General features: G+C 32.4%; 4 protein-coding genes and 1 long non-coding RNA gene across 6 annotated transcripts; 3 read left to right on the top strand and 2 right to left on the bottom strand.

Moving 5' to 3' along the window:
- Positions 1–7,817: 7,817 nt before the first annotated feature.
- On the bottom strand, positions 7,818–22,678 carry LOC143044250 (ADP-ribosylation factor-like protein 6-interacting protein 1). The gene is made up of 6 exons (XM_076216176.1): positions 22,599–22,678; positions 20,714–20,859; positions 19,560–19,676; positions 18,174–18,291; positions 17,737–17,821; positions 7,818–14,378 (listed from the first exon to the last, which is right to left on the bottom strand). The coding sequence occupies exons 1-6, from the start codon at positions 22,653–22,655 to the stop codon at positions 14,254–14,256; spliced, it is 648 nt and encodes a 215-aa protein (XP_076072291.1). The 5' UTR covers positions 22,656–22,678; the 3' UTR covers positions 7,818–14,253.
- Positions 22,679–22,861: 183 nt separating this feature from the next.
- On the top strand, positions 22,862–32,745 carry LOC143044251 (ubiquitin-conjugating enzyme E2 S-like). Of its 2 annotated transcripts, XM_076216179.1 has the most exons (5): positions 22,862–23,014; positions 29,310–29,457; positions 30,222–30,412; positions 30,908–31,044; positions 32,063–32,745. In XM_076216179.1, the coding sequence occupies exons 1-5, from the start codon at positions 23,006–23,008 to the stop codon at positions 32,196–32,198; spliced, it is 621 nt and encodes a 206-aa protein (XP_076072294.1). In that variant the 5' UTR covers positions 22,862–23,005; the 3' UTR covers positions 32,199–32,745. The 2 variants fall into 2 exon arrangements, with proteins under 2 accessions (XP_076072294.1, XP_076072292.1); XM_076216177.1 differs by lacking the exon at positions 22,862–23,014 and having other exon boundaries at positions 29,277–29,457.
- Positions 32,746–42,654: 9,909 nt separating this feature from the next.
- Positions 42,655–57,312, bottom strand: LOC143044256 (uncharacterized). The gene is made up of 6 exons (XM_076216183.1): positions 57,180–57,312; positions 50,721–50,837; positions 48,553–48,738; positions 47,037–47,272; positions 46,555–46,726; positions 42,655–43,764 (listed from the first exon to the last, which is right to left on the bottom strand). Coding segments are annotated over exons 1-6 (816 nt in total). The 5' UTR covers positions 57,182–57,312; the 3' UTR covers positions 42,655–43,661.
- LOC143044255 (protein-lysine N-methyltransferase EEF2KMT-like) lies at positions 57,273–66,790 on the top strand. The gene is made up of 8 exons (XM_076216182.1): positions 57,273–57,396; positions 58,865–59,005; positions 60,081–60,191; positions 60,816–60,893; positions 61,758–61,813; positions 62,581–63,095; positions 64,837–64,983; positions 65,652–66,790. Exons 1-8 carry the CDS (start codon positions 57,298–57,300, stop codon positions 65,759–65,761), a joined length of 1,257 nt encoding a protein of 418 aa, XP_076072297.1. The 5' UTR covers positions 57,273–57,297; the 3' UTR covers positions 65,762–66,790.
- A 9,768-nt stretch (positions 66,791–76,558) lies between these two features.
- Positions 76,559–80,909, top strand: LOC143044244 (uncharacterized). The gene is made up of 3 exons (XR_012968608.1): positions 76,559–76,835; positions 79,018–79,089; positions 80,412–80,909. It is a non-coding gene; the product is annotated as an uncharacterized LOC143044244 (long non-coding RNA).
- Positions 80,910–111,446: the final 30,537 nt, after the last annotated feature.

Genomic DNA, 111,446 nt, shown 5'->3' with positions numbered 1-111,446 from the left:
TGACATCTGCCCGCTAGATATGTACACCTTACAATCATTCCATACAACAAATATAGTAGACCTATTGCATATAGTATGAGAAAAACAGACCAAAACACAAAAAAATAACTATAATCACTGAACCATGAAAATGAGGTCAAGGTCAGATGACACCTGCCAGTTAGACATGTACACCTTACAGTCCTTCCATACACCGAATATACTAGCCCTATTGCTTATAGTATCTGAGATATGGACTTGACCACCAAAACTTAACCTTGTTCACTGAAACATGAAATGAGGTCGAGGTCAAGTGAAAACTGTCTGACAGACATGAGGACCTTGCAAGGTACGCACATATCAAATATAGTTATCCTATTACTTATAATAAGAGAGAATTCAACATTACAAAAAATTTGAACTTTTTTTTCAAGTGGTCACTGAACCATGAAAATGAGGTCAAGGACATTGGACATGTGACTAACGGAAACTTCGTAACATGAAGCATCTATATACAAAGTATGAAGTATCCAGGTCTTCTACCTTCTAAAATATAAAGCTTTTAAGAAGTGAGCTAACGCCGCCGCCGCCGCCGTAGCCGCCGCCGGATCACTATCCCTATGTCGAGCTTTCTGCAACAAAAGTTGCAGGCTCGACAAAAATCTGTCTAATCTTCTTTTCTAAATTTAAATATATATATTACATTAAACATTAAGATAATAATTTGACTGATAAATCAGACAGCAACAACAGCATCATTTCTGTTAGGTTCATAGAGAGTTTGCACATGCAATTTTGTACACAAATTTATATTTATTATCAGAATAAAACGGATTTATTTGCTGTAAATCAAAGACATCTACAAGCTGAATGTTTAACATCTTCAGTGTAATATAAAATAAATAAGGGACTGCAAACTCAATGAAAAACTTTACCAGTTACTTAGGTCATAACTTTTTGAAATGATGGTTTGATGAAAGACAATTACTATTAGAAATAATGAATCTTAGTCATGTTTTTCTTATTGAAATGTTAGCAAGATAAAAGGACATAAGTCATAAATAATAAGCCTTTCAGTTTGATATTTTAACAATTCTCATAATGAATGAGTTTATTCAAATGCCATCCAAACCACCAATGTTATAATAGTAGATACAAATATTCTTTTCTACTATTCTCTCACATACACACCCCTAGATGACAATTTGTTTCAATTTAAATAATGAATGTTTCAAAACATTTAAATTATATTTCAGTACAAGTAGTTTTCATAATACATCTATAAAACTTAATATTGATAAAATGCATCTAAAACTTTATCGACTATTCTTGTTGCAACAGGTACAAAGAAAAGAAAAATCCTCTTTGCTGAGCCAAGTGATTAAAAATGTCTAATCAGAGTAAATGATCTTGGCACTTATAAACACATAATGTGATACGAATACTTCATCATGATAATGTATATGTAAGTTGATTACAGCTGCATAATCAAGAACTATTTTTCAAAATATATCGTCATCACAATAATGCATTTGATTTAAAGTAAGATATGTAATAAATTTGGTTTGCCAAATGTGATTTTAACCTGTTCTATGAAAAAGATATATATAAAAGATCTACAGGTTGCTTTACCTAATAAACAGGGTTACATGTTCATTAACATTGCATTTAGAAAAGTTTCTCTTTCAAATTTAAACAGCTTTCAATCGCAATCACTTATCTTTCAAGCCAAAATTTACCAATCTGAAGGTTCTCTTTTTCATATTTTGAACCCTCTATAGAATAATCTGAATATTTGTTTCACCTACAAATGATATGCAATTTAAACATTAATACCCATGACTGACTGAAGCTTATTGTAATATTGCAAGGTTTCTTCATTATAACAGCGACCTTGTAAAGAACTGAACATGCAGTTAGTACATATTGATGTGCATAGCAGGTTCAGAGTCTATCTTTCTGGCATGATAACAATGCAACAATGTCTGAAAAATGACATCTGAAACAATTTATCAGTTAATAGCTCATTGCACACTTTCATTTATACTCAAAGTTAAATAAACATCAAAGTTATGTAGCATAATGCTATTTTTAGATTGATAGATTTATCTTGATTTCCCAATGAAAAGTGGCCTTTCTGACAAAAATATGTTTTAACCCTGCTTCCATCAAAGGTTGCATCAGTTCACTGAAGTTTGAATGTTTTCCTGAATCAGCAATTTGTACATGTTCCCCTTGCCAAATTCCTTTCTTTCGAAAGTTCTTTTAAACTCTTTTTTCCTAAGGCAGTGTTATCAACAGTCTTTTCACATTAAAGAAAGGTAGCTCTGATCAAAGGTATATTCATACTTAGATTAAGTATATACTGATTTCTTAAATCTTGATGTAAGAGAAGTTTAGCAATGGAATATTATTTCCAACAGAAAAATAATGATAAAAATATTCAACTAGAGGCTCTAAAGAGCCTGTGTCGCTCACCTTGGTCTTTGTGAATATTAAACAATGGACACAGATGGATTCATGACAAAATTGTGTTTTGGTGTGGTGATGTGTTTGTAGATCTTACTTTACTAAACATTCTTGCTGCTTACAATTATCTCTATCTATAACAGTACTTTCTGTGGAAAATGTTATTGAAAATCTTCAAATTTTAAGAAAATTGTTAAAAATTTACTATGAAGGGCAATAACTCCTTAGGGGGTCAATCGACTATTTTGGTCGTAGTGACTTATTTTTAGTTCTTACTTTGCTGTTCATTATTGCTGTTTACAGTTTATCTCTATCTATAATAATATTCAAGATAACAAAAAAAACAGCAAAATTTCCTCAAAATTACCAATTCAGGGGCAGCAACCTAACAACCGATTATCCGATTCATCTGAAAATTTCAGGGCAGATAGATCGTGACCTGATCAACAATTTTACTTCCTGTCAGATTTGCTCTTAATGCTTTGGTTTTTGAGTTATAAGCCAAAAACTGCATTTTACCCCCATGTTCTATTTTTAGCCATGGCCGCCATCTTGGTTGGTTGGCCGAGTTACCTGACACATTTTTTTAACTACATACCCCAATGATGATTGTGGCCAAGTTTGGATTAATTTGGCCCAGTAGTTTCAGAGGAGAAGATTTTTGTAAAGGATAACTAAGATTTACGAAAAATGGTAAAAAATGGACTAAAAAGGGCAATAACTCCTAAAGGGGTCAACTGACCATTTCGGTCACGTTGACTTATTTGTAAATCTTACTTTGCTGAACATTATTGCTGTTTACAGATTATCTCTATCTATAATAATATTCAAGATAATAACCAAAAACAGCAAAATTTCCTTAAATTTATCAATTCAGGGGCAGCAACCCAACAACGGGTTGTTCGATTCATCTGAAAATTTCAGGGCAGATAGATCTTGACCTGATGAACAATTTTACAACATGTCAGATTTGCTCTTAATGCTTTGGTTTTTGAGTTATAAGCTAAAAACTGCATTTTACCCCCTATGTTCTATTTTTAGCCATGGCGGCCATCTTGGTTGGTTGGCCGGGTCACGCCACACATGTTTTAAACTAGATACCCCAATGATGATTGTGGCCAAGTTTGGATTAATTTGTCCAAGTAGTTTCAGAGGAGAAGATTTTTGTAAAGGATAACTAAGATTTACGAAAAATGGTAAAAAATGGACTAAAAAGGGCAATAACTCCTAAAGGGGTCAACTGACCATTTCGGTCACGTTGACTTATTTGTAAATCTTACTTTGCTGAACATTATTGCTGTTTACAGTTTCTTTCTATCTATAATAATATTCAAGATAATAACCAATAAAAACAGCAAAATTTCCTTAAAATTATCAATTCAGGGGCAGCAACCCAACAACAGGTTGTCTGATTCATCTGAAAATTTCAGGGCAGATAGATCTTGACCTGATAAACAATTTTACCCGATGTCAGATTTGCTCTAAATGCTTTGGTTTTTGAGTAATAAGCCCAAAACTGCATTTTACCCCTATTTTCTATTTTTAGCCATGGCGGCCATCTTGGTTGGTTGGCCGGGTCACGCCACACATTTTTTAAACTAGATACCCCAATGATGATTGTGGCCAAGTTTGGTTTAATTTGGCCCAGTAGTTTCAGAGGAGAAGATTTTTGTAAAAGTTAATGACGACGGACAACGACGACGACGACGGACGACGGACGCAAAGTGATGGGAAAAGCTCACTTGGCCCTATGCTCCGCAGGGCGTAGCTTTATACGACCGCAGAGGTTGAACCCTGAACGGTTGGGGCAAGTATGGACACAACATTCAAGCTGGATTCAGCTCTAAATTTGGATTGTGATTAAATAGTTGACACAGCATAGGTTTCTGACACAGAATGAATGTGTTCTAATGAACTTAAAATTTTTGTTTTCTCTTAGAGCAATTCACTATGCTGTTGAATATTAATCCTCTCAAAACAAGAATGTGTCCTCAGTACACGAATGCCCCACTCGCACTATCATTTTCCATGTTCAGTGGACCGTGAAATTGGGGTAAAAACTCTAATTTGGCATTAAAATTAGAAAGATCATATCATAGGGGACATGTGTACTAAGTTTGAAGTCGATTGGACTTAAACTTCATCAAAAACTACCTTGACCAAAAACTTTAACCTGAAGCGGGACAGACGGACGAACGGACGGACGAACGAACGGACAAACGGACGGACGGACGCACAGACCAGAAAACAGAATGCCCCTCTACTATCGTAGGTGGGGCATAAAAATGTTTGAAGAAATTTTCTTTTTTATTTATGAAATTTCAAATGAGAAAAATTGAACCCAATTTTTTTAATCACATCCCCCTTTCCCTTATTCCAAAACTAATCTCAATTAAAATTTCTAATGGAGTTTGCAACAATAACTACTCATTTAAATACATCATAAAATATTAAGATGTAAAAAAAACTGCTTGTTATCACTGAATGTTATTTATTATAATTTATCAGTTGGTAGTAAAAAGTGAATATACATTGTATATTGTATATAACAAAGATTTAAGTTGATTCTGGACAAAGAAAGATAACTCCAATTAAAAAAAAATCTTGCTATTGCACAATATTTTGCAATTAGATATTTCTTGCTTACTATTCTGGACAAAGAAAGATAACTCTAATTAAAAAAAATTTGCTATTTCACAATATTGTGCAATTAGATATTTCTTGCCATTGCGCAATACTGTGCAATTGAAAAGACTTGCTATTGCACAATACTTAATATAATAATTTTAGATCCTGATTTGGACCAACTTGAAAACTGGGCCCATAATAAAAAATCTAAGTACATTTTTGGATTCAGCATATCAAAGAACCCCAAGATTTCAATTTTTGTTGAAATCAGACTAAGTTTAATTTTGGACCCTTTGGACTTTAGTGTAGACCAATTTGAAAACAGGACCAAAAATGAAGAATCTACATACACAGTTAGATTTGGTATATCAAAGAACCCCATTTATTCAATTTTTGATGAAATCAAACAAAGTTTAATTTTGGACCCCGATTTGGACCAACTTGAAAACTGGGCCAATAATCAAGAATCTAAGTACATTTTTAGATTCAGCATATCAAAGAACCTAACTGATTCATTTTTTGTCAAAATCAACCTAAGTTTAATTTTGGACCCTTTGGACCTTAATGTAGACCAATTTGAAAACGGGACCAAAAGTTAAGAATCTACATACACAGTCATGACAGTTAGATTCGGCATATCAAAGAACCCCAATTATTCAATTTTGATGAAATCAAACAAAGTTTAATTTTGGACCCTTTGGGCCCCTTATTCAGTTGGGACCAAAACTCCCAAAATCAATACCAACCTTCCTTTTATGGTCATAAACCTTGTGTTTAAATTTCATAGATTTCTATTTACTTATACTAACGTTATGGTGCGAAAACCAAGAAAAATGCTTATTTGGGTCCCTTTTTGGCCCCTAATTCCTAAACTGTTGGGACCTAAACTCCCAAAATCAATACCAACCTTCCTTTTGTAGTCATTAACATTGTGTTTAAATTTCATTGATTTCTATTTACTTAAACTAAAGTTATTGTGCGAAAACCAAGAATAATGCTTATTTGGGCCCTTTTTTGGCCCTTAATTTCTAAACTGTTGAAACCTAAACTCCCAAAATCAATCCCAACCGTTCTTTTGTGGTCATAAACCTTGTGTCAAAATTTCATAGATTTCTATTAACTTAAACTAAAGTTATAGTGCGAAAACCAAGAAAATGCTTATTTGGGCCCTTTTTGGCCCCTAATTCCTAAAATGTTGGGACCAAAACTCCCAAAATCAATACCAACCTTCCTTTTGTGGTCATAAACCTTGTGTTAAAATTTCATAGATTTCCATTCACTTTTACTAAAGTTAGAGTGCGAAAACTAAAAGTATTCGGACGCCAGACGACGACGCCAACGTGATAGCAATATACGACGAAAAATTTTTCAAATTTTGCGGTCGTATAAAAACTTAACACTGAGCAATGAACCGTGAAAATGAGGTCAAGGTCAAATAAAACCTGCGCGACTGACATATATATCATAAAATATTTCCATACACTAAACATAGTTGACATAATGCATATAGTCTTAGAAAAAAAGACCAAAACTCAAAAACTTAACTTTGACCACTGAAACATGAAAATGAGAACAAGGTCAGATGACAACTGCATGCTAGACATGTACACCTTACAATCATTCCATACACCAAATATAGTTGACCTATTGCATATAGTATTAGAAAAAAACACAAAAACACAAACACGTAACTATAACCACTGAACCATGAAAATGAGGTCAATGTCAGAAGACACCTGCCAGTTGGACATGTACACCTTACAGTGCTTCAATACACCGAATATACTAGACCTATTGCTTATAGTATCTGAGATATGAACTTGACCATCAAAACTTAACCTTGTTCACTGATCCATGAAATGAGGTCGAGGTCAAGGGAAAACTGTCTGATGGGCATGAGGACATTGCAAGGTACGCACATACCAAATATAGTTATCCTATTACTTATAATAAGAAAGAATTTAACATTACAAAAAATATTAACATTTTTTTCAAGAGTTCACTGAACCATGAAAATGAGGTCAAGGACATTGGACATGTGACTGATGGAAACTTCATAACATGAGGCATCCATAAAAAAAGAAGAAAGCATCCAGGTCTACCACCTTCTAAAATATTGAGCTTTTAAGAAGTTTGCTAAAGCTGCCGTCGCCACTCCTGCCGGCTCACTATCCCTATGTCGAGCTTTCTGCAACAAAGTTGCAGACTCAAAAAAATTTAGCAGATTAATTTCAGATAAGAAGGTAGAAAATATTATTTTCCATACAGTTTCAATTTGTGCCACTTTTTTTGCCACTTGATCAAGATTAATCAGGATTCAATCATTAATCCTATAATGTTAGTAATTTTTAATAACATTTATATAGATATAAGAAGATGTGGTATGAGTGCCAATAAGACAACTCTCCATCCAAGTCACAATTTATAAAAGTAAACCGTTTAAGTCTAATTACGGTCTTCAACACAGAGCTATGACATCAATCCTATAATGTTAGTAATTTTACATTTTTGTAATAACATTTATATAGATATAAGAAGATGTGGTATGAGTGCCAATAAGACAACTCTCCATCCAAGTCACAATTTATAAAAGTAAACCGTTTAAGTCAAATTACGGAGCTATGACTCATACGGAATAGCAAGCTATAAAGGGTCCCAAAATGATGTCGCAAAAACAATATTATACTCTGAAAATTGATGTGCCTTGATCATATATGGCAATAAATCAAGAACATTTAACAAGCGAAAACAAATATTTATTCATGGCACACTGAGTATTACAAATCTTCTATTGATTTATTTTCTTTGAAATTTGTTATAATTTGCATATCTTAGTATAAAGGCAACAGAACAAAAAAATGTAAATCTTTTTTATGCAATTTTTTGCAAATAGAAAAATAATGAAAAAAATAATCATTGCGAATATTTCATAAAAACATCAAGCTTGAAAATTCCATAAATAAATTATGATGTCAGCTAAATAAGATTAAATGCAAAAAATTACCAGCCAAACTAATCTGGATATATATATTACAGTATTTGCAAAAAATATGAACTTCATTCTGTTTACCCAAGCTCTAGCAAACCTTTTATGTTTTAAATATAATTATATAATTTGGGTAATATAGTAATGGTTTACTGATATTTCCCCTGCTGAAAATCACCAGGCTCTGTTAAATATGTATTTTGGCATATTTTGTAATTATATAATTTGATTTTTATAAATAATCAGCATATTAGCACCACTACAATTATACTACTTTCTTAAGCTGCTCCAAATGATAAGTTGCAAATTCCCAAAGCCTAATACTCTTTACACAGCTACAGGTAATTAATCTACGTAGAATATATTGCATCCAAATGACCTTAAAAAAGGTCATAGTAATAATATGTAAAGTTTAGAGGAGCTTCTTGTAAGTTATTCTGATATCAAAATCAATTCTGCACTGAAAAAATAAACTAATTAGATCATTTAATAATGAAATCAAGATTACATCATCTGTGAACCTATTAATTTGTGCTTAAATCAAATCATAATTTGACTTTGAAATCACATTATGCTACTATAAACTTGACCAAAATCTTAACCTTATTTTGTGTATAAACATAAGTCGGTAATTTTCATCAGATTTTAGAAATTGTATCAAATCAATCTTAATAATAGAAGAGGGCTGTACATTTTATAATAACTCTTAAAAAGACAGAAAAAACAAAAATGTAGAATCTTACATACATCTTTCAAACATATAAAAAATTATTATACAAAACTCGAAAAAAAAATTGTCATCTTGGAAAAACAACAAAGCCTGGCAAGAATAATAGTACAAAATTTACAAACAAACAAAAATATATGAAAAAATACAGTGTGATTTCATTTAATTGTAGTAAATTTGGATATTGTTACAAAATCAAATTGAAAAAACATTCCTATTTTTAGAGGTGGTAAGGGACGAAAACTCTTGAAGTCCAGTAAAACGTTTGTGCCAACTAAACATCTCATACTTTTAAGTTCTGTAAATTCAGAAATTGTTGCGAGGTTTTTATTATTGCAAAAAATGCAACAGAGTTGTAAACCCAATAATTTAAACTCTCATTTTGAAATGTTTTATATGAATTAAACAGTATTTTTCTCAAAATCGTAAAAATTAAAATCGCATTTAAGTCTAAAATGACAAAATCACAATAAATCCACGCAAAAATTTCTTAATTTACAGTAACATTGATTATGTATTGGTTACTTCATAGTTGAAAACTTTACTATTGATTTGAGATGTTAAGAAAACAAAGGCATATGCATGTTAATTGGCACACAAACCTATATTATAATTTTAGAAAAGTTGTGTATAAATAGTGATTTTTTAAAACTCTTTTTATTGTTATAAAAAAACAACACTTATAATTGGGTGGCAATTTTTATTTATTTTTCAACTTCTTCCGAGAAAGACTTTAGAAGTCGAAATATTGGTCTTTCAATTGCAATATTTAGCTTTTATTGTTTTATCTATTTAAGTTTTTGTATTTTATCTTTTATTTGTTCTTAAAAAAAGCTTCTCTTACAACTTAAAAATCTAACTAAAACTAATCACTTGCAAGATAGAAAAGGGTTATTAAACACAATAATGATTTATGTTGTGAAACTAATGATCAAAACTCTGAATCATACATGAAAATAATATAAACTACTGCAGCAGGTATAAAATGAACAATAAATAAGTGAAACCTCTCTTACATTCATTAACATATAATCATTATAAATTGGGACAAAAATACATAGAAAAAACAAAATATCATTTATATGGATAAATAACGTATATAAAACTTAACAAAATCTAACAATTCAATTATGAAGCACACATAACACCATTCAAATACTGATACACATATATGTATGAGGTTCTTTGTTTCTTTATTTGTTTATTTTGAATGGCTGTTTTTTCTTTATTTTTTATATTTCAGCACCAAATTTTTTTTGGGCCTCATTTTCCCCTATTTTTTATTTTTACTAATTCTCTATTTTCAAAACCCTTTCCAGATCCTAGTATAGTGCTCCTAAATTAATACTGCTACTGATAAAAGTAAAAAGGCAATGATCATCAAAATTTGTTCTGGTACTAGATTTGAACTGATGGAATTTTCAGTTTGATTTTAAAAATCAAGGGAATAAAAAAGTTTTCTATTCATACATTTTTCTTTAATAATACCAAGTACTACTGTGGATTCATTTACTTCCGTGGGTATCAATTTTCGTGGATTGAGGAAAACTTGCATGTTCATGGATATTTGATTTCGTGGTTTTGCTAAAATCTGCATACAAGCTTATAGAAAATTTGAAATTCGTTGAACATTTGAATTCGTGGTTCACCTGTATCAAGGAAATCCACGAAAATTGGTATCCCATGAATAAAAGTGAATCCACAGTATGCCAAACAATAGAAGTCTAAACATATAATGGAATAAATACTTGTTGAATGACCCTGATATATTACCTCTAAGATGGCATGATTAAAGAATTTATATATAAGCAGAAGCGCAGAAGCGGGTGAAGAGGGTGTATGCTACTTTTTAATGCAAAAATATCTCAATTTCTAAAGATTTATGTGAATTTTTTAGCTTAAATCTTCTAATTTTGTTTATGGAAAAAAATCAGTAATAAGAACCCACTCCCCTTCTATTTTCAAAAATCCTTGATCCCCACTGACAAGTTCTCTTTTGTTATAAAATGTAAGGCACTCAAAATTTGAAAAGAAACTGATTGGGAAATAAAAACAGAAATTTTTATGACATTATATTGTATATTTACATTTGGCACAAGAAAGCATTTTGCAATTATTGCTTGAAATTATTGATTAGCAATATGAAGGAAAACATTGAATTCAAGTAAGGGCACAAAACAATAACATCAAAATATATATAAAATTTACAAGGTACTTGTTTCAGATATCTGTAGATTTTAATTATGTAGTAAAACATTTTAACCACTTTTAGGCTTGTTAAATATAGATTCTACCACTGCATTGAGTGTAATACAATATTTATCCACTCGAGACAGTTAAATTTTCAAATTTAAAACGCGAGGCTTGCCCGACGGACATCATAATCAGATTTTAATTAAAGAAGTACTGAGATCAAACAAACCACACATTGATTAAATGTTTTTTATACACTGGGTGAGAAAGGGATAAATTGACGAAGAATTAGAGTAAATAGTATAATATGAAATATCAGATAGCAGTAAAAGTTCTGATTACAAAAAATAAGACTTGACATTTTAATGGCTTTTAAAGAACCAATATTGGACTTATTTTGTCAGGTTAGAACATATTTTCTAAACCATATTATACTTTTATAGTATACACTAACGTGTATACACTTATTTACTGGCTATGATTACAAGTTTATTTTCCCAATAGACAATAACTATCTCCCAAAGCAATGTACAGGTAAATAGTTACAGCAGATTTCAGTCAGTATGTAGCTAATGGTAATATCTTTGGTTAGCTTGCTTGTTAGCTGAACCATGAAGTCATTGTTAGGTAAGGTATACTACCCTCCTTTTAAAGTAGCTTAGTCCTACAGAGAGATAGATTTTTTATCTGTTGGGCCAGTCTACTATTAAAGGAGGGAAGTTTACCTTACATTACAATGACTTCACTGTTCAGCTAACAAGCAAGCTAACCAAAGATATTACCATTAGCTACATACTGACTGAAATCTGCTGTAATGGTATATACTAAACATGTTTAAAGACCTTGACTACCCAGGAGGATCACACATTTTTTTTAAGATAATTTCGTAAAAATAGTTAGTGCACATGTATGTATCTATAATCTTATTTGGAAAATACAAATTAATACTGAGGTATAATAATTAAAGCTAAGTTCATATACAGTATGTTCAAGGCCACACCAAATCAACATTTCATGCTTTTAGATTTTTGGAAGACAAAAAGCGCTTAAATAATAAATGCTTAAAAATTCAAAATTATAACAATAAGATGGCTTTAAGATTTCATACAACAATAGTTGTTCAAGAGTTTAATTTTTCAATTTGATTTAAAAAATATATACTTGGATATTTTTGTTAATTTCTAATTTCCAAAATAAAAATAAAAAAGACATTTATTCTGCCTGCAATATGTAACAGATAAACTCATCATATATACCAGGATTTAATTTTGTATTTACGACAGATGCGTGTTTCGTCTACAAAAGACTCATCAGTGACGCTCAAATTGAAAAAAGTTAAAAAGGCAAAATAATGTACGAAGTTGTAGAGCCTTGATGAACAAAATTCCTAAAAGTTTTGCCAAATACAGCTAAGGTAATATCTATTCTTGGTGTAGAAAAGTCTTAGTATTTCAGTGAAATTTCAGAAAACCTTACACATTTCACTTCGAAACACGATGAAATAGGTGCAAATAATTTGTTCATCATCACAAGGTTAGTGTGTGTCTATGCATTAATTTTACTTTTAAATTTTTGTAAACAGTTGATTTATAAATATTACCATATCAATGACAGATAAGTTTTTATTTGAAAGTTGAAAATAAATTAAGTGTAACCATATATGATATTATCTTACCTCCTATACATTTCCAGGAATATGATTGGTTAAAAGCGTCCGCGTGCAAACCGTGTATATTTGATATTAGGTTAGTAGGGAGGCGGGGCTTATCTCATACACAGTTAGTAGTGGAGTTACATCCCTTTATATTCCTTATTAGGTAAGAAGGGGGCGGGGCTTCTTTCATACACGGTTAGTAATGGTGTAATGTCCCTTTATAAAAAACAAAACGGTACTGAGAAAAAATCTTAAAAGTTCGAACAGACGAAGCAATTGATGATTAAGATTGAAACAAATTCATAAAACACATTTAAACCTTACAAGTCGTTATTGTTGGCATCTGTTTTTGTAGGATCAATGGAAGTATTTTCTTAGTGCTAACAGTATTGAAGACTTGCTCATTTTGAGAATCACTAGTCTTACTTTCACACGTTAAGATAGTCGGTAAGATAAATTCGTTACATAGTGTGCTAGTGACGTAATACGGTATATATGGGGTCAGTAAATTCCATATGGGGATTCGAGCTTCGCTCTCACCCCATATATACCGTATTAGGTCACTAGCACACTATGTAACTAATAATATCTATTCCCTACAGAGGTGTAAATGTTGATATAAACAGCCATTTAAACCTACCCAGCAGTTTATGCATGGAGGTACTATAATACTTCTATGTTAAATGCTGATGTCATTTTGTTAACATTGATTAATTATGTACATGAAGTTTTTTTTTAAAGTTGTATATAAGTTTTATAGAATACACAAAGAACACAACATCTAACCATCAATATACATGATATATGTTATTAAGTTTAAGAAAAAATATATTATACTAATATTTCTATGATGAAATAAAAACCTTTTTTTTTTTTTGGGGGGGGGGGGGATCCAAATAAGAAACTAAAATTTCATTCAATTATACTGTTAAAGTTTGTTTAAATACAATTTATGAAAATAAATAATGATATCTTACATGTCTACAAAAAAGTGTATTTTTTTCAATACGTTTTCAAAGTGTTGACAATTGCATGAACAGGAAGAAATTAATTGAGATCAAATTAATATATACACGAAATATTAGTATAATCATGTTACATAATGACACATTTTTTTCTTTAAATCTAGGGTTTGAACAATTATTTACATTTTTTTATTATGCATCATGTATTATTTCAAAAAAGGTCTATAAAATATTGTGTATCAAGCTTTGTATCAAGTACAATACAGAAAAAAAACCTGAAATTGTATATTTTAAATATGTCACAGTTTCTGGACTAATTGATATCTCTTAATAATATTTAACTATTTTTTTTCACTTTTATGAATTGTTCTTGTATCAAAAAGATGGTACCCAAACTATCTGTAAACTTAGTTCAGTTTTGACTTTTAACTTTTTGTCTGTACCTATTATGCACCAAACTGTTCTGTCAAACATACTTTTGTCATGTTATAATATAATTACCAAAACATCCCCATTAAATACAATTCATTATTCTAAAACAAAAATCATGAAAAATCGACACTACACACTTAAGCTACCTACATAAGAAATATATCAAATATACAAAAGTTTGGGACTTAGAATAAATGGAATTGTCTAGAAATGGTGAACACTAGTTTGACTTCAATTTCTTGACTCTTCCCTGTATCAATGATTTGATGGCATTTCCCAGTCTTCCAAAATATTTCTGTAGTATTCCATTCCTTCTGATACCAGGTACAAGCATGATTAAATTCACTAAAATTAGACATTTTCAATATATGATAAGATACAAAACTGACCAATCAAATTTCTGCTTCAGAATATTTGATGATGTGTATTATTACAATCATATCAAGTGTTCCAGAAAATATGCAAACAATTGACACTTAAGGGAGTAGATAACTCTTTAAATCAGTTAAGCGTTTGTAAAAGTCAAGTTCATCAATGTATTTTAAGCATTTACCTGAAACAGATTGAAAATAATCTATGTAACTTAGAAGCTTAGAATATATTTTAAAAATGGTTGACACAAACGTATTGATGATTTTAAGAGTTATTTCCCTTAACCTAGGTCTACCTCCTTAAATATAGTTTTTGTGTACTGTTTATTCTGTCTGGTTTGTTTTATAAATAAATATTAATACTGCATGTACTGTGGTACATATAGATTCAGATATTAAATGCTTGGTATGTTTTCTGCAATTAATAATCAGCCTGACATTGATAGTTACTGAATCTGATGAATCCAATAGTTATGTCAGGTCCCTCCAACATTAATTTACTGAGTTTCCATTGTATACTGTATAAACATTAATTTTCGTGGGGTTAAAATTTCGTGGTTTTGTATCCAAAAGTAAGTTCGTTGGGATTAATTTTCGTGGTTTTTAAGTTTAGAAAAAAAATATACAAATGTCACTTTATAATTGACAATACTCGTAAAACTGATGTGAACTTTGCTGTTGGGAAAAATCAATAATTGCATTTCATAGTAACAGTGAGCACTAATCAAGTGTTGTAACCTGCACACGCTAATTGGCTGTTACACACCTTTGATGTTTTATCCAAGGACAATGATTGTGTAATAAATGTATTACAACTTGAGGGCATTACAGACGCAATAGACTGTTAAATGACATTGATTGACAGTTGTTGATGATTATTAATTACTGTACAAACAAAGGATTAGGATTACCATCTGACTTAAAGAAAACCTTTGAATATCAATGTCTAATCAATTAACCTATTTATTTCATTGTCTGCATTTATGTTCATCAATTATATAATGTCAATAAGATTTAGTCAGATCATAAAATAATGTAAATCTACAGTTAAATTTTCGTTGGGGTTTTAATTTCGTGGATAATTCTTATCCACGAAATAAACGAAATTAAATCTCCCACGAAAATTTGTGCTTTTACAGTATTTAAGAAATGATTCATGGAAGCCATAAATTTGGTGTATATTTACACATGGCGTTTTATTAACAAATAATACAGCCAAGGCCATGTGTAAATTTACAACCAATCTATGGCTTCTATGAATTATTTCAATTCTAATAAAACATATAAAATTAAAGTGATTTAAAAACTTAATCCAGGGTTGGTATGCTGTGTATGTGGCTGTTGTATTTTACCCACTATTAGATAAAGGTAAAAAAATCTTATTTTATTAATCTGTAGCTTGCATGAAGCATTTCTTAAATTATCGCTAGAAAAAATGTGATTGATTCTTTTAATACTCAAACTCAATATTTGCCACTTTAAATTGACATTTCTTCTTGTTAGCTACCATCAAATTCACTGTTGAAATTTGGTAACCTATGAACCGCCATGTTGAAACGGAGTTGTTTACAAAGCAAAAGAAGCATGTCATATTAGAATGTATTCTAAAGCAGCCCTGATATACAAATTAAGAAATAATTCCTTCATGTCATGCTCTATGCTCATTTTAACATGGGTAGGCATTATACAGTCGACTCTCGTTATGTCGAAGTCAGCCGGACCAGAGAAATATTTCGAGATACACGTAGTTCGACTCAAACAAACACCGGAAGTTCGACAATCTAAGGGACACAACTCTTGCTAAGCTTGGTAAAGCTAAAATAAATCCGGGTGAATATGGCAAGGGGATCGATATTCTAGTATCAGATCGATGTGTTTGTATGTCACAGTCTTTTATTATTATAATGATATTATTTTTACTTATTCAATTGTTTCAATTAAAAAAAAATCCTATGGCTTTTCCAAGAGTGTAAATTCCAATCAATAGTTTCGTTATTCAGGTCGGTTATAGCTGACAAAATTGTTTATTCTTGGATACAAAAGATTTAAGAAAATTTTGATTTCTATTCATTTTGTTTTATCTCACTCTTTCTTTTCAAAAGAAAATATAACAAGATCAAAGATGCCGTTTGAGTAGTTTTTAGGTGATCATCAACGGAAGCCATAATCCTCACTTTATACACACCCAAGCTCATTAGTGTAAATCACAAATTAAGTGTTTTGTAAACATTTTAAATACTTTTTCATGAACATTAACAATGTATCACTAATTATTTATCAAAATTCTATAAAAGATAATCTTAGGTAAACACTCATGGAAATAGCATGTCATAAATCAATACAGTGGTCAATGACCGGAAATTTAATTACACGTGTGTTGTCAGATTAACTCTTCAATCAATTTAAATCCCGGAGGTCATGTTTTGACATATGTGTATTAGTTCGAGATAAAAAATGAATTTTGAATGCTTTTGTTAACCTTGGGACCGTAGATTTAGTTCGACTCATCCAATTTCGACTCATCAGGAGTCAAATTACATACTTTTGTATAGAATAAAGTTCGGGACCACGTGAAAACTTCGACTCATCCGAAATTTCGAGTCAACCGAGTTCGAGACAACGAGAGTTAACTGTATTTGTTGATATTTTACACTGAGCGTTAGCGAGGTGTAAAATGTTGTCAAATATAATGCCTACCCATGTTAAAATGAGCATAGAGCATGACATGAAGGAATTATTTCCATTCTAGTAGGACAAATACAGTATTTTTATAGGTCGAAGCGTACGAAAATACAGTAAAAATGTTTAGCTGTTCCCGTTTCCTCCCCGAGGAGTCTGTACATTACATTTCATATTTGATAAGTTTAAATAAATACAAGCAGGGTAAATATATGTTGTTCGTAAAACATATATTATAAAAGTTTATGTAAGCTACTTGAAAGTATATATTTTATAGGATAACGATGGAAATAACTTTAATATAAACAGTAAATTTGTGCGCATGTGTCAAACATATTTTGTCCTCATTAGAACACGGCTTTGTTTACAAAGCGTAATAAGGACGTCATATTAGAATGTCAAACACTTAAATATACTGTCTATATACTCATCTGTTATTAATTGGATCACAAATGCATTTAAAAGTCTTTAAGTTATAACCATGGTAATACCCTGATAAATTGTAAATTTCCACAAAATTAGAACATTTTTATTCAAATAGTAGATTAAATTCTGTTGTTTGGTTGTTTTTTGTTTATTGTCATGGTGTTGTTAGTTTGTCATGGATTCTTTAGTTTGAATGTCCTTACCCACTCGTTTTAACATATACTTACACAGAAAGTAGGTCATTAACAAATTATCCATTTTACATCCAATCCAAGCAAATGAGATTAGGGTTCCCATAATTATAATGAAATACTAAAAAAAAAGCAAAACAATATATTAAACATACATGTACATAGTTATTCTTTCAGTTGATTTTAACTGTTAAAATAATTTTTAAGAGAGTAATAAAATACCATTTCCCACTGAATAATGTAATGCTAATCTAGAGACAAAATATTCTCAAACCTGAAAAAAAACATTGTCTACATAGAGGCAACAGTAGTTTGTTGTTATTTTTATTTCCTGCTATAAAATAGTTTATTTCTGAACATTTCAACCATCGTTACAACAACTATTAAATGTTTTGTGCTTTTAACAATTCCATGTTTGATCAATGGACAAAGGAAATTAAGGGAACACTAGTACTGTGATGTACATAGCTTACCATTTTAGGCCTGTTGGTTTTCAGATCTACCATTGCTTCATAGAAATTACTGAAATGAGTTTTGGCATTCAACATACGAATACAAACATCTTCATACTGCCTTTCTTCTCTTCCAGTCCTGTTGGCAATTTTAATAATAAAAAAATATGGTTAATCTTATATTTTAAGGAAGACTGAAATTAATTCGTTATTGGCCATTGGGTCTGTTATATCTTACTATGAGGTAAGGGTTTTGTTTATTGTTGAAGACTCTGCAGTCTCTTATATATGTTAACTTTTTCGTCATTTGGTCTCTGTTGGATAACTATCTCATTGGAAGAGGGACGAAAGATACCAAAGGGACAGTCAAGCTCATAAATCTAAAACAAACTGACAACGCCATGTCTAAAAATGAAAAAGACAAACAGAAAAACAATAGCACACATGACACAACATAGAAAACTAAAGAATAAACAACATGAACCCCACCAAAAACTAGGGGTGATCTCAGGTGCTCCGGAAGGGTAAGCAGATCCTGCTCCACATGTGGCACCCGTCGTGTTGCTTATGTGATTACAAATCCGGTAAATAGTCTAATAGTCCATAACGGTCAACCAACTCGTGATGGCGTCCGTAAAATTTACGAAGGGATGATTTCAACTTCACCATTTGGAACTCTTGGTTTAATAGCTTCCTTGTGAGCAGTAACCCTCTATCAAGAAAATCATGATAGGAAATGCAAGCACGGGAATATCGTATCAATTGGAAATCAGACCACATCTTCTGAAAAAACACATTCTTCTTATTTTTCAATTATTTAATTTTAATAATCAGCTCTTCATAGTTTGTATTAGAAATTGCATATTTAAACATTTTGGCCTCCAGCATCACTAAAAAGAATTTTCATAATGTAAATCTGGTACAGTTAAGTTGGTCCATACCATTATTTCCAAATGCATAAATTCTTTGGCGGATAAATGAAATTGTAAGTAAATTTTGCAAATTTTAAAACTCCTTAAAAAATTTGACACTTATAGATAAATGTTTACTATTCTTTAAGTTACAGATCTGTAGCTTTCTACAATTTTTTCTTCTTCTTTATATTTTGAACATAATATACACAGTACACACATGGTGATTCAGTCTAAAATCACTAGAAATGGTGTTCATTGATTTAGGATATTGCTTGTGGCTGTAGGTGGAAACACTCTGATTCAGGGTTATGTCAATTAAAAGTTTATTAATCTAAAGTATAATAAGATATGTTGTATACTCTGAATTCAGTACCATGTATACAGATATTTTACATTGCATTGAATCACCAACAATCACCAAAATTCACTTTGAATAATCATCATTGAGGGTGACTATCATAAACTTACCTTGCTAGTATAGTAGTGTACTTACCATCTAGATGACATCAACGTTGGACCAACCATAGGAACAAGGAAGTCAATCAGGATTATAGCCAAGCCAATCAATGAAAAGGTTGTCAAAATGGAGGGTTGAAAATACCAAATCAGGCTGAAATTACGAATAAAGTGTCAATGCATTATACATGTAAAATAACAGATAAAAATACATTTGTACCCAGATCAAGGTTAAATGTTATTGAATAGATTTGAATTAACTTCGCCACCAGAAAGAAAATATTACAACCAATCCGATTTAGATTCACACAACTTAAAAAAGCAGGAAAGGGGAAAAAATTCAATTAACTATATTTTTTTTTTAATTTCAAAAAGAATTGTGTGATGGTTTCTGGGCATTGTAATGTGATGAACCCCAAAATTAGATGTTGTAAGATCTTCTTTCTAGTAGCTTGTAATTAACAGCAAACTAATTGCTATGATGCCAATCTAATAATAAAAATAATTGTGGAACACTTGTACAAATGTCACAACGAATAAAACTATTGTATGAAAAAAAAATGAAATTACTGATAAGTTAAAATTTGAATTTTGAATTTTCAATATATATATAAAAAATTCAAAAAAATTCAAAGTACCCAATTATGGAATTAGAAATATCTCACTGATGACTAATTATACATGTTATATACAGATATATATAATATATGATGCAATTATGCCATAGTCAATAAGTCATACCCCCATTCATAGATAGGGGTTGTATTGCAATAAATTTATCTGACCATTTAATTCATTTGTCATATAAAAATTATATGACATTTCCTTCAGAAACTATTTTACAGAATGACTTCATATTTGTTCAAAAGCTTGTTTACAGTGACAACTTACACAATAATTTAATGTGAGCACAAGTTACAGTTCTGTCATCTATGCACATACTTTCCTTTTGCCAATACTTCATGTACTTTAACTTTTTCAAAAACAAAACTGAATAACTTCATATTTGTTAACGACCTCAACATTGATAAGTTGTACATTTTATATATCAGTCATTTTTTTCCTAATCACATGAATATGGTTAATGTTTCATGTGCAGGTCAACTCATTTTCTTGTTACTGACAAGAAGTGGAAATGACACTATGATATGCCAAAGTACAAAACCAAGTCAAACTGAATTACAAACTTACAAGAAGACAAATGTACTGAGACCAACAATAATTGGTGGATGGTATGGCTTTTCCCAGTTAATTAATCCATTTAGAGGCAACAACACTTCTTTCCATCCTTCCAAATCTTTTTTTATTCTTTCCAATCGAGCACTATTATTCTGCTCCTGAAATAGCAACAAACAAGTTAAATGAGAACCATTAATATAATTGTTGTTTTAACAACCCCTAATTTAATATTTTCAAGTATTTGCAAGTCAAAAGCTTGAATATATATTTGTTTGCCTGTCCCAAGTCAGGAGCCTGTAATTAATTTGTTGTCTTTTGTTGATGTACATATCATACTATATATACGTATATAAATCAGGAAGTCAGTTTTCTCATTTGAATCTTTTTTCATTTGTAATTTCTGGACCTTTAATATGGGGACAAAGTCCCCTATTACAGTAGAAAATTCAATAAAAAAAAAAATCGGGAAAATTTCCCGAATTTTTCATTGTACTAATGAACTCAAAATCGTTCAATTTTTTTTTGTCGCGTTTTTTAATTTCCGGATCTGCGCAGAACACATAACTTTACTTCCTTCTTCCGGTCTTGTTGTCGTGAGACTTTGATTAGTCTAGTAAAATATAGGAACTCAAGGAACACAATACCAATATATTTCATTTTTAATCATTCTTTGTCTTTGGACGGGTATGAATGAATGTTACATGATGCATTGCGTTTCTTTGTTTACATTGAACATGACGTCATAACTTAAATAACGTCACAAGTAAAATCCCTAACAACAGAACCAAAATCGGAAACGTTACGGTATTTCCGTTTCTTTTTTTAACAAATATTTTAAAAGTTACAAAAATTAATTTAAATAAACTTCGTCCCCATTCACAGGTAATGCCTGCCTCATATTAGCTGGCTATGTGATATGTGTTTTGCTCATTATCATAGTCCATACAGTGACCTACCAAGTCATTTGGTCTCTGGTGGAAGTTGTGTCATTGCCAATTATACCACATTTTTTTTATTTTTATATAATTTGCAATAATAAATGAGTTAACACATTTTTCATGTTTACAGTAAGGTTAAAAATTGTATCTATTGAAAGACCCTAGAGGCTTGTGAATACATGTAGGCAGTATTTGAATATTAATATAAGATCCAATTGAAATTTCTCTTGTCCATTAAATTGTACTTTAATGAATAGAGACTATTATATAAAGACTTACTAAAAAGACAAACATTTTTACTTTAATTACAATAAGTAGGTTTTTTATATTAAATATATATTTTTTACAGTAAACAAAGAGGTACACGAAAAATCTTTTTATTTAAGAATTGAATGCTTCTTTTTGTAACTTCATTGGGGTGTAATATAGTCCTATAATATATGCCTTCGCATTATATATTCACTATTTAACGTTTTCATGCTGATATTTTCATTTTCTATTTTTGGTGTAAAAGTGTTGACAGAAGAACATTTTGTATGAAGCGCGGAAGCCTACAGATTGCACGAGAGCAATAGTACATGTACATGTATCCCAAAAATCACCCCTCTTGTGAAATATGAAAAGTGGGGCGTTTAGGTTGGGGGGGGGGGGGGCTTAGTCATGGATTCTAATGGTCCTTGTTTATCTTTGTCTAAAAATAGACATGAAGACAGTTACCTATACATTATGGACAAAAAGTACCCATTCAGTTATTTTAAACATGCTGAAAGGCAATGAACAATTTTGAAGATTGTACTGCAAAAATGAAAGTGGTATAAAAACAGCAATAATCTGAAGTTAGTTTTCTGCAACCAGTCACAGAGCATTATGCAAATCTTATATAATATTGATTTAACTGTGCTCCCTATTTTTTATCAGTGTTTCCTATAACAATTAGCATGGTAAGTGCACTTCTTTACCATTTCGTTTCCCATATCATTAAATTCCGCCATCTCAGATTTGTTTATAATGAGCATTGCATTCGGAGGACGTTGACTCACAAGGTGTTCCGTATAAAACTTTTTGTTCTCTAGACTTATCCATCTCAAATTTTTAATAATAATTTTTCTGTTTTTTAAATAAGAAGATGATATTTCATTAAGCAACAATATTGTCTTTATTTCTGTCTGTTTTGTTATTATTTTATCGTACCACTAATTTTCTCAAAATTTGAATTAAATTCAAACTACATCTCGTGTAAACGAGACTTCATATTTTAATTCGAAATTGGGTCAAGCAAAATTCTGACGTTTTGAATTATTCTGAAAGGATATTCGTATTATACAGAAATATTTTAACTTATTTTGGACAGAATAACTCAAAAATAATGTCGAACGTAAGTGGTATATGCTGCAATCCAATTTTCTCACAGTTTAATTCAAGGAATTCGACATATTTTTACAAGAATGGATTTGTTTTCATCCAAACTGATTCACAAAAAAAAAAATACACAGATTTTTCGTTGATCTTCCAAGAAATAATTTTTATCTTATTCTGAACTCATTATCTAGGTTTCAAGTTAAAAGAGAGGAAATAATACCATGACAAGAGTAAAAACGTAATATTGCGTAATTGCAAGTAAAAGGGGAAGCGACAGTGAAACAAATGTACCACCCCCCTTTTAAGTTACAAACATAGCCTAGGGCATGTAGAAACAAAAAGCTTGAATAGTTCACAATTCAAAAATTTATAAATAAAAAGACCAGGTATTAAGGGACAGCTGCTAATTAATGCACTGCAGGAATTAAGAAAAATATTATTAAGGGGCTGCAGGACCACAGCGTCATATCGGCTTGAGGAGAACACTATAAGTATACCCTGTGTTGAAGGCCCTACCTTGACCTACATTTGTATAATGGTTTACTTTTATAAATTGTTACTTGGATGGAGAGTTGTCTCATTTGCACTCATACCACATCTTCCTATATCTATAAATATATATAATGTTTAGTAGTCCATACAGTAGTTTTGAATATTTGATAAATAGCCTGCTGTCCTGCTGTTTAATCCATATCGCACAACTTTGATGCGCACCCTTTATCGCATACCCTTTATCAATGTTTATCACACCCCTACCCTTTATCGCATACCCTTTATCACACCCCTACTTTTTTTTCTTTTTTTTCCTACATAGTCAGTTTTTATTTTTGTAAGCTTAAGAAAAAAATTTCCTCAAAATAGGTACGGTCATTCGGGCGTGACAATTTATTGAATGACGTCATTGTTCGGTATGTACATGTGACGTCACGAACGTCAAGTTTTCATACTTTTTGTCACACTAAATGCAACTATAAAAAATACAATAATAAACAAAATATTTTTAAATTATAAGGTAACCTAGGTGCTTTGGATAAGTAATTGAGCAGTTCTTTTAAGGCTTCTCCATCCAAGTAACATAGAGAATAATACATGGAAAAATCCGTATCATATGTTATATCATCTCGAGACACCAATATCAGCCCAAGGGCCTTTAGGCTTCCTTCAGTTCTACTTTTGTCTTGTTTTAAAAGCCTTGCTCGTAAAATCATGAGGCCTTCCCTCCTCAATTATTAAAACCAGCAGTAACTATTTACAGTAATTATTATTTACAAATTAAAACTATAAACATCTGGGATCTACAGAGTTCTAGGTGTGAGAAGCTCCTGTCACGTTCCTCTGGCAGGATGGTAAGGCTGGCCTTGAACTCTTCTAATGTAGTGTGTTCCATTCCCTGGTTGGTGTTGGGAAGAAGGAGTACATGTGTACCTGTACTGGTGTTTTAGAGTACATGTATGCTGTTGGTTTATGCGGTGGCCTCCTCTGATCTGTAAATCTCCGGGTTTGTATAAGTTTGAGGGGTCAATATCTACCAATCTATTGGTGATTTTGTAGGCCATGGTGAGGCGGTCTTCCCCTGAGACACCCCTGAGGGGGTTGGATTTATGACCTTCAAGTAATACGGATTGTGTTTTCTTGCTTAGGAAAAGTTAGGAGGTCTTGTATCCACCTGAGTGTTACTCTACGTATTCTGTAGTAGTCAATTTTTTGGAGGAGTCTCTTGTGGGGCATTGTGTCATTGGCTTTGGAGAAATCAAGCAGGATGATTGGGAGTAGAATTAATGAACATGTTCATTGTACATGTAGCCCAAACATACTTTTGTGTATAATGAAATTTTGATGATATTTTCCCTTAATAGGACAATGTAGGAATGTTCAAGTTGTCAATTTTAAAATTCTTAATTATATAAATGTACATTGGGTGTGCTCATTGTTGAAGGCTGTACAGTTACATACAGTTGTTAATTTCTGTGTTATTTGGTCTCTTTTGGAAAGTTGTCTCATTCATGATCATACCACATCTTCTTTTTTATATTTACATAGTACAACCATAAAAGGGTATTGAAGCACTCAAACAATACATTGGTAGAATAAGAAAACATATGAAATTATAAGAGGAGCATAAGGTCCACTTGCATATTCACCCATGGAGATTTTGAAAAGTTTGACAGTCATGACAGTCACAACAGTGTGCATTAATTGTTCTACATGTATAAATCTGAAACTGAAAAAAATATAAATTGCCTGCTGAAAAGTGATCATCAAATGCACGACTTTGTGCAATGCCAATGAAAATTTATAAAATTTTTAATGAGAGAATGGCTACTTGGCCAAAATGGCAAAATTTTGAATCCTAAAATTGAGAATGGAAATGGGGAATGTGTCAAAGAGACAACAAACCGACCATAGAAAAAACAACAGCAGAAGGTCACCAACAGGTCTTCAATGTAGCAAGAAATCCGGAGGCGTCTTTCAGCTGACCCCTAAACAAATATATATGTATATACTAGTTCAGTGATAATGAACGCCATACTAAACTCCAAATTGTACACACGAAACTAAAATTAAAATAATTCAAGACTAACAAAAGGCCGGAGGCTCCTGACTTGAGACAATCGCAAAAATGCGGTGGGGTTAAACATGTTTATGAGATCTCAACCCTCCCCCTGTACATGTACCTCTAGCCAATGTAGAAAAGTAAACGCATTACAATACGCACATTAAAATTCAGTTCAAAAGAAGTCCGAGTCTGATGTCAGAAGATGTAACCAAAGAAAATAAACAAAATGACAATAATACATAAATAACAACAGACTACTAACAGTTAACTGACATGATAGCTCCAGACTTCAATTAAACTGATTGAAAGATTATGATTTCATCATATGAATATCAGACACAATCCTTCCCCTTAGGGGTTTAGTATCATACCATCATATTCATAACATGTATGAGAAGAACATAACCTGTGTCATGCCAACAACTGGTTTTTAATAAATGTGTTTAGTTCCGATGCAAAGACCCTATAAGTGAATCAGAAACAATATTAACTCCAAAATATGCAATCTTTAATGACCTGACAACAGTATCGTAACTATATCCCTTCTTAATAAGTCTATTCAAAGGTTTTGTTAGTTTCCGAGGTGAATACTGACATTTGTGTGCTTTATAAAGAATATTTTCATAAAAAAATGGATGTGAAATACCAGAACGTATTAGAAGTCTGCATGTTGAGCTATATTTACGAATGATATCCTTTATATACCGATGATAAAATTTAGTAAATGTTTTGACTAGTTTGTGATATCGAAAACCCTGGTGTAATAATTTTTCAGTAATACATAAATTTCTAGCCATTTACATTGTTACATAGATTCCTTTGGTTACATGTACCAATATAATTTGTGAAAAACTACATGTTACTAAGATATAACAATATATTTATGGTTTGATAGCCACAGGTATACAATCACAATGTTGGTGCAATTTTCCAAATTTACCAAATTACATACAGTTTGTATTACATTATATGTAAACATGTACAAGTTTTTATACGACCGCAAATTTTGAAAAAATTTTCGTCGTATATTGCTATCACGTTGGCGTCTGCGTCGTCGTCGTCGTCGTCCGAATACTTTTAGTTTTCGCACTCTAACTTTAGTAAAAGTGAATAGAAATCTATGAAATTTTAACACAAGGTTTATGACCATAAAAGGAAGGTTGGTATTGATTTTGGGAGTTTTGGTCCCAACATTTTAGGAATAAGGGGTCAAAAAGGGCCCAAATAAGCATTTTCTTGGTTTTCGCACCATAACTTTAGTTTAAGTTAATAGAAATCTATGAAATTTTGACGCAAGGTTTATGACCACAAAAGAAAGATTGGGATTGATTTTGGGAGTTTTGGTTTCAATAGTTTAGGAATAAGGGGCCAATAAAGGGCCCAAATAAGCATTTTTCTTGGTTTTTGCACAATAACCTTAGGTTAAGTAAATGGAAATCTATGAAATTTAAACACAATGTTTATGACCACAAAAGGAAGGTTGGTATTTATTTTGGGAGTTTAGGACCCAACAGATTAGGAATTAGGGGCCAAAAAGGGACCCAAATAAGCATTTTTCTTGGTTTTCGCACTATAATGTTAGTATAAGTAAATACAAATCTATGAAATTTAAACACAAGGCTTATGACCATAAAAGGAAGGTTGGTATTGATTTTGGGAGTTTTGGTCCCAACAGTTTAGGAAAAAGGGGCCCAAAGGGTCCAAAATTAAACTTTGTTTGATTTCATCAAAATTGAATAATTGGGGTTCTTTGATATGCCGAATCTAACTGTATATGTAGATTCTCAACTTTTGGTCCCGTTTTCAAATTGGTCTACATTAAGGTCCAAAGGGTCCAAAATTAAACTTAGTTTGATTTTGACAAAAAATGAATCGGTTGGGTTCTTTGATATGTTGAATCTAAAAATGTACTTAGATTCTTGATTATTGAAGTTTTTTTGGTCCAGTTTTCAAATTGGTCTACATTAAGGTCCAAAGGGTCCAAAATTAAACTTTGTTTGATTTCATCAAAAATTGAATCCTTGGGGTTCTTTGATATGCCAAATCTAACTGTGTATGTAGATTCTTCATTTTTGGTCCTGTTTTCAAATTTCAAATTCTACATTAAAGTCCAAAGGGTCCAAAATTAAACTAAGTTTGATTTTAACAAAAATTGAATTCTTGGGCCTCTTTGATATGCTGAATCTAAACATGTACTTAGATTTTTGATTATGGGCCCAGTTTTCAAGTTGGTCCAAATCAGGATCTAAAATTATTATATTAAGTATTGTGCAATAGCAAGTCTTTTCAATTGCACAGTATTGTGCAATGGCAAGAAATATCTAATTGCACAATATTGTGAAATAGCAAATTTTTTTTAATTAGAGTTATCTTTCTTTGTCCAGAATAGTAAGCAAGAAATATCCTATTTGTGCAATAGCAAGAATTTTTTTTAATTGGAGTTATCTTTCTTTGTCCAGAATCAACTTAAATCTTTGTTATATACAATATACAATGTATATACACTTTTTACTACCAACTGATAAATTTAAATAATCTTTACCATTCAGTGATAACAAGCAGTTTTTTTACATCTTAATATTTTATGATGTATTTAAATGAGTAGTTATTGTTGCAAACTCCATTAGAAATTTGAATTGATATCAGTTTTGAAAAAGGGAAACGGGGATGTGAAAAAAAAGGGGGGGGGTTAAATTTTTCTCATTTCAGATTTCATAAATAAAAAGAAAATTTCTTCAAACATTTTTTTGAGAGGATTAATATTCAACAGCATAGTGATTTGCTCAAAGGCAAAAAAAACCTTTTAAGTTCATTAGACCACATTCATTCTGTGTCAGAAACCTATGCTGTGTCAACTATTTAATTTTAGATTTAAAAAGTTTGAAGAAGAAATCTTTAATTGATTTGTAAAATCTTGGCATTTGTTTTGTGTAAAAAAAAACCATGTAATGTCAAAAATTTGATCACAATCCAAATTCAGAGCTGTATCATGCTTGAATGTTTTGTCCATACTTGCCCCAACTGTTCAGGGTTCGACCTCTGCGGTCGTATAAAGCTGCGCCCTGCGGAGCACCTGGTTCTTTGTGTATTGCTCTAATCCAGTGTGTTTAAAAATTCTACCGAACAGAACTACCATGACCAGTCTATATAATGATACATGGACATACAAACAGTATATCTCTGTAAATATGTTATTAGATTTACATGTTTTATCCGATTTATACCATGTATAAAATGTAAAATGTTATCTTTGCTGGCTTTGCATATTTAATAGAGGAACTACATGAACATGATGAATCATTTGATCACAGGATAGGCATGACAGGATAGATATTAATCCTAGAAATTCTCGAAAGAACTGTGGAATTTTAAGAATGTTACATATGTACATGATGTATTTCCATATTGCCCAAAATCAATCAAGATCTAATAAATTTTAAACCATGATAACAAATCCAGAAAATTGAAACCGTTACGAATACTTTAAATTATATTAACATTATTAAGGCAGGTGCTACCTGTTGAACTTTTTTTTTTTTTTAAAGTCAATTGCTTTTTGCTGACTTTGCCATGATGAGACTTCCGTATTTGTGACCAGGTGACCTAGATTCATGCCAAACTGGTCGAAATAGATTATTCTATGATAAATGGAAATCAAGCTGTTAAGTTGTCAACCTTCATTTAATACTCATCAAAATCCATGTGATTATTTGCAAATTTTTAAGAAAAGTTTTTGATGTCTATTTATTTGCAGGTTTCAAATGTTGAAAATTTATCACCACAAGTAATCAGAAGTCTTGCTAAAGAAATAGCCGATTTATGTAACGACCCTCCTGAAGGCATCAAGATTTTTCCTAATGATGAAGACATTACAGATATACAAGCACACATTGAAGGCCCAGGTAAGATCAATAGTAAGGACAAAATAAAACAAAAAAACTTGTGTTTATAGGGTTTCCCTATACATGCTATAGCCTCATTTGTACCTACCTTATTACTGGTACCTCAAAATGCTTTTTCTTAGGCTTTGTTTCCACAATTTTTTGGTAGTGATTATGTTAAGAATGTAGACCTCACTTGTGCTATACACATTGTACTCGGGTTAAAAAATTGAAAAAAATGATATAAAAGGAATTGCACTTTTAGCATTATTGAGTGGCTAAAGTGAAACAAAACCAGATAGTGAAAACAATCACTCTCTCGTTCCATAAAGTGAACAATTGTAAAAGCAACTTTTTTGTAAAACTGATAAAAGGTCATTCATACACTTAAATACACTCATACATTAATTGTACATGTAATAATGCAAATGTCTTAATAAAAAAAAATTATTGCAGAGGAGCTAAAAGTTTGGACAATTCAAATGGAAATAAAAATGTTTGGAAGCTTAAACAAAATTAACATGATTAACAAAGGTTAATTCCAGAACTACAAAAAAAAAAGAATATATCTAAATACTGCTGATGATTGTGTGTTCATTCACTCTGAATACCAATGGTTTATGGTTTAAAAGATATAATTTTATGACAGTATCGTAAATCAGGGTATGATCAATCCCCCTTTCCATTCTGATTCACTCAACACTTGGTCTTGTGATTTATGACGTTTTATTGTGTACGGTAAATTTACTTGACATTAATTTGACTGAAAACTTTTCTTGTTTCAGCGGGAACACCATATGCAGGAGGATCATTTAGAATGAAACTAGTACTTGGTAAAAATTTCCCATCAGAACCACCAAAAGGATTTTTTTTAACAAGAATATTTCACCCAAATGTTGCAAGTAATGGTGAAATTTGTGTTAATACATTGAAAAAAGACTGGAAAGCTGAATTAGGAATTAAACATATATTACTAGTAAGTTCATTTTATGCAAAGAAGGCTTTCTGTTGAAAAAAGTGGACATCTTACAATGTAATTTCTGTTGACTTTTGGTGTTGCAAAAACAAGCAAACATTTTTTGTTACATCAGTAAAACAGAAAACCAACAATAACAATGAATAAAAACATCCAAAAGCATTAACATTTATGACTGAATGGCCTTTAGCAATGACAGAAGTTGTCTGTAAAAATTATAAATAAATTAAAAGTTCTAAAGTTCCATACATGTATTGAGCTGGTCATCATAACAGATGAAAAATATCAATCATACATGTACCAGTGGTGTTAAAACATGGAATCAAAAATCACAATCTGAAAGACAACATATGAAAACCTTGATTCAAGAAGAAGGGGATGGGATTGTGAAAAAACTAGAAATCGTGTCCACAAGATTAAAATGATATTTACTTTTTGAAAGAAAATGAGCTAACACATGAACAGTCATGAATATTATATTTTGTTTCATTTCAGACCATTAAATGTTTACTAATAGTACCAAACCCAGAATCTGCATTAAATGAAGAGGCAGGAAAATTACTTTTAGAACAATATGAAGATTATTCCACGAGGGCAAAACTTTATACAGAAATACACGCCAAACCTATGAAGTAAGTGTATAGTTATAAAAAAGAGGATGTGGTATGATTGAAAATGATACAACTCTTCAAAAGACACAGGAAATTATATATATAGATTTGTACTTCAGCTCAGGCATGACATATCGATTCGGTGTGAGAACATATGATAAAAATTCTTAATGGTTCCCTGTGTTGAACCTACGGAAAGAACATATCTTTTTATTTATATATATATTTTTACAACTTGTTTATTCAATATTTTTTGGCAAAACAGACATGACAGAGTTTACATCTGAGTGGGAATGATTGAAATGACAAAACCAATGTAAAGGAAGTACACCACTAATTAATGGCCCCTTTGCTTTCTATGTTAAATTCCTCAATTTCGAGTGGTCACAGCTCTTTTATCTTAAGTTCAAATAAAGTGACAATCATTGCATGTCAAAGCAACACCTTCTGGTGTCCTGTACTGAAAAAATCAACATACCTTACATGGCATATAAGAAAGAACTGGTTCCCCGAACTTCGGATGTACCAAACCAGGTACTTCCGATCTGACAAAACGGCAAAATGTACCCTCCTTTTTAAATTTCATGCCATTTTTTTATTATTCAAATTTATCAGTCAAAAATTGCTCTGCAATGATCACCAGTCATGCAGCTTTCATTTAATACCAGAATTAGTAAAATATTTTAAATATTTTGAAAGTTATGTCCATGCGTAGGAACTATTTTGTGTTAAATATGTACTACTTTCTGGTATGTGCTTTCTGGCTGGGCCTAAATTAGTGGTGTTACACCTAAAAAGTATTAAGGCTGAACTAAACTATCCAAAGGGAATCACTAAGCTGTTGGAATCCATTGACCGTGCTGATGGCTCTTTTCATAATTTTTGCCAACAACGATCATAATTAGTCATCGTGCAGAATTGATTATATCATCAATACCGGGTAGTTGTATGTACTTGATTCTAAAATGATTTTGCAAGGAAAAATCAATTATGAGTTAATATAGTATGTAAAATTGTAATTCTGTTGTTAATTTTTTAGATGTATGGAGGAAAAAGAAATCCCATCACTGAGTAAAAATTGTTTAGAAGGACCATTGGCAAAAAAACATGCAGGAGACAAAAAAGTGATAGACAAAAAGAAAAAAGAGAAGAAAAAAGTGTTAAAAAGATTGTGATATAATGTATTTGTGTATGTTAATCATGTATTTATTCATACAATGATAGTATTTATGCGTGAAGAGAAGTGGACGCAATTGGCCTTCTTGGTTTATATGATGAGTGTGTAAATGCGATTTGTGTGTGTATGATTTTATGAACCAGGAATTTTATATGAAATTGACAACCTTCTTGTATAAAAGGAAATCATGAAGTACCATTATATTCATTCATAGCTCGACAAAACAATTCGGTGACATTTGTTGTACGTCCAGCGATATTTTTGTAATGTATTAATTACCAGCTGCAATATAATTGTAACGGTGAAATGTGTACACAACGATCTGGTCGTTTTTATTTGTTTATTTATTTAATTAATTTTTTGTTTATAAAAATTTTATTTCTTAGAAAATCTACTCATTTACATTTTCTAAGTTTTTTTTTTTAATTTTATGACCTGAAGTCTGTGAATGCTTCATGTTCCATTTTTCATTTGTATCATAAAATTCTTAATTATATATATTATATGTGTCTAATAATAAATTTGAAATGAAAATGAAAATCAAAGGATCTTAATTACTCTATAATGTTATGCATACTAAGTAGATGTGGTACACTGCCAATGAGAAGCAATGAGACAACTATGAACAAGAATCTTTGACTTCCTGTAAATTCATTATTTTTTGTTGGGTAACAACTTATTGTGGAGTTTGTTGGATCAGGGAAACGAATTACAAATATGCTTTATGAACAAATGTGCAAACTTTTGTAAAACCACAAAATGAAATACAATAAAAAATGTGAGTTCACCTCAATCCAAAAAAAACAACTGAATCAACAAAAACAAATTAATTCACAGTAAATGCTAGCAACTGTGGTGACGGTACGATTGTCAACAATGAGCAAAACCTGTAACAAATAGCAAGCAATAAAAGGTTTGACATGACAAAATGTAAAAAAAAGTGTCAAACAAATGAACAAGACAAAATGCCTGATTTATTTACAAATAATGTATATTTGCCTCTTTTCAAGGTCATTCAGGTGTCCGACATGAGAGCACCATGTAAAAATACAACTTTCAATACTGAGTTGATGTCACTAAGAATAGTTCAACACACAAATAGTTCTTTCTTAAGGGTTGGGGAGGGGGGGGGGGAATTCAAAGATGTTTCAGCATCATCTCTGAAGACATCAGTAATGTTTGCAATGTAAAACAATGTAATTTTCAAACAGTTATTTAAAGATCGATTTCTGTACTGTGATGTAGCAACACTATCATAACTAATTGAAGCACACACACATACTTTTAGGAATCATGATTTATCAACACAAGTTCAGTTGAATTTTATAAATATTCTTATACCTTTCCCTAAAAAGGGGATATAAGGTGATACAAATATTTGTCTGCCACAAGCAAAAGTTTCCATGTAATAAGAAAAATAAACAAAGTAATATACTTTAAACATGTTAAATCACTAATAGAGTAAAATCAAGTTTAATCTTGGTTCTGATATGTACAGTTTCTGCAACTTACTGACCTTAAAAGTTGGGGTTTCTTAGGTGTTGGAATGATCATATGGAAATAACCCTGGAGTCTTGACCAAATCTCTTGAAACTTAGAACACAATTACATGAACCAGAAAAATAGTCAATATAAATAAGAAGACGTGGTATGAGACAACTCTCCATCCAAGTCACAATATATACAAAGTAAACATTCATAGGTCAAAGTACAGCCTTCAACAGGGAGCCTTGGCAAGCTATAAAGGGCCCCAAAATAACTAGTGTATAACAATTGCAACAGGAAAACCAACATACTAATCAAGTTCTATTTTGACATTTTAATTTCACAAGTCAAGTTTCCTTAAAATTGAAATTGTTTAGTTTCAAGATGAAATAGTCACTTGACCATTTGCTGTGAAAATTATGCACAATGTCGTGCATCATAATATGCCGATCTTATTCAATTTTTAGGGCCTCATTATCACTTGATGTTATGTTTGAGGTTGTTAATTTAAACAACCTTCGATAGTAGAGGGGCATTATGTTTTCTGGTCTGTGTGTCTGTCTGTTCATTTAATCTGTCCTGCTTCAGGTTAAAGTTTTTGGTCAAGGTAGTTTTTGATGAAGTTGAAGTCCAATCAACTTGAAACTTAGTACACATGTTCCCTATGATATGATATTTATAATTTAAATGACAAATTAGAGTTTTTACCCTAATTTCATGGTCCACTGAACTTAGAAAATGAAAGTGCGAGTGGGGCATCTGTGTACAGGGGACACATTCTTGTTACTCCAATTTTAATTGACTAGGATTGTAAGTTATCCTATCAAAAGCCTGTGGTTCTCTCCAGTCACTGGCTTCATCCATCATAAAAACAAGGCCAACAAACAAATAGCACAGTAGTACTGACATTTGTGTTAAACACCAATCAATCAAAAGTTATTTCCCTTAGTATACTTTCAGCCTTAGATTTAATTTCAAGATAAACGTTAGAGTTCTACATTACCATATTATATAAAATTTGAACACAATGTCAAAAATGTAAACCTACAGATCAAACAAAATTTTTAATAGGAGTAAAATGCGAGTTTGATCTGAGCGTCACTGATGAGTCTTATGTAGACGAAACATGTATAAAATTATAATCCTGGTACTTTTGAAAACTATTTACACAACTGGGTCGATGCCACTGCTAGTGGACGTTTCGTCCCCGAGGGTATCACCAGCCCAGTAGTCAGCACTTCGGGGTTGACATGAATATCAATTATATGGTCATTTTATAAATTTTCTGTTTACAAAACTTTTTTCGAAAAAACTAAGGATTTTCTTACCCCAGGAGAAGATTACCTTAGCTGTATTTGGCACAACTTTTTGAAATTTTGGGTCCTCAATGCTCTTCAACTTTGTATTTGTTTGGCTTTTTAACTATTTTGATCTGAGCGTCACTGATGAGTCTTATGTAGACGAAACGCGCGTCTGGCGTATAAAATTATAATCCTGGTACTTTTGAAAACTATTGTCTATAAACTAAAAAAAAGCTATACAATGTATATAGAGATTACATGTATAGATCTGTATCTGATATGCCATCCATTCCCAGTTGATACTATTGGAAAACTTATAGTTTTTTGTATGTGAATGACCATTGTTTTACCATTCTTTTCTTTGTCTATTATCATGAAAGCTATAAAAGATAGAGATTGAATTTAAATTGCAAGAAAAGATCAGCATTGAGTCAACATCTCCAAAATTGTGTCTCTGATACCATCATCATTACCAAACCAGGGAAATAAAACTGCTCCTCAAGTATTTCAGATACCAAAAAGTGTCTAATTAGATACATGTACCAAAATCATCCCCAAACCACCATAGAAATAAAAAAAACTCTCCCTCAAGTGTCTCAGATACGATAATCATCATCAAACCAGAGAAATTGAGCTGTTCTTTAGGTTTCTCAGATTTGAGATCATCACCAATCCCGAAAAATATAACTATTCCTCAAGTGTTTCAGATCCCATAATCATCACAAAATCAGAGAAATAAAACAACCCTTTATACCATAATCATCCCCAAAGCAGAGAAATAAAACTGACGCAAGTATCTCAGTTACCATAATCATCACCAAACCAGAGAAATAAAACTGCCTCAAGTATATCAGATATCACAATCATCACCGAACCAGAGAAATAAAACTCCATTAAGTACTAGTACCTCAGATACCATTATCATCACTAAACCAGAGAAATAAAACTGTCTCTCGAGTATCTCAGTTACCATTATCATCACTAAACCAGAAAAATAAGACTGTTCCTCAAGTATCTCAGATACCAAAACCGGGAAATAAAACTGTCCCTGGAGTGTCTCATGTACAATAATCATCATCAAACAGAGAGAAATGAAACTGTTTTTCAAGTATATCAGACACCATAATCATCACCAAATCAGATGGAATAAAACTGTCTCTTAAGTATATCGGATTCCATAATCATTACCAAACCAGAGAAATAAAACGGTTCATCAAGAATCTGGGATACCATAATCATCACCAAACAGGAGAAAAAACACTGTCCTTTAAGTATCTCAGATATCATAATCATTACGAGACAAGAGAAATAAAACAGTTCTTCAAGTGTCTCATATACCATTATCATCACCAAAGCAGAAAAAAAATAAAACTCAATAAAGTGTCTCGGATACCATAAGATCCCATAGCCAGCACAAAAATCAAAGAAATAAAGTTTAAACTGTTCCTCAAGTGCCTCAGATATCATAACAATCACCAAACCAGAGAAATTAAAGGTAAACTATCCATCAAGTACAAAAAGTTAATGTATCTCAGATACCATAATTATCACCGGCAAACAAGAGAAATATAACTGTTCCTCAAGTATCGCATATGCCATAATAATAAACAAACCAGAGAAATGAAATTGTCCCTCAAGTCTCTCAGATACCATTATTATCTCAAAACCAGATAAATAAAGCTGTCCGTCATGTGTCTTAGATACCATAATCACCACCAAACCAGAGAAATATAACTGTTTCTCGAGAATCTGTGATTCAATCATCATCATGCACCAAACCAGAGAAATACAACTATCCCTCAAATAATTCAAATAGCATAATCATCTCCAAACCAGAGATATAGAGTTGTCTTGTATCTCAGATACGAAAATCCTCACCAATCCAGAATACTTAAACTGTCCCTCAATTGTCTCAGATACCATTATCATTACCAAAACATAGAAATAAAATCCCCCCAAGTGTCTCAGATACCATATTCATCGCCAAACCAGAGAAATAAAACTGCACCTCAATTATCTCAGATACCAAGATCATCACGTAAATCAAGAATAAAACAGTTCCTCAAGGATCTCAAATACCATAATCATCACCAAACAGAGAAATAAAATTGTATCTCAAGTGTCTCGGATACCATTATCATCACAAAACCAGAGAAACTGAAAACTTGCTCTTTTATGAATTGTATACCATAACCAACAGGTTAACTTATATTTGGTATATTGAATGATCGTAAATTGTAGTATCTGACTGGTAGTGGTAGATCTTATCTGCCCTTGCCCTCAATATCATTGGTCAATGTTAAGTTTTTTCGGTTTGGTTTATTTTACAGATACTATATAAAGCAATTGATAAGCTGAATTTGTTGTAATTATGATATTAAGACGAACATGTTTGTCTGGCAGGTGTCAGTTGACCATGACCTGTTATCTCACCTTGTCTGAAAGAACCAAGTTAGCTGTTCTCATCTGTTCGTCTTTTTTGTGCTTTGTAGAGAATATTAACATAAAAGATTGGATGTGAAATACATGAACGTATAAGATGTCTACATGTTAATTTATATTAACCAATGATGTCCTAGCTTGTACCGATGATAAAATTTAGTAAATGTTTTGAATAGTTTGTGATAACTAAAACCCTGGTGCAATATTGCAGAGATTTATTTCTTTAAAATAAAATACGTTGTTACATACACTAGCGAATCGAACAAGTTGAAATATATAAACACCATGAGATGGTGACTAAGAAACGTCACATCTAAAAGTAGATATTAACAATAGGAAATGAAAAATCATCTCCTTTATCATAAATTTTGGTATTAAAGACATTATATGTTAAGACCCAAGAAAGGGCAGTGTTCATTGTTAGTATTGGCTTTGTTTCAATTCAGTTTGGCAGGATTAATATCTTTGGTGTACATACTGAAGTCGTTTTTTTTGAAAGCCAATACATCATCCAAAAATATAAAAAGTGTTTTTTCAATTTTTGCATCAAATGTTGTTTCATTGGGTCTTTGCTGATTTTAGTCATAAATTGTAACTCATAACAATTAATACAGAAACAGGTCCGCAATGAGTGGTGCATATTTATTCCCCATTGTAATTCCGATAATTATATACATAATCTTCATAACGAACAAAAATGTTATCTAGTAAAAATTCAAGGGCAGTTAAAGTATCAAAGCAAATCCAATTGACATAGTTATTTTGTTTGTTGTTACTAAAAAAAAAACCACAACAGCATCGACATATCTAGTGTGGGAATTTATCGCTACATTAAAGACCTGTTGGTGACCTTCTGCTGTTGTTTTTTTTCTATGGTCGGGTTGTTGTCTCTTTGGCACATTCCCTATTTCCATTCTCAATTTTAGTTATTAAATTTTGCATAAGATGTTAATTCGATGATGGGTCTTTGCTGCTTTCAGTGATAAATTGTAACTTATAACAATACAGAAACAGGTCGATGCTGTATTGTCTCTCAATATGCTCAATAATGACGACTTCAGTATGGGCATTTAAAGTCAGAATGCGAACATATATTTCAAACTGTTGTGTTTTTTTTAGTAACAACAAACAAAATAACTATGTCAATTGGATTTGCTTTGATACTTTAACTGCCTTTGAATTTTTACTAGATAACATTTTTGTTCGTTATGAAGATTATGTCTATAATTATCGGAATTACAATGGGGAATAAATATGCACCACTCATTGCGGACCTGTTTCTGTATTAATTGTTATGAGTTACAATTTATGACTAAAATCAGCAAAGACCCAATGAAACAACATTTGATGCAAAAATTGAAAAACACTTTTAGATATTTCGATGCTGTATTGTCTATCAATATGCTCAATAATGACGACTTCAGTATGGGCATTTAAAGTCAGAATGCGAACATATATTTCAAACTGTTTTAGGTCATTTCTAAGTAACAACAAAGAAATGAACTATGTCAATTAGATTTGCTTTGATACTTTAACTGAGGCCCCCACAGGATACCCCCTCAGGTCGTAAGGTCGCTTTTAAATTCGTCGAGAGGTCATTTCTAAGGGAAATGTATAGGTCGCAGGTCGTTTTTCCCGACAGAGAGGACGGAAGTCGATCGGAGGTCGTTTTTTCCAAATTTTACAGGTCGCAGGTCGTTTTTAGAAGGCCCTCAGGTCGGAAGTCGCCTCTAAAAAGCCCAGAGGTCGCAGGTCGTTTTTGACCCTGTGGGAGCCTCTTAACTGCCTTTGAATTTTTACTAGTTAACATTTTTGTTCGCTCTGAAGATTCTGTATATGATTATCATAATTGGAGGTATGTACGGACAATTAAAATAAAACAATATGCCCAACGTTCAGTTGCGCTGGCACAAAAATTTTGAGAAACTAAGGATTTTCTTATCCCACGCATAGATTACCTTAGCCGTATTTGACACAACACATTGGCGGATCCAGAACCCCCTTTCTTTTGCCGATCAATGCATTTGAATGGGGACATATAGTTGGACCCCCCCCCCCCTTGTCCTGGGTTGGGAACCCCCCTTTTTAAAATGGCTGGATCCGCCCCTGCAACATTTTAGAATTTTAGGTCCTAAATGCTCTTCAACTTTGTACTTGTTTGGCTTTATAACTGTTTTGATCTGAGCATCACTGATAAGTCTTGTGTAGACGAAATGCGCGTCTGGCGTTTTTTTACACGACTGGGTCGATGACATTGCTGGTGGACGTTTCGACCCCGAAGGTATCACCAGCCCAGTAGTCAGCACTTAGATGTTGACATGAATATCAATTATATGGTCATTTTAATAAAAAAAATTAACAAAACTTTGAACTTTTTCGAAAAAAATTTGATTTGTCACAGGCATATACTACCTTAGCAGTACATATTTGCCGTTCTACTATTTTGATCCGAGTCACTGATGAGCCTGATGTAGATGAAACACACATCTGGTACATTTGGTAACTATTACCAGTACATACAACTTAAGCCCTTCACATACTTTTTCTCATGATATATCTCTGGTGAACTACTGGATTGGATTACTATTGTATCATAAATCCAGCACTTGGTTTTCTTGTTTAAAAACTGTCAATACAGAGCAAGTTTTGCTCATGGTTGAAGGCTGTATGGTGTCCTTCAGTAGCTTAAATCTACTTTATTTGGACTGTGGTAGATAGGTGTCTTATTGGCAAGTATACCACATCTTCTTATTTTTAACAAATGCAAAATCACTGCAATTTTTTATTTTCATCTCGATATGAAGTAAGGCCTTCACCACTCAGCTCACCTAAGGCATCTTGTTAAATTCATCTAACTCCTCCATAATAAACATGACAACTATAGCTTACAAAATCAAATCAAATCTGTATTAGGCAATGACTAGTTCAGACCATTTTAAAAACAAGAATGCACACCCTGAAATGTCTCGCCTTGTATACTAATCATTGATATTATGTTGATAGTCCTAGGTATAAAGCTAAGCTTTATTACAACTGTCACATAAACTTAACATTAACCAAGATAACTAAACAAAGACCAATGAACCTTGAAAATGAGGTCAAGGTCAGATGAAACATGCCAGGCAGACATGTACAGCTAACAATGCTTCTATACAACATATATAGTTGACCCATTACTTATAGTTTAAGAAAAATAGACCAAAACACAAAAACTTAACACTGTGAAATGAACCGTGAAAATGAGGTCAGGGTCAAATAAATCTGCGTGACTGACATAAAGATCATAAAATATTTCCATACACCAAATATAGTTGACCTATGGCATATAGTATTAGATAAAAAGCCCAAAACTCAAAAACTTAACTTTGACCACTGAACCATGAAAATGAGGTCAGGGTCACATGACATTTGCCCGCTAGATATGTACACCTTACAATCATTCCATACAACACATATAGTAGACCTATTGCATATAGTATGAGAAAAACAGACCAAAACACAAAAATTTAATTATAACCACTGAACCATGAAAATGAGGTCAAGGTCAGATGACACCTGCCAGTTGGACATGTACACCTTACAGTCCTTCCATACACCGAATATACCAGCCCTATTGCTTATAGTATCTGAGACCAAAACTTAACCTTGTTCACTGATCCATGAAATGAGGTCGAGGTCAAGTGAAAACTGTCTGACAGACATGAGGACCTTGCAAGGTACGCACATATCAAATATAGTTATCCTATTACTTATAATAAGAGTTTTTTTCAAGTGGTCACTGAACCATGAAAATGAGGTCAAGGACATTGGACATTTGACTGACGGAAACTTCGTAACATGAAGCATCTGTATACAAAGTATGAAGTATCCAGGTCTTCTACCTTCTAAAATATAAAGCTTTTAAGAAGTGAGCTAACGCCGCCGCCGCCGGATCACTATCCCTATGTCGAGCTTTCTGCAACAAAAGTTGCAGGCTGGAAAACCAGATGCTCCGCAGGGCACAGCTTTATACCACCGCAGAGGTCGAACCCTGAACAGTTGGGGCAAGTATGGACACAACATTTAAGCTTGATACAGCTCTGAATTTGGATTGTGATTAAATAGTTGACACAGCATAGGTTTCTGACACAGAATGAATGTGGTCTAAGAACTTAAACTTAAAAACTTCAAAATTTTAAATTGGACATTTAACTTGAAAACTGAGCCAATAATAAAAAATCCAAGTACATGTTTAGTTTCAGCATATCAAAGAACCACAAAAATTCAATTTAAAAAAAAATCAAACTACATGTAAGTTTAATTTTGGACCCTTTGAACCTTAGTGTAGACCAATTTGAAAACGAGACCAAAAATTAAGAAACTAAATACACAATTAGATTTGGCATATCAAAGAACCCCCAAGTATTCATTTTTTTATGAAATCAAACGAAGTTTAATTTTGGACCCTTTTGTCCCCTAATTCCTAAACTGTTGGGACCAAAATTCTCCAAATCAATCCCAACCTTCCTATTATGGTCATAAACTTTATTTTAAATTTCATAGATTTCTGTTTACTTATACTAAAGTTATTGAGCGAAAACCAAGAAAAATGCTTATTTGGGCCCTTTTTGGCCCCTCATTCCTTAACTGTTGGGAAAAAAACTCCCAAAATCAATTCCAACCTTCCTTTTATGGTCATAAACCTTGTGTTTAAATGTCATAGATTTCTATTTAATTTTACTATAAAAGTTATAGTGCGAAAACCAAATGTCTTCGGACGACGCCAACATCATACCAATATACGACCAAAACATTTTCAATTCTTGCGGTCGTATAACAGGAATGTGTCCATAGTACATGGATGCCTCACTCACATTTTTTTTTCTATGCTAACTGGACCTTGAAATTAGGGTCAAAGCCCTAATTTGGTGTTAAAATTAGAAAGATCATAACATAGGAACATGTTTACTAAGTTTCAATTTGATTGTTCTTCAACTTCATCAAAAACTACCTGGACTAAAAACTTTAACCTGAAGCAGGACAGACGGGACAGACAAACTAACAGATCAAAAACATGGCATTTAATAGTGGGCATAAAAAATTTAATTTTCAAAATACTTTTTCCACCACTAGTTCTGCTTTTACAGCGTGTTTCATTGCGGTCATATAAGGGTCTAGAGGCAATCCCATATCTTCAATAGATATGTTCTTATTCCATATAATAATCACATAAAAATCTACAACCAGTTACATCTATATATTTATTTAATTAAAAACAGTTCATGTATAATATTTAGTTTTCTTATGCATGTTATGCTTGGTATAGTTTCAGTTCATACATAGTTTTTAAGTATCTGATAATGAACTGACCACATTATGAACACCTTTATTTTCTACAGTCTGCGAAATAATAGTTATAATGGTTTTTATATGTTTGGAAAGATGCAAGTGATAAAAATCTAAAAATATGAAACATAATGATAATGAAAAAAAATGTTACTTGACCGTTAATTCTATCAGATAACCTTTAATTCTACCAAGGTTACTTGATATTTTAAATTTATTCCTTGTGTGAACAGACTTTGGCTTTCGCAGAAATACAGAAATTTGCGATTCATTTCAAGTAAAAAAACAACAACATAAAGGAATCCAAATACATCTTGTGTACAACAAAACACAATATTTCAGTATGTCAAGCTTAAAATTAGCCTAAGAATAAATTCAAAAAATATTTCTACTTCATCCAGATATTTCTGTCAATTAAGAGCTATTCCATTTATACATGTGTGGTAGAAAAGGAAGGGATTTTTTTTACATGCATCAAGAGTCATTATGATTGAATGTTGATTTTATGTATACAAAATCACCCAAAGGCTAATGGTTGAGGCTGGAGTTTTTGGAAGTCCCTTCATATTCTCACACATTCATTTTAATGAAATAGGTTTCAATTTGGAAAGCCTTCTAACCACCCTATTCTTTTTGAAATATATACTAATTATCTATTACTTGTCTTATGCTTTAAACAGAAGTAATCATTTTCCATCTAGAATAGCACAATGTTGAAGGTAAAATGAATAAAAAGTATGAAAACATAAATCAATGGAATATTTTGAATTTTCCACATAATAAACATATTTCTACAAAATATTTATTATTTGATCCAATGTTTAGTATAAATAATTATGGTATCAAATGACATACAATCATAAACAGTCAACACTGTTCCACATATATACACACAATACACATAAACATTAGTGAGATGAATCAGAACTTGATCTGCTGTATCTTCTACGTCTTGCTGGTGACCTTGACCGTGATCGTCTTCTTGGCGGGGAACGTCTACGAGGAGGTGATCTGAAAAAAAATGAAGTTATTTTTAAGCAATTTTTTTATTCTCAAGACTCTTGACAGTAAAAAGTAACATTTAAATATGGAAGTGATTAATCCATTGTAGTAAATTTTATGTTAAACAATTGAAACTGCTAACTACTGCTCACTGATACCCCCTCAAAAATACTTGACGGCAAACAGGAAATTATTGAGTGATGAATCTGAAAACAATCACATGTTATAGCCGACTTATATAGACCTGGAAAAGAAATTTCACATATCCTTGTAGTTTGTGAGAAAAATGTGATGAAAATTTCAAGTTGAATGTAATGTGTAAAATTTTGTTAGTATTAGGTAAATGTATTTTATTTCGTTTGAAATAGTGGTTTTCCCGTTTGCTATTTGTAGTAATTATTATAGATGGGAATTAGTATAACTAGTTCGGATACTGGTTTTGTAACAGTTTGTACTATTTATAAATTTTATTTTAGGTGCATAAGGCACGAGGAAAGTTTTGGCAGTTTTTACAGGTGGGGTTAAATGGTACGATATAAAGTTTGGCATTTAAATGTATTAGTATCGAAGGTGCTCGCAGTTACGTCGAATTGAAGTTGGTCACATAGGTATATATGCAGTTGCTGCTGTGTTTATTGTACGTACAGGCGTTGGAGGTATTAGCCAAGGAAAAAGAAACGATGCCAAAGAGGAACAATGTTATATATCATGTATTTATATATTGTTTCAATCGAAGAAAAATGTACAATAAAGTATAGTAAAATATTGTATTGCAATAGAAAATAAGATGTTACTGCGAGCAACTAATCCTATATCTGTGTTTGTCTTGTTTATAGCCTATTGAATTTAGAGATTAAATACTTTAAATTCGGACGAGCAGGGCGAGGGAGAATTTAAACAGGAAATTGTTGAGTATTGAATCTGAAAACACATCAAATGACTTATATAGACCCAGAAAACAAATTTCACATATCCTTGTAGTTCGTGACAAAAATGTGATGAAAATTTCATGTTGAATGTAAAGTGTAAAATTATGTTAGTATTCGGTAAACAGGAAATTGTTGAGTGATGAATCTGAAAGCAAATCACATGGTGTAGCCAACTTATATAAACCTTCAATGAAACAAAATTTTCTGAAATCCTTATAATGTAGATCCTGAGAAAAATGCAACAAAAAATTTCAATGGGACAGATAGATGGACGTACAGACTGAGTTCAAACAGTATACCCCCCCCCCCCTTTTTTTTAAGCAGGAGTATCAAGAATTAAACCATGACTGACAAAATTCAAAAACGTTATATGGTTATGCTTTAAGATAATCATGTCTTTAGTAATAAGGGTAGAGAGAAAATGAAACTTATCTACATAATAAACTGTCTATTTGCCATGTTTCCTATTTCTTTATTTTCCAAGGGAGAAAAATAATGGCCAATTACTAATGAAGAAAAGTTTCTCTTTTAATGCTTATTCTTTGAATTTTTCATTTATTTAGGACTTTTTTTTTTAATTAGTTGGTTTACGGATCCGCCGACCCGATTTTGTTTAAAAGTGAAATAAAATTAAAATTTTGATTTCGTGTTGTTTTTTATTCCGCCGACCCGATTTTTCGAGTGCTGTGAATAAAAAAATCCGAGGCGTTCCAAAACGTTTTGTCTGTGTCAATAAAGCGTTTGTAGTGAACGGCGTATTTTGAAAAGCTTCGAAATGACGCAGACGAATTCAAAAACCCAACGAGGGAGGACCATGGAGTCTGACGGCTTCATCTACTTTCAGTTGAATATTAACTTTGATGGTCAACGTACTGAGAGCACTTTTATCAAATGCAAACCTAAGCAAACAATCGGCGATGCCATATTCGACAATATGGCTGATGAAAATGTTGCCATTGTCAAGGTACAAACAGTTTCGCCACCAAACAAAACTAGGGCAGACACCCCTACCAGTACACCCGTAGAAGTGCTTGCGTCCTTTGGGGCAAAAATTATATTTGTTGATGTAAATGAAGGAGCACCTCCAGAAAAAAGTGCAAAGCTGAACAAAATATGTGTTTTAGTCAAACTTTGGTACATTGCTATTTCTTCATCAGCATGATAGGATCATGAACACAGTTGATTATCAAACATTTCATAAATCAAAGAAATTTGTTTATGTCAAGTATATTGTCCTCAAAAGATTTTTGGGTCAAACATGCACATATATTCATACGTGAAGACCACGTGCACCTTAAATGTGATGGTATTGTGTTCACCTGGAGAGTGAGAGATCTTGGGTTTGAACCTTGACCCGGTCAAATCAAAGACTTAAAAATTGGTATCTGCTGCTTCTTCGCCAAGCACGCTGCAATTGCAATTATTAAAGGAGTCAGAATAATGTGTTTGGGTAAGGTAACATATCTTTGGGGGAACTGTTACCTTGTGAGCTACCACATTTAAATTCTGGCTCAGTGTGTCAGTTTAGCATTTCATTTCTCATTATCATATTCTCATCCTAATTATGCATCTGATTAGCCACTAGACATTAAACAACAATTGACCATCCATCCATCAAATGCAAAGCATATCAAGATAAGAGCTAAACTATTTCTCCTCCTCAACCCCTGTAATGTCATGAATGAACAGCATTTTTTTTTTTTTTTCCCTCCAACTCAAATTTTTCAGAACAGTTATACGTGAACAAAAAAAAAATCTAAGATTGCTATTTTATTTTTATTTTTTTTACCTCCTCCGACCCTAACCTTTGACACTAGTTGTCCGTAAACCAACTAATTAAAAAAAAAAGGCCTTAAGTATATTTGTGTACCTCCTGCGATCTCTGTATGATCCTCTGGGAGGGGAACCTCCTCCTCCTCCTCTCCTATTTTCCCTATTCTCCCACCTGGGTGGCGGTCTATGAGGAGGACTGCGACGAGGTCTGGACACCACTCTAGGTGGCAGTACTGCAGCAGCTGTCACTTCCTGTCCATCAATCTGACCTGAAAATAAAGCTTTTCTATGAATACTTTCAATTATAAATGCAAATTACTTAGTAAAGTAAATGTTTCATCAACTAGTTCCCAAGGGAAGTAGAATACCATCAATTCAAAGACTGAACAAAAATGTTGAAATTTTAAAATGTGACTGAACATTCCCACATTTACTGAGGGATTTCATGTTTATAAAACTTTTGAAGAATTTATAGTGTAATCTAGAATTTATACATTTGTAAAATCATATGTAAATTAGATCAATAAATAAATTCATGCATAGATCTAATAAATGGAATAGCTCTGAAAATTAGAATACCTCCATTCATGTATTTAATAGCTTTCTCTGCATCATCTGGTTTTTCATATTCTATGTAAGCATATCCTTTGATAAAGTTTGGATGAACTCTCTCTACTGGAACATCTAGATTCTTCAGAGTACCATAGACAGTAAATATCTCCTGAATGTGCTCTTTGTTGACATTTCTAGTCAGCTGTCCGATGTGAACTTTGGTTGGTCGAGGTGTTGGGCTTCTCTTCCTCCTTTTTGGAGATCTATAAGAAATATAATCATGATGATTAATACCAATGAATGAATTCCGACTTCATCATGAAACAAATAACAAAATATCAATGTACATATACCTTTTTGTTTTTTTCAAAATTACATCATTTTCTTTTAATACACGATAAAGATATACGTTCACAGGAATTCAATACACACTGATTATCGTGTGATTAATGATTTTCCCTTCTAGTTTTTTTTAAAACAAGTAAGTCAACTGTTAAATGACTTATCTTAAAATTTTCATAATTGGGTGCTTACTTTTAAGTTGTAATATTATGCAAATACTTCATGTGAATCAACAAAATCAAAACTTGAATATGATCTAATAAACAGCTGCGCCATGAGCGCATGATATGCCCGACGTCTTATGCAATTATCATAAATAGTTTATGAGAAAGTTTTAAGCAATAACCATATATTGTTTTAGAAACACGGCGGGACATGTGAAACCCCCACCCTGTTTTTTTTTACAAAAACTAAATATTACCAAAATTAAATTTTGAATCAAAACCAAAAAGTATACAGATCTTTAGATTAATATATCAAAGAAGTATGTAAAGTTTTAAGCAATAATCATAACTTATTTTTGAGATACGGCGCATCATGTAAAAAACCCTCCCGATTTACAAAATACTCAATAACTCAAAAATAAAATTTTGAATAATCACCAAAAAGTATACAGATCTTTAGATTAATAGAACAAAGAAGTGTGTAAAGTTTTAAGCAATAATCATAAATCGTTTTTGAGATACGGCACAACATGTAAAATAAACCCTCCCCCTTTTTTACAAAATACTAATAACTCAAAAATGAAATTTTGAATCATCACCAAAAAGTATACAGATATTGATATTAATATAACTAAGAAGTGTTTAAAGTTTTAAGTCATAATCAAGAAGCGTTTTTGTGATACAGTGCAACATGTGAAAAAAACACACCCCTGTTTTAGTTATAAAGTGCCGTAACTCAAAAAGTTTAAATCTTATTTTCACCAAAAAGTATACAGATCATTTGACCATCATAAGAAACAACTATATCAAGTTTCATGAAATTTGGATAAGTTGTTCTCAAGTTACGGTGCGACATGTTTACGCCGGACAGACGGACGGACAGAAGGACACTTGTATACCATAATACGTCCCGTCAAAATTTTGACGGGCGTATAAAAACATCTGAAAAATACATCCCAATCTAAATTGAACATGTTTAAAACTATTTCACCAATTAGTTACAAAATAAAACAGAACTCTCAGTATAAAATACCTACTCTGATGCCTTTCGCTTTGCCTCTTTAGTCTTCTTTGTGGGTCTGTCACTGTCTGATGATCCACTAGAGCTTGAACTCCCGGACCGTGAGGACGAACTACTCCCAGAACTACTACTTCCACTGCTAGAACTACTGTCTGACGAGGAGGATCTGGATCTACCTCTTCCCTTTGAGCTTCCTGATGAACTGCAATTATCAATCAAATAATGAAATACATTTTAAGGTAAATTTATGCTCTTTCTCTATGCTCAAGTCTAGCAAAAATTTTCTTTTGACACATTTCTTCAAATATAATTCATATACTGTAGTCATGACATTTTGCTAAATGTAGTTTTCTGTATCTTTTATAAGACAATCGATGCATCTTACCTATACAATCTATTTTTAGTCATGGTGGCCATGTTGGTAGATTGGCAGGAACTTAAAACATAAACACTTTACTATATACCCTAAGGATCATTTAGTTTAACTTTGGTTGAAATAAATCAGGTGATTTTAGATAATATTTTTGACAAAAACAGGTGCTAATTAATGGCTTATAATATCAAAGTTCTTAGATCCTTTCAAAATTATGCAAATGCTATTGATAGATCTATATAAGAAGATGTGGTATGAGAGCCAATGAGGCAACTCTCCATCCAAGTCACAATTTGTCAAAGTAAACCGTTATAGGTCAGAGTACAGTCTTCAACAGAGAGCCTAGGCTCACACTGAAGAGCAAGCTGTAAAGGGTCCATTCAAACGGGAAAACTAAAGGTCTAATCTATATACAAAACAAGAAACACTTACATTGTATGAACCACATCAACAAACGACAACTACTGAACATCAGATTCCGGAGTACAGATATTCTGTTCACATACATAGCTTGTTTAAATTAATTATGAGTCATGCCATCTCTCAAAAAGATATTTGACCTACATTTACATCTTGCAGCAAATTATCTTACGGGGTTAGGGTTCAAGTGGCTCATACATGTAGCTACAACTCAATGGCAAGATTTGTTAATGAAACAGCATTGCAGTCTTTAAATGAAGGCTTTTTTAGCCTTACTAACAATCCAGTAATAAAAATATTGATACCTAAGACTTATGGTTTTGTGAACATCGGCAGCATACATGTGTTTTGATACATCATGTACATTTTGTAGGTAATCAAAGATAAAAATTTTGTGTATAAGTTTTATATCATTTGGTTGAGGCAAACAAATGTTAGTGAATAGAAACCAACTTGGGAAGCAGGTTGTATGCAAGTTTGAACAAGGGTAAAATTTAACGCCCCCTGGCCAGCCCTCCACTTCAGCAGGGGGCATAATGAGTAAGTTGTTAAATTAGCAAAACTTTTCTCAAGTTAATCAACTAGATCAGTCTTCATTTTGTTTTCACAAATCTCAATGAATTTTCCTGCCAATGTTTCTCCTACAAGGACAACTCAACATGACAGCCTTACACATCATTAAGTCTCTTGTCTAAATAACTTCTCTCTTGGCCTCTTGAGACATTGATTTACCCACATTACCATACCTGAAAAAGACAGTTTCAATTATTACTAATCATGTTTCAATATAAAGATACATACATGTATCATCTTATTATAATCATTGATAATATTGCTAAAGTAATTTCTTTCCCTAAAATTACAGTGTTTTAAAAACAAATCATATACATACATTTCTTTGTGCCCCTAATGTTTAATGGAACCAATCTTTTTTTCTGTACTTCCCTGTCTTCAACAAATATAGAAATTTTGAATAAATTTGGAATAAAAAAACATGCCCCTCCCACAGCTATGTAGATGAATGTCTATTAAACAATTTTAAGCATGTCAAGTCTGCTAGTGCTAAGTAAAAGGCCAAAAAAAAAAATAGAACCATTTTATTGGGAAAAAAACATATCTTGTTATAAATTTATACAATTATTTTCTGTTTATAACACAACAGAGCTTAACCATGTTAACAGAATAGGTAAATACCATTATTTAGCTGACAAGATTAGTTATTCCTAATATAATGCTCATATTTCATTTTTTATTGTCATTTTCTGCCAATGATTCAATGATACAAACTGTTTGTAGTTGTATATTAATTTAATCAATGATGCTATTATATTTGTATGTGTAAATGCTATAAGCTGTATTGCTTTTGAATAAAAGACTATTATTACTAGTACCTGCTGCTGTCTGAATCTGAACCACTACTAGATGCTGACTTTGTCCTTTTCTTTTTTTCTTTGTTTTTTTCTGATCCACTTTTCTTTCTTTCTCTGCTTTTACTCTCACTTCTAACCCTGTAATATCATAAATATAAAAGCGTAATAGTACTGGAAAAAGCATATTTGCCATATATACATGTATCTAACAGAAGAAAAAAAAATCAAAATCTACATCGTTTCATTTAACATGTTTAAAATGTTTCCATACGAAATACTGGTTATCGTAAACCAGTCCGCTAATGCTTTATCTCAATATTACAAACTACCACATGAAGATAAATGATTTGTTGCAGATTGGCAAACACACTCAGATTTACCAATACGACACTTCGGGCCAGGTGAGCTAAAAATATTACCTGTTTGGGTACAGGTAAAACTATCAATATTAAGTTATCAGAGAGAGGTGAATTTCTTGAATCACTGCATTCTAATATAAGGCCAAATAAAAAAGTATGTGTGGTTCCAGTTACATCTGAAAAAAAAGGTTAGGGTAGGGCCAAAATAAAGATTGTATGTTTGCCCAAACGCGACCGACCCAAAATAAACCCGCCGACTCAAATTCTTTTTTTGACGTTTTTTGGAAGAATTTTTTTTTTCGGATTTATTTTGGGTCCGCTCCGTCATCGTACGAAACTTAATATTTGTCATCTTTGCGTTTGAAAGTAACTGTGAATAAGATTAAAAGAAAGCGTATAAGAGACGCAGTTAATTGATATTCGATGTTCTCTGTTTTTATCTTCTGATTTAACGAACGTAAAGAAGTAAAACATGTGAAGTGGCACAGTTTTTTTACGCTGTAGTTGTTTGTACTACCAAACCCTTACCTATATGCTCAATGTTAATTTCATCGTGTTATCGAATATCTGATAAGAATATTCAGGTAGATTTGTTCAAAACCATGTGCAATCGAATATTTTCAAAGTTATTCTGACAGGAAATGGATCCGGAAGTTGCGAATTTACAATCATGCAAGAAGATTTTGTTTTTACTGAATAAAAAGGAATTATTTCTTGATAAATTGTTGTCTTTAATTATAATCTTCCTTTATCATGTAAATTAGATGCCCTTTTATTCAAATAGTTCAAATTTACAAGTCTCATTAGACAGTCAGCACGTTGCTGTTTGGGAGAATTTGATAAAACTATAATTGCTCACAGAATCAGAAAAAATATAATCTTAACTGAATGTAGATCCTTCTGAATAATTTATTGCAATATAAATATAAATCCCTTTTGACAAGAGAAATCTGACTTTTGTCAGAAATATTTTTTCACATGTGCAAAAGTAAAAACATGTTATGGACGCCATATTGGATTTTTATACAACTTGTGAGGAAGCCTCTAGAACCATGACCTAAAAATAAAGTCTTCTGAAAACGTTAACTTTATGCAATTAAATTTTATCAATAATGATTATTTTCAAAAATTTAAACTTGATTATTTAAAGAAAATAAAATTATAACAAATTCGTTTTTAGTTTGGAGATTCTACAGAACATGCTTTGGTCTATTTTTAGCCAAATTAGTTTACCTGTGTGATAATGTAAAATATAAATTTGTTTTCAAAACATAAAAAAGACACAAACTAAGGATGGTAGATAATAATTCATATAAATATTTTAGGACATTTAATCTATTTTAATAGAAATAGGATTTAAAAACTGCAAACAAATTTAATCATTACATAATCAGCTGATATTTTTTTTACACAAACATCGTGTTGATGGAACTGTTGAAAATCACTTCACAAATCCAACAGCCCTTTCACACAGTTAGCAATTGTCAGGGTTATAAACATATCAGGATACAAATCATATAGTAGACTAATTTATTTATAGAGGTTTTAAATTCATGGCTTTTGGTTGTCTCTACAAAGGTTTGACAGAGAAAAAAAAAGATATACTGTTTTAAGATCTTTTAATATTTTCATGCAAATTCGGATAAAAAAAAAAAAAAAAAGAATTTGCCTACCTACCTACCCACACCCAGTCAACATGGGTCGGGTTTGGGCAAACTGAAATATTTTTAATTGTGGCCTAGGTAGGTAGGGATTTTTTTTTATTTTATGTGTTTTTTTTTTACATTGAGTCTATGGGAGCAACGTTCTGACTTTAACAGTGCTTAATGAAAAAAGACAATAAAATCTTTAGGGTAGGCTATTTTTGAGGTGAAAAAGTAGGGTTACTGGAACCAGGGGTTGACTTAAGAAAAAAGTTGTACCAAATTTTTTGATCAACTGGCCCACTCAAAATCTTACTGGCCTGAGAAATGTCGGTCCGATGCGGTAGGGGGGGCAGGTTTGGGAGGGTTTGCCCCCCCATGATAATTTTAGTATTATTGGCACAAAATCCTGCAATCTGAGAGCTTTTGGAATCCGGGTTTGTTCGTGCCCATTCCGTTCGCACCCACTCATGTTTGCCCCCTTTCACTTTCGCACCCTACATGTTCGCGCCCAATCTTAATTGGTTTTGTGTTTGATAACTTTGTAACCTTTTTGGCAAGTGTATTCTAATAAGTATAATTGTTGTCATCGTCTCAAAATCAAATGAGACAGCATATATTTTTTTTGTGTTGAACAAATCTTCATCATGTTTTGGATAGTGTATTGTTAAAAAAATTAATAATCCTTTCTAAATAAAGTGGGATTCTGTCAACGTTTTATTTTGTGTTGAATAACCCTTAATCATGTTTTGATTAGTGTATTGCTATAACTTTGTTCAGGGGTTTATCTGGGTATTTTGGGAAAAAGGACCCTGGCCAGTTTTGGGAATTTTTTAGCGCAATATTACGGATTGCAAATGTGTCGAGGTTTGTGATTGTGATTGAGGGGGGGGGGGGGGGTTTGGGTCAGTGAAAAAACTATGTGAATTAAGTTTTTTATCCTTCATTGAACTTTTGATGTCGTCCCTAATGAGTTCTAACTTTTTAAAGGATTGTTATTTTTTTTTATTTTGACAACATTTGTGAACTAAAATATTTTGAGTTCTGTATAAAATATATCCTGTTTCTATTTTCTTTTATATATATCTTTTACTTTTCAATTTTAGTGTTGCTATGATATGTCACATGTTTGGTTCTTTTCATTTTTTATTAACTGTATTTGATTGACAAACCCGGAATTATATACTTGTCCGTTTCCGGATTTGATCTGCTTTTAGTATTTTCCCACACTTCCTGTTTATTTATGGCAGCCATTGTTTGTCAAATGTTGTTTGTTATTCAATATGTTTCAACTTGGATTTACACATTACTTGTTGACGATTTTTGACATAAAGCTAGCTGTTGAATAAAATAAACATCTCTGTCATGAATAATAAAGATGAAAATAAATTTTGTGATCATTTGGGAATTTTACTCCCAAAATTGGGAAAAATGTAGGGTTTTTGCCGTTGGGAATGGGTCCGAAAACCGGACTCTGTGGAATGCTAGAAAAATCCATGTTGTTTCATTGACTTGTTTTAAAATGAAAGGAGATTCTGACTACATTTTCTTCTTCTGTGTTGAATAAATGTTAACATGTTTTGATTATAATAGTGTATTGCTATATTTAATTGTGTTATTGTTTCAGGTCAAAGGGACCAAGCTGTTAAAAACAATAATCTTCAAAGTTTTACTCAAACCAAGCTATAAATACATTCAGTATTTACACCAAAGCAACTTTAAACAACAATCATAATTTTCCAATTATTCTACTGGAATGTGAATTTAAATTGGGTGCGAACGTGTAGAGTGCGAATGGACCTTGGGTGCGAACGTGCGAAAGTGTTTTGGGCGCGAACAGACCTGATACCGAGCTTTTGATGCAAAATTTGGAGAGAAATATTGTCTTAAAACATGCCATTTTTATACTGAGAATTTACTACCTTTTTCTTTTTGATTTTTCATATTCTTTTCCTTTTTGGTTGCTATCGGTTTCAGCTTTCTTTTTTTTGGGGGTAGTTCTTTAGGAAACGTTCCATATCATCAATTTATTTAATTTAACTGGGGCTGCCATTTTTCACTCGACAAATCCAGAATAACGAATCTCGCACGTTTCCGAGGAACCTCGGAATTGTTGATTTTTACCGAGTAATTTGATTGGCCGGCTATTATTACCAGGTGATTTCAATAACACGGAAGTATGTGCAATCTTCCGCGTGGTAGAAAATGAAAGTTGCTGGCCCAAGAATATTCTTTGTTAAGTTTGACTGGCCCGACAGTAAATTTACTAGCCACGGCCAGCGGTTACGTCGACCCGTGGAACCACACATATATTTTTATTTGGCCTAATGAAGTATGTTGAGTAACCTTTAGGGGATCAAAATTTCTTTGGAAAAGGGTTGACTATTAAACTTTCTATCAAATATTGCATTTAAGGAATGCAGTGTATGACTTATCGGGAAAGATTCAGTTTTCGACTGATTTTATCATTCAAACTTATTTCACTTGAAAACGAGTTCATGAACCCCTCTTTTTCAAAATGCCATTTGGTTTGATTACGCAAGATTATTTTTGCCAATTTTCATGAAAACGTAAATAGTGCAATTTTTTTAAATTTGATAAATAAACAGCAAAAAATGATGTTTTTTCTACAATTATTTCTGAATTAAAAATGAATAAATTTTTAGGATACTTATAAAATACAGAAATTACAAATTATTTAACAAAAAACAATTTGTGATCTTTTAAAACAAAAAAGTTATGTCTTTCTTTCAAAAAGGAAAATACGGCCACAAATCCGAATTTTGAGCAAATATACAAAATTTTGACCTCATTTAACTCAAAAAGTAGCACCTGAAGGCATATTTTTTATTACATATTTTATTTAATCAGGTAAAAATAGTTTATATGGAAATTTTTATCAAAATGTAAATACAGGACCAAAACTGTATTGTATACCCTTAAAGTTGTTAAATGCAGTCTTCACGCTTAACCGTAAGTCCTACGGCATTGGCATGTAAAATTGCTTTCAGACTCTCCTCTACAAGCCGACTTGTAAGATTCTCCTCTACAAGCCAACAGAATCCTACTAAAATTTTCCAAAAATTGGGCTTCTGGCTTGTGGACTCAAAAGTTAAGCATGAAGACTGTAAATGTCTTGTCATTTGGGCTCTGGTGGAGAATGGTCTCATTTGTAAATAGTGGTACAAAATGTACATTTTGTATATATGGATTCTTCATTTCTATATCTAATGACAACAAAAATCAAAAGATGTTAACAGGTCAGGAATAACCACCAATTGGTGGATTATACCTCAATTGACGTAATAAAATGCTAGTGTGCGATAGGAGCATGATTTTGCAACTTGCAACCTATTTTATGACCCTAATTTAGTCCTCTGAAAGTTTCAGTTTTGTCAAAGCCTGCTGCATCTCTTGAGAATGCATGTGTACAGCAATTCTTTTGTTGAAACATTTGTACTATTGACCATGATTGACTTTTAATAATGAAAGTCAAGTATTAACAAAGAGCTCCATTCACCTGTGGAGTTGTACTCATGATCGCATGACTGCAAACAGTAATGATGTCCATTGACAGATGATTACAGGTAAATTTGCCAATCAAGAATTGACAAGATAACAATAGAAGAAACTGCAAATACAATTATTGATTAAATGCAATATGTTATGTCACTATACTAAACTAGGAATGTTTGACAAGTTTTCATACCATAATATGGTTTAAAGAAAACAATGCTCTATTTTGATAGAATAATTTCTTTTGAAAAACAAAGAATTATACACCAATTGGTCTATACCATTATACGTCAATTGGTGGATTATACGTCAATTGAGGTATAATCCACCAATTGGTGGTTATTCCTGACCTGGTTAACTCTGTTGTTGGACCAGTATAGAATAGTGAACTGATATTAATCAATATTGATCTTTTCATTCATCATGATATACCAACAAGTATAAACTATACCATGTATACACCTTATCACTAATCCCGGCTGCTTGAACTTTTGACGAAGACAACTATCACTTCTTTATTGGGGCGTCAGATATTTTGTTTTACGACGTCAAAATTTTACGGGAACCTGTGTGATATCCAGTAATGGCAGACAAATAGCAATAAGGTGTATTCATTCTTTCAATCAATTTATCAATAATATAGCTAGCTGCTACGTCTTAACCTTTAATTGCATTAAAATGAGTTTGCGCAATTAAATATTTGCATAGGACTTCTAATTGGTTCTGTTACTGCATACTACAACCACGAAATGTAACAGGAAACAAGAGAAATTATTTTAACAACAGATACAGAAAAGGGGGGTCAATGCTTAGAAAAAAAAACATTCCCAATTTTTCTTAAATTCTAACGAAAAAGGGTAATTTTAATTATTGAACGTTTCAACAATCGATGTTGACATTTAACTGCAGGTAAAGTAGATGGATGGCTACGATATTAATGGATTAGAAATATTAATTCTTACATCTTTGAGGTAGAGGTTCTGACGCCGTTACACTCTGAAAGCTCGTTTCTGATTGGACGAAATATGAAGTCTTTAAATTGCCTGCCAATGAGAATTTCTTTTACTTTAAGGAATAAAAATGGCAGCCTCCATGAGCTCAATTGATACTAAAGTTATTTTGCATGAAATTTCATGTCAATTTTTTGAAATGGTGCCGATAAGGCGAATAAAATGGAGAGTTAGTAGTCATATTATGTTTGTTTTCCGTCAATATACTTATATTTATCCAAATGTTGAATTTTCTGCGCAGGGCTTGCTATACACATCCCTACTTACTTAGATATAGATGACATCGACTGGATGAGCCTATTTACTTTAGCACCATCTAATAATACTAGAGGTCACTCATTAAAACTTTTTAAAAAACAGTGTAAGACCACACATAGACTAAATACTTTTTCAATTAGAGTAGTGGATCAGTGGAATAACCTGTCAGATTTAACAGTGACGGCAAAGACTCTGAATAATTTTAAGTCTGCATTAAATGGCGAAAATTGGAACCTATATAAATTCATATGTTCGTGTTAAGTGTTTCAGCTGCGCACACCTAAATAAGTATTTTTTGATAAGTTTAATATATTATATATAAATATATTATTATGAGATGAGAAATCATATACGACAATCCAAGATGAGGGGTCAGTAGAAGCCTTTGGCTTTTGTAACGACCCGAAGATAAAGGTATAAAGATACTTAAAGATGTTTTCGGTATAGGATCCTCACGGCTCCTCTTCACCAGACTCATATATTTGGTCGTAATTATTGCTGTTACTGCTGCTTCCGGTTATAACTGCACGGTTATCAGAATAATATAGTTCCTCATTTTTCCAATGATTGTCAAGTCTGTTTTTAAAGGCATTAACAGATGGTGCCTTAACCACTTTTTCTGGTAGTTTGTTCCAGGTTTTTGCTATTCTCACCGTAATTTAATAAATAATAAATCAAATAATCCTTGGTCTATATCTATATAGACAGAAGACTTCTTCTTTAGCATGTTTAGTAAAAGAACATTAAAAAAAACAGTCAGGGGTATGACTCAAACAAGTAATTTCATTATCACCTAGTTCAAATTTCAGTAATTACCTAATTATTGTTTTTTGGTGTCTCCTTTGATCTTCAAATGTAAATCCATAAACTTTCCACAAAATATAATATGAGGAAGGCATTACCTGTAAATGGGTACAAAAAAATATGGCCACCTTATGTTTGTGGTAATATCTTAGTCACAAGTTTATTGTTTTCTGTTTAGTATTAAATTTATATTAAGATCCATTTATTATTTATGTTTACAAAATGTACATCGCTTATATGGTCATCTGAGGTTAAATCGATAGGTAATTAGATGGCGTCTGGACTAAAGTACACACGAAACGAACCTATATATTATCTATCCCATGCTCTGTAAACTGTTTGTTTTAGACTATTGATAAATGTATTACATTGCTATAAATCAAATATGAGAATATGAGTCAAATCGGTGACCATGAATTTGACAGCTAGTGCCCCTTTAACATAAGTTTAATACTATATGATAAACAAAAATTACCATTTGGACATTGAGCATACAGTAACACCAATCAATAAATCATTAAAAATTGAAATAGTATTATAATAGCATCTGTTTTATTTTTTACTCTTTTTTCCAGACGGAGCTTATTACAAGTGCACAGATTGGTCCGGAGGAACAGAAGGCTGTCCTCAATGCCACAGTTTTAAATGAACTTTGCAAAAAATATCCTCCATCAGTAGCCTACCAAAAAGCTTTCATGAAGACCCTACTTCACAAGGTTTGATTAACAATCAGAATTGTATTTAGTTATTGTTAGAATACATGACATATTGGTTTGAGTTGTCATGTCAAGCAAAACTAAATGTTGTTAACCGTGCCCGGAAATTTAGAAATGATCCATGTAAACTTGTCGCTCCTTTAAATAAACTTATTCTAAAAGGTTACCTATTCAATACTGTAATAAGATCATTGAATATTGTTTTTATTGGTATGAATATTGATTTTGTTATCAGTAAATGAAAAGCTAACTAAATATACATATTCATGGAACTACAATCTATCGATACTTCTTATTTGAATCTTAATCAAACTCTCTCATAACTTTCATGATTATGCCAAATAAAAAAAGTATGTTTGGTTCCAGTTACATCTGAAAAAAAGTTAGGGTAGGTACATGTAGGTAGGAATTTTTTTTATATTTTATTATTTTTTTTTATATTGAGTCTATGGGAGCAACATTCTGACTTTAACAGTGCTTAATGAAAATTCAAAAATGACAATAAAATCTTTAGGGTAGGCTATTTTTAAGCCGAAAAAGTATGGACAGTAGGGTTACTGGAACCACACATATATTTTTAATTGACCTTATTAGAAATGCGAGAAATCATTACTGAGAGGGATCAACTAAATAATTTGTGTCCACTGAAATGCATGTTGTATATTGGTTTTTTTCGTGCAAAGATTTTTGGTATATTGTAAGAGTTATCTCCCATTTCAATAAATGATGTGAATAAATGTGGATGTCAGATATATGTGACAGTGAATGAGACAGCAACCCTACATGTATGACACATAAAATCATCAATACAAATTTTAAAAAATCATATAGGGTATACTTGTATAAACATACATACATGTTTTCTTAATTACTCATTAGATCATAAAATATTTAAAATTTTTAACTGAACATCACATGAAATATGATTAAAGATAGCTCATGGCATGACTTCAAGTGTAGGAGGTTGCCAGGACCAAAATAGAGTATCTACAAATATACCTGTAGCTGGGCATGAATCATTTAGGAATAATTGCAAATACTTGTAGAGTTTTGATATGTAACTTGTCAATTTCAGTTAGAGGAAAGTGAGGTTGAAATGTGTGATGAAATCTACGAGGTTTACACAGACCTTTTACAACAGACTGAAGACGAAGATGACATCCTTTGTTACAAAACATATCATCTGGTAAAATCAGGTTTCTACAAGGTTCCCTTGTTTTTGTTTTAATTATAATACCCATGATGTCACATTGTAGACATGTTTTGATTTACATTTCTGACACAAACAGATACCTACATGTACATGTACTTTCTATTCAGGGATTCCCCTGCAAATCCCATTTGAAACTGAGGTTAAACAAACAACTACAACTGCTACTTGTAACAGCATCTCATTATGATGACATAATTTTTTGCCAGAAAAAGTGTAGGGTTTTCATGAAGTAAACACCAAATATCATTCAGATAAGGCTACTGTGGAGTGTACTTTTTGGTGCTTCAGTACTAATCTAATGAGTCAACATTCTTTATTCATCATTATGAAATTATGTTGATCATCTTATCAGAATAGTAAATACATGTATTGACTGTTTTTATATCTCATAATAATATCTTTTAAACCAGAATATGTAAGCTTGCAATTGATGATTTCAAAATTAAAGAATCATAAGGATTATAGCATTTAATCAGATACCAAAAGCAGTCTTCAACATTTGATTCGAGGTAAAAATAAAAAATTTCAGAAAATTCTTTGTGATTTTATCTTTGTTCTGCCAGTTTCATTTTTTATTTATTCTTTTTCTAATTGCAGCCTAATGGTGAAACAGTTAGCTTACAGGAATCAATTCACCTCATATCCCAAGGAACAACTGGACTGAACACATGGCAGGTAAGTCAGAGAGAGAGGCATTATGGGAAATGTAGTTACTTGATGGAGAATATGAGTATCACCTTTATGAACAAATACTAACATGAACCAAGAGAGCTTTTGTCACAACTGTAAACAAACTTTTAATTGTTTTACATTGTCTTATCAGGGCCTATTATAGCTGACTATGCGGTATGGGCTTTGCTCATTGTTGAAGGCCGTACGGTTACCTATAGTTGTTAATGTCTGTGTCATTTTGGTCTTTTGTGGATAGTTGTCTCATTGGCAATCATACCACATCTTCTTTTTTATATTTTATCCTGATGTAACAACTCACACATTTAGCCTTCTAATACTGGTATATATATGTCTAAGGATAAAATAGAAGAGAAACCAAATTCTTCAAATAAAAAAAAATTAAGATGTGACATAACTATATGATGACTCTTTAAAAGTTCCTGACTTTGAACAGGTAAATATTTTATGCACTTTCAGAATGAGATCGAACCAATATACATTTAAGGGGTTGACTCTGTAAAGTGGGTCACGACCCACAATGAAAACAGAAAATTTTGACTGTTCATTGAAAATGAGGCCATGTTTGGTAGAGGCAGATATTTTGCCTGGTGAAAATTTGGCAATACCCTTCATGTGGCATTGGTTGAACATATCCATTGTGACAGTAGTAGTAGTAAATATACACAGCCAAACAGTTCTCTCTTGTGAAGAAGTTGAACCAGGCAGATAAAGAAACTCTAATCAATTTCTATACCCTGAGGAATCTGTAGGTTTTCAAGCAGTGATTAACTCAACAAAAGCAATATTGATTTTAACTGAATGACCTTGTGTGAACTATACATGTATAAAAAATTTTGATTCTTATAGGCTGCCTTACACCTAGCAGAATGGGCATTTGAGAACAGCGGCTTGCTAGAAAATAGGTAAGGATTCCACTGATTTTGTATAGAAGTTTAACACATACATAAAATTCTTGATTACTTGTGAGGTACTCATTGTGTGTAGGTGAACCACAATTTAAACATTTTCGATGAGATGAGATTTTTCTATAGGCCAGTATGCAGAATTTGACAAACTCACAGAATCAATTATTTAAACAACTATTGTTCTAACTTAATCCATGAAAAATTGATAGTCACGACAATGAACATGATGAAAGAAAGTTATTAATTTCTATTCAATATTAATTAATGAAATGAAGTGATAAAATTTGAAAATGACTTCCTATGATCATGATGATATCATTTGTTGATACCTAACAGTTGTACTACAAAAAATATACACCATCAGACATACTCTAATTACATGTACATTTGTAGTTTGTAGTTAAAAAAGTACCAATTTGGGTAGGGGCACTTTTACCTTTCTTAAGTGATGTCCCTTTATAGGGGTTATGTTATATGTGCAAGCAGGGGCATCATTTGTATCCCATGGATACTTTCTCCCTTGATCAAAGTTCAACTTTTTACATTCTGTAAAGTATTGCATTCAAGTAGCTTGTATATATATTCTCTAATATATTTCAACCGACCGTGCAAGAGCTGTATAGCCAGTCAAGGTCGTTAAAAACTTCCATTTGTTGTAATATATTTCATGATAAAATTGAAAAAAAAGTTCCATATTCCCTTGATATTTGTTGATGATGTAAAGTTTAATATTTGAAAATGTGCATTTATCCTGTTTATTGTAGGAAGGTTTTAGAGCTTGGAAGTGGACTGGGACTTACAGGAATAGCTATCTGTAAACAGTGTAAATTAAGATCGCTGACATTTTCAGACTGTCATCCACAAGTCTTATATCTTTTAATGGTAAATCTAGAGATAAATTTTAATTCTGATCCCAATTCTTGTGCTATTAAAGCCATCTTACCAGAAAATCAGACTGTCACATTAAAAAGACGGAAAATGATTCGTAGCATCAGACGTCAACTCAGTGTGAAACAAGATATAGGTATGGAACAGTCATCAGACATTATGGAAATAAGTTGTACGTCCTCTGCCTCGGCAGACGACTTAGAGGAAGAATCTGACGATGAATTAGACATTGGTATTTTTACACCAGATGAAGAATTCTGGGAAGAAGGAGATTATGTAGAAAGTTATAAACTTTGTTGTGACAATAGAATTAGTCTTCTACAATTAGACTGGAGTAAAGGCAGTCATGATTTTCTAGACAAACTAGCGCCAGATATAATATTAGCAGCAGGTATATATAAATATCTAATTTTGATTACAGTTCTGAGCTTTTCTCCTGTGTTTAAGGGTGTATAAATTAGTTTTATATTTTACTGCATTGTTTTTATCTTGCAATTTAAAGTCATATGAAACCTCAAATTAAAAAAAAATATGCATATGTTTTTTATAACTAAATGGATAGTTTTCATTATACAACTTATGTACATATACTTTTTTCTGAGGAAAATTCTTTAATTTGTCCACATTTAGAAGAAGTTTACTTATTTTTAATTGCTTGCTTCCAGGAAGCAATTCGCCGACATATTTTCCGTATGCATACTGACCCGAGCGTAACCCTCCTCGTAAAAATCCGGTGATCGCAATACGCATGGATCTGTCATTGAAATAAACAAATATCTAATTATACATGTTAAACACGTGCTCAATACCCATGCTTTTTGTGATTTGTTTACTATAAGGTGACAATCGGTAAAACTCGGCTTCAAAACACGGCATTTAATGAGCAGCCATATTTGTTAAATCAAAACAAACAGAGAGAAAAAAAATTGACGATTATATGATATATTTGCGAAAATAATGATAAAATCGTGCACAGAGGACTTAGTTTATGATATATACATGCATTGGTTCAAGAATTGGATAAACATTATTTTTCACCACTCACTCGTTTCATATGACTTTAACATTTCAATTGAAATGTTTTAAATTCCAAGTTGTTAAGTGAAAGAATCTTTAAAATTGAATTTTCAGGGTCAGGGACTTCTTTTCATGTACAAAGTATTTGTTCAAATGTTAATGTTCAATTTATAACAAAAAAAAACTAACCACAGAATGCAGAGAGTTTTGATTATTGATTGTTAGGTTTCTATAAGACAGTGCCTATATGTTAAGAAAAAAAAGCAAAGCTGTTTTTTTTGTGTATTCCCATGATCAAATGCTGTTTATTGATGTTTTTTCAAATGTTTTGTTTTTTAATAATTTTATAACCAGTCAAAAGACTGGTTATAAAAACAAGTAATATTTTAAAAAAAATATCTTAAACCTCTTGCAATTTAAAGTCATATGAAACCTCAAATTAAAAAAAAATATGCATATGTTGTTTTATAACTCAATGGATAGTTTTCATTATAAAACTTATGTACATATACTTTTTTCTGAAAAAAATTCTTTAATTTATTCATATTTAGAAGAAGTTTACTTTCTTTCCAGGAAGCAATTCCCCCGACATATTTTCCGTATGCAAAGTGACCTCAGTGTGACCCATCTCGTAAAAATCTGGTGATCGCAATATGCATGGATGTCCTTAAAATAAACTATTATCTGAATTTACATGTTAAACACGTGCTCAATTTCCATGCTTTTTTGTTTATTTTTTGTTTATTTTTTGTTGATTGTTGACAAACAGGTGACAATCGTTAAACTTCGGCTTCAAAACATGAGTTTTAATTACCTGCCATATTTTCACAACACTGACCGATTGAAAAAAAAATTGACGATTATACGAAATTTATGCGGAAAAAATGAAAAATTCTTGAACAGAAGACTAAGTTTATGATGTTTGTATGCATTGGTTCAAGAATTGGAAAATATTATTTTTCACCGGTCACTCGTTTCTTATGACTTTAATTTTAGATCCTTTTTTGTAATTTCAGATGTGGTTTATATGTGATTTTTCAGATGTTGTTTATTCATATATTTTCAGAAGTTGTTTATTTGTGTATTTTCAGAAGTTGTTTATTTGTGTATTTCAGATGTTGTGTATGATAAGGAAGTGATTCCATCTTTAGTCAGAATATTGCTCAAAGTTCTGAAACCAAAGAAAAATAATGTACCTATAGCTTATATAGCGTCTACAGTAAGAAATGAAGACACAAGAGATTTCTTTCTTATAAATCTTGGTAAGAAGTACATATGTACTAAATATATTGTAGTTTATAACTTTATAGCATTTGAACTCTTATAAAACCCTGAAAAATAAATTATGATTGAAACTTCCACACATCAGACTACATGGTCTTAATCAGAAAGGCCAGTGATCACATTGCAGCATGATTGCAAATCTCCAGGGAATGCCAAAGACTTAAAATTGCTGCTGTAAGCTTCAAAGCAGTTAAATCAAATTGAGAATGGAAATGAGGAATGTGTCAAAGAGACAACAACCTGACCAAATGGAAGAAAACAGTCGTAGTCGACCAATGTGTCTTCATCAAAGCGAGAAAATCCTGCACTTAGAGGCAGGTAATAAAAAGAAAGTTATCGTCCCACAACATCATATATCCAGGAGACTTCAAGGGTTTGTTTTGCACTCATTTTAGTTATTGAGAAACATTATTCTCTCACTTTATACTTGGATATATATATCTGAAGTATTTTTTACTCACCAATTCAAAAGCACTTGCCCTGTCAGATAAAATGTATTGTCAAAAGAAAATGTTCTAAAATAACACGCATGTTCTAGAATAACAAAATGTTCTAAAATAACACAAGAAAAAAACATTTTTTTATTATATTTTAAACTGATATTTTTGATAGTGTATTTTACAAGTTTTATTTATATTTATGACAGCCAATGAAGGATTAGCCTATGAGATGGTAGAGCCACCGAAAGAGAAGACATTCCACTATGATGATATCATTCCAATAGAAATACTCAGAATTCATTATTCAGGAACATAGAAATAAGTAAAGGAAACCAGTAAAAGCTTGGGCTATTTTCATTTCAATGCGTTTTACATTAGATCGATTTTCCAAAGGCTAATGGGCTGCTTATAAATGATTCATGGTCAATGGAGTAAAATATCATGCTTTCTAGTTGAAAGTATATATTTACCAAATAAAATTTTGAAGTGGTGGACCAGAGAATATGTTATTCATACTTTTTGTTCGCAAGTTAAAAAAAAGTGCCTTGCAACCTCTTATTTATAAGTTCAACTACTTGTCCCATTAGACAGTTTTACGCTTGATTAAAGCCAGGTTTAAAATTCACATTCTGACATTGCCAATAATATCTTCTCAGACATGGTTAGGATGCTCATAATGCCTGCTCATATCTTTAATCCATGATACAAGAATTACTGTACAAGTTTTTATAAAGGATACTCACTGACTCCTTATGCCTCTAATTTAACACCAAAGTTTCACATAAAAAAAGGAGGTGCAAAAGCATCACAAATTTTTCCATGGTATTGACGTGGAAATAACTTAAGTCATATAAGCTATTCATATCCCTTTATAGCGTTATATGCCCAAGGGGATCATTTGTAACATGGAAACATTCTTCATTTATTGTAAAGTGTTATAATCTGTTTGACTGTTTAAGGCATAAAAAGGATTTTGTTATGTAATATTGTAAACATAATTTCTTCCCAGCGTAACCCGTTTGGGGGGCCTTGAAAATAACGGGTTTCCGTCCATGCGTCTGTCCAACTGTCCGGTCTGGTTAGCACTCTCACAGGTACAATTCTTGCCAGATTTTTATAATGAAAATAATGAAATTTTGATATAAATCATTGAGAAATATAAAAAGCAAATAGATATTTTATACTTGATGGAAAATGATGTGCAGTTCAAAATTGTGCTGTTCTTAGTAAAACGTTCTGTGAAAAATTGAAAAAATATTCCATGGAGCATGCTGGGAACACTTTTTGTAACATTTTAACAATAAAAAATATAATGTAATCAAAGACTTTATGAAACATTTACAAACAAGAATGTGTCCTCAGTACACGAATGCCCCACTCGCACTATCATTTTTGTCGAGCCTGCAACTTTTGTTGCAGAAAGCTCGACATAGGGATAGTGATCCGGCGGCGGCTACGGCGGCGGCGTTAGCTAACTTCTTAAAAGCTTTATATTTTAGAAGGTGGAAGACCTGGATGCTTCATACTTTGTATATAGATGCCTCATGTTACGAAGTTTCCGTCAGTCACATGTCCAATGTCCTTGACCTCATTTTCATGGTTCAGTGACCACTTGAAAAAAAAGTTCAAATTTTTTGTAATGTTGAATTCTCTCTTATTATAAGTAATATGATAACTATATTTGATATGTGCGTACCTTGCAAGGTCCTCATGTCTGTCAGACAGTTTTCACTTGACCTCGACCTCATTTCATGGATCAGTGAACAAGGTTAAGTTTTGGTGGTCAAGTCCATATCTCAGATACTATAAGCAATAGGGCTAGTATATTCAGTGTATGGAAGGACTGTAAGGTGTACATGTCCAACTGGCAGTTGTCATCTGACCTTGACCTCATTTTCATGGTTCAGTGGTTATAGTTAAGTTTTTGTGTTTTGGTCTGTTTTTCTCATACTATATGCAATAGGTTTACTATATTTGTTGTATGGAATGATTGTAAGGTGTACATGTCTAGCGGGCAGATGTCATCTGAACTTGACCTCATTTTCATGGTTCAGTGGTTATAGTTAAATTTTTGTGTTTTGGTCTGTTTTTCTCATACTTTATGCAATAGGTTTACTATATTTGTTGTATGGAATGATTGTAAGGTGTACATGTCTAGCGGGCAGATGTCATCTGACCTTGACCTCATTTTCATGGTTCAGTGGTTATAGTTAAGTTTTTGTGTTTTGGTCTGTTTTTCTCATACTTTATGCAATAGGTTTACTATATTTGTTGTATGGAATGATTGTAAGGTGTACATGTCTAGCGGGGAGATGTCATCTGACCTTGACCTCATTTTCATGGTTCAGTGGTTAAAGTAAAGTTTTTGAGTTTTGGTCTTTTTATATCTAATACTATATGTCATAGGTCAACTATATTTGGTGTATGGAAATATTTTATGATCTATATGTCAGTCATGCAGGTTTTATTTGACCTTGACCTGGTTTTCACGGTTCATTGCTCAGTGTTAAGTTTTTGTGTTTTGGTCTATTTTCTTAAACTATAAGCAATAGGTCAACTATATTTGTTGTATGGAAGCATTGTTAGCTGTACATGTCTGCGTGGCAAATGGTTCAACTGACCTTGACCTCATTTTCATGGTTCATGTTAAGTTTATGTAACAGTCGTAATAAAGCTTTATATTTAGGAGTATCAACATAATATCAATGATTAGTAAAGAAGGCGAGACATTTCAGTGTGTGCACTCTTGTCTATGTTCAGTGGACCGTGAAATTGGGGTAAAATCTCTAATTTGGCATTAAAATTAGAAAGATCATATCATAGGGAACATGTGTACCAAGTTTGAAGTCGATTGGACTTCAACTTCATCAAAAACTACCTCGACCAAAAACTTTAACCTGAAGCGGGACAGACGGACGAACGGACGAACGAACGAACGAACGGACGGACGGACGCACAGACCAGAAAACATAATGCCCCTCTACTATCGTAGGTGGGGCATAAAAAAAAATCAAATCAAAAAACGAAAAATCTAATATGTTCCTTATCTCAATGAAAGTAAGCTAGGCCTGCTTCTGACAGAACTACTGCTCCACTGGTACTAGGTTCAAATTCTAAACAAAATTCAGAAAAGACCTGCTCATTGTTGAAGGCCATAGGATGACCTATAGTTGTTAATTTCTTTGTCATTTGGTCTCTTGTGCAGAGTTGTCTCAGTGGCAATCATACCACATCTTCTGTTAATGCCCCACCTAGGGGTATTATATTTTTTGGGCTTTGCTTCTGTTTGTTTGTTTGTCCTTTCGTCTGTCAATCTCTCCCGCTTCCGATTTAAGTTTTTGGTCAAGGTAGTTTTAAATGAAGTTGACGTCTTGATATGATCTTTCTAATTTTAATGCCAAATCAAGAGTTTTGACCCCAATTTCACTGTCCACTGAACCTCAAAAATAATAGTTTTGATGTGGCATCTGTGTACTATGGACACATTTTTGTTTTTATTGAATGTTGAAGAAAAATAAGACTTAATAAATTTTGATATTGATAGTCAAACAGATTATTTTATCATTATTATCTAGAGAGAATTTATAGATTATTTATATGGCTTCTAATTAGAAAAAATTTTAATGCAATATTAAGTTTATATATATTTATTTATAAAGAATTGTTATTTAGCTCATTTAATTTTAGCATAATGATGTATTTTAATTGAAAAGCAGATTGTGTCTCACAAAATGTAATTAATTTTAGACTTTTAGTGGGATTTATATTAGCAATGATGGCTAGTGAGACGGCAAATTTAAAAGAAAAAAACCTAAATACATCCAGACTCTTAAAGGTCACATGTGTCTATTCAACATGTCAAGCTAGAAGTCATCCTGACTCTATAAAAGTTGTGAATAATTTAAACAAGAGTAATCTTAGATCAAACATTAACACCCTAAAACAGTAAGATATGATGTATAACAACTACTGTCCACATCAACTACTACTACTATGAGGCATACTATAAACCAATGTTGCAGTTTGATAAATATTAGAACATCATTAAAATATGGTACCATTATCCTGTACACATGTGGTGTTGGGCATATTATTCCTGCTTGAATATATATATTTTTTTGAGGTTGTGCAATTTTTATACTTATTACTTTTAGTTTAGAATTGATATGTTTATTAATTGAAAAAATAATGCAATACAAAAATATGTACTTTGTCAGCAAGATAAGTTTATTTGATCCAAATTTTCGGGTTTTTTTGTAGACACTTTTTTATAACATGATTGAAACAGATTGAAGCACAATTTTTCATGCCAACTTATATTTAAGGATGTAGTCATGTTAAATTAAAAAAAAATGGAATTTAAAATTAATGCTATAATTCAGAAGCACAAAAGTTACAGAAAAAATAAGCTATAAATATTGAGATTTTTGGTAAAAAGAAAATGGCGGGAAAAGACTCGCTCAGATTTTTACTTTGTAATTATTTTGTTCTCAAATTGTAAAGTAAAGAAATCTAAAATCTGCTTAAATTTTGCTAATGGCCTTGTATGAGCTATTGAAGTCTTCAATGAAAAGAAAAGAGGGTGATCCAGGAGAGATGTTTTACCCTGTATTATAGGTAAAAATCCTAGGAGTCTGACAAAAATTCTTTAACCTGAAATGACTACATCCTTAAAAGAGATTTAGGTCTGTGGAACATAGAAGTTATGATGGGTTATGGTTGTTTTTGAGATTCTGTTTTTTTATATTATTGTTACAGATATTGTTTTGTACTATTGTTGTATTTATACTTATTTGGTGCTTTACAAATAAAAACATCATTTGTATTTAGACTTATGTCTGATTATTTGATTGATTGTTGCTTATACCAGTGACAAAAATGTTCATTCATGTTCTGTACAAGAACTAACTTCTGTAGACTCCTTTCTAAGTTACATGATTATCTAAGGGGATTTCCATCTTATATTTCAGGAGTGAGTAGGAACATTTTAAATATATAGAAATAAATAACATGCATGATTGCAATTGCCAAACATGAAAAATCTATACAAAAAAAGGTTAAAAATTAATATCCAAATCCACACAATGTTGTGATATTTTTTTTTTTTAGAAAAATGAAATCAATACAGAAAAAAATCATAAAGGATATCATTATAAATTTTATATTTGGGCCTGATGCTCGTTTGGTCTAAAAAAAAAACCTCTTCAGTGATACTTGAATAAAGAAAATGTTAAAAAGGCGGCCAATAAATGCGAAATTGAAGAGCATGGAGGACTAACAATTTCTAAAGGTTTTGCCAAATACAGCTAAGGTAATCTATGGTTGCTCCCTTGCTGTCTTAAAGATTTGCCAGAGTAAAGTTCACTTGAAATGAACTATGCTACAAGGACTAGAGATAGAAAGTGTCATTTCATTTATAGGGATTATTAAGAGTGCATTTCTTTCTAACACAAACGATGTAAACGGCTAAGAGTGCACATGTTTTGATCATTTGTTTCTTACATACACTTTGACAAACTATGCACTTGGTAAAAATGCGTCTACAGCTGTTAGTACAAACGCTAAATTTGTTTCTAACTTCAACCTTGAATTTTAGTAGAATTGGAAACATTGGAACAATCTGCAAAAAGACAAACAATGCTGTGAAATGTTTATCCTAGTGTCCATCATAGCGTATTAGCGTAACAAAAATATATACAGAATGACTTGCAAAATCAATGCAATATTTTGAAGACTTTTGAAAAGGGACCCATGCTCTAACAGTATAAGCAAACAAATCCCGAAACACTAAGTAATAATCCTAATAATAGCCAACAAACCTTCATACATATGAAATAGAAAAAAAACGGTGCAAAGTCTTGAGATTTATTACGTATGTTGGTTGAAGGAACCACATTTAATTATAACCGCGTAATAAGTCTGTTTACCAACACCATGTGCATGCATTATTGGAAGTTCAAACAGGGTGAAAAAAACACTGATTAACCGATGTATTTGTTTCTAATTTTGTAGCGTGTAGCAAATGACAACAAACACCACACCAGGTTTACAAAATTTAGGTTAAGAAGAAATGCACTAATAGAAATGAACAAAGATAGATTATGTCTTGATGTGTTACTTCAGTAATTCTTTTAAGCAACTTTCCAATACTAGACAAATAATCTTATTCCACTTCCTAAAGCCACAATGTTTATGCATCATTTGTAAATTGGACCAAAGTCAGCGTATTTCTTGATACGATGTGCTCTCTTACTTCAAAACCTACTGAAAAAGAATTATTAGAAAAACAATTCAACTTATTTACAAGCAATACAGTCGGGTAAAGATCCAGGAGTTGTCAAAAGGGTCTCATTCTCTCTCCCCCCTTTACCCCTGTACCCCTATTTATGACATTTTTACCTATAATGTATTTTTTGTTTTGTTCAAACATTGTTGTCAATGTAATTTGACGCGACTGTAATACAAGTGAGAGGTTTAGCTAGTTAAAAATGGTTTAATCCACCATTTTCTACATAAGAAAATGCCTGTACCAAGTCAGGAATATGACAGTTGTTAACCATTCGTTTGATGGGTTTGAGCTTTTGATTTCGCCATTTGCTTAGGGACTTTCCTTTTTTGAATTTTCCTCGGTGTTCAGTGTTTTTGTGAATTTACTTTTCCCTTGAGTGAAGAGTGGGTTTGTTTCAGTACATTTGTTTGATTTGTACAGCCTATCTTCTCTTTGTCGTCTTAATTTGAATTCTGTTTCGGACACTGCTACTAGTGATTGCTGTGTATATGCCTCCACTCCATTTCAAAACATAAACTCTAGCATAACATGTCCATGAACCAATCTAAATGTATTGCAGATTTTGATCTAATTTGGATCTTGATACTGCTGGAAAGGAAACTTGCATTGCATACCCAGTGATAAATAAATAGTTGGAGTTTGCATTTGAATGTGGTCACACTTCATTTTGTGATGTCTATCTGCGCTTGAACATGCAAATAAATTATTTCGTTTACAATATATAATACGTTTTATTTTTTTTGCTCAATGAACACCATGAACCATGTCAGCTATAATTGACATCACTTCTCGTTCGTCTTTATAACTCTTAAAAAAAGATTTTCTCTTTAAAACCATGACCAACTTAAAATGATTGAAACTTGTTTTTTTTCCTTTTCTTCGTAATATATCGAAAACCATGAGTGGAAAAGAAAATCTGACAATAACAAAAACGTCCAAATCATCTAGAACATTATCAGATGTCTAAATGATCTTCATAACATATAAAGGCAACTGTAGTATACTGCTTTTCGAAACTCATAAATCGATAGAAAAAACAAATCTGGGAAACAAACTAAAACTGAGAGAAACACATCAAATATAAGAGGAGAACTACGACACAACAGAAACAAAACAATTAAATGTAACACACACAGAAACGAACTATAAAATAACAATGGCCATTTTCCTTATTTATACAATTATTGAATTTTGATGACGTTAATACAAAGTTTTATCACTCCAAGAGCTTGATACACCATTTTCATTAGTACTTTTTTATCCATCTCAAATTTCTAACATTTGCTACTCTTTTGTTATGTATCTGTATTGTATGGTCGTATGTGTTTTGTAGTTAAGTCGTGAGAGTTGCGTCCCTTTGTATGATAATGATGCATATTTGTCATGTGATGTTATCTGTCTCTTTGAAATAAACGTGCTATGGAAATAGATGTGCTTTTATTGCTCTTAAGCAAATGTAACTTTAGCGGCATGGGGAGGCAAGTATATGTCCCCCCATGTACGTAATATGGTGGAGGACTTCAAAACGACCCCTTTTTAAGTGTTTATTATGTGAGCTGTCCCCAAGATGAAGAACAAACTTTTTTAAAGTCTAGACCACGAGGTTGGCGGTGCCATTATTAAATTTTGACCACGTTGAAACCTTGGAATTTTCGTTTAGTGGAGTATAGCAGTATCATGCGGTTGACACTAGAAACAATTTTCGGATTTTGTGTGAAATTTGGATGTTTTTTTTTGGATTTAGCCAATATTCAGAATTTACAAATTTATGGGAGTTTTCGTCAACAAAAGAAAACGGTAAAATTCAAGGAACTGTTTTTAAACAACATTGTATACATGCATATTAATATCGAAAGTATTTCGCAATTGTTTATTATCCTTTGAACTTTGATTTTCATTTGGACTGTTGGACGCGATTGAAATTTCTACACAAACAATTAAATTTTAACCGCAATTTGGCGTTGGTCAGTCTGACATCAAGAAATACAGCTGTGTATGTTTATGTGTGCAGAAAACTGTAGCATGTGTCATGTGACGTCCCGGCCTATCATCTTAACAGTACTTCGAAAATAATTGCTTAGTAATTGGCTTTATCTTTACTAACTAATCAGCTTGACCTATATGTGTATTTAGGATTTAGCAGGGAAAATGTGTTGCAGTTTTGAACTATTTAAATTCTACTACAGACGGTACGTGTGAGATTTATCTCGTCGTACGCTACCCAGTTACAAGGAAAACACCGACTTTAATTATGAATTCATTTCAATTTTTGTCTGAAGGATTTTTTTATTATTATTAATACATATATATCTGTTAACAGTTGGACTGATTTGATAGCGGATTGTCAGTAGCGGTGAGATAATAGTCATAAATAAAACCTAGGTTGATATTGACATTTCTGGAGCTATTCATTTGTTTCATCTTTATTTTATTTTGTGAGTGTGATGTATGAGAGATTGAACACGTTAGAGAGGGAGAATAAGTCGTATTTTCTTTTGACTGCATATGTAACTTATGAAGTGTTTCTTTGATGTTATATTTACCATTTTTAAGAGTTAAAGGTCTCTGATGATTATCTATCAATTTGATGTATACAGCTACATTTATGACAATATTCTAGTATTTTCCATTTAGTAGATTGAGTAAATGTATCAAATGCATATTTTTTTTTTTATGTTGAATGAACGTAATGCGTGCATAAGGTCCTAAGGGGGAGATCGAGATGCCAGACGTTCGGATTTTTCTGCATTGTTTATACTGGTGTGTATGGATGCTAGATGTGAGAACTGGTCAGCCACGAATATTTCAGTTATTATAAATGTATTTACATGAATATTTGGAAACTGATTTTAGTCTTATACGGAAGTGATTATGAAGTTTGAATTTATATTATATTTTCTCTTTTTCTGTAAATTGTATATGGAAAAAACACATACACCATTTTATAAAATTTGGGAAATTTTCTTTTTGGGGCGGGATGTTATGTATCTGTATTGTATGGTCGTATGTGTTTTGTAGTTAAGTCGTGAGAGTTGCGTCCCTTTGTATGATAATGATGCATATTTGTCATGTGATGTTATCTGTCTCTTTGAAATAAACGTGCTATGGAAATAGATGTGTTTTTATTGCTCTTAAGCAAATGTAACTTTAGCGGCATGGGGAGGCAAGTATATGTCCCCCCCATGTACGTAATACTTTTTGTACTTGATTTATTATCTGTATTGGAAGTAGCTGAACTCAGAAAGATGGCTACAGTGCTGAAGGTCCCGAGTTCGATTCTGACTCGGAGTGCTGGAAATGTCAGTACATTACAAGGGTGATTTTTACAACACACTTCTATGGTACCCGGAGTTTTAACTAGAATGGGTAATTTGGAGGCCTCGGTTGGCTAAAGTTGTCCCCTACTTTGACCTGGAGATGAATCTTCTGATATCTCTCCGGTTTGTCTGTTTCCGCCGATTGGCCCGGTGGTTTTCTCCGAGTACTTAGGCTTCCTCCACCATAATAACAGACTTCTCGGTATCCTATAGCTAGGACTCCTTTTATGTTGGGTGGGGAGTGATTGTTCTTGTAAAAATAATTGTAAATCGTTAGTAACACATCTCCATTAATCCCGACATGGATGCCACTGTTCCCTCGCAGCTTTCGAGGGTTCTTCGGATAACGGAGGAATTTTACAGTACATACATACATAAATAAGATTTAATGAATTAACGGTTTGACTCTAAAAGAATGTTGCAATATATCTGAAGCATTTCTGAACACCAAACAAAAGTTTTTATGAATTATTGTTGCAACCTTTTGTAGGATGCCAGATATAGGCATCTGTTAACAAGATTATATTTATCATATTGCATAAAACTTATTATCGAGGCGAACTTTAAAAAAATAATTCTATAAAGCCGACAATATATTTTTTTTCGATCAAAAAGGGACATGGTGGATGTCTTCTACGCCCTCCCCTGAATCTGACAATGTCCGATCCTAACCAGACTGTTGAAATTGGTATTTGCTAAATTGGTACATAATTGTAAAAGGTGACTTGAAAAACTTAGTCTTCTCTTCGGAAAGTTCCGCTTGTTTTGTCTAAGGCCTATGGCATCAGTGAATATCAACAGTCAATAATACCACTTTTTTACACAATCAATTATATTATTATTCGATTGTTTCTTTGTCCAATATTTTCTCCTATTTATTTGTTTTGTAGTCCTGTTATGTTATGTTGTGTTGCCATTTTAATGTTATATTTATACATTGCCATTAAAGCGGGCGGTTTGGCATGCCACAAAACCAAGTTCAACCAACCATTTTTTTCTTTAAAAACATGTCCTGTACAAAGTCAGGAGCAACGGCCATTGTTATATTAAAGTTCGTTTCTGTGTGTGTTACATTTGAACGTTGTGTTTCTGTTGTGTCGTTTGTTTCCTCTTATATTGGAGTGCAAATTCACATTACTATAAGACGTGGGACGGTACTTTTCTATCCCAAATTCATGTATTTAGTTTTGATGATATATCTGTTATTCTCATCGGATTTTGTCTAATGCTTAGTTCGTTTCTGTGTATGTTAAATTTTAATGTTGTGTCGTTGTTCTCCTCTTATATTTAATGCGTTTCCGTCAGTTTTAGTTTGTAACCCGGATTTATTTTTTTCTATCGATTTATGAGCTTCGAACAGCGGTATACTACTGTTGCCTTTATTGATACAATAATTGTATAATGCTCATCTTATATCATATAAATTACGTAGATTTATAACCTACAACATAGTGACCTTGGTTAAGAACTGTCTTATCTAAAATTTGATCGGGATTTATAGTTGAACATTAAGAGTCACTGTGTTAGCCATTTTATTTAACTGAAGAAACTTATTATGATAAAAGACGTACTTGTTTTGTATTTTTGTACTCTAAATTTGTCTTTTATATTTGTTGGCTGCAATGATACAGAGGAACAAACAAAACGCCTACTTCTGAACGACCCAGACGTTATAGGCGCGAGACTGACAGCTATGGATAAAAAGATCTCACAGCTACAAGCGGAACTTTCCGAAGAGAAGACTAAAAATGCAAACATGCGTCAAACTGTTACAACTATTGACCGTATATATATGTTTTAATTAGAACAAACTAAGATAATACTACAACAACGTCTACACTACAAAGGTATAATGACACTTAAAAGACGTGATAATATGAGGGCCTAAATGGGAACTTTGTTTCAATATAATACATTTTAGACATTTAATAATATATTCACCATTCTTTATATTTTATTTCTTCACTATTCCTTATTCTTTATTTTTAAGGTTCATTTTATGTATTCTTTATTTTTAGCTCTTATTTCCTGTTCTAGGACTGTTTGCCCCATCCACATCCTCCAAACTTGTCCTTTATTATACGCCATACAAGGGAATTTTATCAAATCACTGCAAAGAGCTCAGAAATTGGCATTCTTGTTCCATATCCATACAGTCTGAAGTCGTCTATGGTTTTGAATAAGAACTGCTTACTTTCAAAAGTTCAAATGTATATTGCAGAAATAGTCATTGTAATGTGTATAACATTCAGAGCGGTCTGCGATGTCATATAAACTTAATCATAACCATAAATCGGAATTATTTTTTACAATTTTATGGTATTAAAATAGCATTAAAAAAATGGTTACAATCTATGGGAATCAACACTGAAAGGGAAAAACAACAACAAGCTCTGCTACCTTTTAATATTAAAATTTTTTTCAAGTCAAACAAAGGTTCAAAAGACATGTATAATATATTAAATCGAGGTGCGATACCAGATGAGCGAAAATGGGAGGGTATATTGAATAACGTTGTAGGGGATTGGAAAAAAATTCATAACTGTGTCACTAAAATTTGAAAAAATACAAACTCTGTTGGTTTCAATACCGAATTATTCACCGTATTTTAGGTACTAATACTTTACTTTTAAAGATTAAACGTGTACAGTGTAATGTATGTACATTTTGCAAGGAAGAACCAGAAAGCATAGAACACTTTCCTTTCCTGAATTTGACCTACCGAATTAGACTATTTACCGGATTTGTTATCACATAAGCAAAACGACGGGTGCCGCATGTGGAGCAGGATCTGCCTACCCTTCCGGAGCACCTGAAATCACCCCTAGTTTTTGGTGGGGTTCGTGTTGTTTATTCTTTAGTTTTCTATGTTGTCTCATGTGTACTATTGTTTTTCTGTTTGTCTTTTTCATTTTTAGCCATGGCGTTGTCAGTTTGTTTTAGATTTATGAGTTTGACTGTCCCTTTGGTATCTTTCGTCCCTCTTTTATTGTGGGGCTGTCATATTGTAGCAGACATTTGGCACCATCGGAATGCCTGGATTTTTGAAACAACACATATTGAAATTCCATTAAATGTAGGCATAGTCATGTTTGGTCTTTATGATAACTATAAATTAAATTTTATTAAAAACAAATTCATTTTACTAGTAAAGTATTTTATATACAGATCAAAGATGCAAGGGGAAAACCCTCATATAGAGGGACTTAAATACTATATTAAAGAAATTTAATTTTAGAAAAACATATTTCCTCCCAAAATATGAGTGTGAAAGATTATAACATGTACTGGAACCCCTGGGATAAAGTCATTAATTAATTTAATAGTGAAAAATTATGTATAGATGTGCTTGAAATGTAATTTCCATTATCACTATATATTTTTTGATGAAAATGTTATACTTCATCCATATTCCGCTATATCATATCGTATTATTAGTATTATTTTTGGTTACCCCCTTTTTTGCTTAATTATGCTTATTTTTCTTGCTTGCTTTATCATGTGCCACTATAGATAATTTATGTAAATGCCTGTTAATCCATGATGAATACAAAAAAAATATAAAAAAAAAATAAAATCGGAATTATCAAGTTAACTATTGATTTCCTCTATTCTCCGTATTCCAATGAATTTTAAAGTGGTAGCAGTAGAGAGAGAATTTGCGAGTGTGAAATTCGGTGTTGTGGAAAGGTACACATTCATCATAGTTAGCCAACAAAATACATTTATAACCTATATAATATATCAGTGACCTCTGTGGATAGTAAAACGAATAGATAGTTTTGAAAGCAAACACTAGGTATTTGTATTCAAAGGATACATTTAAACTAGAAAATAATTAAAGTTAATTAAAAAAACAGAATAAATAACGGATTTTAAAAACAAACAGAAGAGGACTTAAAAATTTCCTTTCCCCAAATATGAATTTTAGTGCTTAATAGTAAAATAATATAGACTTTTTTAAAGGAATTGGTTCTACTTACGTTCGATGGGGAAGAACTACATGTCCTGGAAACAATAGCGATGTCGTATATGCAGGTATGATTATTATTACCATTTTGTGATGAAAACATTTTGAAATAGCTGGGTGTTACTAATATTAACCAATTTTATAGTCGCAACACCACTTACTGATTTAAAAGAACAATTCCCATCAACACGAATTTAAAACCTGCAATGTATTTTGCTCACCCAGACATTCAGTACTATTTTACACAAAAAGTAATTCACTGTGATCACCACAATAGCTAATCCGTAATTGAACCAAAAAGGGATATGCATACACTTTTTATATTTATATTTTTAGAATTTTATACACATAAGTAGTTTACCTAAAACGACAAGGTTATTTTTCATTTATCTGTAAACATTATTAAAACCGTTTTTTCCCCTCCAAAAGTGATTATTTTCGAAGGGTTAAATATTTCGCGGTGGTGTCTTAAGTTGCCATGGCTTTGTTTGGACTTGTTTGTTTGCTTTTTGGCCTTGAATGTTTGTCCCTAATAATTTTTTAACTGTGCATTTGCATTCAGATATCGCAGATCAAATTTATTCGTTCATAGTGTGTTAATTTACGTTTTTTGATTGAGTTAAGCCTGCCAATTGATATTTTATCGTGTGTTTTTCTATGTTGTGATGTTATGCTATTGTTTTAGTAAAAGGGAGAAGGTTTCATGGTACCATTAAAACGTTTAATCCCGTTGCAAATGTTTTCTCCTGTCCTTAGTCAGGAATCTGATGAACAATAGTTGTCGTTTTTTTTATGTAATTTATACGTGTTTCTCTTTTCTCGTTTTTTTATATAGATTAGACCGTTGGTTTTCCCGTTTGAATGGTTTTACACTAGTATTTTTGGGGCCCTTTATAGCTTGATGTTTGGTGTGAGCCAAGGCTCCATGTTGAAGGCCGTACATTGACCTATAATGGTTTACTTTTATAAATTGTTATTTGGATGGAGAGTTGTCTCATTGGCACTCACATCACATCTTCCTATATCTACTTTAATGCTGCAATAAAGATTTTCAACGGAAAAACTGTTTATATTGTTAACATTTTATTTCAGGATCTGATTTCCCTTATGACAGATAAGCTACACGTCCTCACATATGTATAAAAGAAACAAGATGATCAACTTTGATGTAAACAATTTTAGTCAACCTTTATGGATTTACAAATCTCACAGTCATTAAACAAATTTCAACAATGAGCTGACCTTAGGTTTAACTTCGGTATATAATTCAATGGAGACAGATTTGTTCTTTTAAATCAGAAAAAGAGAAATCTAACAAATAACTTCTCTTATATATAACAGGTGAAGTTATTCATTACAGGCATGTAACAGATATATATTCTATTGGTAGGTTATGCTGCTGGATCGAATTATTACCATACTGAAGCAAAAAGTTATTATGGAGGTGCATCTAACACACTCTGTTTACCAAATGACCCCGAGATTTCAAACGAAACATATTCTGGTACAGCTAGCTTCCTTTACGGCTCAGAATACGAACAAAACTATTTTGCTTCTAACTCAGATGACGAAGACATGCCTTGCGTTGTATGCAGAATGAGGACCGCAGCGACAACTCTTATGATTCCAGGCAGAAAATCGTGTTACAGTGGATGGAACATGGAATATACCGGACTATTAGCTTCTGGTAACCAAGCTTACAGTCCATCGACTTATTTATGCGTAGATGGTCAACCGGAATACATACCTTCAGGTCAAGAAGACAAAAAACGGCCACATTTTTTACGTTGTCGGTTACAAATGTGGATCTCTTCCCTGTCCGCCGTATCACAACAACAGAATAGTCTACTGTGTCGTTTGTTCTAAATAAAATAAAACAAAGATTTAATATTGTTTGTAATGATTTGACTTCAACGAAACAGCAAATGAACAACACAAGCAAACCTTTGAAGATGAAACTAGGGGGTTTGGGGTGAATATTAAAGGCAAACTTTAAATATAAAAAAAAACCCCAAAAATATCAGAAAACAAAACAAAAATATTGCTAAAAGATTAATTGTTACAATATCCTTTAACTCTACTTTCCGCTATATAGATGATGTTCTTTCACTAAACAATTCAAAATTTGGTGACTATGTGGAACGCATCTATCCAATCGAACTAGAGATAAAGGATACTACAGATACAGTTAAGTCGGCTTCATATCTTGACTTACATCTAGAAATTGACAATGAGGGTCGGTTGAAAACAAAACTTTACGACAAAAGAGATGATTTCAGCTTTCCAATTGTGAACTTTCCATTTCTAAGTAGCAACATTCCAGCAGCACCTGCATACGGGGTATATATCTCTCAATTGATACGATATTCCCGTGCTTGCATTTCCTATCATGATTTTCTTGATAGAGGTTTGCTGCTCACAAGGAAGCTATTAAACCAAGAGTTCCAAATGGTGAAGTTAAAATCATCCCTTCGTAAATTTTACGGACGCCATCACGAGTTGGTTGACCGTTATGGAATAACCGTTTCACAAATGATATCGGATATGTTCCTTACGTCGTAACTACAATCCCCTTCCCTTTCATGAATATGACCTACCGAATTAGACTATTTACCGGATTTGTAATCAGATAAGCAACACGACGGGTGCCACATGTGGAGCAGGATCTGCTTACCCTTCCGGAGCACCTGAGATCACCCCTAGTTTTTGGTGGGGTTCGTGTTGTTTATTCTTTAGTTTTCTATGTTGTGTCGTGTGTACTATTGTTTTTCTGTTTGTCTTTTTCATTTTTAGCCATGGCGTTGTCAGTTTGTTTTTGATTTATGAGTTTGACTGTCCCTTTGGTATCTTTCGTCCCTCTTTTACAATATGTTAAGAGAAGATAATTTTGTAATGAACATTTATAGATTGTTTAAACACGTGTAATGAATTCAAGTTTCTTTGTTTTTCCGTTTTCGTATATTTTAAGACCTAAGACTCAGTCAGATGCACTAACAACTATATTTAGTAAGGGTAAGTTGAAAACCAAAACATAGGACCAGAAAAGTGTAATTCAGTAACACAGTGTCGAATAATGAATATAAACTATTGCAAAAAAGCAGAGACAGTAAAATAATACCGTGGTCAGCTGGATTATTTACGATTAGGGAGCTTGTACAATTTAAAAGCAAAAACCGTTCAGTTAAACCAACGACAAACCAGTATTCGACTCTATAAATGAAATATCAATTGTTACTAAAGCAATTTGACAACTAAACCAACATTATTCTGGTTCAATTTGTAAATAAATCAGATTCTATGAAATAAAACCATGCCATATGAAATAATGCTGTTGTGTGTATGCTTTCTGAATGTATTTGTAATACAATTGAGTTATTAAAATGTAGTTTCTCACTCAGATGTAACAAATAGGTTTAAGTCGTCCAGGACCAGACCTGACCCTTATAAAGAGAATGTTTAGGCCAGTAACCACAATTAAAATCCTCTATTAGTTCTTTATAACCTTTTGTCTCATTAAAAAATGCCCCAAATCTTTTTGTCAAATAATTTGTGTGTGTAAAGAACATGTACTAGTCCATAAATATATACAAACATTCAGAAAGATTGAACCAATGACTCTTACAAATTTGGCTAATAGTTATCAAAGGTACCAGGATTATAATTCAGTACGCCAGACGCGCGTTTCTTCTTCATTAGACTCATCAGTGACGCTCATATCAAAATATTTATAAGGCCAAACAAGTACTAAGTTGAAGAGCATTGAGGATTCAAACTTCCAAAAAGTTGTGCCAAATACGGCTAAGGTAATCTATTCCTGGGATAAGAAAATCCTTAGTTTTTCGAAAATTTCAAAGTTTTGTAAACAGGAAATTAAAAAAAATGACCACATAATTGATATTCATGTCAACACCGACGTGCTGACTAATGGGCTGGTGATACCCTCGGGGACAAAACGTCCACCAGCAGTGGCATCGACCCAGTGGTGTAAATAGTTATCAAAGGTACCAGGATTATAATTAAGTACGCCAGACGCGCGTTTCGTCTACATAAGACTCATCAGTGACGCTCATATCAACATATTTATAAAGCCAATACACATCCATACCCCTATAGACAAATCACGAGATATTTACGTAAATATAACGTTTTTGCACCTGGCCTGATACTTCTTTCCATATCAAAATCAATTAAAACAACATCCAGAATGAATTTAACATATCATCTTTCATTTATTTGGTCTATTGAAAGAAAAAAAGAAGGGCATTTTAAAGTCAAAACTATTTTGCAACCAAGGACGACTGATAAATTGCAAAGGAGAAAACACTGATCAATTCAAGCCTTATTATCTGGCACATCGAACGCGCGTTCCCTCTACATAACAGTCAACACTGGCACTCGAAAAATAAAGTTTGAAAGCCAAATCAAATACAAAGTTGGATAGCATAAATTTTATAACCAACAAGTCGAAATAATTTAGTCAATTACAGCTGGAGCAATTTATATCTGTAATAGAACATCCTAAGTGTTTGAATATTTCACATTTTATAAACAGCAAATTTAAAGAAAATGAACCTATTGGTGATATATAACTACTGGGATGCATGTAACGGTGTGAAACGTCGACAGCAGTCACACCGATCCTTTGACTATGAAATCACCAGGCTTATTATTTGGCGTTCGTCTTCATAAACACTGTTATTTTTCTTATCTTCGGTCCTTTAGAAAGCAAAAACATGTAAAACAATACAAAGCAAAACCAGTTATAATAACAATTATGGACGGTTACCTCATATTCTAATAATTGTGAGTTTGATATTGTTTTTTTTAAACATCCATTAAGCGTTAATACCAAAGTATTATCTATTTATATATCATTTAAGGTGTAACATCTTCAGAGAAAGATTGGCTTTGTTAATTGTATCCGCTTTAAAAAAAATTTATTGGGGTTTAGATTTCACAAAAAAAAAAAGACATAAATAGTCGAAATACGGAACGGTGCATACACATTGGTATTTTATTTTGTCGTCTGTTGTTTATGACAGTATATTGAGACCCAAAAGTACACGCACCTTAAATCAATAGGTCATGTTATTATTAAAGGAGTAACTTCTTTTCAAAGTTTAAAATCGCACAACCTTCATGTGAATCTTTTTTGTGTTTGTTATATGTTTGTATTTGACTTTGTGTCGACATATATAGCTAGCTTCAAAACCAGGTTTAAACAGCTATTTTGATCGAAAAAAGAGTGTACCAATGTAGGAATATGAAAACTGTTTTTCACTCGTTACGTTGAATGACAACGTTTGAATATGTCAACCCCTTTTTGAATTTACCTTGGAGTTGTGTATTTTTTCCATCTTTATTTTAGAAATAACAAACAAAAATAGTTATATCCTGTGCATCACTAAATGTTTTGAAAAGGTAGAGCTCCAATTCAGTAATGACTTTATATTATCTAATCATCGTACACTTGAAAGTGCTTACAACACAGTGGCCTTGATCGAAATGTATGTTATCTGTAAATTTTTCGTTAAAGTTATAAAGGACGACTGTAAGACACTTTGTTTTTACAAAGTATATCGAAATGTTGATACATTTTTCTGCCTTTTGTTTCTGGATCTTTCATATCTCAGTAGTTACTGTTGACTGCAATGGTACAGAAGAACAAACGAAACGTCTTCTGCTGAACGATCCAGATGTTATTAATGGTAGAATGACAGCCTTGGAAAACAAGTTTATTCAGTCACAGACAGCCTTTGAAAAGTCACAGGCAGCGTTGGAAAATAAAATCTCACTGTTACAAACAGAACTTTCTGAAGAGAAGACTAAAAATGCTAACCTACGTCAAACTGTTTCTAATATTGACAGTATGTATACTTTGTAATTTGACTTTTTAATTGAACCATCTGTACCAAAATCATTCAACGTGTCTTGAAAAATAAGTGTACTATCATTAGTTTTTACGAGTTCAAAATCGATGTATATATATTACAGTGAATTTGTATAATCAGTGATTATGTAGAATCACTGGTTCGTTTAGGGATTATATATAATCACTAAAATTTTCAGGGATTATGTTTAATCACTAGAAAAAACGTCAGGGATTCTACTTAATAACTGAAATGAAGAAATAGTTTTATTTATAAAGAAAATGGATAAAAGTCAAATCATTTATTATATAAAATCACGTAAAATCATCATTATAAAGTAACATAAATTGTAAAATGTTAAGCACAATATATCAAAATGATAACCCCAATTTCTTTTAAATGTTAGGCACAATATATGTATTAAAATGTGAAACACAGTATATTAAAATGATATGCTTCACATCAGTTTTTACTACAATATTCCTATTTTAAAAAACCTTTTCCTGCACATATCGAATCAGATTTTAACGACAGGCTGAATAGAAATTAAGTGTTTTGTAAAAACATCAGAAGGTACCCGTCCCCCCAAAAATAAATAAAACAAAATTGGAATTTGCAACCTTGAACTCGTTCGAGCAAGAAAGATACCATGTTTTGTGGCCAGGCGATATCCCTTTTCCTTTTTTTTTTTAACAATCACCATCATGTTTTTTTGGTTTCTCTTTCCTTTTACCCTGTGAAATTGCTATGAGAATATTACATCAAATGCAAGCTTCCTCTAAAATTTTGTTCTATTTGTCAATCCTAAGTTCTGCCTGTTTTTCTATACATTTAGATGCCTAAGTTCTTACAGTTTGAATTTCTTGTTCATTTGAAGAAAAAAAATAACACAAAACAGATGTTCCATGATCTTCACCATTTGCTCTATATGTATCACAAATAACATGCTTTGTAGATTAACAAATACAGCACGAATACCCATTTGACGCTGGCTTTTAATAAACAAACAATACATGTAAAACTATCGTTATAAAGGGAATGTTGATATTATTAATTTTGAAGTCTTCAAGTTTATCTCAAAACCCTGTGTTGGTTTTATCTTTTAGATCACCCTCTGTGTTTAAAAGCAGAATTATTTCATCTGCCAAGGAATATGAAAAAAAAAAATCTATCTTTATTAATTTCTTTGATCAAACAAAGGATCATTAAATTATTCATAATCCCTGAAATCATATTAGGGAATGTGTAGAATAGTTATTAAAATGTTCAGTGATTATATAAAATCACTGGTCATTTTCAGGGATTATATATAATTACTAATGATTTAAGTGATTCTACATATTCCCTGAGAAATCAGGGATTCTACATAATCCCTGATTATACAAATTCACTGTAACATATATACTGACCGACTTTAGAAACGCAACACTAGATATTTTTTTTATTCCAATTTTCAAATATTGAATTTTTTGTAAACAAACTTATGAACAGAAAGTTCTTTCATTACTTCAATGTTTAAAACAAAATGCCACTTCGAAAGTTGAATTTCAAATAAGTTCAAATATCATGGTATACACTGAAACCCTGGTTTCCCCTTACCAATGCACGTGTCACCGTCAAAAGCAATGACTGACTGTAACAAACGCCAAAATTATTGTCAGATAGGTCAACCAATTCTGTTCGGCATGTTTTGGATTCTGTTTTGCACCTTCTGATTTTGCCGTTGTTCCACCCATCACAATAGGTTTTGGCAATTATGCGGTTGAAACTTTAAGGCTTTAAATTGCAATCGATTCTTTGGCAGTTAAGTTAATGGGAAACAATAATGGCATAAATCTGTGCAAAATGGCATTCAGCAATTTGATTAGCAGTTGACGTTGCGGCTATCGACCTGTCTCGCAAATTACGTTTCGTGATCAAATGCTATTGACGTTGCATTGTCACTACATGTTGATTTGGTCATTGATGGTCTTCAACAAATCCCTTCTACCGGTATCATTGTCGGAAGGACAGTAAGACAGGTTTTTGACGTCAAATTGTCAGGTTGTAGCACGTTCACGTTTTCCGGTTTGCAATATTCTAATGAGTTGATTCAGTTTTTTATTTCTCAGTCTTGGCAATAAGGATATACAACATTTTTTAACTGATTTAAGTGTGGCCAAGGATTGAATCAACTGTTTCACAACAAAAATGAAAAAATATTTTATTGGTTCGAAATTTCGCGCGATCTCAATAATCCGGTATGTTTAATAATCACAGGTAAGTCAGAGGTTGATTTTTTCGAAAGAAAAAGAAGTATGATAAGCATGAATAGTAGTTGTATGAGGATTAAACATGGTTGGGTAAAAAAAAATCTACAAAATGAGTGTTGCGTTTATAAAGTCAGTCAGTATATGTATGTTATATCGTATTGTTTATGTTCTCTGGAGACTTCGGTTTTAATGACAGCTTTTTCAATCTTTCTGTAGATTGTATTCATCACTTATAAGGACTTGCCGGACGTCTTTGTGAAAAACAATTATATGGCTGCATTTTCTCATAAAATGACATGAAACTATGAAAACTGACACATTGTATTGTTGTCGTTTAACCCCGCCACATTATTTATGTATGTGCCTGTCCCAAGTCAGGAGCCTGTAATTAAGTGGTTGTCGTTTGGTTATGTGTTACATATTTGTTTTTCTTTCATTTTTTTAAATGAATAAGGCCGTTAGTTTTCTCGTTTGGATTGTTTAATATTGTCTTATTGGGGACTTTTATAGCTGACTATGCGGTATGGGCTTTGCTCATTGTTGAAGGCCATACGGTGACATATAGTTGTTAATGTCTGTGTCATTTTGGTCTCTTGTAGACAGTTGTCTCATTGGCAATCATACCACATCTTCTTTTTTATATGTTATTTGAAGAATTACATTTTGATGGAAAATCTTTGATTGTTTCTGTGAAATATATTCACAACAGTTAAACTTATATAGACAGTTTTGGGGTTTCTATTTCTTTTTCTGGATCTGTTTTTTGTCGAGCCTGAGACTTTTGTTGCAGAAAGCTCGACATAGGGATGGTGATCCAGCAGAGGCGGCGTTAGCTAACTTTTTAAAAGCTATATATTTTAAAAGGTGGAAGACCTGGATGTTTCATACTTTGTATATAGAAGCCTCATGTGAAGGAGTTTCCGTCATTCGCATGTCAAATATCTTTGAACTAATTTTCATGGTTCGGTGTCTACTTGAAAAAAACAGTTAATGTTTTTTGTAATGTTAAATTTTCTCTTATTTTAAGTATTATGATAACGCTATTTGATCCCCATGCCTGTCAGACAGTTTTCACTTGACCTCGACCTCATTTAACGGACCAGTGAACAAGGTTAAGTTTTGGTGGTCAAGTCCATATCTCAGATACTATAAGCAATAGGTCTAGTATATTCAGTGTATGGAAGGACTGTCAGGTGTATATGTTCAACTGGCAGGTGTGATCTGATCTTGACCTCATTTTCATGGGTCATTGGTTATAGTTAAGTTTTTTGTGTTTTGGGCTGTATTTCTCATACTGTATGCAATAGGGTCTACTATAGTTGGTGAATGGAAGAATTGTTAGCTGTACATGTCTGCCTGACATGGCTCATCTGACCTTGACTTCATTTTCATGGTTCATTAGTCAATGTTTAGTTTTCTTGGTTAATGTTAAGTTTATGTCACAGTTGTAATAGAACTTTATATTTAGGACAATCCACATAATTTAATGATTAGTAAAGAAGGCGAGACATTTCAGTCTGTGCACTCTTGTTGTTAAATGTATACGTTTATTGATTCGGAACGATTAAAAGGTTTCCAAATGACCGTTATATATGTTCCGGATCATACGAGTATTTGGAACATACATGGTACTTACAAATAGTGAGTAAAATTAACTGTGTGAAACTTCTTAGTTTTGTTTAAGATTGTCTTTTCTATTATTAAAATATAATAAAATGACCTTTTAAACGACGTGACAACTAGAAGGGTCATCATACCTTAAGAAGAGTTTAAATGTATCTAAAGTAAACCTATTAATTACCCCGACCATACGCGTATGGTCAAAATACTTATATGGTCCAGAACATATACACTTATGTTAAAGAAAATAGAGAAAGGAAATGGGGAATGTGTCAAAGCGACAACAACCCGACCATAGAACAGACAACAGCCGAAGGCCACCAATGGGTCTTCAATGTAGCGAGAAAATCCCGCACCCGTATGCGTTCTTCAGCTGGCCCCTTAAAAAACTTGATGTCTGTTGGTTGTTGCTGACGACTTGGATAATTGTAACATCGACGTATGCGCATGTACTCTCATTTTACTCACACTTTTACAATACTTTTGAAACATTTACTTATATAAAGCATAATAACTTTCAAAGTTTTGTGAGTTCAGTGGAACAGTGGATAAATTGAACTATTTTGTAACATAAGTATTCTTTATTCGAAGGAACTGGTTCCACTTACGTACGCTGGGGAAGAACTACATGTCCTGGATCCAATATCGATAAAGTTTATTCAGGTATGATAATAATTGACACTGAAATTTGGCCCAACACTACTAAGTGTTGCGTCTATTTTTCTGAATTGATCTGAACATACTTTTAGGAGCCAGATGCAACTTGTCCACAGTTGCGGGATTGGTTTGCTGCGTTTGGACCCCATTGGTCGCCTTGGACTTTTTTGGCTTTTCGGCCGGGTTGTTATCTCTTTGTCATATTCTCCGTTTCTCTTCTATATTATATAAAGCAACCAACAATCAATCAATCTGTTCTATATTGTATTTGGCCAAGTTGTGTGTAATCTACAATGCCATTGAAATGTTTTATCTCTTTTTAGCTCACCGGACCAGCAAGGTCAAATGAGCTGTTCTCGTCGCCGTCGTCGGTTATCTTTTACAAACATGTTTTCCTCTCACAGTTCGCTGCCATTTGGAACCAAAATCATTCACAAACATAAACTAGGGTATAAAGTTTGTCGAGCCTGAGACTTTTGTGGCAAAAAGCTCGACCTACGGATAGTGATACGGCGGCGGCTGCGTTAGCTTACTTTTTAAAAGCATTACATTTTAGAAGGTGGAAGACCTGGATGCTTCAAACTTTGTATATAGATGCCTCATGTTAAGAAGTTTCCGTCAGTCACATGTCCAATGTCCTTGACATCATTTTCATGGTTCAGTTTCTACTTGAACAAACAGTTAAGATTTTTTGTAATGTTAAATTCTCTCTTATTATAAGTAATAGGATAACTATATTTAGTATGTGCGTACCTTACAAGGTCCTCATGACCGTCAGACAGTTTTCACTTGACCTCGACCTCATTTCATGGATCAGTGAACTAGTTAAGTTAAGTTTTGGTTGTCAAAACTATATCTCAGATACTATGAGCAATAGGTGTAGTGTATTCGGTGTATGGAAAGACTGTAGAATGTACATGTCAAAATGGCAGGTGTCATCTGACCTTGACATCATTTTCATGGTTCAGTGGCCAAAGTTAAGTTTTTGAGTTTTGGTCTTTTTTTCTAAAACTATATGCAACAGATCAGCTATATTTGGTGTATGGAAATATTTTATGATCTATATGTCAGTCGCGCAGGTTTTATTTGACCTTGCTCAGTGTTAAGTTTTTGTGTTTTGGTCTGGTTTTTTTAAACTATAAGCAATAAATGGACTATATTTGTTTTATGGAAGAATTGTTAGCTGTACATGTCTGCTTGGCATGGTTCATCTGACCTAGAGCTCATTTTTCATGGTTCATTAGTCAATGTTTAGTTTTCTTGGTTTATGTTAAGTTTATGTCACAGTTGTAATAAAGCTTTATAGTTAGGACTATCAACATATTATCAATGATTTGTAAAGAAGGCAAGACCTTTCAGCATGTGCACTCTTGTTTTCAAATGTGTTTTGTGATACCGCATCAATTAATTTCACAAACCGATATATTGTTGCCCTGAAGTTTATCATCTAAATTGCGTGTTATACTGTTCTTTAAGGTTCATGTGGACCTTTGGCGTAAATGGCTGCATTTTCACTTCAAAATTTACTCTAAGTACAGACAAACCTGTGCATCTCGAAAAGTTTTAAGACATGGCATGCCCTAGATAACTAGAATTCAAATGCATTGTATGAATCAGAAAACTCATAACTTATCTGGATTTTTCAGTGCACTTTTTTTCGTCCCTGCAGAAGATGATAAAATTAACGCACAGTTGAGTTTTGCTTGATATGGTCCACTCCGGTACACAGTTTAAATAAAGGCAACAGTAGTATACCGCTGTTCAAAACTCATAAATCCATGGACAAAAAACAAAATCGGGGTAACAAACCAAAACCGAGCGAAACGCATTAAATATAAGAGGAGAACAACGACACAACATCGAAACGCAACACACACAGAAACAGACCAATCATCAGACAAAACACCACGAGAATAACAAATGTAACATGAAAACCAAATACATGAATTTGGGATAGACAAGTACCGTGCCACGTCTTATCTCAATATCTCAAAAATAAGAGAAAACACAAACGACTCAACGTTAAAATGCAACACAAAGAGAAACGAACAATATATAACAATGACCATCTTCCTGACTTGGTACAGGACACTTTTAAAGGGGAATAAAAGTGGTGGGTTGAACCTGGTTTTAAGGCATGCCAAACCTCGCACTTTAATGGCAAAGTTAAATATAACATTGAAATGACAACATAATATTACAGGACTACAATACAAATAAATAGGAGAACATATTAGACACAGAAAAACATGATTAATAGATAACAAAAAGCATCAGGTTTAAAATTCAATACGCCAAAAACGCGCCTTGCCCACACAAGACTCACCAGTGACGCCCAGATATAAAAGATCGAAAGTGAAAAAAGTACAAAGTTGTACAGCACTGAAGATCAAAAGTTGAAAAGGTTTCGCAAAATACGGCATTGTTTTTATGCCCGGGATAAGAACATTCTTATTATATAGAACAATTCATGCTATTGCAAACAGTAAATTTTATCAAATGAATATGAAAGAGATATACACAAAGAAACTAAAGTATTAACTAATTACAGAAAACTAAACCTGAATACATAACGCCTAGATATAAAAGATCGAACGTGAAAAAGGTACAAAGTTGTACAGCACTGAAGATTAAAAGTTGAAAAGGTTTTGACAAATACGGCATTGTTTTTATGCACGGGATAAGAACATCCTTATTATATAGAATACTTAATGCTATTGCAAACAGTAAATGTTAACAAATGAATATGAAAGAGAAATACATAATGAAACTGAAATATTAACTAATTACAGAAAACTAAACCCAAGTTTATCACAAAATAGACACACATCCGAATCAGTCCAAGCGTCAACGTAATTAAAAAAATTGTGACGTCACATACGATGGCGAAAAGGCAGAAACGTTATGCCACATTTGAATTTATGAAATTTAGAAACAGCATGACGTCACATATGAAAAACTATCATTCAAAAATGAGATAGAATTAGGATTGATTTAGAACTAAATACTGATAATTCATTTAAACAAAATGCATATTGCAATACTTATTAATAGCAATTAACTGTAATATATATATATGTCCAGTTTGTTATGAATCCAACTTCAAACGTAAATAATCGTACAAAATTTAATATAATTAATAAAGAGGAGGTGGTTAATTTTTCTATACGTCATACCTAAATATATAATAAATTAAATAAATTAAATCACCATTTATTGTCAGGTATCTATCTATTGTCAAAATATATCGTCCATGTCAAACGAAACAGCTCACTTCAATAATTGCCTGTGGGGAAGATCTCAAACCTCTTTCTCAACTTAGTTTATTTTGGTACCTTCTGGAGGAATGAAAAAAAAGTGCACTGCAAAATCCTGTAAGTTAAATTTTTATTTTTCTAAAACATAAAACATTTTTGAAATTTATTTATCTAGGGCATGCTATGCCTTAAAACTTTTCCAGATGAACAGGTTTATTGTCTGCACTCAGAGTAAATGTTAAGGTGAAAATACGGCCATTTTAGCCAAAGGGTTCACACGAACGTTAATTAGTCTTTTTATATTCTTACTTTTACTGTTTGGTATATTTTTGGTAATATCTATTTGGCGGAGCATGGATTTATTTATTGTACTATGTTAAATCTTTGTATTTTGTCTGTCTTTTGTTTTTGCTAATATGTTTGTATATATCCCTTTTATAATTGATAAGTATATAACACAAAGTTGAAAAAGAAAGAAACACATTAACTATGAGATGGAAACAACGAAACAACAGAAACTCTGAAGCGCACCCCCCAAAAAAAGTCACGTGTCGTTCACGTGAAAAATAGTAGTGAATGTATATTTTTTATCACGAAAATAAAATCAGAAATACTTCCAGCGGTCATTATACGGTCTTCAAGACTATACAAGTCCCATACCGCATAGTCAGCTATAATAGGCCCCGATAAAACAATGTAAAACAATTCAAACGAGAAAACTAACGGCCCTATTTATGTAAAAAAATGAACGAAAAACAAATATGTAACACATAAACAAACGACAACCACTTAAGTACAGGCTCCTGACTTGGGACAGGCACATACATAAATAATGTGGCGGGGTTAAACATGTTAGCGGGATCCCAACCCTCCCCTAACCTGGGACAGTGGTATAATAGTACAACATAAGAACGAACTATAAAAATCAGTTGAAAAGGCTTAACTCATCAGATGGACAAAAATACAAGTAGACGTGGCCGGGTACTTATATATCCCGACACAAAAAGACGCCATGAACAGATCTGAGAGTACTCGCAGTTATCTGACAGCTAGTTCATAGCCACTAACAACTAATAAAAAAATCATGCATCTAAGACTAAACTATCAATCCGTACACATCCAACATCCAATGGATTTAGTGTAAAGACGTCATAAACAGCCAGAGAAAAACATGACCTTGTGCAATACCAAGTTACAGGTATCGACAGATTGTGGATCCATGAATATGTATATGTATATAGCATACTAGTAATATTTAGTTAGCTTTGTTTGTATTTTATTTTCAGGCTATGCAGCTGGATCGAATTATTACCATACAGAAAGCAAATCTTATTTTGGAGGTCCAACTAACACACTTTGTTTACCAGCTGACCCAGAACTTTCCAACGATACATTTTCTGCTACAGACAGCTTGCTTTACGGATCGGAATACGAACGCAATACATTTGCATCTAATGCAATTGATGAAGACATGCCTTGTGTTGTTTGCAGAGTGAGAACTGCAACAACAACGCTTATGATTCCAGGTAGAAAATCGTGTTACAGTGGATGGAACATTGAATATACCGGACTATTAGCTTCAGGTTTTCAAAATTTCAGTCCATCATCTTATATATGTGTGGATATTCATCCTGAATTTATACCTTCAGGTCAAGATAACAAAAACGGCCATCTGTTTTACGTTGTCGGTTACAAATGTGGATCGCTTCCTTGTCCTCCGTATCACGACAACAGGGTCGCCTACTGTGTCGTTTGTTCTAAATAAAACAGAACAAAAATGATTTTTTTTTCAATTTGATCATGCAGCCATTAGTTTAAACAATTTTTTATTCAAATAAGTTGAATTAGATTGGGCAACAGGCCTATCCTATGTAAGCCCTCTCCACAAAACAAGGTACAATATATTACATTTAAACAAAGCATTACATACACAAACTTAAAGAATTAATTTTTCAAAAATACGTTTTAGCTGACTAGAATAATGCTTCAAATAGTTAACTCAGATCAAAAGTATGACTATTCAACCATGTAGCTATGGCACGAATACAATTGGTCGTAATATGTCATTCAATAATGTGGGAATGGGTTGGATGGGTGTCTTAATTTCTGAATTTGTTTAGTTTTATTTTCACTCTGAATATTGTTTATGCTGTAAATATTTTCATACAAGGGAAATTTAAACTCATAAGTGAAATTAAACTGACAACGACACGACCAAAAACAAAAAAGGCAAACAACACTTCTAAGCCACAACATAGAAAGACTGAACAAAACGAACCCAAACTAAAACCTGTGGTGATGTCACAAGTTCCATAAGGGTAAACAGAACCTGCTCTGCAAATGGTACCTGTCGTGCTCATGTAAGTACAAACTAAGTGGTACTTTGAATTCAGTAGGGCATCTTCTGGAAAATGAGGACGTGCTATACGATTGATTGATTGATTTTGGGTTTTAAAGGCTACCCCATGTAATATTGGCTATATCATGGTGTTCAACTTTTATTGATGTAGAAAGCTATAGTGACCGGATAGGACCGCCGATCTTTCACGGTGTCTGTAAAGGAACATTAGCTGTCAAATGCACGATCATCGATTGACTCAAACTTTAATATTCGACTTCTTATATATACTGAAACGTATATCTAAATTGAAAAGAAGTCATAAACAAAACAATTACAATGCATAAACTGGAACGTATGTATCTGCACTTCGTGTGTACTTAAGTCTACACTCAATATAATTAACCATCGAGGTGACCTTCCTAAAACTGTTTACCGATAGAACATAGACATACCAGTAGATATAAATCGATAGCGAACTAATGCATTTGGATTTTTCAAGGTTTGTTTGCTTTCATACTATAAGTTAAAACAGTATGTTGATAATCGGGTTATAAAATAGCGATAGTTGAATATCTTGTGCATGTTGAATGCAATCTATCTATTTGATCTATTATTGCATCAATGATCTGTTAAATATCCATGCAATATTTCTTCAGAAAGTAAACATAGCAGCACGAACATTAATAAAACCTGTACATCTTTGATCGATTGAAAGAACAATGTTCCTAGCTTTCTGGAAATGAAATCGGGTTTGGTTATATATCTCAATAACAAATTCTACATATTGACTAAAATGGTAGAGACAACTTGTTTAAAATATACATTGTACTTAAATACAGTATATGTCATTCAACAAACTTCTGTCTTAAATACAGACTTCCTAAAAATGTGTTTGTAAATTTCAAAATAAATAAACATACAATAGAATTGAGAAAAGAAAGGCGGAATGTGACATAGAAAGCCTATATCTTGTAAAGGTTGATGATTCCATTCACTTGTGGAAGAATGTTCATATTATTTTTTATTTATTACCAAGGTTTAACCGATGAATACTCCTTGTTCCTTAATTGCGCCCCACCCCCAATTTACCTTCCACCAGTATCTATCAAATTCCACAGATGAATTACTTTATAAACAATTTAATAATGTCCGAAGATAAATGTTACCACGAAGTAATAGCACAGAATCATATTTTAAATTGGAGTGAAATCTATTTTTTATGATCTAGTATACTTATTGAAAGACAAAAAAGGGATTGTTAGAATGCTGAATTCAAATAATCTTGACAGAACGGCCTGTATGAATAATAGAAATGGTGTTAATAAGATTATTTAAAAAAAACGGAGAATACAAATAACGAAACTAACTTTATAATTACATACATCCGAATAAGTGATTTAAAGAATCCAAATGTTCTATATTAATATAAACTCTTTCAACAGGAATTGGTAAATAAAGTCAACAGTAGTATACCGCTGTTCGAGAGTTATAAATCGATTTGGAGAAAATAAATCAGCGTTCCAAACTAAAACCGAAGGAAACACATCAACTATAAGAAGAAAACAACGAAACAACAGGAACACTAAAGTAAAGTGCAACAAAAAATCAAACGACAATGTAACACACCAAGAAACGAACCATAACTAAACACATTTATTTAAAAACCAGTTGTTGGCATGAAACGGGTTATGTTCTTCTCATATATGTTATATTGGTTATTCTCATAGGATTTTGTCTAATGCTTAGTCCGATGCTGTGTGTGTTACATTTTAATGTTGTGTCGTTGTTCTCCTCTTATATTTAATGCGTTTCCCTCAGTTTTAGTTTGTTACCCCGATTTTGTTTTTTGTCCATAGATTTATGAGTTTTGAACAGCGGTATACTACTGTTGCCTTTATTTATGATGGTATGATACTAAACCCCTAACGGGAAGGATTGTGCCTGATATTCATATGATGAAGACATAATCTTTCAATCAGTTTAATTGAAGTCTGGAGCTGGCATGTCAGTTAACTGCTAGTAATCTGATGTTATTTATGTATTATTGTCATTTTGTTTATTTTCCTTTGGTTACATCTTCTGACATCAGACTCGAACTTCTCTTGAACTGAATTTTAATGTGCGTATTGTTATTCGTTTACTTTTCTGCATTGGCTAGAGGTATAGGGGAAGGGTTGAGATCTCATAAACGTGTTTAACACAACCGCATTTTTGCGCCTATCCCAAGTCAGGGGCCTCTGGTCTTTGTTAGTCTTGTATTTTTTTAAATTTTAGTTTCTTGTCTACAATTTGGAGTTTAGTATGGCGTTCATCATCACTGAACTAGTATATATATTTGTTTAGGGGGCAGCTGCAAGACGCCTCTGGGTGCGGGAATTTCTCGCTGCATTGAAGACCTGTTGGTAACCTTCTGCTGTTGTCTTCTCTGTGGTCGGGTTGTTGTCTCTTTGACACATTCCCCATTTCCATTCTCAATTTTATAAGATAACAACTGTAATTTACCGGACTTGCTACAGGATATTTTATGGAAAAATGGTGGGTTGAACCTGGTTTTGCGGCTAGCCAAACCTCGCGCTTTTATGGCAATGTTAAATATAACACTATTACAAACAACATTACATGACAGGACTACATTACAAATAAGTATAAGAACATTTATGACTGAGAAATACACAAATAAACAATCAAATAATACATTTCGACATGCTAATAGTTATAAAAGGTTCCAGGCTTCTAATGTAATAAGCCAGACGAGCGTTTCATCTACACAGGACTCATAAATGACACTCAAAATAGTCAGAGAGCCAAACAAGTATAAAGTTAAAGAGCGTTGATGACCTAAAATTCCAAAAAGTTTGCCAAATACTGCTAAGTTTATCTTTGCCTTGGATAAATAATCTTTAGTATTAGAATAATTCATACTTTTGCAATAAATTAATAAAAAAAATACCATATAATTGATATTCAGGTCAACAACGATAGGCTGACTAACCATAGAAAAAGCGGGGAACTAAGTGACTTATGTCACATACTTGAATATCGATTGAGCACGATCAATTGAACTTTAAACAATGTGAAAACATAATGAATCTAAACTTATAATAGAAACAGCTGTTCTATATATATGAGCCAAGGCTCCGCATTGAAGGCCGTACTTTGACCTTAAATAGTTGACTTTCACAGATTGTAACTTGGGTAGAGAGTTGTCTCATTGGCTCAAACCACATATTCTTATATATATATATATATATAGAACAAAATGATAGTATAATTTTCAAAACAAAATTTAAAGAATCAATTTCGGACTATTTTTGTACCAAGTCAGGAAAATGACCATTGTTACATTATAGTTAGTTTCTGTGTGTGTTACGTTTCGGTGTTGTGTCTCTGTTGTGTCGTAGTTCTCTTATATTTGATACGTTTCCCTCAGTTTTAGTTTGTAACCCGGATTTGTTTTTTCTCTATCGATTTATGAATTTCGAACAGCGGTATACTACTGTTGCCTTTATTTCCAAAAACAACCCCTTCTCGAACTAAAAAAGTAAATACATAGAATTGATATGACAAGCCATTTAAACTATCAAGTTTCAATCACTAGTATCTATTTCAGAGTTCTGCTTAATCATGATGTTTAAAAAAACTTGACAAAGATACCAACCTCATAATTTGGTACTCAGACTTGCATTTCGTCTACAAAACACTCCATTAGTGATTGGCTAAAAATGTCAATAATACGATGTCCAAGAGCATCCATAACATAAATTCAAAAAGTTTTTATAAAAACACAGCTATGGTTATTTTTCATGGTCTAGAAAATCCTTAGTATTTCGAAAAGTTCAAAGTTTTCTATTCAGTTTCTTTTTCCATTGACCACACACCCATGGTGATCATAGGTTGTAAAAATAGCTAGTTTATTTTTATATTCAAAATTTGAAAGTTCGACTCGGGGCATTTGGCTTTTATTAGTCTTGAAGACTAAAGTCACTAACAAGTTGAAACAAAAGCTGATTCAATGATATAGTGATGTAAAGTTATTGATTGATTGATAGTGTTCAGAGGCATGCACTCAGATTGAGAATTTATTGGAAGACGAGCTACAAGTTTTATAAAAGATTATAAACACTGGCTAAATTTTCTCGTGAATTATGGGCCAGTGACAGTTTTGTTCTTAACTATCATAATACCTTATTTCGTTCATTGTACAAGTATGCCATAAACTATAAACAATGCCCTTCTACATGTATGGTCTCTTCAGTTATGCTCGTGAAAACCCTAAAATACAATAAAAACCTGTAACAAACAATTATGTTGCCAGGTAATGTGATGACCTTAACAACTAATACTTAGATGTATATAATTGATTTTTTTATTATCTATTACTGTGTGTGGTACATTTTAATGTTGTGTCGTTGTTCTCCTCTTATGTTTAATGCGTTTCCCTCAGTTTTAGTTTGTTACCCCGATTTTTTTTTTTGTCCATGGATTTATGAGTTTTGAACAGCGGTATACTACTGTTTTATGGTAATGATGATCAGGATAATTACATTAATACAGTAACGTATTGACAGGGTAAGGACGAATATGCATCTACATTGTACATTCAAGACCGTACGCTTCACAGAGTCATATAGTTAATACGTATGTCACTACTACAGATAGTATGAGGCCTCCTCTGAACATCTGAAGATCCCCACTATGTATTGGTTACACAAACTACAAAAAAACCCGTTCAATATTGTTTCATCTCGGTCCTTATGATTGTTTTACTCCTAATCTTACGGTGCTTTTATTAAGTTCCATAAATACTATCAAAGAACGTATCGATGTATTTTATTAAAACTTATGAACACAGTGGAACTAGCCATTTTATAAGTGTAAACAATTCAATTGATGTTTTTTGACAAATCACATGCTTTGGTTGTTCTTTTGACTTTCTACTCTTTTCACCACACTTTCACCCAATTAAGACGATAACACGTTAGTTAAATATGAGTATTCACCCTGCTTTGTGCTAGACCAACACTCAGAGCCGGACTTTCAACGTGCTATTATGCAATGTGACGGTCCACAAGATGACATGTCACCTTACTCTGACACATGATTCTGACTCCGAACAGACCAACATTTGCTCTTACTCCTTAATGCTTTATGATAAGCAGAGAAGCAGCAAATGCCAAAGCTTGGACCCGGCAGGAGTTCGAAACCACGACTCGAGCACTCAAGGCGTACACGCTAACACGAGACAACAGAGGCGAACAATCACGTTTCATGTACACAATCATGAATAAGTTAAAGGACTAGCACACTTAACAATGGACAAAGAACATCGTATTCAGTGTAGCAATCGCACCTCTGGGTCATAAAACATCTAACAAAGACTTTATCAAAAAGTTGTTGCAGTTGATATATAAAACAGCACTAGCATATAAAATACATGTTCTCAATAAAGTACAAATTAATGACAATATACTGATAAGGGCGAACAACACTGCTACTGCATTTGTTTTCTACATAAATTGAACCTGTAACACGTGTTCACACACATTGATCATCCTTTTAACGGACAATGACTTTTATATATCAGCTATTGTACTCATGTACGGCACATGCAACCTGTTTGAGCAAGATGTCTGTTGAAAAGTTATCATGTATATTGAAAGATATTTGTTTTCAAATGGAGGAACCACTGAAACACTTCATACTATTCATAACTGTGTGAAAGATATATCCCTACATATTTTAGTGACATATTACAAATCGCTATAAAACAAATTTCGTAATTAATCAGAGACAACAAAGGTTAACAAAGAGAAAAAGACGGGCAAAAGATACCAAAGGGACATTTAAACTCATAGATAAAAACAAAAACTGACAACGCCATGTCTAAAAAAGAAACAGACAAGCAGACAAATGAAATTACGCAAGACACGACAAAATACCAAAAGACTCAGCAACAAGCACCCCACCAAAAACAGAGGGTGATCTCAGATGCTCCAGAAGGGTAAGCAGATCATGTTCTATATGTGGTATCATTCGTGTTGCCAATATTATAATACAAATCCGGAAAATAGTCTTATTCGATAGTCACATTTGGAGGCAGATCCAGGTAAATTATAATATAATTTTAACCTCAATCGTACTAGATTACGTATATTTTAGACGGGTTCTTTGCATTGTAGTGCTAATTGTGTCATATGTTTTTGTTATTGTTTTGTAACCTGATTGTCAATTGAACATCTTTAACTAGCATCTTGTTTTACAAATACGATCTGCGTTATAGCACATGCTTTCCATTTTTCAACATGGTGATTGAGTTATTTACAATTTTAATTTACGAACAAAACTTTTGTCAAGAAAATTGTATTATGTTTGGATATTGAGAAATGGACCTTGACTTGTACTTTATTAAAAAAGAGCTTACGCATTATTAATATTTTATTTTATGCGTAGGAAGGCTTTCATTGTCACATTGTCGTTAATTGAGAGAATTGCGAGAGATGTTGTATGGGAGAGACAAAAATCGCAGACAAATTATGATTTATTTGGAATTCTTCTTTTTTTACAATGTCTGCAGGTAAGATTTGTTTTATATTTGATAATAATAGAATGATTCATTTGTATGTAGAATACAACCACATAATGCAACATGTTGTTTATCTTACTATTTTGAAACTTTGAAAAATGTTTAAATGATATAAACTAAACATAGAAAGATACTTAGTCAAATGGCATCACAAATGTTGCACCCGTGGTGTTAAATGATCCACCTAATCGCTACGAAATAACGAATTGTTAACATGGTTTAATACGCGCACTTTGTTCGTTTACAATCAAGGATTATCAATCTTTATTTCTACTTCGGTACTGTAATGAGCTAATGGGCTTATAGATATTTTTTGATTGAAACTGTGTGTTATACCTTTTTGAAAGCATTAACATTCAGAAATATATCTCACTTATGCAAAAAAATCTGCTTTTGTGCCGGATTTAGTTATTTTTTAAGGTCCTTTTTTTCATCAGCCCTGTCCACGTTTAATCAATTTCGGATTTTCAAATATTTCGGCCCCTAGCATAACTTGTCGGCATGCATATCTGGTGCATGCACATTGATTCTGTAAATGTTATTATGTCTTTTTTTTTAATTGAAAATAACGTTCTACAGCGAGGGTGTCTTTCAACTGGATAGAAGTGACGGTGTGACTGTTTCCCTTTCAAAACGATCAATGCTCTGTAACATTGTACTTTACTTGCCTGTTTAAATTTGGATTCGAGCGTCCCTGATGACTGTAGACGCAACGAAACGTGATATATTGGTAGCAAAGCTATAAATTTATTACGTTTGGATACCATACGGCATATTTGTTTTGATAGTGATAAAGAGGTAAAACATGCTACAAAGAGAAACAAGTAATCATCTAGCATTCTGGAGATCTTATTGCCAACATATATTTTGAGATGAACGTAGATTCGACAGTTATTCCATCAATTCAACAATAATTTCTACTTCTACAATTATTTCAAATTAAAAAAATATTCCTAATTTGACAATAGTCCTACTTGGACAATTATTCGTTATTCGACAATATAATTCTAATTCGACAGTTATTTCTAAATTCACAATAATTTCTAATTCTACAATTATTTCAAATTCAAAACTTATTGCTAAGTTGATAATTATTCATAATTGGACAATTATTCCTAATTCGACAGTTATTTCTTATTCGCCAAAATTTCTAACTCAACAAGTATTTCAAATTCAACAATTATTCCCCATTCGACAATATTCGTCTATATAGATGACGTTTATTCACTAAATAATTCAAAATTTGGTGACTTTGTTGAACGCATCTATCTCATCGAACTAGAAATAAAGGATCCAACAGATACAGTTAAGTCGGCCTCATAGCTTGACTTACATCTAGAAATTAACAATGATAATCGGTTACAAACAAAACTTTACGACAAAAATGATGATTTCAGCTTTCCAATTGTGCACCAAGAGTTCCAAATAGTGTAGTTGAAATCATCCCTTTGTTAATTTTACGGACGCCATCACGAGTTGGTTGGCCGTTATGGAATAACCGTTTCACAAATGATATAGGATATGTTCCTTTCATCGTACCTATAATTCCCTTCCCTTTCATAAATGACTATTTACCGGATTTGTTATAACATAAGCAACACGACGGGTGTCACAATTTGAGCAGGATATGCTTACCATTTCGGAGCACCTGAGAACACCCTTAGTTTTTGGTGGGGTTCGTGTTGCTTATTCTTTAGGTTTCTATGTTGTGTCATGTGTTTTATTGTTAAACTTCGTACTCTATTTAACCTTTTAAACATTTTTTGATTCGAGCGTCACTGCTGAGTCTTCTGTAGACGAAACGCGAGTCAGTGGTAAATATAAAATTTTGGTCCTAGTATCTATGATGAGTTTATTTGTTTGTTTGTCTTTTTCCTTTTTAGCTAGGCGTTTTCAGTTTATTTTCGATTTATGAGTTTGACTGTCCCTCTGGTATCTTTCGTCCCTCTTTTATTCCTAATTTGACAATTATTCCTAATCCGACAATTTATTAGGTTTACCTATATTTTCAACATTTACACGAGATCCTGTTATAGGCGTTTTTTTATTGGTTGCAGCCAGTTATAATTGCAACCAATGAAAATCATTACGTCGTGTATCAGAAATTCTCCCCTGAGCCACCAAGGGTGAAACGGAGGGTAATGGATTGTAACCCTTGGATAGCGTTAATGCTTGCATAATTATGAACCTAATTAATTGTCGGATTAGGAATAATTGGTCTACATAAGACTCACCAGTGAAGCTTATATCATAGTATTTATACAGCCAAACAAGTACAAAATTGAAGAGCATTGAGAATCCAAAATTCTAAAAAAATTGCATTTCAGTTTTATTATACAAACAACATCTTCTCTTCACCAAAAGATATGGGTCTTTACATTATATCAGTTACGTCTTAAATTAATACATTTAAATGATCTACATTATATTCTCAGATAATAAAACAAAACATAAGAAAATTCAACTATCATGTCCATAAAATGGTTTAAATGCACGGGGTCTGTCAATATGACACATGATATCTACCAAAATTGCACATTAACTCATAGAATAGTATAGCACCAAATCTTTAGGATTACGTAAAAATACTAAGTGATGAAGATATGATTCATACCATTACCAAGTAAAATAATGTCAAACTATTAATATGATATATGTAAAAGATTTTTTTTTCACTTCATAGATCAAACGAAAATATTCACGTTTGCTTGCTGATAGGATATTTCATATTTTTAGAGCATACAGATCAAATTGTTTAGTCTATTAAAATAAATCAAACACATGGAGAGTTGTCTCATTAGCAATCAAACCACATTCTTGTACCCACATATTTAAAACAAACTTGCATTTAAAGCTGTAGTGAACGAACAATAACTCATGCATTGTCAATTTTGTCTGAAATAATTGTCCTTGTGTGTAGAAGGTCCTATTGTTTAGTTTAAACATATTTTATTGTTCCAAAAAGAGACAAATGGATTAGACACAAGTTTTTCAACTTAGTAACGTCTTCTCCTATTGTGCTTGAGGTGTATGTTTTCCTGTATTTTTTTTAAAGTTACGGTGTGTTAAGTTTTTTAGATAACTTCTTTAATATGTGCCACATCATTATCTCAGTTTTGGACATTTTGTGTTCTAAAATTAAAATAAGATATGCACCATCCATTACTGGTTCCTAATTCTTTTCACGTTAAATTTTTCACTTTCAAACATGTATAGGATTTTTAAACATCAGACCGTATCGGCTCTCGAAACTGTGGATTTCCCAAACTATGCAGTTCATACTGAGAAACAGACAATACACAACAAAATTAAAAAAAACCCGAAACATTTTGTAGTATTTAAAATGTGTTTAACAAGGACTTCACCTTTTATTAGATAGCTGTCCTATTAAAATACGTTCTACATAGTCTGATATTTACGCTGGGTCTTCAAAATGTTCGACTAAACATCTTTCTAAAGTATTGACTACTATTCTTTCTACAGTTAAAGATGGGCTTCAAAAATATTGTGAGGAGATATATTCTACCAGTGGTGTTAACCAGATGTGGATTCTCAAAAATTCGAAAGATCTACTGCTTAACCTTCGATCACAATCTTTGCAATTTTGCAGCAACATAAAAACTTTTGATTTTTCTACGCTATATACTACTATTCCCCATGCTCAGTTGAAAGATCGACTTCACCAACTCATAAAACAGAGCTTTTTCTATAAAAATGGGAATCGTAGATACAAATTTCTTGTTTTGGGATACAATACTTCATATTTTGTGAAGAATCACACTGAATCTCCCAGAAAATATACTGAAGATGATATTATTAAAATGCTGGACTTTTTGATCGACAATATATTTGTTGAGTTTGGAGGATTTATATTTCAACAGACAGTCGGTATTCCAATGGGTACTAATTGTGCACCCCTGCTGGCTGATTTGTTTTTGTATTCGTATGAAGCAGAATTTATTCAGAACCTTCTAAAAGACAAAAAGAAAAAGCACCTTGCGAAATTCTTTAATTTTACTTTTCGATATATTGATGATGTTTTATCGTTGAACAACCCATACTTCAGCCAATACTTACATCTCATATATCCCAGTGAACTTGAAATTAAGGATACTACTGATACTAGAAGGACTGCTTCATACCTTGACCTTTTCCTCAATATTGACGTAGATGGACGACTTCACACAAAAATCTATGATAAACGGGACGATTTCAACTTCCCAATTATCAATTTCCCATTTCTCAGCAGTAACATACCCTCTGCCCCTTCGTATGGTGTTTACATATCACAATTGATACGTTATTCACGTGCTTGTTCACACTATACGGACTTCATATACAGGAGTGTGCTCCTTACGCAGAAACTGCTCCAACAAAGTTATGAGGAGGACAGATTAAAATTGACACTCCGTAAATTTTATGGACACCATCACGAATTGGTTGATCCATATAATGTCTCTTTAACCAAACTAGCTAAGGACATTTTTACCACATGGTAGATTGTGGTTTGTCATTATGTCGTCTAATCTTTTAATTACCAAACGTGACTTATTCCCGATTGTGACCGTTTTGCTGAATGTGAATTCGCATTACTATAAGACGTGTTTCTGTACTTGTTTATCCCAAATTCATGTATTTAGTTTACATGTTTAATGTTATATTTGTAATTCTCATCAGATTTTGTCAAATGTGTTGACGTCTTCTTATTATATATTTAGGTATGACGTATAGAAAAATTAACCACCTCCTCTTTATTAATTATATTAAATTTTGTACGATTATTTACGTTTGAAGTTGGATTCATAACAAACTGGACATATATATATTACAGTTAATTGCTATTAATAAGTATTGCAATATGCATTTTGTTTAAATGAATTATCAGTATTTAGTTCTAAATCAATCCTAATTCTATCTCATTTTTGAATGATAGTTTTTCATATGTGACGTCATGCTGTTTCTAAATTTCATAAATTCAAATGTGGCATAACGTTTCTGCCTTTTCGCCATCGTATGTGACGTCACAATTTTTTTAATTACGTTGACGCTTGGACTGATTCGGATGTGTGTCTATTTTGTGATAAACTTGGGTTTAGTTTTCTGTAATTAGTTAATATTTCAGTTTCATTATGTATATCTCTTTCATATTCATTTGTTAACATTTAATGTTTGCAATAGCATTAAGTATTCTATATAATAAGGATGTTCTTATCCCGTGCATAAAAACAATGCCGTATTTGTCAAAACCTTTTCAACTTTTAATCTTCAGTGCTGTACAACTTTGTACCTTTTTCACGTTCGATCTTTTATATCTAGGCGTTATGTATTCAGGTTTAGTTTTCTGTAATTAGTTAATACTTTAGTTTCTTTGTGTATATCTCTTTCATATTCATTTGATAAAATTTACTGTTTGCAATAGCATGAATTGTTCTATATAGTAAGAATGTTCTTATCCCGGGCATAAAAACAATGCCGTATTTTGCGAAACCTTTTCAACTTTTGATCTTCAGTGCTGTACAACTTTGTACTTTTTTCACTTTCGATCTTTTATATCTGGGCGTCACTGGTGAGTCTTGTGTGGGCAAGGCGCGTTTTTGGCGTATTGAATTTTAAACCTGATACTTTTTGTTATCTATTAATCATGTTTTTCTGTGTCTAATATGTTCTCCTATTTATTTGTATTGTAGTCCTGTAATATTATGTTGTCATTTCAATGTTATATTTAACTTTGCCATTAAAGTGCGAGGTTTGGCATGCCTTAAAACCAGGTTCAACCCACCACTTTTATTCCCCTTTAAAAGTGTCCTGTACCAAGTCAGGAAGATGGTCATTGTTATATATTGTTCGTTTCTCTTTGTGTTGCATTTTAACGTTGAGTCGTTTGTGTTTTCTCTTATTTTTGAGATATTGAGATAAGACGTGGCACGGTACTTGTCTATCCCAAATTCATGTATTTGGTTTTCATGTTACATTTGTTATTCTCGTGGTGTTTTGTCTGATGATTGGTCTGTTTCTGTGTGTGTTGCGTTTCGATGTTGTGTCGTTGTTCTCCTCTTATATTTAATGCGTTTCGCTCGGTTTTGGTTTGTTACCCCGATTTTGTTTTTTGTCCATGGATTTATGAGTTTTGAACAGCGGTATACTACTGTTGCCTTTATTTTTCAAAGGAAATATTTTGTTTTGAATATTTACTTGTTTCCAGTATGTTCTTGTTAAATGTGCCTGATTGGGTAGTATAATTTAACAATTACGGTCAAATCAGTGCTTGGGGCAGAGAGATGAGAGTTTGTTTTGATATATGAAGTACAGAAACAAAAGATCTGTTCCTTTGCGTTTTGTGAGTTTTTTTTGTCAGTGGATGTAATGATTTTTTTACTTGGATAGATATCCTCTATTAAATTAGAAATCAGTAAATGAACCTTTCAAATAAAGAGCAATAGGATACAACAATGATTTGAAACTACAAGAATAAACGTTTTCAAGAGCGGATAGTGCCTTATATTAGAATATTAGGTCTGCAGCATCTATAAGTAGCCATTCTGCCAATGGCTATAAACAGTCAAGAAGTAAATTCTCCCTTCTGGCATGAGCTAACCGGAAGTTTTGTTAAACATCAAGTCATACCTATTTGAAACAATGCATGATATCTACCCTGAACTAGCTATGATATTCGTTTTGAGAGCAATTGAAACTTTGAAGATGATATAAATGCATATTTTACTTCGTAACAAAACTTTCATTATCGTTTAGTGCCTAAAACGTTTGCCCAGAGTTAACAGAGATATGTGAGATTTGTAAAAAGTCAACTTCCACTTGGATAGCTGAAGGTAGGGACAGTATTTACACATTTTCTAATTTAAAAACTGCTCGTTCTCTGAAGTAAACTGCAACCTTTGTATATTAAAGTTACTTTTGCTTTAAAAAAACCACTGAAGATCAGAAATCATGATATATCAATCGAAGTAACACCTGTTACGTCTGAACACACTTTTATGTATCAATGTTCGTTTGATAAAACTTTTAAATACACCTTTATTTCAAATTGAATTCATAATTTGAAAATAAACTGCCATCACCCTGGATAAAATAAATAAAGACAAACAGACAACCAAAAGTACTCGAAATACAACAACAAACATAATAAAACTGAGCAAAACGAACAACGCCAAAAACTGGTTAGGATTTCAGATGCTCCGGAAGGGTAAGTAGGTGTGACACCCGTCGTGTTGCCCATGTATAAGTGCAAACCTGGTAATCAATCTAATTCTGCAGGACAGATTCGGGGGAAGTGAACGTGATTTATTGCTACATAAACAGTCTTCAATTAAAACATGTATCTCAAAAGGTTTTGGGATTTTAAAGTATTGGTGGTTTGTTCCTTTTGTTAAGCAGATTCTTAAGATGCAGCAGTTATATTTCTAATACAACATCATTATGAGTTTTCCTCAAGTTAGATTTGATGGGACTCTTTTTCTGTGTATATTTGGGGTATAATGCTAAAGATTAAAACATAAATTTCTTCAGTTGCAATCACTTTAAGGTTAGGGTAAAAGTTATGATAAATTGACTGGACTATAACACAGACTTATCATGTGAATGATAATCCTGGTATCTTTGTATAATGTAAATGGTTTTACTTTGTAGTACTGAGATCCCCTGGTAAGTATATGCATTAACGTTTTAAGTCATTAATTCAGACAACCATACATCTGCAACTGAACTGTCACTCCACCTGTTAACTCTTTTCTGTTTCTTATATCAAAATTCAACTATTCTCTACGAAACAAAGTCGACAACCATAATGTAGCGACAGTTGTTGAAGTAGCATTTAACACTACCCAACAAAACCAACAACATATTGGTGAATACAAGTTTTGTAAATGTGACAGGCGATGTAAGCGAAGGAAACGTTCCCTATAATGTCATCTAGTTCTTATCCTGCTTTGCCTAAATTATAATGATAACACTACAATAAACAAATTTATATATCAAACGCATTAAAATATTATATCATTTTTGGATTGCAAATGGTTCAAGTGTGTGATGACACTACAAATGAATTATCTTGTGAAGGGTGAAACTTTACACACATTACGATCACCAATGCTACGTATGGCCAAAATGAAGTAACGACATGCCCACATTCGTCTGTTGGTCCGTCATTTTCATCTCCATGCTCTGTGCATGTACATAAAAATATCGAACTATTGTGTCAAAACCAAACGACTTGTTCAGTAACTCCTTCCAACGTTACATATGGCGGCGACCCATGTCCAGGCATATATAAATATCTGACGGTTTACTACATATGCTCAGGTAACCCACCTTCTCTCATGACATTATACTATCAATCTTAATTGTTAGAGTAGACTCATATTTTAGTCTTGGAACGTCAAAAGATCTGCCTTTTACTAGTAGTAATGGCTTTACCAGAACCGCTTGAAACCAAACTGTCAGTGTCAAGTATGCATAAATGCTTTAGAAATAAAGTTACTGCTCGTTTTTTTAACATGCACGAAGGAGAAATATCTGCTCATGCAACTGAAGTACGTGTAGGTAACAATCAAACATAAACAAACAATGATAAAAATTTAAAATATTTTGTTTTAGAACGCAAACTTCATGGATATACAATTAAATACATGTATTTAGTTCAAAACTAATAAAATAAAACATAGTATATATGTTACAGGGAATGTGTGAAATCAGGGATTTTGTAAAATCACTGAAATTTCAGGGAATTTGTAAAATCACTGAACTGATTAGTGATTTTATAAAATCCCTGATTTTGCCTAGTGATTTTACAAAATCCCTGAAATAATAAAGATCTTTTTTTTACAGATTCACTGATTAAATTCAGGGGATTTGTAAATAAACTCATTCGTTTTATTAAGAATTTGTGTGAAAAAAAGACTACAACATTAACATTCGATAAGTTAAAGGTTAATCTAGCCTTTATTTTATATATAAAAAGAAAATAAGTATTATTAATTTGCTGCCTTCAAAAAAAACATTTATATTCACAAAATATTAATAAAAAATAAGAACAAAAGAAAATATAGGTAAGAATACTTTGTTTTGTACTTGCATGTTTATGAATAGGTTCTAACCAAGCAAAAATAAAAAAAAGTTTTACCTACTTTGGTCATATATCAGATACATGCATTGTATCACAAAGTGATAAACATTTTGAGAAGTTTCTAAACTTTCTCAACTCAATTCAAATAAAGTTAATTTTTGTTTATAAATGTAGGTATGAAGTTCTTCAATGTGAAGATTTGAAAAAAATTGTTAAAAACGGTATTCATCAGATGAAGATGTTTTTAAAATGTTTTGTATGTCTTGAAGACATGGACAGCATAGTTAAGAAAATTCACATATCAATAGCTTATTGTGGTAGGGACAAAATGGTATTAAAAGTACGCGAATAGAAAGTGTGCAAATGTTTCATACAAAGCTTTAGAACTTTACAAGGAACTTTGAGAAGAATGTCATCTAAAAAACGTAGAGCTGCTACAGCTAAGTATTGTCGTTAAGTCTTTAAAAAGCAAAGATATCAATTTTCCGAGGACATGTTCAAACATGCATCAAAAAGCAGGGCAATAATGTAACAGTAGATGTCACACAAACTTGCCATGCAAAAATTAGAAAATTCACAGTGGTCTTAATATCCTTTTATAATGCCTTTTAGTCATTATCATTATACCCTGTTGTTTATTAAACAAATATGTTTCCAAATCATTAGTGATTATTGGTCTATTTTTATATTAGGAAAAACATATTTCTAATAGCATGTTATACTTTATTGTAATCAGGGATTTTACAAAATCCCTAGCTCTATTTTC

The sequence above is a fragment of the Mytilus galloprovincialis genome, chromosome 9, assembly GCF_965363235.1.
Source record: "Mytilus galloprovincialis chromosome 9, xbMytGall1.hap1.1, whole genome shotgun sequence".
NCBI lineage: Eukaryota > Metazoa > Mollusca > Bivalvia > Mytilida > Mytilidae > Mytilus > Mytilus galloprovincialis.
The sequence above is the reverse complement of the archived record's forward strand: the minus strand, read 5'-3'. Positions and strand labels throughout refer to the sequence as shown.

Coding starts and splice junctions, on each gene's coding strand:
- LOC143044250 (XM_076216176.1), bottom strand. CDS start 22,655: ATGCTCATTATAAACAAATCTGAGATGGCGGAATTTAATGATATGGGA. Junction 17,822..18,173: donor AAACCAACAGGCCTAAAATG/GTAAGCTATGTA, acceptor CTTTTTTTTTAG/TATTTCATTATAATTATGGG. Junction 14,379..17,736: donor GTTAATGACCTACTTTCTGT/GTAAGTATATGT, acceptor GTCTAATTTTAG/TGAATTTAATCATGCTTGTA.
- LOC143044251 (XM_076216177.1), top strand. CDS start 29,292: ATGTCTATTTATTTGCAGGTTTCAAATGTTGAAAATTTATCACCACAA. Junction 29,458..30,221: donor AGCACACATTGAAGGCCCAG/GTAAGATCAATA, acceptor TTCTTGTTTCAG/CGGGAACACCATATGCAGGA. Junction 31,045..32,062: donor ATACACGCCAAACCTATGAA/GTAAGTGTATAG, acceptor TTAATTTTTTAG/ATGTATGGAGGAAAAAGAAA.
- LOC143044256 (XM_076216183.1), bottom strand. Junction 48,739..50,720: donor TCAGATTCAGACAGCAGCAG/GTACTAGTAATA, acceptor TGATAATTGCAG/TTCATCAGGAAGCTCAAAGG. Junction 46,727..47,036: donor TATTAAATACATGAATGGAG/GTATTCTAATTT, acceptor CTTTATTTTCAG/GTCAGATTGATGGACAGGAA.
- LOC143044255 (XM_076216182.1), top strand. CDS start 57,298: ATGGCAGCCTCCATGAGCTCAATTGATACTAAAGTTATTTTGCATGAA. Junction 59,006..60,080: donor TGAAGACCCTACTTCACAAG/GTTTGATTAACA, acceptor TGTCAATTTCAG/TTAGAGGAAAGTGAGGTTGA. Junction 61,814..62,580: donor AGCGGCTTGCTAGAAAATAG/GTAAGGATTCCA, acceptor TGTTTATTGTAG/GAAGGTTTTAGAGCTTGGAA.